General features: G+C 39.0%; 3 protein-coding genes and 1 long non-coding RNA gene across 9 annotated transcripts; 2 read left to right on the top strand and 2 right to left on the bottom strand.

Moving 5' to 3' along the window:
- The first annotated feature begins 3497 nt into the window (after positions 1-3497).
- PRKAA1 (protein kinase AMP-activated catalytic subunit alpha 1) lies at positions 3498-31136 on the top strand. 4 transcript variants are annotated; one of them, XM_070476619.1, is made up of 10 exons: positions 3552-3639; positions 4845-4968; positions 13956-14097; positions 15765-15858; positions 19319-19463; positions 21673-21760; positions 23745-23969; positions 25908-26394; positions 26498-26624; positions 28149-31136. In XM_070476619.1, exons 4-10 carry the CDS (start codon positions 15799-15801, stop codon positions 28391-28393), a joined length of 1377 nt encoding a protein of 458 aa, XP_070332720.1. In that variant the 5' UTR covers positions 3552-3639; positions 4845-4968; positions 13956-14097; positions 15765-15798; the 3' UTR covers positions 28394-31136. The 4 variants fall into 4 exon arrangements, with proteins under 4 accessions (XP_070332719.1, XP_070332720.1, XP_070332721.1 ...); XM_070476620.1 differs by having other exon boundaries at positions 4845-4976; XM_070476618.1 differs by lacking the exon at positions 4845-4968 and having other exon boundaries at positions 3498-3639.
- LOC139038251 (uncharacterized) lies at positions 21581-25983 on the bottom strand. The gene is made up of 2 exons (XR_011491200.1): positions 25895-25983; positions 21581-25770 (listed from the first exon to the last, which is right to left on the bottom strand). It is a non-coding gene; the product is annotated as an uncharacterized lncRNA (long non-coding RNA).
- Positions 31137-35056: 3920 nt separating the features above from the next.
- On the top strand, positions 35057-64141 carry TTC33 (tetratricopeptide repeat domain 33). 3 transcript variants are annotated; one of them, XM_020879648.2, is made up of 5 exons: positions 35057-35280; positions 38387-38608; positions 54549-54630; positions 56296-56427; positions 59396-64141. In XM_020879648.2, the coding sequence occupies exons 1-5, from the start codon at positions 35141-35143 to the stop codon at positions 59747-59749; spliced, it is 930 nt and encodes a 309-aa protein (XP_020735307.2). In that variant the 5' UTR covers positions 35057-35140; the 3' UTR covers positions 59750-64141. The 3 variants fall into 3 exon arrangements, with proteins under 3 accessions (XP_020735307.2, XP_020735309.1, XP_020735308.1); XM_020879650.2 differs by having other exon boundaries at positions 35171-35254; XM_020879649.2 differs by lacking the exon at positions 35057-35280 and adding an exon at positions 35287-35476.
- A 9666-nt stretch (positions 64142-73807) lies between these two features.
- On the bottom strand, positions 73808-87335 carry PTGER4 (prostaglandin E receptor 4). Its single transcript, XM_020879647.2, has 3 exons — positions 86728-87335; positions 85344-86271; positions 73808-75741 (listed from the first exon to the last, which is right to left on the bottom strand). The coding sequence occupies exons 2-3, from the start codon at positions 86226-86228 to the stop codon at positions 75148-75150; spliced, it is 1479 nt and encodes a 492-aa protein (XP_020735306.1). The 5' UTR covers positions 86229-86271; positions 86728-87335; the 3' UTR covers positions 73808-75147.
- Between the last annotated feature and the right edge of the window lie 18193 nt (positions 87336-105528).

Raw genomic sequence — 105528 nt, 5'->3', positions numbered from 1 at the left:
TCACCCTGGTTATTTAACTCATATGCAGAGTACATCATGCTAAATGCCAGGCTGGATGAAGCACAAGCTGGAATCAAGATTTCCAGGAGAAATATCAATAACCTCAGATATGGAGATGACACCAGCCTTATGGCAGAAAGTGAAGAACTAAAAAGCCTCTTGATGAAAGGGAAAGAGCAGAGTGAAGAAGCTGGCTTAAAACTCAACATTCAGAAAACTAAGATCATGGCATTCGGTCCCATCACTTCATGGCAAATAGATGGGTAAACAATGGAAACAGTGACTGACTTTATTTTGGGGGGCTCCAAAATCACTGCAGATGGTGACTGTAATCAAGAAATTAAAAGATGCTTGCTCCTTGGAAGAAAAGCTATGACAAACCTAGACAGCATATTAAAAAGCAGAGACATCAATTTTCCAATAAAAGTCTGTCTAGTCAAAGCTATGGTTTTTCCAGTAGTCATGTATGGATGTGAGTGTTTGACTGTAAAGAAAGCTGAGCACCGAAGAACTGATGCTTTTGAACTGTGGTGTTGGAGAAGACTCTTGAGAGTTCCTTGGACTGCAAGGAGATCCAACCAGTCCATCCTAAAGGAAATCAGTCCTGGGTGTTCATTGGAAGGACTGATGTTGAAGCTGAAACTCCAATACTTTGGCCACCTTATGTTAAGAACCAACTCATTTGAAAAGACCCTGATGCTGGTAAAGATTGAAGGTGGGAGGAGAAGGTGACGACAGAGGATGAGATGGTTGGATGGCATCACCAGCGCGATGGACATGACTTTGAGTAGACTCTAGGAGTTGGTGACGGACAGGGAAGCCTGGCATTTTGCAGTCAATGGGGTGGCAAAGAGTCGGACACAACTGAACGACTGAACTGAACACTGTAATGGCCTTAAGCAGAAAAGACTAGGAGGATACACAGCTCCCTTAGAATCTGAAGGACTAAAGAGGAAGCATCTGACAACTAACTAGTGAGTTTTCCCATGAGACCCAAGATTCTCCACCCCAGTTCTTCACCACAGTTCATCTTCATCAGTGCCGAAATGTACTGTAACTTATTTGCATTAATAGAAGAACTGAAGTTTGAAAACAATTTACTCCCCCCCCCTTCTTAAACTAGGCTGTATTCTAGGTTTCTTCTACAAAGTCACTCCTGCCCACATATATTCCAATATACTTTGTTGAGATAGGGGTACAACTGATGGATCTGGAAGCTGGGCATAAGTCCCAGTTTACCTTATCTTCACTTCCACCCTGGAAGAAAGATGAGCTTGTGAATATTATTTATTGTGAGGTTGGGAGGATACAGAGAACTGCCCTCCTAGACTATGAGTTACTCCAGAGTAGGGACCATGAGTTTTCATTTGTGTCTGTCTACCCAGTGTGTAGATGGAAGGAAATGTGACAAAAACTTTTAAAAAGGACTAAAGGAAACAGAAAAACCAAAGGAATAAAGGAAGTTTATTATTTGCTTTCTTAGAAACTACTGACTTAATTTGGTTTTTAACTCAGATAAGGGGGAAAAAAAAGGCAAGAAAAAAGCTGCTTAAAAAGACTGTGGAAGAGTGGATGAGTTCTAAGTTCCTATTCAATTCTTTGATCTACGATTATCAGTTGTATTTACCTAACAATACTTTAAGTGACTTATGGCATTTAATGAATATGTATTAAATAGAATTATCATCTAGAATAACACCATGGCAGAAATGAACTGATGTTTCTGCTAAAAATTGAACTGATAGTTTTATGAAGACACTGGTAACAGGTTTGCAAAATGCAGCTTCAGACTGCTCCCTTGCTGGATGCTCTGTGGCTTAACTGGCCTGGTACAGAGCTGAGGTACCTTGCAATTTTTTTCCTTTCAGATTAAAAGAAATCACAGAACCTTGCTGGGCTAACTTCTAGACAAGACTCAAATTTAAAGTAATTTATTGGGGGTGGATTAAAGGGGCTTTTTTTTGGTTTTAGTTTTTTCCTAAGAGAATCCAGAGAGCTATTTCTGTTTTGTAGCGGTCACAAAAGCCAGAGCTGCAGAAACTCAAAATTCAAACAGATAAAGGTGAAGAAACAAGATAGGAAACATTACAACAATGACCTATGCTTGCCTCCCAGTATGTCAGTAATGAAAGATTTCTTAACTTTTTGGCTCTTCAAACTATACTGCAGTCAATACTACAGTAGGAACTGACTTATCCAAGATTAGTTGCTAATGTCTTCTGATTAACTGATGTAATTCTAAGCTCAAAGGCTTTTTTTCCTCCTCTGCAGTACCTTGCTTGGAACAAAGCTGTGCTTAATGCACATTACCTTGATTTCATAAAGTGTATAAAAACCAGAACAGTTGAGTAACTTTCATTGCAAAGGAAAAATAACATTTTGTTTTTTCCTTTTTTTTTTTAAACATTATTTTCATGAAGAGGCCAACTCTTTGCCCATTGATACCTGTCCAAATGCTATGACACTGCAAAACTGAGATCACATAAACTGGTTTGTTTGCCCATTTAATTTTGCCCATGATGCAGGAATATAATTGGGTAACACACTTAATATCCTACTGCAAATAAGCATACTTTCTCTAGTCCCCCTGTGATATGCCATGAACCCATTTCTATAGACTTTTACTCACTGAAAGTACAATAAATATTTGTCGATTGATTTGCAACTGTAAGCCTTGTTTTCAGTTCAAAGTCTACATTTTACTGATGATCTAAAATACTAACTCCTGTACAGCCAATGTCTGAATAATGTCCTGCTTCTCGAACACACATCCATTCACCCTTTACCCCAACCCGCTCCTCGCAACGGAGCTGGTTGTGGGGAGGACATTTCAGGAGGGTATTCAGCAGGAGGAAAGACCGACAGCGCCACAGGAGCTGTCGAGGTGCTCGATAGCAGCTTTCTGGCTCAAAAAAGAGCAGCGCGTGTAGGGGGTGGGGTGGAGAAAGCGGAAACTTAATCAAAGATGCAAGTGACAACTCCCAGGGGCGTCTAGCTAGATTCCCATCCGAAGCGGAAAAATGAAAAGGTTAGAAAATACTGGCAAGGTGGTGTCTCCAGCCATATTTAAATTCACGCTGTACTAGTAACAAGCCACATTATCTGCCTTACCCAAGCAAGCCCATCTTCCCTCTAGGAGTCGGGAAAGCGGTCCCCACGAGTCCGGAGTAATAACTAGGGGAGCCTACTGTCTGCGGAGACTTAGCCAGAGGAAAGGGGCCGAGGGGCTCCGGCCCTCCTCGACAATCCAGGAAACCCCCTCCCGCGCGCAGGTGGGCGGGCGCCCCATGCCACGCGGATGCAGAGCGAGGAGAAGGGTACCGGTGGCCCTCCCAGCGACCCCCGCCAGTCCCGCCAGGGGGAGCGTCTGCGCCCGACGGCCGGCGGCTGGGACCCGGCGGGCGGTGCAGGGCGGCGGCTCGGCGGCGCGGCTCCCCTCCCGCGTCCCCACCCCCTCCCCGCCCGCCCCCGGCGCGGCCCTGCCCGCCCCCTCCGCCCCCTCCCGCGGCGCCATGCGCAGACTCAGTTCTTGGAGAAAGATGGCGACAGCCGAGAAGCAGAAACACGACGGGCGGGTGAAGATCGGTCACTACATCCTGGGGGACACGCTGGGGGTCGGGACCTTCGGCAAAGTGAAGGGTGAGGACCCCCGGGCAAGGCTCGGCTCCCCGCCCAGGATCCAGGAGATTTCCGCCTTTCGTACCTCTTCATCCTCCCCCGCCCCCTGCGTTCCTGGTCTCCTGGGCTCCGCAGCCCCTGTCCTGCTCTGGCGCGAGCAGAACCCGAGGCCGCCGCGGGACTGCGGCGGAGCCCCCCGCCCCCTGCCCACGGCGGGTGGGGGGTGAGGTGGGGACTGGTCGCCATGGCGACGGTGCGGCGGCCGGAGGGGCTCGTCCGTGCGAGGGGCGGGGATGCGGAGGTGCTAACTTTCCCAGGCCCGACAGTCGCGGGCAGCGCTGAGTGCTCCCTTTGCTGGGTGCGGGAGCCGGGGTCTCGGCCGGGAACCCGGGGGAGGCGGCCTCCTATTCTACCCGGCTGTGGTCCCTCGGATCAGGGCCAGCCCATCGCCTCCCTGGCCGTCACTGTCCGTATTTCCGTCCTCTTTAGGAGACTGTTGCCTTACTTGCCCTAGCTGGCTGACAGGTGTGAAATGTGTCCCCCCCGAAGTAAGGTTGCTTTGGAGGTAGTTTACAGAATTTATTAAAAAAAAAAAAAAGGCCCTCTCGTCGGGAAGGATCACTGATATTTTTCGGAGCGGTTAATGATTATAAATTGGTCCTATGTGTATTTGCGATCTATGGTTTATGGTCTGAATGCACACCCCGTGTCCTGTGTTTCTTAATTACCAAACCCGGTAGGCAGATTTTTCCTCCGGATAGTGTTTCTTCATTGATGCAATTCGCTTCCGTTCATTTTCACAAGATATTTATATTTTAATGAATAATGTTCATTTGAAATTTTTTCTTTTTTAAAGAAAAGTGGAATCGCTTTTTGTTGTGTTTCAGTACAGTATTTTGGAAATAACAAACTTGCCCTTCAAGTCACCAATTCTGGCACAAAGAGTTTAATTGCAAATTTTGTGAGGCATAAACATTTTTTCTTTGAAATAGATGACTCTGCTATTAGGAATGTAGAGGAAGGAAGTATGGAACTGATAAAAATTATTATGCATTGGCTTTGAATAAAGAATAGCCTGTGACTTGCATATAATAAGCTCTTGGTCAATATTTGAAAGAGAAAATAGATTGTGAAAGTTTGTGAAAATAGTTTGTGAAAGTACAGTGAATTAACTAACTGAGCCTTGCTCTATCAGAGCTAAATAAACATTTTCTGATTTTATCTAGGGATGGAAGAGGAGAGCCCTTTCTTCTCTTGCTCTTTCTGAGTCATAGAACTGGAAAATTGCTGTATAGCCCACAGGGAAGCAACTGCCTAAACCTTCTTAAGAAAATCAGCAAGGCCAACAATGTAAGAAAGTAAGAAGCAAATGCCAGAATAGGGTAATTACAGCTATTAGGGTGGGTCTGTTTTGGGGGCCAGTAAGATGTTTCTGTGCTTTTGAAGTTACTTATTTTGACGATGTTGTTTCTTTACTTGTTAGCCATTACAGACTGCTTTCAGTTTATAAATACTGAACTATTCACTATCGCCCCCCCAGATAGTAATGACAGCTTTGATGCCTTCACTCCACTCAGGGTTCTGCTTGGATTAGCATGCTCATTGTCCTAATTCAGACCTGAGTAGAGTCAGGTCTCAACGTTCTTATTTGCTAGGTGGCTTTTGGCACGGTAGATGGTAGATAGGAAAGCCAGAGGATATTCCTCATTGCCTGGGTTTGATATGTGATGTGGCAGTGACATGAATCTCTCCAGTGACTTCTATTCCTTAACCTTCACTCCTCCACACCTGCCTCTCTCGAAATAACACACGCTGTCAGAGTGAACCATCTCTCCAAATATAGAAAGGCCAGTGTTAGAGGATCATAGGTTTCATGGATCGGGTTCCTTTGTTCATAAATACATTAACTGATGGTGGTCAGTCTTCAATCACAGTCTTTTTAAAGTTGTTGAACAGTTGAAATGCTTCCTGCCCCCAAATAATAGAAAATTCAACACAGCCTAGCCAAGAACGTCTTTTCTGTGGTTCTGTGTCCAGGGCGAGGAAGCCCCAGCATCGCCCTCAAGAGTCTTACTGACTCAGTCAGTCCCTCTGGCCAGGGTTATTATGTGCTAATTGGCTTAGGCTTGTGTTTCTATAGGGCAGATGGCATTACCCTTGAAGGAAGAGCGCCCCCTCTCGGATGTATGTGTGGGAGGGCATCTTCTGAAGTACTTGAATAGTACAGGGGGATAGGGTGGACGCATGCACAGAAACCGGTTTTTTGGGAAGAGTGAAAGGGGGACCTAGATGCTTGGTGAGCACGCAGAAATAGCCACGATAGTGGTGACATGTTAACTTAGGGTAGTCAAGAATTTGACCGGAATTCTTACAAATTATATGATTAGCCACATATTTCAAAGGAGGCAGTTTGGAGGAGATACAGCTTTTTAGTCATACACACTGGTAAATTAGAATCTAATAGAAGATGTGATATCATATCATTCCCAATATGATAGTCTATCTTATAGAAAATTTACTGAGTTGATGGGGAGGACTGCAGATTCATAGGCATTATTTTGTTTCTTGTTAAGGTTTTAAAAATCCTTTGGTAATTTAATGGGAACATTTTGAGGGGAAACTTTAGACAACTAGGGTTAGTTTGGAATTGTGCTTGAATTATCTTATTGTTTCCAAGATACCTTTTTTCTGACCCCTTGATTGTCAAGGGGTTGGTCTCCATTCCCTTGTGGGTCTACTCCCCTCTCCTCCCAGGAAGAACATTTATAAAAGCATGGATGAATAGAGTTATTATTGCAGTAAATATAAGTGGCAGTTTTTCCTCATTTTCTAAGAGAAGTTACTTCTTCAGTAGGGTGGGTAATCTTTGCCAGATGCGTTTTTATACATATAATCTGTTTATTAAGTTGATGAGTATTTTATACATGAAACTGAAAGTTTAGGTAAATAGGTGACTGTTCTCTTCGACTGAATCACATAAGAACTTTTAAGTAAAAAAGTCTAGATATGAATTAGAGCTATATATATCAAAGTGGGTGAATCTCAAGTATATAAGTTTAGGCCACAAAAACAGAAGTTGAAGAATATGTCCAGTCATGTTATTCATATAAAGTTTAAAAACATGAAAAAACATTCATACATTGCTGACAGGAGTACAAATCGGTATCACCTCTATAGAGTGTGACAGTATTTATAAAGTTAACCTGGCAATTCAACTTCTAGGAATTTATCCTATAGGTGTATGGAATAATGAGTTATTCATTGCCATATTGTTTGTCAGTACAAAAGATTGGAAGTAACCTGCTAGTACGCAGGACAATAGTTAAATTATGGTTTACCCATACAGTGGTATATACCTTGCAAACATTAAGGAAAAAAAAAGCAAGACTTTATATAAGATAGGGAACAATTTCCAAGGTGTATTTTTAAGAGAAAAAAAAATAAAGGGATAATAAACAAAGTGTATAGCATACCTACCATTTGTGTATAAATAGCAGGGGCAAATTGAAGTCTTAAGTGTAACTGCATCTGTATACACTGTTTCTTTAAAGATACACATGAAACTGCATTGCAGTAGAAACTGAAGATTACACATGTTCAGGGGAGGGGAACTAGGTTGTAGGACATGTCACTGTATATCTTTTTATATTTTTGAATCATGCATTGTGAATTCAAGAAAATATATAAAATTAAGTTGATATTAATGTTGTGAAAATAAACATGAAAAAATTGTTACTATATCATTTATGGATTCATCATATATGTGGGAAAGACAAACCACATTCAAGATAGTGGTAACTTCTAGGGAGAAGGAAAGGAGGAAGGAATCTGGGAGGAGTCAGACTGGGCTTCAGTTGCATCTGTAATGTTTTATTGCTTAACCGGCTACTGGGTGGAACATGGGTATTTGCTTTGCCTTTTGGGATGCCTGAAATGTTTTGTTAAGAAAAAGTACCTTTTTCAAATTTCTACCTATAGCTTTTAAGATTCATCCCTCTTCAGCCAGAATTAATTATTTCCCTGATACTTTTAGCAGTGAGGTGTTTTTGTTTTGTTTTTTCAATTTTAGAGTGAGAATGAAATGATTGGGTGATTAGGATATCTTTAGTAAACATTTCTATCTTTGTGGCAACTCTTTATCAGTATTTAAAACTCTCTCTTTCAAAGTATGATCTTACTTTACTTCAGGATACATATCTGATTAGAAGAGCATGTGTTACAGAGTTCTACAGTTAGACAAAGTTCCTTTTAGAAAGCAGTAACAGGTTGTTAGCTAATGTTTAGTTGACTCATCTGTTGCTGTTGTTGTGAGGGAGATATTGTTAATTGTGGTAACCTTTGCTGTGAGTGACTCAGGTCTTCCATGGCAGAAATACCTGTCTTCCATTTCACCCAAAAGCCACATCTTGTTATTACTGTAAAACAGTGACATCTGAAGAGAAAAGTTTTGAGCTTCAGACTAAGGGAGAAATATTTCAGAAGTGCATATCCCTGACAAAGTCCATGTACTGCACTGATTGACTTACGGAGCAGCAGTTAATTTGGCTGCAACTGAGTTTAGTCACTGGAGAATCTTTAGCCTAGTTTTGAGGAAACAGTTCAGATTTTGATATTGTTGTCAAGGCTACTTTCCCTTCACAGTGCATTCTGATGGTGGTGTACAGTGGATAGGTCCCAGACTTGGAATTCTTCTAACTAGAAGACCTGTTCCGTCTTGATCACTTAATAACTTTACTTCAGTGAGTTAATCTCTCAGAGTCTCATATTACTTGCATCATAGATTTATTGTGAGGCTCAAATGTGATCTTGTGTTTCCTAAGCTATAATAAAATAACTATATTTTCAAAAGTATTATGCTACTGAAATTCTAATACTGAAATATGTTGGCAGTGGGTTCAAGGCAGATATCATATGATGGCTGGAAGATTAGCAAGATTTTGCTGGGAAGAAAAAGGGAAAAAAATAATATCTCCTATTATTTTTTTCCCTTTTTCTTCCCAGCAAAATCTTGCTAATCTTCCAGCCATCATATCATAGTATGTTATGTTTTCCTTACTTATAGGAACAATGATACCTGCCTTGAACCTACTGCCAACATATTTCAGTATTAGAATTTCAGTAGCATAATACTTTTGAAAATATAGTTATTTTATTATAGCTTAGGAAACACAAGATCACATTTGAGCCTCACAATAAACCTATGATGCAGGTAATATGAGGCAGACCCCATGGACTGCAGCATGCCAGGCCTCTCTGTCCATCACCAACTCCCGGAATTTACCCAAACTCATGTCCATTGAGTCGGTGATGCCATCCAACCATCTCATCCTCTGTCGTCCCCTTCTCCTCCTACCCTCAATCTTTCCCAGCATCAGGGTCTTTTCAATGTGTGAGCTCTTTGCATCAGATGGCCAAAGTATTGGAGTTTCAGCTTCAGCATCAGTCCTTCCAATGAACACCTAGGAATGATCTCCTTTAGGATGGACTGGTTGGATCTCCTTGCGGTCCAAGGGACTCTCAAGAGTCTTCTCCAACACCACAGTTCACCAACACCACCTCAAAAAGCATCAATTCTTCAGCACTCAGCTTTCTTTACAGTCCAACTCTCACATCCATACATGACTACTGGAAAAACCATAGCCTTGACTAGATAGACCTTTATTGACAAAGTAATGTCTCTGCTTTTTAATATGCTGTCTAGGTTGGTCATAACTTTCCTTTCAAGGAGTGTCTTTTTATTTCATGGCTGCAGTCATCATCTGCAGTGGTTTTGGAGCCCTAAAAAATAAAGTCAGCCACTGTTTCTACTATTTCCCCATCTATTTCCCATGAAGTGATGGGACCAGATACCATGATCTTAGTTTTCTGAATGTTGAGCTTTAAGCCAACTTTTTCACTTTTCTCTTTCTCAATGTTGGGACATCATTTTCAAACCTTGGAGGAAAAAACCTGTATCCAGTTAAGACTGGGAAATACCAGATTAAACATTTGATGGGTTTCTTTCCAGTAGGGCTTTATTGGTATTACTGTGTTAATATGCATAGTAAGTTTCTAAAAAGGAGAGGAGACGTCCTTTCTGAGACCACTTGATTGTGAAATCTTTTCCCATGAAGAGTCTCCAGTCCTAGTGTTTTGTAAAGCATACTTTGGAAAATTTATTCTAATAATCTTAGTTTTATGATTTTTCTAGCCCATTGAAAATTAGAATTCTTGAAATTAGAACATTGGAGAAGAGGCTGTGAACTGACTGCTGATAGACCGTGAAGGATGAAATACAACTTCAAAAAGCAGAAAGCCCTAGGAGCTGGCACAGAATAGCCTGGGAGCAAGAAGTGCTGTCCAGAGAAGTAACCCCCATGGATGTGCCTGTGGTTCCGTCGTCATGTGTTCCATTTAAGAATGCTTGGACACATGTAGTGCAGTTCAGAAAAATCTGTTTTCAAAAAAGATTACTTTTGTTCACTTGTTGGTTTTGATGTGACCATCATAAACTTAGGGCTTCCCATGTGGCTCAGTGGTAGAGAATCTGCCTGAAATGCAGGAGACTCAGGGAATGCGGGTTTGATTCCTAGGTTGAGAAGATCCTTTAGAGGAGGAAATGGCAACCCACTCCAGTGTTCTTGCCTAGAGAATCCCCATGGACAGAGGAGCCTGGTGGGCTACAGTCCATGGGGTTGCAAAGAGTCGGACACGGCTGAGCGACTAAACACAAAAGCACATGTCATAAACCTGTCAGTTCCTCAGAGTTGCAGGAACAGTGCCACAAAGCTGGGCGACTTAAAACAACAAATTACTTTGGAGTTCTGGAGGCAGAAGTCCCGAAAGCAAGGGTTTAGTAGAGTTGCACTCCCTCTGCCGGCTTTAGGAGAGAGTCTGTCTCATCCTCTTCCAGCCTGTGGTGACTCCTGGTGTTCCTTGGCTTGTAGGAGCAAAACTCCAGGCTCTGCTTGTCTTCACACAGTCACCTCTGTGTGTGCGTGTCTGTGTTCTCTCCTTTTCTTATAGGGACGCCAGTCATTAGATATAGAGCCCACCCTAAATCTAGGATGACTTTATCCTGAGATCCTTAACTAACTGTATCCCCAAAAACCCTGGTTTCAAATAAGATCCCATTCTGTGATGATGGTAAATGTGAATTTGTGGGGAAGAGGGGATACTCTTCAACCCAGTACACTTGCATTGTATTTTATGTGCTTTTATTTATTTCTTTGGCTGAAGTGCACTGCTTGCAGGATCTTAATTCCCCGACCAGAGATCAAACCTGGGCCCAGCAGTGAAAGCCCTGAGTCCGTACAGCTGGATCGCCGGGGAATTCCCTATGTGGTTTTAGTTTTATGCTCTTCATTGCTGTCTTATGATGCAGTCAGCCCTCAGAATACTTGAGGGGTTGTTTCTAGGAGCCTTGAGGATACCAAAATGCCCAGATGCTCAAGTCCCTCTTATTAAGTGACATACTACAGTGGGCCCTCCATACCCTCAGGTTCTGCATCTGGGGATAAGGGGGCTAAATGTTTATCTGCTGGAAAAAATTCTAGTATTAGTGGAGTCTTGCAGTTCAAACCTGAGTTATTCAAGGATCAGTTGTAGTTTTTTGAGTAACTTTTAAACATTCAATAGATTGAATAAAAAGTCTTTTTTGGTGTTATAAAACACTGAAATTGATAAGAAGCAGGTTTTTATTGCATGTGCATGTATTCTTAGTAGCTCAGTCGTGTCCAATTCTTTGTGACCCCTTGGACTGTATCCTGTCAGGCTTCTCTGGCCAAGGAATTTTCCAGGCAAGAATACTGGAGCAGGTTGCCAGTTTTCTACTTCAGGGGATCTTTCTGACCCAGGAATTGAACTGGCGTCTCCTGCATTAGCAGACAGATTTTTTTTTTTACCTCTGAGCTACCTGGGAAGCCTATTAGAGTGGATTTATTTTCTCATACAGGAGAAAGGTCATAGTAGCAAGTGCCTGGCACATAGTGGGTGCAGGTACTCAATAACTATTTCTTAAATAAATGAATGAAATTTTAGAGTAAGTCTTATTAGTTTGCAGAATTCAGTCTTTTTTTTTTTTTTTTTCAAAATTATAAGACTGTGAATCAAGGGTTCCACTTACATGTTCAACTTCTATTTGTATTTTATTAAAAGGATATTTATTTAGTATTATTATATATGTAATAGTCTTTTGAAGATTATCTTTTAAAAAAATAATCATATTTTACTTACCATTTTTGGAAAAAGGATAGTTTTTGAGACAGACATGGGTTCCTATTTTTGTGTTGTCAGTCACTAGCTATGTAACTTTGGGCAAGTTATTTCATCTTCCTGTACCTCAGTTACTTGTAAAGTGTTGTTAATAATGCTGGTCTTCCAGGCTTGGGAGAGTTAGAGGCAGTATGTTTGGGTATGAAGTGGGTATGTCATGAATATTAACTAGTGAGTTGTATACCTTAAATATGTATTATAAATCAACTAGATTTATATTTTTTAAAAATAGTAATCATTTTAAAAATCTGATTTCAAATTAAGTCAGATAAACCTGTTTTTTACCTCTGTGCTCTTCTGTGACTGGATAAGTGTTTCTGTAGTTTTTGGGTAGTAAGTGAAATCTCCTGTCAAGGACTTGGTGCTATGTGTATATACATCTAGCAATATCATGTTGAAAATTAACCAAAGTCAGGAAATGGGTTGAACTTTGGAAGCTAGGAATCTCTGGTGTTGATGGGAGGGGAGGATGGAGCAGGTTAGTGAGACTGAAGCTTATGGGGATAGAAGCCAGGTGCATAGAAATTACAGCTACTTGAAAAAAAGGTGAAAGTGTTAGTTGCTCAATTGTGTCCGACTTTGTGACCCGATGGACTGTAGCCTGCCAGGTTCCTCTATCCATGGAATTCTCCAGGCTAGAATACTAGAGTGGGTAGCGATTTCCTTCTCCTGGGGATCTTCCTGATCCCACCCAGGTATCGAACCCCATCCTCCTGCATTGCAGGCAGATGTCTGAGCCGCCAGGGAAGCTATTGTTTAGTACTTACTGTGGACCTGGACAAAGGCAGGGCACTGACTCTAACTGTATAAAAGGGACAATCAAAAAGCTGAGATAAAATTGGCTATATAGGATTAATCAGAAACTTTAGGACTGATTAACTAGGAATGGGGAGACATTTGGGAGCAATGGGAGATAAATAACCTTAAATAGTAATAGTCATCGTTTCTTCATAAAGAAATTACTGTGCTGGGCATGATGGAAAGTGCTTTACAAGCCCTACTTCATGTCACCCTATGGAGTAAGTAATATTGTTATTTTGAATACAAAGTTGCAATAATTTAACTTGTTCAAGTCAAAGTTTAGTAATTAGAGAGCTTTCCACATAGCTGTTGCTTAGGACTTTGCTTCATTAAATTACTGGGAGTTGTCTTCTTTTTCGCCTATATTGGATCCCTTCTCTACTGAATACCATCTTGGTTTACTTCTTGATTTTGTTGGAATATAAATTCTCCACTAGATCCTTAGAAAAGACTTTGCCACTATTAAAAAAAAAAGGTCTAAATTCTGTTATAACCATTGATTATCTGGGTATAACATTCAAAATTGAAAGGTAATCACTAAAATTTTTTTCTTATTTTTAAAAATAGAAACTACATGCTTATGAACCAAAATTTAAAAGGTTCAAGGGCTTATAGAGAAAGCATGTCTAACATGAGGGAGGTTTTTGGAATGAGGAAACTGTTCTGTATCTGATTATAACAGTGATGACACCAATTTCCACATGTGTTAAAATCCATAGAATTGCACACCAAAAGAGAAAAGCTCAATTTGTATGTATGACAGATTAAAAAATGAAAAATAATAAGAGAATTTAAAGTAGAGAACAATAAAGAAGTTGCTTTCTTTCTCTCTGCCTTAGCCTTCCAACTTTCCTTTCTGGAAGAAACCACAGTTACTAGTTTCTTATGTGTCTTCCCACTTGAAAGTGAAAGTACTAGTCACTCAGTCATGTCTGACTCTTTGCAACCTCATGGACTCGAATCTGCCAAACTCCTCTGACCATGGACTTCTCCAGGCAAGAATACTGGAGTGGGAAGCCATTCCCTTCTCTAGGGGGTCTTCCCAACCCAGGGATTGAACCTGAGTCTCCTGCATTGTGGGCAGATTCTTTTCCATCTGAGCCACGAGGGAAGCCCAAACTTAATCACTCTTAAACATTCAGGAGTAAATCAGGCAGAATTGAAAGGAACTTGGATTTGCTTAAGTATATTTGGAGAATCCTAAGATTTCTACTCTTAGAATAGTTCTAAATATGTTATTAACCAAACCTGGCACTAATTTATTAAAATTATTTCTCCTACAGTTGGCAAACATGAATTGACTGGGCATAAAGTTGCTGTGAAGATACTGAATCGGCAGAAGATTCGAAGCCTTGATGTAGTAGGAAAAATCCGCAGAGAAATTCAGAACCTCAAGCTTTTCAGGCATCCTCATATAATTAAACTGTAAGATCTGATTATATTAAGTATAGTCATATCATTTTTTCATCATTTTTGTTAACCTGATTAATCTGACAAGTGAGAAAGATGAGTGACATTTCTTCAGTTTATTCCTGAGAGTTTTAGAAGTTCTTCCTGTTCATATATTTATCTAACCCCATTCATGGTCACTTAAGCCTGAGTCCACATTTTGCCCTTGTGTTTATCAGCTGTTATATTTCTTATTTTCTGAGCTGATGTCCTTTTGATAGATGACTTTCAGTGCCCACCTATTGCTATAGAACCAACAGTGATTTGCAAAACAAAAACGCCTGACCTCCAAATTTCCACGTGACATCAGTTAGCCTCACTAGAGACAATACAGTAGAAAGTCTCCCCCACTCCCGTACACTGGTTCTATCTGACAAAACAAATAATCAATAGAATTTTAGAAATCCAAATTTCAAAAGGCAGTAGTACTACTGTTGTTTTACACTTGCCAGTTTTAGGGTCTACAGATAACTTATTTACTGCTTGGCTTCATTATGCAGACTATAAATTAAAACTGTTTAGGCTTTTGTATTGAACTGGCTGATTCAAAGTTTGTTTCACCCTCACCTCTTCTCATTTGTTGAAGTGCCATGGTTTTAAATACCATCTTCGTGCCGACAGCCCTTAAGTAAACATCTCCTGCTTTGAAACCCATTCCCTGGATTTCAGACTCTGCCCGCTGCCCATTTTACCTCTCCATTTGGGTGTGCACGAGGCACGCGGAACTCGGTGTGGCTAAACCTGAGCTCTCTGTTACCCTCCCGAACCTGGTCTTCCACGGTTTTTACCATCTCGGCTGATAATCTGGTTCCTCAGGGCAGAAACTTACCAACTATCCTTAACTTTTACTATTTCTCTCACTTCCCAACCTCCATTCCATCTCTTCCTGCAAAAATATATCTAGGATCTGATTCCAGTTCCTTCATTGTCATCAACCCGGTGTGGGCCCCCTTCATTTCTCTCATACACTACTGCAGTAGCCACCTACTTCTACCCTACTGCTCAGGCAGTTCTTCACATTGCTGCCATCAGTCAAAGTTATTACCCTTTTAATCGGCCAGGCCACAAGACTGCTTTGCTTAAAACCTTCATTAGCTGTCTCTCTGCCAGAAAATAAAAGCCACAGCCTCATCATGGCTTTGTAAGGTTCTGTGTCCTCTGGTACTAGTTGCCTCTTTGACCCCACATCCTGTTTTCTCTCTCCCGGCTCACTCAGCTCCAGCCTTCCCACCATTGCTCAAACACGCCAGGCAGGCTTCCTCCTGCGGGCCTTTGCACTTGCTGTTCCCTCTGCCTGGTTCACCTTCTTGGTATTGGCATAGTTTATTCCCTGATGTGTATTAGGCTCTGTTACATGTTACTTTATCAGAGAGGCCTTCCTTGGACACCCTGTATGAAAGATTTCCCTTAGTTTGCTTTATTTCTCTTCATAGCATGTTCCACCACCTGAGAGATTGCTTTTTATTTAGTGTCTGTTTCCTGGCTCCTGGAAAATAAACTCCGTGAGAGCAGAGACTGTTTGGCTCACTGCAGCTTTCCCAGCGTCCGGCACAGCGGCTGCTGTTACCGGCGCTTAGTAGACCTTTACTGAATGAGTGGATGCACGTGTTTTAATGCTGGCAGGCGATGTTTTCTCTCACCAGGTACCAGGTCATCAGTACACCTTCTGATATTTTCATGGTGATGGAATATGTCTCAGGAGGAGAGCTATTTGATTATATCTGTAAAAATGGAAGGGTAAGCAGTTCTGATTTCATCCTGTATATATTTTATAACTCCCCTTATCCTTTACGGGCATCAGAATATTAGAAAGCAGTTCTGTTAAGAGTTCTATTTAATAACCAGTCCCCTTAGTCACATATTTGCCTAGAATCATAGACTTGTTAGAGCTAGGAAGGATCTTAAAGATTTTATCCTTAGCCTACTTACACAGATATGGAAACTGAGACTCATGGATTTTTTTTTTTTGCTCAGGGTCACTTGATTTATCATGATAGGATTAGATTGAGACCCTAGAACTCATGATCTTCAGACTTGGCTCCTGGGGCATACGAGTACTTGTAATATATATCTTAAAGTATGTGTTTAATCCTTAAAAAACATATTATTTGATACTTAGAAATCTGGGCCTTGCTAGTCAACCCTAGTTACATTTAAATTGCATTCATGTTTTGGTTTCAGAAATCTGATGTACCTGGAATAGTAAGAACAGGCTCCATGAAGGAGGTAGGAATTAGACTTAAAGAATTTAGAGTTGGAAGGAACTTTAGAAGACATTTTGAACAGTATCTCAAGTTACAGATACAAAAACAGAACATTGCCCCTGCCGTACTTTTTCTCATACCCAGAGTATGTGGTATGCAAAAACCTCTTCTGGAGGAGCCTCATCAAGCACTGAGAAGCCAATTGTTTTCCCTCCCAATCTAAAGTTCTTTATATCATTCATTCATTTTGTTCGGCGTAGCATATCTGTTCACTTTCATCAAAATCAAAATCACTAACCAAGTTAATTTTGATTTTACCATTTCTTAACATGATTCATTTCAATTTCAGGTATTCCACTTGTCTTTTCACCCCCTGCTTCTTCCACCGACCCCCTGCCCTCATCCCTGGCACCAATGTTCTGCCTAAAAAAATGGAAAAAGACACAAGTTGAATTGGTGTCTTGCTTCTTATCTTTTCCATGACCTGATCATTTTGCTTTACATTATGGGAATTGTGCTCAGTTTTACCCATTGTATACTAAAATTCCAGCTGTCATTTTTTATTTCTTTCTTGTTTGTGAAGTCGTCTTTCTTTAAATAGCCTATTTTTTTTGTTCCACAGAGATAATAAACATCTGTTTGAGAATGCCAGTTTCTTTAAAATTTTTTTTCTTTTCTTTCCTTCATTGCTTCTGTACCTTGTGTGCGCCCTGCTTTTTTCTGTTCATTTTATTGGTCTTTGCCTTTTGTGCATGACCCTTGCTTAGATATCTGGGGATTGTGGGTTGTCCACTCATATTTGAGAGTGAAATTCTAAATGCCAAGGTCAGGAGGGTGAAATTTATTAATTGATGGACCTTCCCATCGGTTGAATGGGTAGGGACCTGTCTGTTTTACTAGGGAACACCAAATGTCAATAATAAAAAATATTTTTCCTTGCTCAGATAGTTGCTCCAGAAGAAAACTTCCAGTTTCCTTGAGGGTGTGAGCTTAGCTTAGGTCTGCGAGCTAAATGGGGAAAGGCCCACAAGGCTCACTGATTACCATGCTGACTTTCATTTAAGCCCCGTGTTCTCCATGTGGTGCCTCATTCCTGCTCTAGTGTCCTTGAGGAACAGGGCTGGTTTAGCCTTACTAAAGAGTAAATCATGGCTCTTATTCCCCAGTAAGGGTGGTGAGCTTAAAACTTCTCTCTTCAATCAGCTGTCCTGTTTTCAGTCCATTTCTCACTTCTACCATCAGAAATTCCCAACACTTCCAATAGCTAAGCCCTTCAGGAAGTCTGTGTGCAGATGGGTTTATCATTGAGCTCCATCCCTAAAGGCTTAGGTTTCCGCTTTCTGTGGTTAGCCAAGTCTTTATCACTGGTCATCTACCCTCTCACTTACTGACTCCCCTCAGTTACTGCCCTGCCTTCTCTTGCTCTTTTGTCTTTATATGCTGTCATCTTAGTGATGTTCCATCTTCCATGTTTAAATGGAAATATGCTTTGACTTTTCTAGTCTTTCTCTATAGACTTCCCCTCCTTGGTCCTTTGTACTGTATTTATTATTAATATAGTATAGAATATAACTTTCATTTTTGTAGCCTATTTGTTTTACCTCTTGTATTTTGTTTATTCAGTTAATTTTCTTTTCTTTCACATTTAGAACACATTGTTCTTTTTATTTAGTATATTTATATATGAAGTCGTATTAGAAAATGAACCTATATTTCTTCTAGAAGTAAACTAGATTGCTAATCATTATTACCTGCTCTTGAGGAAGGGTATCTCTTATCTCTTTGATAGTTTTGGTTTTGCTTTCAAAAGAATTTACTGGTTCATCTTCCAGATTATCTATTACCATTTAAGGTGTAGGAACCTGGTTTTAGAATGCTAATTTGTGACCTGTGTTAAAGAATTGCATGTTAGAGTCCTTTGCCTAGAGGATTAATAGCTTGTTTATTAAATATGACTTCTTGGGAGCAGGCATATCCAAGTAATGGTTTTCGCTTATGGAAAAAAATCATAAAATAAGAAAATGTAGATAAATGGAAGGAGAAGTTTTTAAAAAATATTTTTTAAAATGTGGTACAGCATAAGATATAATTTTTTCAGTAAGCGGAGTAAAGATAAATGCTGTTATATTTTATAAAGGCTTCCCTCGTGGCTCAGCTGGTAAAGAATCCTCCTGCAATGCAGGAGACCTGGGTTTGATCCCTGGGTTGGGAGGATGTCCTGGAGAAGGGAACAGCTATCCACTCCACTATTCTGGCCTGGAGAATTCCATGGACTATATATAGTCCATGGGGTCGCAAAGAGTCAGACATTGAGTGACCTTCACTTTCACTATATTTTATAAAACAAATGAATTAGGGTTTTTCTTTTTTTTAAATTAAAACACCTTTTATTTCAGAAGACAGGATAACATGGTTGCTTGCTAATTCATTAACAATGCTTAAATGTTGCTTTCTCATATGGTTCAAACCAGTGTTCCCCACCCCAACATAATTCTCTGTGCTGTTGTCCTGCTTTGTTTTTCTTCAGAACACTCTTTCTTTTTATTTATGTGTCTGTTCTTTAACTAGATTAGGGCCTTTTTTTAATCACTGCTATATCACGAGTGTCTAAAACAGTGCATGGCACATTGAAGGTATTATATTTGCTAAAAGAATCAAAGAGTAAGTATTAGTAATTTATAGGAGAAAACATGCCTAGTTTCAAGTAAAAATTGAAATTATTTGAAATAGCACATGATATTTAGATGAGAACAAGCTATTACAGAGTATAGTCATTAATATTAGAAAATTGAGTTACTGATTTGAGTTCTAAGATCCTCCTAGCATTTCTGTTTTATGCTGCCTATACCATCTCCCCATTTGAAAAGCATCTCATAAGTGAGGTTCATTTGGAAGATTCTTGCATTTTCACAGTTTTATAGGCTAGAGAATTATAGATAGACTACTTTCTTTTGAAAGACACACCTTTAAGTTGCCTCTCTCCTTTTTCTTAGCTGGATGAAAAAGAAAGTCGACGACTGTTTCAACAAATCCTTTCTGGTGTGGATTACTGTCACAGGCATATGGTGGTCCACAGAGATTTGAAACCTGAAAACGTCCTGCTTGATGCACACATGAATGCAAAGATAGCTGATTTTGGTAAGGAGATTTTTATAGTTTCATATGTTCATTATGTTTAACAAACATCAGTAGGTTTTTTCAGGTAACTTGTATATAATCAACTGAATATCCCAAAGTAGTATATCCTCACTATTAGTATAGGAACATACAAAAAGGAGTAAAAATAAGGAATTCTCTTTTCATAGCTTTGTCTTTAAAATTGACTTTTATTACATTAGGCAGACAATTGAAATTAGCAGCATTAGCGACATCATCTGAAAAGAGACCATTATTTGTGAAGGAGAAGTTAGCAACCTATTTCCATGTGTTCTTTTTGATCAACTATGGAGCAAGAGGAAGAGACTGGGCTGAAGTTACTCAGAGTTTGAAAGCCAGAAGGCAAACCATGTGAACAAAATTATTTTTAAAAAATGAAAGTAAAGTATTTTAAATGATAGAAAAGCATAATTTCAGCTTGAGGAGAATGTAATTAATTTTCCTATATAAATTGCCATTGACATTATTAAACCTAAGATAAAAATGAATCTCTGCAACTCTCTCTTGCTTAGTTTCAGTTCAGATCAGAGGAGATGCTTATAAATTTTATTTTCTTCAGTTTTGTATATATGATCTATTTTAGAGATTCACTAAATAGTTCCCAACACCTCTGAGCTACTGAGATTTTTTAAAAATGACTAAGTTATTTGACTTCCTTATTCTTTAGTTATTATTTTTATTCACTGTATTTTTGAAGAAGAAGAGTTTTCTTTTCCTATTTTTCTTTTTTTGGCTGCACCTGTGATTTCCAAAATCATTGCAGATGGTGATTGCAGCCATGAAATTAAAAGATGCTTACTCCTTGGAAGGAAAGTTATGACCAACCTAGACAGCATATTAAAAAGCAGAGACATTACTTTGTCAACAAAGGTCTGTCTAGTCAAGGTTATGGTTTTTCCAGTAGTCATGTATGGATGTGAGAGTTGGACTATAAAGAAAGCTGAGTGCAGAAGAATTGATGCTTTTGAACTGTGGTGTTGGAGAAGACTCTTGAGAGTCCCTTGGACTGCAAGGAGATCCAACCAATTCATCCTAAAGGAAATCAGTTCTGGGTGTTCATTGGAAAGACTGATGTTGAAGCTGAAACCAGGCCAGGATTTTGGCCACCTGATACGGAGAGCTGACTCATTTGAAAAGCCCCTGATGTTGGGAAAGATTGAAGGCAGGAAGAAAAGGGGATGACAGAGGATGAGATGGTTAGATGGCATCACCGACTCAATGGACATGAGTTTGGGTGTAAACTCTGGGGATTGGTGATGGACAGGGAGGCCTGGTGTGCTGCAGTTGTTGGGGTCGCAAATAATTGGACACGACTGAGCGACTGGACTGAACTGAACTGTGATTTGCAGGATCTTAGTTCCCTGACCAGGAATTGAACCTGAGCCATAGCAGTGAAAGCGCTGAGTCCTAACCACTAGACTGCCAGGGAATTCCTGAGTTTTTTATTTTTGTAGTAGAACTATGAAGGAACTTGGATATTAAAAATTACTATATATATATATTTTTTTTTTTTGGAAGATTCAGATCAGGGGTTAATAGAAACTCTGAATTTTAATTCCAGTCTACATTTTTTCCCTAGTAATTTCTTTATTAATAAAACATGCCCAGTTTTTTTTTTAAGCTTTTTATTTTATATTAGAGAATAGCCAGTTGACAATGTTGTGATAGTTTCAAGTGGACAGCAAAGGGACTCAGCCATACATACACATGTATCCGTTCTCTCCCAAACTCCCTCCTCATCCAGGCTACCAGGTGACACTGAGCAGCGCTCCCTGTGCTACAGCAGGATCGTTGGTCATCCCTTTTAAATACAGCAAGAGCATGCATGTCGAGCTCAAGCTCCCTCTCTCTACCCCCTGTTATTCCTCACCTGGCAAATATAAGTTCGTTCTCTAAGTCTGTGCATCTTTAACTTGCCCAGTTTATTCTAATAAGCAAAATAACTAATAGCTTAATATGTACTCACTGAACTCCTGACCTTGCACTAACTTTAACTGTTGAAACAGATTACAAGTTTTATGGCATAAAGGCAGAATATTTGGAAACAATAAAGGATGTAGGATTCTGTTGAAAGAAAGAACAAAATGATGATTTATCACTTTAATGCAAACTCAGTTTTATTGTTTAATGGAATTTTGTTTTTATTTTTGTCCTTGGGAAATCTTGAGCAGTGAATTTTGTGCATTTTCAGGTCTTTCAAACATGATGTCAGATGGTGAATTTTTAAGAACAAGTTGTGGCTCACCCAACTATGCTGCACCAGAAGTAATTTCAGGAAGGTAGTGTTTGACACCTCCTCCCTGCCCAGTATATTTGTAACCATATTTTTCTTCTAGACTTCGTTAGTCTGTAGTATAATACTCAATTCTAGTGAAAGAAATTTAAAGCTTATTCTTTTCTCATCCAAAAAGTGTTCTAAGAATAAAACATTATAAGTGAGTAAGGATTAAGAACTCCATTTATAGAGGAGGATATTGGTTTGTAAGTTAATATAATATTAGTTAAATGAGAGTACTTTCATTTTTTTCCCCTGGTGGAAGAAATTGAAGGCTTAAAAACTAGCAAGTTTAAAAGTGAGACATTAAAAACTTGAATACATAAATAGCTAGTAGTAAGAAATGGTTTACTATTTGCTTAGATGAAGAATTAAAAGTGTAATGTGTAGCTTTAATTTTTCAAATTAGCTTTAGCTTTTATGATAAGGTATTTCGGGGAATTGGACTGAAGTATTGATAAAAACTTCAGATTTCATTTATTTTTAATTTTCATTCTTTAAATCTTCTAGATACTAAAATAAGAATTCTAGTCTCTCAGTTTATTTATACTAACTGCCAGCATTGAGAACATGAAGATCTTAGTATAAGGCAGCTTTTTGAATAGTTTATGTAACAGTAAAATTTACTTTTTTGAAGAGGAATTGTTCTTCATTATACTACTGAAATAGAAAACAGAGAAGCTAAAGTTTGTTTACTAGTTTTTATAATTAACTTTTAATAACTTTTCATTCAAACCTTATTTCTTTGTTTGAATGTCTTACATCCTAATTTAGAATGCAGAAATATTGTAGTATTTTCTTTCTATTTTCATAAGCTAGCTAGCCTAGCCTACACAGAGAAATTATGTTTGTGTTAAGGCATGGATATGAGTAATGCAAAAATATCTAATTTTAGATTTATCAAGGTTCATCATTATCTTTTTATATTAGCAGGTGAATGTTAAAATTATTTCATGTGGACTGTGTAAATTATTTGGGGAAGAAGACAATTCAGGACCTGGATTTTGGGGGCATTGTTCATTAACTAAACAAAAAGATATACTAATTGTGCATATATATAATGGACCATTACTGAAGTTTGTTTTCCCAGTTTGGATAAGGTCTTTCTGTGTGGTCTAGATGTATGGAAACCTCTACTTTCAAACCAGTATTTATTAGTCAGTTCAATAATTTATTTAACCAATTTAAAGAAATCCTTTCCCTGAAGCCAGACTTTGAATGGGTTATCTAGTTAGTCTGCAGCTAATTGTCAGTAGGGCTTCTCTGATGGCTCAGTGGTAAAGAATCCACCTGCTATGCAGGAGACCTGAGTTCGATCTTTGGGTCAAGAAGATCCCTTGGAGTAGGAAATGGTAACCCAGTCCACTGTTCTTGCCTGGGGAATTCCATGGACAGAGGAGCCTGACGGGCTACAGTCCATTGGGTTGCAAAAGAGTTGGACATGACTTAGCGACTAAATAACAATGACAGTTAAGTCAGCAGGCTACAGTACAGTGCAAATAAGAGTTTAAAGTCCTCTGCAAATCAGTTAGCTGGGCTTCATTCCACAGCTTCAGGCACCTTTTACCTCGGTATAAGGTCTTGGGTTATTGGGGAAAGTGGGTTTATAGTCCATCACTACAGAACATTCCCAGTTGAGGAAAGATCACTTGATCTGTAACCAAAAAACAGTGGTTTTAAATTTAGTAATGATATGTTTGTTCAAAGTTTGGCCCTATTGGTTGGATATCATGAGGACAATTGTAAGGTAGTAAGGAGAGTTTTAGCTATAGTCTATAACTTTAAAAAAATTCTTAATTTTTGTTTTCCAAGATAATACTGATAGAATTAGTGTAGAATCTCTATGTGTAGTACATAGCAGTGACTTATAGAAACCATATTCTGACTAAGAATTCTTTATGAAGTATCTGTATGTAAAATGTATGATTAATTAATTGACTCTTAAGTTACTAATGCTTGTTTAACCCAGTTGGTATTTCCTGTTGCAGACTGTATGCTGGTCCAGAGGTGGATATATGGAGCAGTGGGGTTATTCTCTATGCTTTATTATGTGGAACCCTTCCATTTGATGATGATCATGTGCCAACTCTTTTTAAGAAGATATGTGATGGGATCTTTTATACCCCTCAGTATTTAAATCCTTCTGTGATTAGCCTTTTGAAACATATGCTGCAGGTGGATCCCATGAAGAGAGCCACAATCAAAGATATCAGGTGATAAAGCAACCTGACTGTCAGATCTAACAGTATCAGTGATATAAGTCAAGTGAAAGAGAAATTTGCAGAACAGTATGTACAGTGTAATCCCGTTTTTATATTAAAAATAGTTTATAGACTCAAACTTATTTTATCTTGATATTTAAAAATACTAAACTGGCTACCTTAGGAAGTAAGATTAGGAGGAGGAAAGGCTTTCACTTTTTGCTTATGCTTCTTTATTTTTTTGAAATTGTAACTGTGAACATTATATTACTTTTTAAATTTAAAAAAAGGCAATCAAAAAAAAAAGGACCTTAGTAGGGTATTAGATTTGGTAGTGATTCTCTAAGATTTTCTGTAATATGCTTCATGTTTGACTTTTACACATTCTCATACTTTTTCATAGTAAATGTGTATGTTACTTTTTGAGTTCTCATCTTACAAGTTACTATATTTTTTCCTTTTGTTCATCTCAAGGAATGAGAGAATTTTAATTCAATCAATGACATGTTTGTTTTTGTAGTAGTATACATTGAATTACATATGAAATTACTGTTTTGTAAGTAGAAAAAGTCCAACAATATTGCCAGTTTCATGTGGTTCAACCTAATAGTTTAAATAAGGCAAAAGTGATGATGACAAATCTCAAATTTGAGCAGGTCATTTCTGATGAAGATAATACTGCAAACTTTGTTTCTTCTACCATTGTTTTTCTTTCCTTTTTTCGTTAATGGAAATTTCTCTTTTGGTCTTCTAATGTCTATATAGAACATTTCTCTGAGATGGAAGGAGAAGGATGAAAGAAATCAGATGGGTATCTGAGACTAGTAAAGAAGAAATTATTAGGGCAATGAAGAAGAGCATGTGTAGAACTTAAAGTTTGATTCTTAAAATAGATAAACAATAAGGACCTACTTTATAAGCACAGGGGACCCTATTCAATACTATGTAGTGACCTGTGTGGGGAAAGAGTCTAAGAAGGAGTGGATATGTGTGCAACTGATTCACTGTGCTGACAGCAGAAAGTAACACAACATTGTAAACCAACTACAGTTAAAAAAAAAAAGCTTATTCCTTTCCAATTACTCCATGTTCTGCAGACTAAAAAAAGAGAATGAATGGCAGGTCATGGCTTTACTACTAGAGGAGGAGGACTGATCCACCGCTAAAATTAATATTTCAGAATATCTTAGTTAGAGGTGGTTTTCCTTGTGTTTTACATATTTTTTTCCCAATTTAAATGAAATGTGTAACAATTGGAAAAGACTTAGAAAACACCAAAAACATTAGAGAATTTAAATGATCTTTAATTCCGTTATCCAGAAGATAATCTTTGTTCTTTGGGGTGTTTCCTCTCAGTATTTTTAGTTTTAGCATATTTTTATATAATTCAAGTCAAAAAGTATCTTTTTATATATAAAATTAGGAAGTCCTCTGTTCCTTCATTAAAATAAGGGGATATTATTATCTTATTGGAGTTGTTTGAAAATGAGGTGAGATAACAGATATGAAATGTTCAGCCTAAAATCTACCACATAGTAAGTATTTGATGAGTGGAAGCTGTCTATTTTTGTTGTTACATATATTTTTTCACTTAACATTATATCCAAAGAGGAAGCCACAGACTAATTTTATTCTTTTCTGAGCTGGAAATAAGATGGTCTTTACCATTAGTATGTCATTGCCATTTGTTCCAAAAATTTAAAGTGTAGACACTTCTTCCTGGTTGCTCCAGTAGTGTTCTCTCCCTCTTACTATCAGAGGAAGGCTGGAGCATTTCTGTTATACAGTGAAATGTGAGCCAAAAGAGAAAAATCTGTTTTAAAAAAAATGATAACACAGTATGAATATAAATATAAATGGTAATACTGTATGAGTATAAATTCCCCCAAACAGTTACTTTCAGCCTCATCTCTCCTCCAAACCCTTCTGACACCTACCATTTTCTCTCAGGGAACATGAATGGTTTAAACAGGACCTTCCAAAATATCTCTTTCCTGAGGATCCATCGTATAGCTCAACCATGATTGATGATGAAGCCTTAAAAGAAGTATGTGAAAAATTTGAGTGCTCAGAAGAGGAGGTTCTCAGCTGCCTTTATAACAGAAATCACCAGGACCCTTTGGCAGTTGCTTACCATCTCATAATAGATAACAGGAGGATAATGAATGAGGCCAAAGATTTTTACTTGGCAACAAGCCCACCAGATTCGTTTCTTGATGATCACCACTTGACCCGGCCCCATCCTGAAAGAGTACCATTCTTGGTTGCTGAAACTCCCAGGGCGCGCCATACCCTCGACGAATTAAATCCACAGAAATCCAAACACCAAGGTGTAAGGAAAGCAAAATGGCATTTGGGAATTAGAAGTCAAAGTCGGCCAAATGATATCATGGCAGAAGTTTGTAGAGCAATTAAACAACTGGATTATGAATGGAAGGTAAGAAAGAAAGAGCATTCTGATTATTAGCACATTTGACAAACCTATCATGTTTTACAGAAGAATTCCTTTTCACTTTGTTTTTGTCCATTCCATGTGGTAGGTTGTAAACCCGTATTATTTGCGTGTTCGGAGGAAGAATCCTGTGACAAGTACATACTCCAAAATGAGTCTGCAGTTATACCAAGTGGATAGTAGAACATATTTATTGGATTTCCGAAGTATTGATGGTATGTACATCATACAGAACAGCCTAGACAACATATTAGACCTTGTTACTTAATTTGGCATTTTAGTAAATCTTTGAGTCTTTTGAAGCTTCTTGAATTGTACCTCGTAATTCAATAGCAAAAGAACATAAAAGCACCTTTTAGATTTGAATATTTGTGAATCTTGGAAATAGTTTATTGTCCTTTTAAGACTATCTTCCAAAATCCTTAAAGCCTTATACAGCTTTATCCTCAAGTGATAGTTTGTTACTTTTTTGTTTCTTGTAGTTCATTTTGGTAAGATGAAATGCTTTATTTAGAATAAATGTTGACTTTGCTGTTAAAGTCAATAGCATTAAAATTAAAAAATATCTGAAATTTAATAAAATTCATTGAAGTTTTAGAGCACAGAGCTTCCGTGTGGCTCAGAGGTAAAGAATCCACCTGCCAATGCGGGGTTATTTCCCTGGGTCGGGAAGATCCCCTGAAGGAAATGGCAACCCACTCCAGCATTCTCGCCTGGGAAATCCCATGGACAGAAAAGCCTGCTGGGCTACAGTCCGTGGGGTTGTAAAGAGTTGGATGTGACTGAGCATGCATGCACACAGCTGTGTACATATAAATGTTCTCTCACAAACAGAATCTTTAAGTAGATGTGTTTATGGCTATTCTTCATTGGCCAAGTCAATTAAGATATGTTGCCACTTTTGTTCACTTATGAGATTTACCCATGACTTTGTCTTCTTTATAAACTCAAAGATAGTACTTATATAGTATCAGAAAGACACAGCTTTAAGCTGTGATATGTTGGCTAAACCTGTTTGTCTGTTTATGTCCAGATGGTATTAACAGTGCAGTCTGAGATACAGAGTGGGTTTAACTTTTTTCCCATTGTATTTGGATTAAATTTGTAGCCTTAGGTTTATTAATACCTGGGTTTACCAACCGAATGACCATTTACTGTTTTTATGTTGTTTCTAATTTTAGCTTTTCCTTGATTTTGTTCATTGGAATTGTTGCTCTTTTATAAGATATATGAAGACAAAGTAAGAGCCTGAGATGAGCGTTAGTAGACTTAGTTTTAAGATTTACCTCTCTGTTCACTTGTTACCTGTGGCAAGTCACTTAACTGTTAGGGGTTTATGTTTTCTTATCAATAAAGCAAGGAATTAGATGAGATGATTTCCAAGATTCAAATTTTAAGTGCATATATTTTATTATTGTAATATAGAAAGGTTGAATTTTGTTGCTAGTGAATGATGTTTATTAAGCCTCATTATTAGTTCATTGAGCTCTTAATCCTGGATTGCAAGACTGATGAGTAGCCAAATATGTATGCAATCTTACTAAGTCATCAGGGGAATACATTACTGTGTATAAAAGAGGCAAGTGGCATAACATAGATTCATTGCCTCTGTTATAGGGAGTATTCAAAACAAACATGCTCTTGATAGCTGGTCTCACTTAAAGAAGCAAATTAAATACTGTTAAAATTTTGGGAAGGGTGTCATGGATTAGAATAAATTGAATTTTTTTTTTACCCAGATGAAATTACTGAAGCCAAATCAGGGACTGCTACTCCACAGAGATCGGGCTCAGTTAGCAACTATCGAGCTTGCCAAAGGAATGATTCAGATGCTGAGGCTCAAGGAAAATCCTCAGAAGCTTCTCTTACCTCATCTGTAACCTCACTTGACTCTTCTCCTGTTGAACTAACTCCAAGACCTGGAAGTCACACAATAGAGTTTTTTGAGATGTGCGCGAATCTAATTAAAATTCTTGCACAGTAAACCTAAAACTTTGCTTATTTCTTTGATAGCAATAAGCATGCATAATAAATCATAGCCAAATGCTTCCATGTATAATCAAGTTATACATAATTATAACTGAGGGTTGGCCCTTTGGAATGCAATTTGCACAGAGGTTGAAACATGATTAATAGTTAAAAGCATAATGTGCAAAAATGAATTAAGACAATTTTGTTCATTGTTCAGTAGGCATATAGAATAATATACTATGCGCAATGAATTATAGGTCTCTCAGGCTCACTTGATTTTTTGGCTATTTTATATTTAGTGTATACAGGGCTTTGTAGAATATTAATTTACCATAAAGGCCTTCATATGTTAATTACATGTTGATGTGTTATATATTTGCTTCAAAGATTTATTCAATGAATATTTGCCTAGAGACTTCCCTGGCAGTCCAGTGGTTAAGACTCTGTGCTTCCAGTGTAGGGGGTGCAGGTTTGATCCCTGGTGGGGGAACTCAGATCCCTCATACCGCGTGGTGCGGCCAAAAATGGAATAAAGAAATAAATATTTGACTAGAATCCCCAGAGACCTTTAGAGGTGATTTTGTTTTCTGGGCTCCTTAATTTAGCAAGTATTTTCAACATTAGGGACAGCCTGGATGATTCTTCCATATCCTCTCCTTAATTTTCTATAGTGTATGGTAAATCACATTAAAGATACCTGACACAGTTAAATTTTTTTCTTTTAGTTTGGTAAGTGCAAAAACATACAGAACTTATATATTCAGATACTCCAGGCACTGATTTTAATTCTACAATTTGCCCCACTATATTCTGTATATAAATTGCTCTTTTTGTCACAAGAGCTGTGTTGCATATACTGTAAATAAATCATTGGTTGGTTTGACATTTGCCAATATCACAGAGTCCTCGCTCCTAATCATGTCAGTCAGTATTAAATGTATGCAGGAATGTCTGGTCATTCAATCATGTACCTTTTAAATTGATTCAGTGCATAGGACATGTCTTAAAAACCATTAACTGCTTAGACAGGACTTTTTCTCCTAAATTTCATTATGGCCATTTTTTAGAAGAAAAATGAAAGGCTGTAAGGTGATCACATGTGTTATCTACCACTTAGATCCAGTATGTTAACATTTTGCCATATTTATCTATATATCTGTATGTAGATACAGTTATATATATATATGTGTATATGTATGTGTGTATATATGCTTTTTTCCCCTGAACAACTTGGACATTGCAGATAGACTCATCACGCCTCAAAACGTAAAGCACCTCCTAAAAAATAATGACATTCTCCTAAAAAACCATAATACCATAATACATTCTCATCTAATCATGCATATTTAGATTTACCTCATTGTCATGCAAATTTATTTCAAACCAGGCTCCAACTAAAGTTTACACATTTCATTTGGTTGTCTCTTAGCTATTACCTTATTGTTTTGATAAAATATGGAACAAATTAGTTCTTCTAACTAGTCACATTTGCTTTGGATTTTCATTATTTAAAGTAGCATTATGGGAACTGCTTAATCCTCCTAAGAACTCAGATTTATAATTTCTTTTTCTTGCTCTTAGTGTAATGCATTACATACTAGGTGTAAGAAAAAATTCAGCCACCTCTGATAAAATTTGTATCGTGTGTATGCTAATAAAAAAATACTGTCATTCATAATTGCCTTATATTTTAACTTCAAGAAAGTTTTTTGGTATTAATTATCTTTCCATTGCAACAGAACTCTTCCCCCCCACCCCTTTTAAGATTCTTGGTATTGTAGTATTGTTTTTGGCACCTATGTAACCTGATGATAATGCTCTCAAATGTCATGATAGCTTGTATAGTTGTAGCTCCAGCATCCCTAGAAACATGCACTGAATTCAAGAGAAAACCTCGCTTCCTTCTGTCCAGGGCTTATTCTATTCAACTTAGAATCGGAAAACTGTATAAAATTATGGGAGTTCCATTTAAATATAAGTTCAAACTGTATTTATAACTTGTATGTGGCCCTCTGTTTTGGAGATACTGACTTCATGTAGGCTCTCTAAGTGCAGCATTATGTTCCTAATGTTAAGAACAGAAGACTGTATTTTTAAAGCTACAGATTTGTATATAGAGCTAAGACATTGCTGTAATGTCTCTGACCTGTTGTGGGGAGTGGGGAACAAAAAGAGGAACCAATTAAATAGGACCTTCTAAAAACTGTTGATTTTGTAAACGGCTTCTTTTTAAGTTATTGTGATTCCTTTAAGTTGCTGGGTTTTATTTTGGATACTTAAATATTGCACTTGTACAAATAGTATGATAAATGCACAGACTATTGCAAGTAGGTTCTTTTGAAGCTGGGATATTTGAAATGACAACTTTTGGTTGAGAATGTCAAGGTTTCATTACAGTTTCCACAAATTTACTGTTGTTTGCAAATTCTTACTAATTGAAGATGTAAGGGAGTCAATGCAAATAATTTTTAATCTTTTTTTATTATCTTTTCAACAATTTATATTTTTTGTGACTTTATGCAACCATATTTTTACTTTGTCTTGACAACTGAAAGATGTATAAGGCTTTTGCCAGAAATGTACTGTACACAGTTTTAAATAACAGATTTTACTGATATGTAAAATTTTTGCCATTAAAATAAATGATTTCTCACTGAGAGGAACTTTTCTACCAGGTTGGGGGTCTGGGGAGCTTAATATATCTAATTTAAGGTAATTTCACTGAAATAAACTCCATTGCTTTTACTTTGATTATATTTTTTCTTTGCATGGCTTTGTAGTTTTTCAGAGTTTTAAATCATTTTATACAGAAAATTCTAACCTCTCACCCTGCCACCCACCCCCACCCCCCTCTTTTGGCCTTTCAGTGATACCATTCACTCTGAATGATTGGTGGACTATGGGTGGATGTAGAACTCCATGCACCTTTGGAATGAAAGAAAAAAATGTGCTTTAAATCTTTTCCCCTTAACTCCTTCTGAGTCCCCCATCCATAACAGAAATCCTGTTTTCATTGTGAGTTTTCTTCACTAGATGAATCAAAGCCTACACACAGCGTAACTATAAATTGGCAGTATGGGAGAAATCAGTCTTTGTGGTACAAGATTTTTGAAGCTTGTTCACGTTTGTCTTGACCAGGGTATACTTAAGGATACAATTTCAAATACTTTGACTTGGAAAATGGAAAATAAAAAATATGATTTTCATTGGTTTACAATGTGGTTAACTTTAGCTTCTGAGAAAACTATGTGGGAAAAAAAGTTACTTGTTATGGCCAATCATCTGTGTACCTTTTAAACAGTGTGCCTAAATATTAAGTATAGTGCTTGAGCAGATTTTGGCACTTGAATGTTATGATTTTTGTTTCATCTAAATTAGTGAGCTTTTGTTTCATCTAAAAATTAAACACCTGGACAAAATATTAAATTATATATAACAGAAGAACAGTTACCTTTGACTGCTAACATTGGATTTGGTTAGAATTCCACTACTGTTAGAATTCAATCAGTAAAAAATCTTATATGCCATATGGCATTGTTGGCTTGTGTTAGATTGTCAACATTCTGAATCTTTAAAATAACTTGATAATTGGACAACAGAAAACAGTACTAAAGAGTATTATGAACAACACAAGGGTTGTTCTTTTAGGGGACTTATAAATTACTCTAGATGTTTATCCTGACTGAACAAAATTGTACAAGAAATTCTCTTGCCTGAAAAATCAATATTTATTGAACTGTTCTATTGTAAAAAGATTGTTCTATTTATTGTAAATGACAATAAATGTTAACTATGACAAATCTAGAGGATTTCTAAAAACTTGGAAGATGATCATGTTGTCTATATAGGCAGCATGGGAAATTATTAATATATCAATAGGTGCATTATGATGATAGAGCAAAGTAGGGGAAGTGGTGGGGGTAGCCTTTACCAGGGTAGAGTGGATCAAGATAAAGTTATTTGAGAGGTTTGATACAGACTCCTAGAAAGGTGTACAGCTTCAAGCACCATTTACTTATTCACTCTGCAAACTATATCTTCTTGTATGGCTACTATGAACCAAGCACTATGAATGTGACCATAAGGCATAAATCCTGCTCTGAATCCTTAGATACATATATTTTAAAGATTTTTATAGCAGTCTAACATACACAGAGAAGTGCTCAAATCAAATATTTCCCTTGATGAATTTTCAGTGTTCTGGGTTTGCAATGAACATGGCCATGTAAACCTCTACCCAGGTGAAGAAACATTGCCACCACCATACTAGTATCTTTTTATTAATACCAGAAGTGATATAATAAATGATATACTATCACTTCTGCTATATACTTGAGGCAACAGAGAACAATCCTGGTATGATGTGGAAAGTAACGACACAAGAGTGAGTGCAAGGGGTAGGGCTCATAAGTGGCTATCTTGTAGGTTGGCTATCACAATTGCATACTGCTTATTTTGAAAAAACTGGTTCACTTCTGCAGTTCTTATAAATGTTGGAAACATCTAATCCAACAATAAAAAAAATCACATTTGATACCACCACTGATGTCATCAGAAAAGTCTGGGGACTTCCCTTACAGTCTAGTGGAAAAGACTGTGCTTCCACTGCAGGGATTGTGGGTGCATTCCCTGGTTGGAAACTAAGATCCCACATGCTCTGCAGTGTGGGCCCCCACCCCCCCCAAAAAAGTCTGGAAGTAACAGAAAGCTGGCAAGATAAATATGGCAAATACAAGCATTCCAAAGTGGTGTGTTGTTGTTAAGTCGCTAAGTTGTGTCCGACTCTTTGTGACTCCATGGATATGATAAAATTTTGCAATAATGAGCTCATGGTCTGAGCCACAGTCTGCTCCAGGTCTTTTTGCCGACTGTATAGAGCTTCTCCAGTGCCCACTGCAAATATAATCAATCTGATTTCGGTATTGACCATTTGGTGATGTCCACACATAGTCGTCTCCTGTGCTGTTGGAAAAGGGTGTGTGCTATGACCAGTGTGCTCTCTTGAAAAAACAGTTAGCCTTTGCCCTGCTTCATTTTGTACTCCAAGGCCAAACTTGGCTGTTACTCCAGCTATCTCTTGCTTAAATTCTTGAATTTTATTTTTGGCAACACTGTCAATTGTTTTCCTTGATGTAGAACAGGCGCCTTTCCTTCATTTTCAAAATGTTCGTCAGACCCAAGCCTGAATAATCAGCAGGTGTGTCAGTTCTTCTAAGTAAAAGTTGTATTCCACAAAAAAAGTATTTGTTTATAATGTAATCTCACGTGTTTTTATAATGTAATCTCACAAGTGCTTTTATCTTGAGACATCACACTTCGAGAGCAAAAGTACTTTGTACCTCCCATTTTTGTCACACAGAATATTCAAAAGACGTGTATACTCAGGGTTAATAAAATGATTTTTACTGCTTCTTTAAGGACACTCAGTGACTGAATCTTCTTTTTCTTACAATGAATGTGTACTGAGGAAAGAATACAATGACTACTAGGACAGCTTGGTATCGCCACCTTGATTTGTGCTGAGGTGCCAGTGGTTTTAGCCACCATCGCTTTTCCATTCTTATTGCAAATGTCAACATTATGAAAAAGGTAAATGATGTCATGATAGTATGAAAATATAGTTTTGTTTTTAAATTTATTTGGCTGCACTGGGTCTCTGTTGCAGCAGGTAAGATCTTCACTTCGTCATGTGGTATCTGGCACTGTCACGCTCGGCCTGCAGAGCAGGCTGTCTTCAGAGGCTGCAGTGCACAGACTCTGTGGTGTGGCATGAGGGATTTTTAGTTTCCCAATCAGGTACGGAACCTGTGTCCCCTGCATTTCAAGGTAGATTCTAACCCATAGAGAAGTCCCCCAAATACTTCTGACTCTGAAAGGATCTTGAGAACCCTCAGGGGGTCTGAGGCTCAACTTGGGAGAATCATTGTTTCCCATCAGTGGTTCTCAATGAGGCAGGGGAAGGGGACCCATCTTTCTTCCAGGGACTTTGGGCAACTTCTGGAGACATTTTTGGCTGTCACCACTGGTGGGGTGGTAGTGGATGCTAATGGCATCTAGTGCCCAGGGATACTGCTGAACACCCTGCTGCGCACAGGCGAGTCACCGCCTCCCCCCGCCGAAGAATGATCCCGTTGGAAACGTTACACCCTTGAGGTTGAGAAAACCAGGTCTACAAAAATGAAACCACAACAACACTGAGAAATCAACAATCTCATTTTCTCAATTTCCTAAACACTTCCCTGTGTTACACGTTCCCACTTTACTTTTCAAAACAGCTACTTTCGGGCCATAGTTCTTTAGAGACGCTGCATCCAACTTTTTTGCCCCCTCGGCCGCCCTCCCCCGCCGACCCCTCCCCCCCCAGTTGAGCTACGGTCCTCCCCGGTCCTCTCCCCACCCTCATATAGTTTTATGGTTCGGTTTGCCTCTGTCCTCAGCGCCTGGCAGATCTCAACTAGCTTGTAAATCCCTTCAGGGAGAGCCGCTCTCGATTTCCCCGAAGCCGTTTTCCGCGCTCTACCTGCTGACTGGACGGGCCTCGCGATACCACCATCGAAGTCTTCTTCACGCGCACTCAGCCTGCGCAGACGCAGTTTCCCTCGCTCCCAAGCTGTGGGCACCAGCGCTCCGATGCTCCCGCCTGCCGCTAGAGGGCGCGCCCGGTCCGGGCGGCCCGGACTACCAGCCTCGGAGGGTAATAATGAGGAGGGGGCGGCCGCAGTGACTTCTGGGACTTGTAGTCCCAGGGAAAAGATTGCGGATGAAAGGCACTGGGTCGCCTCTTTCCACCTCGCTGCTCCGGATGGTTCGGACACCCCAGGCCGGCCAACCCTTTCTCTTGGAAGACCCGGCACCTACGGCAAGCGGGAAGGAGGTAGGGCACGATAATTTCCGTTTCCGGTGGGTAAAGGGCAAGCGGAATGTAAACAGGGGACCCGGGGAGTGGTCTTCGGGTAACACAGGCTACCGGTCTGTGGTGGAAGTCGGCGGAAGTTGGGGGAAAACGAGGCTGGTGGGTCTTGGGGTGACGGGAGTAAGGAGCTTCAGAAGTCGGAGTTGAGGCCCACCGCGGGTGTGGCAGAGCCAGGACGCCAAGGTTGGTCTCTAGGGACCAGCAGTTTTGGGGTTCAGGCCCTTCCTGGTACTCGCGCCCCGGGCAGGAGGAGCGGAATGTAGCTGACTTTGCACCCTGCGCGGACGGGGCCTGTGGCCGGGGCGGGACTCTGAGCTCGCGGGTGACGTCCTGGGCAGCCCTGTGAACTTCGCAGGGTTTTTTTGTGTGTATGTGCCAAATGAGGGGAAGTCGCTAGTACTGGTTTCTCTCTTGCGGTAACGTGTTCGGGTAAATCGTTTCTTGCGGAATCCCTCACCTCCGAATACATCCGTATACGCGGAAGGATGCTGTTTTGCTTGTTTGTGTTCTTCAGTTTCCTCGCCTTCGTTGCTTCATTTTGCGACGCCCTGAAGAGAAGCGTTCTCTAGCTTGTGGCAGGGTAGAATGTCTGTTATTAGGGTTCCCACACTGTGGTGGCTTCCCTGGTGGCTCAGTGGTAAAGAATCTGTCTGCAATGTAGAAGACACGGGTTAGATCCCTGGGTCGGGAAGATCCCCTGGCGAAGGGAATGGCAATCCACTCCAGTACTTTGCCTGGAGAATCCCCATGGACAGAGGAGCCTGGCGGGCTGCAGTCCATGGAGTCGCAAAGAGCCGGACACGACTGAATGCCTAACACACACTATTTCGTCCCTCACATTGCCGACTTGGAAACTTGAAACCAGAAAACTTAACCATCCTCATTCTTGTCACCTTTAGGGACAGTGGTAAATGCAAAACAACTTCTTCTTTTTTTTTTTTTTGCAAAACTTCTTAACATGACTCATTCTAATATCTTATGAGACCTTTCTAACGATCCATTCTCATGTTCTTTTTCTGTACTTCTGGACTTAAGTTCCATAGTAAACACACTTAAATTTTCAGGCTTTTTTTGTTGTTGTAGTTGTGCTTTCCCTGTGTTATTTGCAGTAATCTTCGAACATAGGAAACGCATTCTCCCCTATTATCATGGGTTTGGGAAGAGGATTTGGCTTTGTCCTCATTCCCTAATATAGTGTATAATCCATTACTCTAGCAGGCTTTTCTAAAAATCTCTGCTCCTGTGGAAAGCTTGTGGTTTACCCCTATCAGCCTATCCCCCAACTAGGGATGGATCCCAAACCCCCTGCAGTGGAAGCATGCAGTCCCAACCACTCGACCCCCAGGGAAGTCCCACCCAGTACATTTCTTGATTGCTGTAGTTTATTGACACTTCATTAAGAACTTAGGCACATGACCCACAATTTTCTTACCTCTCCAAAATCTGCCATTATCTTGGGCCTTTCCTTGTTAGTGACCTCATAGCCACCCACACGTTTTTTTGGTCTCTTTCATCCTAGTGGTTACTTATACTTTATTTCAGTGTGCTTCGGTGATGAAGAGCTTGGTATCTGCTGGAGCTTATTTCATTTCTCTCCCTTGGGTACTCCCACCATGCCCATTCTTTGATAGTTGTGTGAAGACCTCTGGTCCATTGCTTTTCCTTATCCCAATAGTTGATCAGTCAGTTGATACTCTGTTTGGGGTTATAGGCTCCTTTAAGAATGGAATGAGGCTTAGAGACTCTTGTGCGGGGTGCACACAAACATATAAAAATTCATATACAATTCCAAAGGTTTCTCAGTATCTATAAACCCATCCATGTAACTAGCAAGAGTTCTTGATCCCTCAGTAAATCCCTTCTCAAAATAAATATTGGTTGAATTCTTTCAGGGTTTTCTTTAACTTTGTTCCATCAGTTAGACTTACTCACTCAGCCCTTATATTTTGTATTATTATTGCAGATTCACAAAGCAGTTTAATATTTGTTATCTTTCTGATTAACCGTATAGTTCTGTGAATTAAGTCATTTACCAATTTTGAATCTTTCAAAAACTTTTTATGATGGAAAATTTCAAACATATATGCAAAGAGAGAAGAAAGTAAAAAGACTGCATGTACTCAACGCCTAACTTGATCACTTATCAACTCATAGCAATCTTTTAATCTGTGCAATATCTTATATTGCATTCATCACTCCTGCTGATTACTTTGAAACAATTCCTAGATACCGTGTAATTTCATGTAAAATATTTTAATATGTATTCCTAAAAGATGAGCATTCTTTTTGTCAATATAATACTATTATACCTGAAAAAGCAGGAATTTCTTAATATCATTAAATATGAAGCCATTGTTCTGGTCCCCCCTATTATTTCATAAATTTTTCCTCCCCATTGGCTTGTTTGATTCTGTAGCTAAACAAGATCCACATGTTGTGTTTGGTTTGTGTGTTTCTTAAGTCTCTCTTAATCTAGGGGATACCTCCCAACTTTTCCTTTTTTCATGAAGAAACCAGTTTATTTTCCTGTTTGTTGCTGTCTTGTCTCAGACATGTTATTTAGCGTACTCCTCTGTATCCCTTATTTCTTGTAAGCTGGTAGAGGTATGATGTGGTTTGGTGTTAATTTTGGCAGGACTACTTCATGGCTGCTCTGTCACTTCCATCAGGAGATACATATTGTGAACTTGTCTTTCTTTACCGTGTTGGGCTTCCTTGGGGGCTCAGGCAATAAAGAATCCACCTGCAATGCAGGAGACCTGGGTTCAGTCCCTTAGTTAGGAAGATCCTCTGGAGAAGGAAATGGCAACCCACTCCAGTATTCTTGCCTGGAGAATCCCATGGACGGAGGAAACTGGCAGGCTGTAGTCCATGGGGGTCACAGAATCAGACACGATTGAGTGACTAACACTTTCACTTTCACTTTGGGATGTTAGCAGCCTTAGATGATTATCGCCTAGATTCACTATTTTAATTTGGGGCCAGAAAATGGTGACAGCCTTATCCTTTTATACTTTCTTTACCTGTTTGTTGGTATACTTCTATAAAGGGCAAAGTATGAAATTTAAAGCTCTCTCTTTGTAATTTTTCCAGAATGGCTTCCTTTGGATGGAAAAGGAAGATTGGTGAGAAGGTCTCAAAGGTCACGTCCCAGCAGTTTGAAGCCGAAGCTGCTGATGAGAAGGATGCAGTCGGGAAAGATGAAGGTATCTGGCTTCATGCTGTTAAACGGAGGAAAGAAAGTCTCCTTGAAGGCTGTGCCGAGAAAAGCAAACAGCTGAAGGATGAAGGAGCCACTTTGGCTGAAAATAAAAGGTATGTTTTTAGAGTTTTCTTTTAGAGGATGGCTTTGGTCTTTGGTAGGATGGAATGCTCTTCAGATCATCCAGAGATCTACAGTCAGGCCTGTGTGCTGTTGACTGGTATATCCTTTATGGTGCTGAAGCGTTTGAGACATTAGAAGTAGTAGTGCTAAACAAGAAGCTCTTTTTAAAAATTCTTTTTTTTGTTCTTTTTCTTCTTTTTTTTTTCCCTATTGGTAAGGATTATAAAAGATTGCTTGTTTGTCATTTTTGTCTTAATTGAGTCAAAGTTGAGGAACCAGCCTTTTTGTTTCTAGGAATGTTATTGTGATTCTGTGAGTAATCTTATTGAATTTTAATGTAAAACATGAAATAATGCTTAAACTGTAAAATATTAGCACCTCAGATTGGAAGTGAAGGGAAGACAATCAGTCAACGACAACTAACAGCTTCATGTCCTAATGTTAGATTGTGAATTCTCATTTGTAGTGTTTAGGCATAAAGATTTTTCTCTTGTAGGACTTCACGATATTGGCCATTCTATCTTAGAAGAAAATCAACTAATTTTTCCACATTCATGAAATCATTTTGAGAACATCCATAAAGCATCTTTAGAAATTCCTGTAAAGGCCTGTTAAAAGTTCATTTATTTTGTTGTTTTTATCTTTTTCTGTAGACCACACTAGTGTGTAGAAGGGAAGAGCTATTCAGTTATTGCCATGGGATTCCCTCTGAATTTCCTGTGGTAGATGAAAGATACCAACTTTGTGGATAAACAAATAGCTTTTTTTTCCCTTGCATGTCAAAACATTGAGTCATTTCACTGAAATCAGCTGAATTGGATGCTTTATTTTGAATGTAGAACACTGTGAGAAAATGAAGTATTTTAGTTCTTTAGCATTTGTTTTTGGATTACTATACACACAGCTTTGAAAGATCACTAAACATAATTAAAGGAATCTGTAGTTCTATGAGTTGTCTGGCTCCTCTAAGTCAAAAATAAATAGAAATAATGGTTTAAAAATATCTAAGAATATTCAACATGGTTGAAAGTAATATGAGGAGTAGGAAATAATATAAGGAAGAATAGTAAAGTTAAAAGAATAGAACTCAATCCTTGTTTTCCTAATCAACTTCATCTTAAACCATTATCATTTTCAGCACATTTTAAGCCACAGTGTCCTTCCTTGTGTTTTTGAAGACAGTTCTTGGTGCAGCTTTGCCTTATGATGCTTAACTGAAAACCTCTTAGTTCCTGTGTTCTGATGTTTATCGTATTGTCCTTCAGATCTTTGCTCATAAGTCCTCTTCTCAGCAAACCACTCCCTGACTACACAGCACCCTGTATTTCCTTGTTTTCCATCAGATCAGCTTTTTTTTAAAAAAGGAATTTTAAATGTCTATTTTGTGATTAGGTGAAAGGAATGCTAATCAAATAAACCTTACAAAAGATTGAAAAACTACTTTACTCGTGACATATTTCTAAATTTGTGTTTCAGAGAAAATCATTAAATTGATCTCTACGATGGTGCAATGGTGAGAGATCAGAAAGTGAATTAGTTGTTAGAGTGGCAGTTACTTCAAGTGCTGTAAGACTTGTTGATGTACCAAGGTGTAGGAACAGTGTTAGACATTTATTGGTGTACAAGTTTCTTTAAAATGTGTTGCATTTTAAGAAATGTGTAACATCATCATTAAAATCTAACATCAAATAGCCATTCATCCATTCATCCTTCTTTTAAAAAAAACATTCAAAGAGAGGTAAGATATATTAATAAACTTTAAGGAGCTCAGCTTTTGATAAGATGCACAGTTCAGCTCAGTTCAGTTGCTCAGCTGTGTCCGACTCCTTGCAACCCCATGAATCACAGCACGCCAGGCCTCCCTGTCCCATCACCAGCTCCTGGAGTCTACTAAAACACATGTCCATTGAGTCGGTGATGCCATCCAGCCATCTCATCCTCCGTCATAGCCTTCTCCTCCTGCCCCCGATCGCTCCCAGCATCAGGGTCTTTTCCAATGAGTCAGCTCTTTGCATGAGGTGGCCAAAGTACTGGAGTTTCAGCTTCAGCATCAGTCCTTCCAATGAACATCCAGGACTGATCTCCTTTAGGATGGACTGGTTGGATCTCCTTGCAGTCCAAGGGACTCTCAAGAGTCTTCTCCAACACCATAGTTCGAAAGCATCAATTCTTCGGCAGTCAGCTTTCTTCACCGTCCAACTCTCACATCCATACAGGACCACTGGAAAAACCATAGCCTTGACTTTGTTGGCAAAGTAATGTCTCTGCTTTTTAATATGCTATCTAGGTTGGTCATAACTTTCCTTCCAAGAAGCAAGTGTCTTTTAATTTCATGGCTGCAATCACCATGTGCAGTGATTTCGGAGCCCCAAAACATAAAGTCTGACACTGTTTCTACTGTTTACCCATCTCTTTGCCATGAAGTGATGGGAAGCTGAAACTCCAATACTTTGGCCACCTCATGTGAAGAGTTGACTTACTGGAAAAGACCCTGATGCTGGGAGGGATTGGGGGCAGGAGGAGAAGGGGACGACAGAGGATGAGATGGCTGGATGGCATCACCGACTCGATGGACATGAGTTTGAGTAAACTCCAGGAATTGGTGATGGACAGGGAGGCCTGGCGTGCTGTGATTCATGGGGTCGCAAAGCGTCGGACACAGCTGAGTGACTGAACTGAACTGAACTGAACTGATGGGATCAGATGCCATGATCTTAGTTTTCTGAATGTTGAGCTTTAAGCCAACTTTTTCACTCTCCTTTTACTTTCATCAAGAGGCTTTTTAGTTCCTCTTCACTTTCTGCCATAAGGGTGGTGTCATCTGCATATCTGAGATTATTGATATTTCTCCCAGCAGTCTTGATTCCAGCTTGTGCTTTTTCCAGCCCAGCATTTCTCATGATGTACTCTACATGTGCCAAAGCCTTTGACTGTGTGGATCACAATAAACTGTGGAAAATTCTGAAAGAGATGGGAATACCAGACCACCTGACCTGCCTCTTGAGAAACCTATATGCAGGTCAGGAAGCAGCAGTTAGAACTGGACATGGAACAACAGACTGGTTCCAAATAGAAAAAGGAGTACGTCAAGGCTGTATATTGTCACTCTGCTTGTTTAACTTATATGGAGAGTACATCATGAGAAACGCTGGGCTGGAAGATGCACAAGAATACAAATAATTACATTGTAGAGTAGTGTGTGCAGTAAGACAGGTCCATACAAAATATTTTAGAATCACAGGAAATCAGAGCCACCAATTCTACCTGTGTATATCAAGGAAGTTCTGACAGATAAATTCAATCTTCAGTTGGGTTTCAGAGGGGTAGTATTTGCCAAACCAATAGTGGTGGGAACTTTCTTAAAATAAAGTGGGAACAGAATATGGAAGTAGAAAGAGTCATGAAATTGTTTTACCTGTTTAGGAAAATTCTACCAAGTTCGTATTGCTGGAGCAAAGAAATAGAAAAAAGTTTGCAGTAAATACTCCTGAAGAGAAAAACTAGGTTGTGATCTCTTTGTATGCAACAATAAGACCTTTTTCATTGTATTTTGTTAACAATGGTGGAAAGTAATTTTATGACTTAAAGTAAGAAGAACCACAATCACATCAGCTTTTTAAATTTCTTTTAGTATTTTTCCCTTTTTGAAGTTACATTTTTCACTTATATAGTGCTTTATATTTCTTTGCCTTCTATAGAAATGTAAGCTCCAGGAATGTAGGGACTTTGTCTAAACAGACTTTTTTACTCTACCTTTAGCTCTTAGAACAATTTGTGTCATTTACAAGGCCAGTGAGTAGATATTTACTGAATATTTGTGGGCTGCTGTGTTATGCTATATTGTCGCTAAGTAGGTTTTTGTGGATTAACTACCATATGTTACATTGTACCTATAGGAATATATATTTTTAAGCTCCAGATTGGAACACCATTCTGAGAACATTTTTTATTTCATATTCCAACCACAGAGGACCTTTGGGAATAGAATTTTCTATCTTCCTCCTGCCTGAGAATATGACACTTGAAAATTATTGTTCTTTTCTGAGTCCAATTCCTTTCCCCATAAGCTATGATGGTAAGGATTAAGTAACAAAATATGGAACAGCTTTGAACTTGGAATGAGTAGTAATCCTAAGAGTGTAGAGAGGTAGGGGTGCCTCTGGAGGCATTGCTAGAGAAGGAGGGAGGGAAGGTAGGTGGAAAGGAGGGAGCTCCTTCAATTTCCTGGGATACATTGTTTTGCCTCCTTGAGATTTTCTTTTTACCCTGCAGATTTTCTTGTTTAGTTTTATTTAGCACTTAGAGAATTGTCTGAGTACATTGAATATGTATGATCCAGTGTGTTAATGTCATTTTTCCTCAAAAGGAGACACAGTTCTTGAGCATCACAGACTCTACCCTGTCCAGTTTACTTCATTAGTAACAAACTATTAACTACTCTTAGGAAAATATGGTTTGCAACAGAATAGCTTTTAAATTCTGAAGTTCTACCTTGTAGTATTCATGATTCCTTCTAACAGAAAACTGGTTAATTTTCTACCGAAGCCCTAAGTAATGTTGGTGCCTTACGGTTGTGTGTGCTCAGCCCCTCAGTCGGGTCCCACTTTCTGCGACCTCTCTGTCTATGGAATTTTCCAGACAAGAATGCTGGAGTGGGTTGCCATTTCCTACTCCAGGGGATCTTTCCAACTCAGGAATTGAACTTGCGTCTCTGGCGTTGCCAAGGAGATTCTTTACCACTGTACCACCTGGGAAGCCCCTGGTGCCTTACGGAGACAGTATTGTAAGTCTAGTGGTTATGAGTGTGGATTTTGAAGTCATTTTAATTCCATTCAGATGCTAGCTTTATCATTTTTACTGTATAAATTTTGGGCAGGTTCTTAATCTTTTAAGTGTCAATTTATAGTTTCCTTATATGAAAAATTAAGGTGACATTTATCTCATAAACTATTGGGGGCTTAAAGACCAAGTCCATGTATAATCACTTAGCGTTCCACATAGCACCTAGTAAGCACTAGTGAATATACTTTAGATGATGTAAGATTTTATATGTGATTGATACATTTCATGAAGTATTAAATTTTTTTTTATCAATTATTTTGTTCAAGCATCTTTTTCTCTAATTAATACTAACTGGGACATACCGTAGACTTCCAGGGTCGTGCAGCAGTGAAGAATCTGTCTGAAATGTAGGAGATGTGGATTCAATCCTTGCTTGGGTCAGGAAGATCCCCTGGAGGAGGAAATGGCAACCCACTCCAGTATTTTTTTTTTTTTTACCATTCCAGTATTCTTGCCTGGAAAATTCCATGGACAGAGGAGCCTGGTGGGCTACAGAAGTCGGGCATGACTGAGCATGCACACGCTTGCACAGGACACACGCATGCACAGGACATGCACACCTTTTTAGGAATCACAGTATGGGTTCAAACTGGCTTTTAAGGTTTCAACCACTAGATGGTGATATTTAATTGTGTAGCTAAGTGGTCTCATTTTTCCTTGTATTAGTGTGTATTTTTGGAAAGCTGGAATAAATTATAATTTGCCATGAATCTTGTTCCTTGTCTGGAAAAGCTTACCTACCAAAGTGAACTTGAGGGTGATCTGGCTGTGTGAAACGCATTCTGTTGAGTGCCAGCCTGAATGTATTTAATGACAGTGATCTTGCCTCTTATTCTGTGGAAGAGAATAGATGCAGTCAGTGTAGAATGCCTTTATTTTCTCACCCCACGTCTTCCAGTCTGAGTGTCTGCATCTAAGCCACTTACTTTCATTGTGTTGTAATGAAGTGCCCCTGCTTTTATCAAAGGCCTGTCTCATCCCTTTTTGTCTTATCAAGATTCTTGTTCCTAAAACCACCCTCATTTTTTAAAAAAGTTTTTTTTTTTTTAAATCTATCTAATGAATTTTTGACTTCACCAGGTCTTAGTTATGGCATATGGGATCTTAGTTCCCTGACTAGGGATTGAACTCAGGCTCCCTGCATTGGGAGCATGGAGTCTTAGCCACTAGACTACCAGGGAAGTCTCCCCTCCTTTTGTTTTGATGTCATCTGTTCTTCTCTCTCTCTTTTTTACCCTTTTAAAATTGAACTATAGTTGATATTATATAAGTTATAGGTGTACAATATAGTGATTCACAATTTTTGATGGTAAAGAACTCACCTGCAATGCAGGAGATGTGGGTTTGATCCCTGGGTGGGGAAGGTCCCGTGGAGAAGGAAATGAAAACCCACTCCAGTATTCTTGCCGAGAAATTCTATGGACAGAGGAGCCTGGTGGGCTATCATCCATGGGATCGCAGAGTTGGACACAACTTAGCAGCTACAACAAACAAACTGGAAGCATGAAGTCATCTCTGCTGGTTGATGTGCCATTCCAGAACTAATCAGCCCCACTCACACTCAGATCCCTGCCCTGAGGCAGCTCATGATACTCTTTTTTTTTTTTATATATATTTTTTTTAATTGATGTGTAGTTGATTTACAGTATTGTGTCAGTTTTAGGTGTACAGCAGAGTGATTCAGTTTCATATACATGTATTTTTTTTCAGATTATTTTTCATAACAGGTTATTACAACTATTCTTATTACCCTAAGGTCCTGGCAGATGCTGCTGTCAGCACAGACTAGAGAGCCGCCATGTATGTTGCTGATAATGAAAAGACCGTCACACCTTGATGCTGGCTAGGTTGGACCTATGGGTGCTTTAGAGGGACTGGGTCACATACCCAGGAATGTGAATGGGTTAAAGTCTTGTGGGACCGACTTTGATCACCAGGAGGCAGGATATGGGAGGGAGGCTGCAAATAAATTCTTTTTCCTCCATTCCCCACTGGACTGTTTCCAGTACAAAGAGATTTCACACTGTGTCTGAAGAGGTTCTCCAAGGTTAACAGTCATCTGTGTTTGTTTTTGAAGCTGTTGTCAGCTTCACATATGCCTTGTGTTTATTCTCCCAAACTGCCTCACTTTTCTCTTTTTTCCTCTTTCCTTGGATCTTATCCGCCACAAAGAGTTAGCCTGTAAGCTTCATATCATCGGCTAACATATCATCTTGGATTCCTTTCTTTTTTTTTCACTCCTCTTATCCAATCCAAGTTGAGACGATTTTACTTTTCACATGTTCTGAATCACTTTTATCCTCCCTTCTGTCTTCATTGCTATCATCCTGGTCTAATTTCTTGTCATCTTACCTAGAGTACTCTGGTAGTTTCCTAACAGGCCTCCCTGTGCTCATTCTTACACCCTTTCAGTTAATTTTCCTCCGCTGGGCCCAACTGATGTTTTCAAAATGCAAAGCAATTCATGACTGTATTGCTTGGAAACTGTGTGGATTCCCCGTCACTCATACAAAAGCATCTACACTCACAACCATGGCCTACTAGTTTCATAATCATGGCTTCAGACTACCTCTCTTACCTGTCGATCTCCTTCCTTCCTCCTCCTCCTCCTATAGCCATGCTTTTCTTTTCTTGCCTCAGGAAAAAAAAAAAAAAAAAAACCTAAAAAAGGTGTTTAAGCCTCGGTTGGCCTTTCCCTTTGTCTGGAATGAACTTCTCCAGATTTCCCATTGGCTGGCTGCTTTCTGTCACTCAGCTCTCAGCTCAGATGCCTTTCCAGAGAGACTTTTCCTCACCAGGCTTTCACCCCTATCATATCCCTCCATGTGTCTGTCATCATGGTACTTAACCATGTTTTAATTTATATTTGTTGTCTTTTTGTGCCTTCTTCCCACACACATACGTTCTAGAATGTAAACTCTAGAAGAATGGTAGGACCTTTTATATTTTGTTGAATGCTACATCCTCAGTACCTAGAATACTACCTGGCCCAGTAGTTTTCTGCTCTGGTGCTCAATAAATGTTTATTAAATGAATAAGCTGGTAACTATATAGCTCATTAAACTTGATGCTATAGCAAATTACAAATCTAATTGGGAGCAAAGTAGCTAAACACTGTGACATTTCTATCTGGTAATAAGTGTGCTGATTTACTTGGCTTGGTCACCAGCTGTTCTTATACCTCAGTGTCGGGTATTATCTTACCCAGCCCTTGGGCAGTCCCTGGAAATATTCATTCTGCTTCCTTCTTTGTGCTAGTTCAGGTTGTCTTTAAACTGGCTGAATCAGACTTTGGACACTTATTAACCATAGTGACTTTAAACCAGGTTTTTATCTTTTAGCTTCCTATCTAGGAGCCATGTCTGTTCAATCTGTTCCAAACCAAAGTTGAATTAAGAGATATGCTGTAGAGCTTATGAGTGACCATTGATTTATTAGGTGCCAAGTTTCCTGTGATCCAAAAATGGAGGAGCTTGGTGGTACCACCTTTTATTCATAGCCAGGAGAAGAGGAAGGGGAGATGAGAAAAAGCAAGGGGAGAAATGAGAAATGAGGGAGGGGAGGGAATTCCACAAGCTGATGGTAGTGAAGTAAATGCCCACCAGTTCTTGGCTCTCTCTAGTCAGTGGAAAGCAGCTCAGTTGTTTCTTTAAACCTATGTATGCCTTTAGCAACAGTGCACATTTCATTTGGCAGTGCCTCTGCTAACAGTAGTGGCTGTTTTCCAAATCAAAGCAATGCAGCTGGGGAAGAGGACATTTTTCTTTCTGCCTCAAATCTGTGTGCCTGTGTTTGCACGTGTGCATTTTTTATGTGTGGGCATGTTTGCGTGCCTGCCTAATGAAAGGAAAAAACAGAACTAGTGATGGTCAGTGTCATCTTAAACTTCTTGGTTTATTTTGTACTTAGGATGACTTAAACTTTAGTGCATAAGCAGCTTTGTGGGGGTGGATGGGAAGAGCCATCCTGACTTTTTAGGAATAATGCTGTTGGCATTTTGGGCAGGACAGTCTCTTGTACATGATTGCTCTTTGCTTTGCAGGCTGCTAATCCTTCATCCTCTTGCCACTAGTGTCTCCAAGTCTTAGTGACAACCAAAAAGTGCTCCATAAATGCCCTCCATGGGGTGATAACTGCCCTTGGTTGAGTTAGGAAGAAAATAGGACTGAAAGTGACATAAGTTTAACAGTGGTTGGACCAAGTTGGGGCTTTCCAGGTGGCACTCGTGGTAAAGAACCTGCCTGCCAACGCAGGATACATAAGAGACGTGGGTTTTTTCCCTGAGTTGGGAAGATCCCCTGGAGGGAGGACTTGGCAACCCTCTCCAGTATTCTTGCCGAGGGAATCCAATGGACAGAGGAGCCTGTCAGGCTGCAGTCCATAGGGTTGCAAAGAGTCGGACATGACTGAAGTGACTTGGCACGCACGGGCCAACTAGAGTAGGGGTTGGCACACCAACGTCTGCTTTTGTAAATAAAGTTTTATTGGGACACAAGCAGGTACTTTGTGTATTGCCTGTGGCTGATTTTGTGCTACAGCAGACAGAGTAGTTGTGTCAGAGACTGTGGCTCACAAAGCCTGAGACATTCACTGTACGGGCCATTACTATGCTGACCTTGGCCCCCAGACCCTTCCCCAAAGCCACAGCGGCTCTTGAAACCTCAGATATCCCAGAGTCTTAAGATACCCCTACCTCTAATCTCTTGATTCTTTCTACCCATATTTCCATTCACATGGTCTTGGGAATTTCTTGTAATTTCTGTACCTGGAATGGTGAGATGAAACAAAATAAGAATTAAAGTCTTTGCTACTTTTATTTTAGGATAGAATTTTTTTTTACTTCTTTCCTTTTTTTTTTTTTTAATGTGTTGGAAACATGCTAGCTCCTGTCCCTTCTTCCTATCTTCCATGCTTCTCTCTGCTACTTTCCAAGACTTCTCTTGGAGAAGGAAAGGACAAATGAGATGGGCAGAATCAGTGATATTAGCACCTTCTCTGTGCCCTCCCATGTCTGGGTGTTGTAGAGAATATAAGCAAACCCACCCTTTGGTCCCTGAATTCATTAGTAAAGAGAAGATAAAAATACATGGAAGAATTAGAGAAAAATTAAATGAAAACAACATTGGAATAATTGGAGAAAGCATTGGTCATGTAGTTCTGAAAGCTCGCTTCAAGTCCTGGTTTGTCATGTGTCTTTGGATTAGTTCTGTAACTACTCTCTGGTCAATGTTCTCAGTAAAATGAGAACAAATAATGCCAGTCTTATAGAACTTTTGTGAGCACTAAGTGAATTAACTTTCTATGAAAATAATTGTGTGTTAAGTAATTGCATGGAAAGTATTTAGTAAAACAGAAAGTACTTAAAAGTGTGACTTTGTGGTCACGTAAATGGTACTCGTGGTCTTCACGAGAAAAGAGGGTCATGTAATCTTTTCCTCCATCATCTTATGAAAGATTTTCTAATGGTTTTCTGAGGTGTATCCTACATAGTCATGTGGATTTTATACCTTACTAAGTTGCTGGATTTAATTGCTAATCCTTTATTTAGGATTTTTACATTTATCTTATGAACTGAAAATTCTTCATTGATCACTGGGATTAATTTTTCAAATAATGTATTTTCCTTAACCCAAAAGTTTGGTTTATTTTCATTGCTAGGTTCTCCAAATACAGGCTTCCACAGTAGCTTAGATGATAAAGAATCTGTGTGCAATGCAGGAGAACCGAATTCGATCCTTGGATCAGTAATATCCATCTCCTGGAGAAGGGAATGTCTTCCCACTCCAGTATTCTTGCCTGAAGAATACCATGGAAAGAGGAGCCTGGCAGGCCACAGTCCACGAGGTTGCAAAGAGTCGGACATGGCACTGAAATTCATTAAGACTCTTTCTTGTTTTTTTTCTTTTTTTGGTCATTAGGACTCTTAAGACTACATTTCTAATTATGCCATTTACAGTTTTGAATTAAGCAGTGGCTTACATTTTCTGGTCACGCCCCTTCCATAGAGTTTCAGTTCATCCTGTGTTAGCTGCTACAGCTGCATGTACTTTGGTGAGCAAAATACCTATTACACTGTCTACATAGATTTAGTTTAAATAAACATGGAAATAAATGTAAAGTTTCAAATAGTTTTTTTTAAGTTATTTATTTATTTTGGCTGGATGAGCTTTTCTCTAGTTGCATCAAGCAGAGGCTACTCTAGTTGCTGTGCATGGACTTCTCATTGAGGTGGCTTCTCTTATTGCGGATCACAGGCAGGTTCTAGAGAACAGCCTTGATAGTTATGGCACACAGGCTTAAATGCTCCAAGGCATGTCGGATCTTTCGGATCAGGGTTTGAATTCTTGTCTTCTGCATTGGTAGGTGGATTCTTTACTACTGAGCTATCAGGGAAGCACCCCTCAAATAGTTTTACAAAGATGCTGTGAGCCAGTATTCAGCAGAAGACTTCTCCAAGAAATCAAGAAGACAAGTGATTGAGTTCATCCCGCTGAAGAGAGTTACTGTTTATTATAGTTTTGCCTTTATTGTGATTTTATCATATTTATCACTTAAGTATAGGAACTTGCTATAGTCTAGCCTATTTATTTGTGAATGTTTTTAATGGATCCAAATTGTACTGGAATTAATTGCCAGTGAATTTTATTTTGTGACATGTATGTGTAAGCTAAATGAATGAGTAATAGAGATAGTAAAATATTTTAAGTGATTTTTGTATCTGAAGTAAAAAATCGATATTAAAGGAAGAACCTGATTTTAAGGTTATGACTTTTTAGAAATTTTCAGAAAATTCTCATCATCTAGTGTCTCAAGGGATAGAATAGAGCAACTGTGTTCAGTACAATAACTAAGAAATGTCCTTTACTAATTAGAAGTTGGCATTACTGTTTTTATTTGCTTTTGAAAATGATCTTTATTCAGTGTGTTTGTACCTCCAAGTAATTTCAGAGCTCCTTCCTGTTTCCAGAGTGAATTGATCCATTGTAGATGGTTAGTTCTTGTCTATACTAAATTAGAAACTTTTAAAAACCTGTTTCTTCTTTTGTGTAAGTAGACAGTTTAAATTATTACTGAAAGTAGACTTTATGACCTAATCCTTGTCCACACAGTTTCAATAAGGAATGGTGACTAAAATTCAGAGTAGTTTAGTATTGGATTGGCCAAAAAGTTCATTTCGGTTTTCCCATGAGATTTTGTGGGGAAAACCGAAGGAACTTTATGGCCAACGCAGCATTTCTGACATTTTTTTTTTTTTTTAATTTTTAAAATTCATTTTTAACTTAATTTGATTTTACTTTATGTTATTTAGTTTTGACCGCGCTGGGTCTTTGTCGCTGCAGGCGGGCTCTCTGTAGTTGCGGTGCGTAGAGGCGATTCTTCAGTTGTGGTGTGCTTTGCGTTGCGGGGGCTTCTCTGCCTGCGGAGCAGAGACTCCAGGGTGTGTGGGTCAGAGATTGCAGCTTGCTTCAGAACGCTAGGCTCTAGAGCACAGGCTCGATAGTTGTGGTGTGTGGGTTTAGTTGCTCCGCGGCTTGTGGGATCTTCCTGGAGCAGGGATCAGATCTGTGTCACCTGCATTGGCAGCTGGATTCTTAACCACTGGACCACCAGGAAAGTCCCTCAACATTTCTTTTTAAAGTATATTTATATTGTATCTCTATACAGTATAAATATACTGTAGTCTGAGCATCATCTCGGTACTTCTTCCTGTTCCAAATCCCCTCTTCTTCAGTATGACTATCTTGAGACAATATGCAGTTAGGAAGTATACTTTTTCTCTTCCATTGTTTTTGCTCCTTTTTTTTCTTTCTCTCTGAGCCTTCCTGAAGGTTTGGGAAGTTAGGTTCCTTACTGTGAGTGCTCATTATATGGAACTACACATAATTTTTTCCTTGGTTTCTTCAGAATGTTATTCTAAATTCTAGACAGAAAAACTCAAAATAATTTATGAAATTATTTTGTTTTGGCTTAATTTAGTGTATTGAGCATTATCTAAAACTTGGAACCATATCTACCTGCATTGGAAATCACACAATTTTCAGTCAGATCTGTCTAACGCTACTTTTAACATCTTTATAATTTCTCTGTAAAGCCTCCCCCAAAATCAAGGAGGCAAACTCTAAAATCAAAAATTATATACTTAACAGTGGTAAGCCACTTCTGATAAACTAAGGTGGAAAAGTTACTTCTATCATTAAGCATTTTGGGAAAACAATGATTATAAATATTAGCACAATATAAAATAAGGTGAGAACTTTAATGTTCTTGATAATATAGTTTTTCATAAGGAAATAAAGTGATGAATCTTCCATTAGCTACTGATTTACCAAAATGTGTCTGTATAGGAGGGACTTCCCAGGTGGCACTAGTGGTAAAGAAGCTGCCTGCCAATGCAAGAGTCACAAAAGATGTGGGTTTGATCCCTGAGTTGGGAAGATTCCCTGGAGAAGGAAATGGCACCCCACTCCAGTATTCTTGGCTGCAAAATTCTGTGGGCAGAGGAGCCTGGAGGGCTGTAGTCCATGGGGCTGCAAAGAGTCAGACATGACTAGACACGTGAAGCACAGAGCTGTGTAGGAATAGCTTTTATATTTGTTGTGGTATTTCCACATGAGCACCTAAAATTATCTGATGGAAATCTACCATAATTTTAGTGAAAAGTAGTTACCATTTGTGTTTAGTGACATTTTGTTTGACATTGACAAAATGCTATAAGATTGCTTCTTAAATACAGTCTTCATTCATGGATTCTGTATTTGTGAGCTCACTTACTCATTTTAAATGTATGTGTAAGCCCAGAATCAGTTTTCAGGTGCTTTCCCAGCTGAGTTTTCAGCTGAGTCAAAAGACTCCTTCTGCCTTTGTGTTTTAGCTCTCACAGTGAAAACAAGCATCCTCTCTGTGGTCTCTTTAGTGTTACGTTTTCCACATTTTTTGCTTTTTCTTGGTGATTTTGCTGTTTTGAAAGGCCCCCAAGTGTAGTGCAGAGGTGCTTTGTAGTGTTTGTTGTTAAGTCCAAGAAGGCTGTGATGTGCCTTACAGAGAAAATATGCAGGCAGAGTCAGGGGAAAACAGAGCATTGTGGTAGCACATCATAAAAATGAGGTGAATAATGGTCTATCTTCAAATCATTAGTAGTTCTTAAAATCGAGTGGTCTTTCTCCCAGAGTTAAACACAGTCTTCAAACAGATATATTCTCAGCTCAGCAGGGGACCCTGTTAGGGTAGAAGATATTAATAGTAGTTCTGATCATCATTTCTGCATATTCAGATGTGGTTTGCCTAGAAACAAAGACTGCCAGCCGTTGTGTGGTGAATCTTCAGCTTACCCTTGTGTGTAGACTGCTGCTACAAAGTAATAGTAGCCATTGATGCAACCCAAGTTCCCTGCCACCCTGTCCACCCTCACCCCTGCTGCTAGGCATGGAGTTGGCTATGTGGCAGGTGTAGTCTAAGATTTGCCACACTGGCATGAGACCTTGGAAATGGTATTGCCATTTGTATTATTTACTAGTACAGGGATGCTATAGCATGGTGAAAACAGACAGAGAATGTACTTTTTAAATGTTATTTAACTTTGTGTTTTCTACCTAATTCTGCCTTTAGTTTTCTGCTCCCTGCTTAAATAATAATCAGTGCAGGTCAGCCTACATTTTTGGTTGTTAGGGTTGGCCTGGATCTTCACGTAGTAGGTAAGAAATTATGTACAAGAATACGTAGAGGAAATGAAGGGTAGCTGGAAGTGATTCAGGAGAAGACAGCACGTGATAGGGCTTAATATACCAAGAGAGAGATTATCAGTGGTTCACACCCTGGTTTTTATTAGTATAACCTAGGGAACTTTTTAAAAATATAGATGCTTGGGCTCTACTGCAGAAATTTCTCATTGATCTGAGGCAGGGACCAGTATGTGTGGGTGTGTGTGTGTTTTTTTTCTCCCCCAAAACCTCCCTAGATCATCCATCATCCACCATCAAAACTGATGGATTTAAAAAAAAAAAAACGACTGATGGATTATATATTTTCTGTTTAGGTCTAGAAGAGAGGGTGAGTAGCATTGACAGAAAGGTACAGAAAGTTTCAGCTTGTTATAATGAAGAATATTCTGGTAATTTGAACTTTGTCCTCCTAGAAATATTAAAGTATACATGAATTAATTGCTTGGGAACAATGCTGTGAGGATGACTGCTTTGGATAATGTGTAGGACTTAATCTTTCCTTAAGTTTATTTAAAAAAGAAAGTGCTGCTGTACTGCAGATTTATAAAATTGGAGGATAATTGTTTTACAGTATTGTATTGGTTTCTGTATTTACAACAGTGTAAGGCAGCCATAAGGATATATGTATATACATTTGCTTCTGCAGATTTAGTATGGAGTTTGCTAAGATCAGTTTGGGGGCATATTGAGTCTGAGGTATCTATAGGGAATCTAGGTGGAGATGTTGACTTAGAAGAGAGTCATGACTGGGAGAACATCACTGTCTCCATACCGTTTTCATTCATATGACCCATATCTTATAAACTTACCATGTATTGATAGTGATAAATAAAACATGATCCCTAGACTCATGGAGCTTATAGACAGAGAAACTAAATACTGAAGAATGTTTACAAAATGACCTGGCAATGTCTTAAATTGTCATCTCTGTCAGCTAGATTGCTACATTAGGGTCAGGGGTTGCAACTGGATTATAAATTCTTGAGAGAAGTCCTTTGTAATCCATCTGAAATGAGTGACAACACATATAGACACAGAGGTTGGAGAAAAAAAGAAATTCTGTGGTGCTTTCTTAGCCTATTAAATAAATTTTCAGGGAAAACTTCCAGTCTTTTTTAATTCATATTTTGCTTTTGGGGTCCTTTTTTTTTGAATTGCTGTCCTTTTTTAAAAAAAATATTTTGTCATTTGCTCTCCTTTCCCTTCATCTCTTAATTTTTTCTGCTTTTGTAACATCATCATTATCAGTTCTTGAATAGAGATATTTCTTGGTAAACAATTATTTCTTATTTTCTGACTTTTAAATTTGGTCTTATATTCTCAAAGATTTACTGAAAATATAATACTAATATAACTTTAACAACTATAGATACCGAGAGGCGATTCAGAAGTGGGATGAAGCACTACAGTTAACCCCAAATGATGCTACCCTGTATGAGATGAAATCACAGGTAATGGTTATGAAGAATTTCCCTTTCATTGTGAAATTGCACTGTTTGTGGTGTGAGCAGTGATGAACCAAAAGAATATTTCCTCCCATTTTCTTTTGTTAAATACAATTTGTTTATTTGGGGAAAACATATGTCACCTTATTATTTATGGCTCTTTCTCATGCATCAAATTAGAAATTTGTTTACCTTAATATTGAAGCTAATTTTTATTTCAGCCTATCTATGCTTAAGATATGAGTGATGTGTATCTTTTAAAAAGTTACTGGTGATCTCTTAAATAGATGAAATGTGTTAGCTTTCCTTGGAAATTAATTGTAGTGGACTTAACAGTAACTCAGTCTCTTCAGAATGAGGATGAATTGGATTCTGGATGAGGTTGTTTCTCTTAGAACGGCTTGGTCCGTAGCAAAAGGTCAGAATAGACTCAGTTTATTAATAGTGTAAAAATAACATTTGTACTTATAAATACATTTTTAATGTTTTGTGGGAAAGTTCATAAAGAAAACCTCTGAGTATTTCTATTAGATTATTAAGAGACTTTTAAAATCTCAGACAGAGCACTAACATACTTCTAGCATGGAATAGTTGTAATTCAGCCTGATCCGCCCACCTAGCATATCTTTCAGATAATGATCCAAAACATAGGGCACATCCTTTTTCAGATCTGATTTTAATTTTTCCAGGAAAAACCCAAATAAATTATTTTCCACTGAATGAAATGCTATGAGACCTTCATTTGGATAAGCCTTTAATTTTTAATCTTAAATATGTATATATTAAAGGTAAGATTTGTGGCATGCTGTATGAAATGAGTCGTTTTATTTGGAACCTGATAATGGTAGTGTCGTAAATCTTGTGAAATGCAAATGGTCAAAATTTTGTAGATAAAAGCCAGCGCTTTCCCATAAATTGAAGTAGAGGGTTCTGGAACGCCTTGATTTTTCTGGTGTGTTATGATTTGGAGAACCTAATTGTGGGCAGGCTGATGGCATGTCTGAATTATTTTTATAGCAGGAAGATGTTCATGTGGGACAAGATGGGTGGTTGAACCAAAATTTAAATTTACCTAGTTTGACAGAAGGACCTGGGGTTCCCTAAAAAACACATTGTAAGTTGAGTAAAGAGAAGGGGAGTTGGGGTTCAAATAGCTGTGAGCCATCATGGCCAGAATATGACTGTCTGGTTTAGATGGGGATTTCCAGGTGGCGCTATTGTTAAAGAACATGCCTGCCAATGCAGGAGACAAGAGACATGGGTTTGATCCCTGGGTAGGAAAGAACCCCTGGAGAAGGAAGTGGCAACCCTCTCCAGTATTCTTGCCTGGAGAATTTCAAGGACAGAGAAGCCTGGTGGGCTATAGTCCATAGGGTTGCAAAGAGTTGGACACAACTGAAGCAGCTTAGCATGTGTGCATGCAGTAGGGTTCAGTAGTTGCAAAGAGAATATATTTTTCATAATTATTTCAGGAATAGGAAGAATATAACTTTTAAACTTAAGTAGCAAAGGAGGGGGTTAAAACCACTAAAATGTTATATTTTCCAGACTAAAAATATATTTTTAAAAATGAGTTGTTTACATATGATTGTCCATTTTTTTTTTTTTGGCTAGTTTTTAGTTTGCTAATTTATGAATGTTACTGATGGGTTTCTTCTTTTTTGGCCATAGGTCCTAATGTCTCTTCATGAAATGTTCCCAGCAGTTCATGCTGCAGAAATGGCTGTCCAGAGAAATCCACATTCATGGGAATCTTGGCAGACTTTGGGGCGTGCTCAACTTGGATTAGGAGAGATAGTCTTGGTAAGGAAGTCAGATTATTACAGTGATGACATTTTATTTTGACATGTTTTTGATCAATTGAATCAAAAAGTAAACAGTCATTTATCAAATCTACACAAAAGGTAAATAGCAAATAACCTTTTAAAGGTATTAACCCATAAACACTGCTCACTTATTACTGAACATCTTTTTTCCATTACAAATGTCAGTTACAATATATCAGGATCAGAATATTTTTCAGGTATTTGGCATTATGGGAATTAAAAAAAATTAACAATAAATGTTGGCATTCGGTAAAACTTATTTAAATATAAAATAACTTTTAGATTAGTTCATTGCATCACTCAGTTTACCCCCATTATAAAGTGATATCAGTAGCACTATGGAGACAAAACCACTAAGCCATTATGTTGAAGGAAGAAAGTAGAGTACAGAAGAATAATGGTGATAAATACTTAGACTGAAAAGTTGCTAAGTTTGGTGAGCAGAGAAATGGAAAGGGTAGAAGCTTATGAAATTGAAGTATTCATTGTGTAAAGTTTACTATAAACTGGTACTTAATGAATTTCTCACCTTATTTGGACTATACCTTGTATGTAGTAAAGGCTCAATAGGTCAGAGTTGGCTGTAAGCATTGTCTTCTTTTCCTTTTTGTTTTGACTGAACTATATATACCTAACAGCTAATTTCCTAAAAGGTGTTTGCAAATCTAATATAGTGGTGCCAGATTTCCTCTGTGTCATCAAGCAAATTGAAATTTTTCATACTTTTATTACTGTTTTATAGTTGAAAACAAAACAAGCAAAAAAATTCCAAAGAAGTTACTTCTAAAATTCTTGGTAAATCTTGAGTTTAACATTACTAGTAATGGTTTTAGTAAGTTGTGAATAACTTAGATTTTTCTGGTACTCTTGTGAATATATGATTATTTCTAATTACCAACTATGGTATTTATCAAATTCTCAAAAATCATATAGAATTTTGATGAGAAAAGAATTGATTGAAATAATTTCAAAATGATAGTCTGAAGGAAGATTCATAGCAATGGAAACAAGTTTAACCAGTGATTGTTTTATTTCCTTGCCATTTGACATAGTCATTTTTTCTCTCTTTTGTCTGAAGACTTAAATCATATCACAGTTGGAAAAAGAAATTCAAGGAGTTTAGTTTTCTAACAGGTTAATAGCAAAACAAACAAAAGTCTAGCTTATAATACTTTTTACTCATTTCTCTTCTGTTAAAATCTTACAAATCATTATCTATTTTACTCATAAGTGTTTATGGTAATGGAGAAAATCTCTAGGACGTATAGCAGAGATTGTCCTATAAACAAAGAAAATAAAGTACAGATGAAACAACAGAGCTATTTTGAATCAGTGAATGAAAGTAAAATTATTCAGTGTTTTAAGTTTTCAAAATAAGATTACCAGTGGTTCAACTGTTACTTTTTCCCCCTTGATAAATTTCTTTCTATTTATATTGTGAAATTATTGGAGGAATCAAAAGTGGTTTTTTTCCCTCCCATTTAGTATGATTTTAGGACTCTATTTGGAAAAAATATAAATTTTTGATTTTTAGGTAAACTTAAGCTGTTATTTTGAAACACTGGAATAGAAAAAACAAATTTATTCATTGTCATAATGAAGGGAATACTGTAAAAAATATATTGAAAACAAGCTAAAATTTTTAACATCTAACAGGTCTTAATATATCCATATGGACAAAAACATAAGAAAATACATAGGTAAATTAAACAGGCAGTAAGTTAAAAGTCAATAGTTGGATATATATCTATGAGTAATATTTAGATTTTTATATGAAGCTGAGTGTATATGTTAGAAAATGGTCACAGGCTTACTTTGTTTTTCATTTTCTAATTCTATGAGCTGTAAAGTTGGGTTTTTGCTTGAGATCTTTTCTGTTTTAAACATAACATTTATCACTATAAACTTATACTTAGTTTTGCTTTTGCAAATATACCATCCTATATTGTCAGGATATTATAGTTTCATTTTCATTTCAAGATACATTTTAGTTTCTCTTGAGTTCTTTGACTCACTGGTTGTTCAAGAGTGTGCTGCTTAATTTCCATGTATTTATGAGTTTTTCCAGTTCTATTGATTTCTAGTTTTATTCTGTTGTAGTTCAGAAAAGATACTTGGTATGTCTTCTTAAATTTAAGACTTGTTTTGTGACCTGAGATGTGATCTGTCCTGGAAAACATTCTGTGTGTTCTTGAGAATAATGTGTATTCTGCTCCTGTTGGATGAATCTTTCTATATTTGTCTGTTAGGTCCCTTTGGTCTGTAGTGTTGTTCAGGTCTTCTGTTTCCTTACTGATCTTATGTTGGAATGTTCTATCCATTATTGAAAGTAGGACATTGAAGTCTCCTACTAATACTTTATTGCTATATGTTTCTCCCTTCAGTTCTGTCAGTGTTTACTTTATATACTTATGTTCTGATGTTGGGTACATATATAGTTATAATTATTATATTTTTCTGGTGAATTGATTCTTTTATCATTATATATAATGTTCTTCTTTGCTCTCTTGTGACACTTAAGACATGTTATCATTATTATGATCTAAACTTTTGGCTTCAAAGACATGCATTCCTGATGCCTTTCTGATCATGAGCTAGCCCAAGAAATCCCCAGATTTACATGTTTGCTGATCTCCAGAAGCTGAGCAATGTATTTGGCTTGTTCTGAGCCATAATATCAATACCTCTATTTTAATGGACTTTTTGGTCCTTATTTTGTCAGCTACTTTCTTTTATGCTTTTTGACTTTTTTTTTTTTTAACCATAACCATCATTCTAGTACATTTACCATTTTTTTAAACCATAACCATCATATCCAGCACAGCTCCAACTTCCATCTTTACATTGTAATACAGTGAGAAAAAGAGAGAGACATATTGTGGATTATATTAAATACATTCCTTATTAAAACTAAGCAAAGAAGTCTGACCTTTTCTCCCCTGTAGGCAATTCGAAGTTTTCAAGTAGCCCTTCACATCTATCCAATGAACCCTGAGATATGGAAAGAAGACCTTTCTTGGGCAAGAACACTCCAGGAGCAGCAGAAAGTAGCAGAGAGGATTAAAAAGAGTGAAGTGCCAGCAGAAGTAACACACTTCTCACCCAAGTCAATTCCTGACTATGACTTTGAAAGTGATGAGGTTGTTGCTGTTTGTGCAGCTATTGCTGAAAAACAGAAGACAGTTGCAGCAAATAAAACAATGGTTATTGTGTCAGCTTCTGGGACTGTAGAGACTGTGACCGAGAAGGAAGATGGTGCTGCACCCCCAGATGGCTCTGTTTTTATCAAAGCCCGATGAAGCTTAGCAAGAGTCGTTTGAATCCGTCTTTGATTACCACTTAAATTTCAGGTGTGGGGGAATTTAGTCTGGAGAAACAGGGTAAAACTCCTGCTTGTTAAATAAGTTTTTCAGATGAGACATATAAAACTAAGTGAAAGAATTATTGTATAGTTTTTGGACTGTGCTTTGATGAGGCGTGATTTCAGTTCAAGATTAAAATTCTGAGTACATGGTTTTTTGATTAAGAAGCTTAATTTAATCCAAATATATAAGTGAATGCATTTTCAAGATACAACTTGAAAAGTAAGTTCTCAAATAGTGAATAACTTGATGGCCAGTGTTATTAAAATATTGACTTGTTGGTTTTTGCTTTATAATAAAGGAAGTAGGCTTCTTTCCCTGCTAGAAATATACTGCTGTTCCTATTCACTCTTCTTCTTCTCTTGTCTCATTAGAGTAATTCCGTCATGAAGCTTGAATCTTCTTGATACTCATTTTGATTCAGAGTTGTCATTTGGGCCTATGTAGGATCTTGAAAGTTTGAAAATGCATGCAAATGTGTACGCTGAACATTTTCTGAAGTTTCTCTTAATTTTGATTTGTGCTTTTAACTTTATTATAACAATGATAGTTGCCACTTTCAGTATTTGTTAGATGTGTGAGATACTGACAAAATGTCAGAATCATGGTTTATTTTTTAAATTATTAAGGTAGATAGAGTAGTCCTTAGCCCTGAGTCATTTTAAAGATATGCATTTAAAAAAAAATCAGTGGCTCTTATAGATACATCATAACAAATTGCACTACTGTTTTCCCAGTTAAAAGCAGTATTTTCTTTTCCTTATTTTAAAAAGATTAAAAACAACTTATTTCTTGCTGTAATTTCCTAGCTGATGGTTTAGAATTCCTTTTCTAGTTAACTTTTATGGAGCTGCTCAGTGAAATGAGAAACAATCACAATTTTAAATGACTCAATTATACTTTTCTAAAAATTGAGGGGGAAAAGTAGATATGTTATTGAAATAAAGGAGTGAATAACGTTAGATGCAACATAAACAGAAACTGAAGTGTGATTTACAGTTTAATCCCATGAGTAGAAAGGATATATTGAAGGATATATTTCATTGAAAGGTCACCATCACATCCACAAATCAATACTGTCATTGCTAATGTTAATTATTATTTTAGTACAGTTATATAGAACTGCTGGGTACTGTTACTTCTGAAACTCAGGAAGCTAGTATTGGTATTTTATCCTTGTTAGAGAGGAAGTAAGTTACTTTTTATTTTAAGGAATTTTATCTTGCCAACTGGGAGCATGGACATACAACGGTCTGAGATGACTGAAAAACATTGTTTTTAGTGGAATGCTTACTTCTTTTTTTCAGAGTTGGAGAAGCCAGCATTTGCCTTGAAAAGTACTATTTTTTATCCCCAAAGTTATATCAGATAGTTAGCTCTGGTTAGAGAAGTTTGTTTTAGGAAGATAAAAAAATTACTTATATTTTATTTTGTTTAATAATGCATATTCTTTGAGGGCAGGTAGATGCATATGTAGAGAAATGTGCACTTACTGTTTCATATGTTGTTTTGAGTAATGGATGTTGATTGTATAGTTTGTAAATAAATAGGTTTTTTTGCTTTTAAAGGTTTCTCTATTACTTTTCGTTGTTAGCTTTTGAAAAAATTAGATTGATTAATTTATTTCTGACATGAAAATAAATTATATAAGGCACCTTGTATGGTGTCTTGTGTATGAAGTACTCAGTAAATGCTGTTTCTGTGAAGCCCGTGAATTGGTTTTATTGAACCTCACTTTCTTCTGATTTTAAGAAAGGAGGAAAACTTCTTTGTAATTTTTTGCATACTTGGAAGTGAGAAGTCACTACTTCTGATACTACAGGACAGATGGCTTTCAGTTGGGAACTATTCTTGGTATAAGGTTTATCCCTCAACCCAAAAGAAACAAGATCCAGGATGGGAGTGCATGTAGCTACTAGATTCTGTTTATGAACCTACTGTTGCCTCTGTACTGACATCAGCAGGCCAGGTTAGTCTCTTTCTTACACAGAGATAAGACATGAGATGGTTTGATGCAAGATGGAGGAGAGAACGAAATAGTGAATTATGGAGGAGAAAGGGATCTCATGCCCCCAAACATTCTTAGTTAGCACTCTTTTGTGTATGAAGGGAAAAATGCATACATTAATTTATAAGGATGTGAATACTGATAGGTCTTTACTAAGCTTGGTAACTGTAATGGCAAATTCTTTCAATCTGAGGGAAATAATTGATGTTCATGATAATGATATAATTAAAGATATTTAATATACTTTCTGAAACAACACTAATCACTCATACTATATTGAACATAATTTGTAGTATTCTTATCTGAAAATGTGTGTGGCATAGATACTCATTAGTCAGAATACTATATAATCCAGACCATGTCTGATAATTTGAGAATCATTATTCTCTAGACAACAGGTTCTTAGATTATAAACTATTTATCTTAAATGTGCTAATAAATACTACATAAACACATGCAAGGTTTAGACCACAAAACCTGGATCTATTTTATTTTTTTGTAATTCTTTTTTCAAAAATTTTTTTTTTTACATTTTTTAAATTGGATAATAACTGCTTTAAATATTGTGGTGGTTTCTGCCATACATCAGCATGAATCAGCCACAGATATATATGTTTCCTCTCTCTTGAACCAAGATCTACTTTAATTGGAACCTATGTGCAGGGTTTTATGGTACACTTTAGTATGAAATTAGCTTTTAAATTGATGTTAATATGCCAAAACTATAAAGAAGAGTTTAAATTAAAAAAGCTTTGGTTCAGAAAACTAGTGTTTTCATGATTATAACTGACCAGTATAGCCTTTTCAGTTTGAAAATTGTGCTTTGTGTAATGACGTCAAAAGCTCGTTTCCCTGCCTTTCTCAGCAGCAGGAAATTGTTAATAATTTCTTTAATTTCAGACTTCATGAGTCAGAAGCCTTTTAAAATTGATTTGGACTTTGATTTCATGACATACATGTATCTAAATGAGTTGTACATTGACACAAGAACCATAGTGCTATAATTATCTTCAAATCAATAGGTATATTAAATGTGTTTTTCCTTAGAGATTATTATGAAACTGATGTTGTGTTTTGTAATTGATGACATTTTAGGACTGAGAAAATAATGGTTTTTTTTTTAAGCCAATAATAAAAATACACAAGTTTGTAAGTGATTCACTCATTACTAAAGTAAAATGAAATATGTCACTTTACCTGTGTGCAATTAAATACCCCTACTTGAGTGGAAGAGGGGATGGCCCTCTAGCCAGTGTACCTTGAACTGTGCCTTAATGTGTGTTAGGTGTGAACCTCACTTGCTGTGTATGCCAGAGTGGAAGAAAGGGTGAGAAATGGTGGTTTGTACTTGGTCGAGAAGGCAGAAGGATGGGGAAGGGGATGGCTTTTTTTCCACGGTGCTTTGGACATCCATTAGCCAAGGAATTCTGGTCTCCCCTTTGTTCCTCCCCGCCGTCTCCCAAGTAGAGGGAGTTTAAGATAGAGACCTGGACAGGCCAGCCTCTTTCTGCCTTTGTTTTTGGAATGTGTCATGTCTGCAGACAGGCTTTGTTGAGGTCTCTTGCTAGAAATGTGTGTTTTGCAGCGAAGACTGTCTGTCCCTGTGAGAGGAGACCTGTAGTTGTTCAGGACTGCCCATGCCTTGGTGAGCAGGTCTGTCTAATTCTGGGTTTGATACTAGGTGGCCGTTGTTGGCACAAACCTAAATCATATCCTTTCACCTGGACTTTTTCAGCAATAAATCTGACTTTTAAATCTCTGCATGACATTGTCTATCAAGTGGTTCAGAAGTCAGAAAGGGAAAATGGGTGTTACTTTATGAGTCCTTCGTAACAAAGATTAGTGTAGATTATTTCAACGTAAGCATGAGACAAAAACCAAATTTCTTTATAATTTTAGATTTTTTTTTAAATCATGGAAATTCTATTAAAAATGGGCAATGTTTAATTACAAGGCAATATGCAAACATTTGTTTGGCATATTTAAAAGGTCTACTGACTTAGCATTGTGCTAGACCACAATATTGATTCTAGATTTAATTTGAAGGAGAGGATATGAAACAGTTATCTCTGCCCATCCTGTAACTTTTCTTGAGTGTAATTTTGCATATAATAAAATGCACTTATGGTAAGTTTAAGTTTGAAGAGTTTTGACACTACCATCAAGATGGAGAGTATTTCTATCACCCAGAAAGTTCTCTAAAGTTTATTTATAGTCAGTTCCCTTCCACCCCACAAACACTGTTCAACTACTGACTTGCTTTCTGTGACTACACACTGATTTGACTCTTCTAGAATTTCAAATAAATAGATCATACAATATATGCTTTTTCTTATCTTCACTTAGCATAATACTTTTAAAATCCATCCATGTTGAGATTCACCCATGCTGTTGTGTAATTTATTCTGTTTTGTTGCTGAGCACTACTCTGTTATATGGATATATCACAATTTGCTCATCATATCTATTGACAGACATCTAGGTTGTAGATGAACATCTAAGTTTTCATCTGCTGTGAATAAAGTTGCTGTATGCATATGTCACAAGTCTGTGTATGAATATATGTTTACCTGGGGATTGAATTGCTGAGTTTTATGGTAAGTATATGTGTAGCTTTAGAGGAAACTGATTGTTCTAAAGTATTTGTACTGTTTTGCACTCTCACCAGCAATGTATTAATTTTCTGTTGTGCCATATCCTTGTCAATGCTTGGTATTGCTGTTGGTTTTCATTTTAGTGACTTTAGGGCTTCTCTGGTAGCTCAGCTGGTAAAGATTCCACCTGCAATACAGGAGACTCCATTTGATTCCTGCCTGGGTCAGCCAGATCAGCTGGAGAAGGGATCCGCCGGCTGCTGCTGCTGCTAAGTTACTTCAGTCGTGTCCGACTGTGTGATCCCATAGACGGCAGCCCACCAGGCTCCCCCGTCCCTGGGATTCTCCAGGCAAGAACACTGGAGTGGGTTGCCATTTCCTTCTCCGCTACCCACTCCAGTTTCCTGGCCTGAAGAATTCCATGGACTGTATAGTCCATGGAGTCATGAAGAGTCAGACACCACTGACCAACTTTCACTTTAGTGACTTTAGTGAATGTGTAATGGTATCTCATTGTGGTTTTAATATATAGCTTCCTGATAATGTTGAGCATCTTTTATATGCTTATTTGATGTTTGTATATCTTTTGGGAAATACCTTTTAAAATATTTTGTCCATTTTTTATTTGGGTTATCTTATTTTTGAGTTATAAAAGTTTTTATATATTCTGGATAAAAATCTTGAGATATATGTATTGTGAATACTTGGTCCCCATGATGTGGCTTGCTTTTTTGTTTTTCATTTTTTTAAAAATTACCTATTTATTTATAACTGCATTGAGTTTTAGTTGCAGCATGCAGGCTCTTTGTTGCAGTGCTAGGGCTTTTCTCTAGTTGTGGTGTGTGGTCTGCAGAGAGCATGTGCGTGGTAGCTGTGGTGCATAGGCTTAGTTCCCTGAACAGGGATCGAACCTGTGTGTCCTACATTGGAAGGTGGATTCTTAACCACTGGACCACCAAGGAAATCTCTGCTTTTTTGGTTTCTCAGTGATAGCTTATGAAGAGTGGAAGTTTCTGATTTTGATGAAGTCCATTATATTTCCCTTACGGTTGTATTTTGTGTGCTTACAAGATCAGAAAGAATTTCTCTTTTCTCGTAGAAGTTTTACAGTTTTAGCTTTTATACTTAGGTCTGATTCAAGTTAATTTTTATATAAGGTATGAGGTAAAGGGCTAGGTTCCTTTTTTGGTTTTCAGTTATTCACGTACTGTTCATTAAAAAAAGACAACTATCCTTTCCAATTGAAATACCTTCAGCATGTATTTGAGGGTCTGAGTTCTGTATTCTGTTACACTGATCTATATGTCTATTACTTTTTTTTTCTTTTTTTGGCTGTGTCTTGTAGCTTATGTTATCTTGTGCTGTTCTACATATGCTATCAGGTTGTGAATGAAGACAGTTTTCCTTCTTTTCAAACTGAATGCTTTTTATTTCCGTTTCTCACCTTATTACACTGGATAGAACCTCTAGTACAAAAGTTCCCCAATCAAGGATTGATCCTGGGCCCTCAGTAGTGAAAAAGTATCAAGTCCTAATCACTGGACTGCCAGGAAATTTCCCTGTTCTTAAAAATCAACATGGTTTTTTCAACTTTGTTCTTTATTTCCCAAAGAATTCTTGAGTTGTTCTGATTTCTTCCATATACATTTTAGAATCATTTGTCTTCATCTACATGTAAGTCTGCTGGAATTTTGATTGGAATTGTATTGAGTCTGTAAATCAGTTTGGGAAGAACTGCCATCTTAAGCATGTCACATCTTTGAATCCATGGTCATGGCATAATTGTCATTGTTTTAGATCTTTTAATTTCTTCGTAGTGTTTTTTAGTTTTCTGTGATTGCGTCTTGCCTGTATTTTTGTTGTTTATCCCTAGATATTTCATATTTTTCTAATGCTGTAAGAAGTATGTTTAAAATTTCATTTTCCAGTTTGATACTATTACATAGAAATATCTATTTTTATATACTGACTTCGTAGCCTACAACCTTGATAACTCATTTATTAGTTGCATTAGCTTTTTTATAGATTCTTTAGGCTGTTCATATATATTACCAAGTTGTGAATGAAGACAATTTTCCTTCTTTTCAAACTGAATGCTTTTTATTTCCACTTTTCACCTTAGGTACTGGCTAGAACCTCTAATGCAGTGTTAAATAGAAGCTGTGAGAATGGACATTTTTGCCTTATTTATAATTTTTTGGTCTTTCACTGTTAAGCATGGTGGTATCTGTAGTTTTTATATACATCCTTTGTTAAATTGAGGAAGTTGTTTCCCTAGTCTGCTATTTGATAAATGTATTTCCCGCATCCATCTGAAGATCATATGATTTTTATTTTTTATTCTGTTAGTATGATGACTTACATGTATTTTTCAAATGTCAAAATCAATTGCATTTTGGGGATAAACCCTATTTAGTTGTGGTGGACTGTCCTTTTTAGATCATTTTTTATTCAGTTTGGAATAAGAATTTTTATGACTGTGTTCATGAAAAATACTGGTCTGTAGTTTTCTTTTTGTTGTTGTTTTTTTGGTTTGTAGATTTCTTGTAATATATATATTTTTAGTTCTTGAGTCAGAGTATTGCTGACCTCTTTAAAGGTTGAAAAGTGTTTCCATCTATTCTTTTCTCAAAGAATTCCTATAGATTTGGTATCTTGTTCAATAATGTTTATTAGAAAATTAACAAATGTTGTCACTTAGACCTAACAGTATCCTTTTTGGGAAGGTTTAAAATGACAAATTAAGTTTCAGAAGTAGTTACAACATAGACTTTTGTCAGTTGTGTCACATTGAATGATAGTATGGTTTGATTAAATTAGAATTCAAAAAAAGTCCGTTCATTGCATTGTTGATATGTCTTAGTCTTTTATAATCTATGGGTTCCCTTTCATTTTTTTCTATGCAGTTTACTTATTTCTTTTTTAACTGAGTTGCCTGTCCTTTAGAATTTTCTACTTTTTGTGTTTGTCTCTTGCATCCCACCTAATGTCATTAATGTTCCTCTTGACCTACATTTCTTATAAAATGATTTGTTGTTGTTCATGTCCAACAACCCTATGGACTGCAGCACACCAGGCTTCCCTGTCCTTCACCATCTCCCCCAGAGCTTGTTCCAACTCGTGTCCATTGAGTCAGTGATGCCATCCAACCATCTCGTCCACTGTAGTCCCCTTCTCCTCCTGCCTTCAATCTTTCCCAGCATTAGGGTCTTTTCCAATGAGTCAGCTCTTTGCATCAGGTGGCCAAGCTATTAGAGCTTCAGCTTTAACATCAGTTTTCTGCTAAGAATATATTACGGTTGGTTTTGGATACTTAGACCGGAAGTTAAATATTTCTGGCTCTTTGTAATGTCAGCAGACATTGATTATCATTGCCTAGATTTATTGTTTCATTAAAGGCCACAGTATGGTGATAATTATTAGAATTTTGGTGCTAGAAAACATCTTTAAAGAAAAACTTCTCATCAACTATTTTATACCATAGAAATGATTTATGTAGTACAGGCAGTTTATGTATTGGAGGCTTTGTTCTCCCCCTGTATTTAGCACTTTTCAAAATAATAGGTTGGTTGTCCAATATCCTCCAAAGGTGACTAGTAAGTGTTCTGTTTTATTTTTGTGTCATTATGAAGTCATGCATTGAGATATATATGTGCTGTGTTTCAATCCTTGCAGTTATTGTTCATATTGATGAATATAATCCTGAACTTCAGTAGTTCGTACCAAGTTCATTTTTTTCAATGGTTCTAATTTTGTATCTGAGTTTCTAAAGCATACTTGGTATTTTCAGGCTGTAAAATTTTTATGAATATGATTGGTATATAAGGATATATAGACACACATATATATGCAGTGAAATTACAATAATTGTGATTTCATTGCTTAATTCATTTTTAACAATTTGTGACATTAAGTATTGATTTTTTATTATAGAGAAATATGATTTGGCTCTCTTTCATTTCCTCAATATATTTACTTACTACTCCTGCATCCATTTTCAATACAGTTGATTGTAATTTTGGCCTCAATCTATATTCATTGTTAATATGACTATGTAATTATTACACATAGTGAATCTGACCGGGTCTATTATTTTCGTTGTACTTTTCGAGTATGTCTCTTTGTCTTTCATGGAGTCAATAATTGCCTTGTTTTTTTGTTTCTTAGTTTCCTATGTAGTGTATATTACAAATATCCCCTCTGACTAATAGAATACTCCCCTCAATATTCCATATATAAAACAATCCATTAATTTTCTTTTCTTTCTTTCTTGGTTTTAATCTAGAGACATCCAGAGCCCCCTCTCCTGCCTTTTAAACAGTTTTACTGTGTTCCTGTGTGGATCTGTTGCCTTGAGTTCTCTTTCATCATTGTTCTTGGAGTTCTCTTTGCTTCCTCCTTGTACTGAACTCGAGAAAGAGAAATATTTACCCAGTTGTTCAGATTTCAGTGTAGGGACTTGTTGTGGCTGAAAGTTGTTATGACACAGGTATGAGTGCTGGGCTGTGTCCTTCTCTTCGGTGGTGGAATGGGGTAGATGACCTAAAAGGGTAAATACAAGGTTATGAATGAATGGTAGAGATACTGATATGATTACAAGGACAGGAAGCCCAACTATCTTTCTCTGTTTTCTTCTTTTCTTCCAAAGTCCTTCCAGCTTAGAGCTAAAGCCCCACGTGTGACCCAGGGCAGCTCCAGGTTAAACAGTAGGGTCAAATGTTCTCTCTTGCTCTGAGTCTCTTTTTTTGCTGATTCCATTTCTGGTGTATCTGGAGGAGCAATCATGAGATAATTCTTGCAGCATCCTAGAGTCAGGTTCACTGGTAGTGGGAAAGTGAAAGTGAAAGTCACTCAGTTGTGTCCGACTCTTTATGACCCCATGGACTATACAATCCATGGAATTCTCCAGGCCAGAATACTGGAGTGGGTAGCCTTTTCCTTCTCCAGGGGATCTTCCCAACCAGTGGATCAAACCCAGGTCTCCCGCATTGCAGGCGGATTCTTTACCAACTGAGCCACAAGGGAAGCCCAAGAATACTGGAGTGAATAGCCTATCCGTTCTCCAGTGGATTTTCCCTACCTAGGAATCGAACCAGGGTGTCCTGCATTCCCGGTGGATTCTTTACCAACTGAGCAATGAGGGAAGTTATGAGGGTGGTGGGAAGGGGGAACTGTGAAAGCAGCAAAGTTCATGGCTTGTTTTATTTTGAAACTGACAAGTACTTTAGGAAAAATCACTGTTTTGTGTAGTGCAGATATTCTGCACTAAGTCTAAGGCCAAAGGCATAGTTCATAGGGAATACTACTGTGCCTTGAGTTTTCCATGGCCCTCTGTGTCTATAGCTCCAATAAGGAACTTGTGGAGAGAAGTGGCTGTAGTTTGGGAAATGCTTCTTGATTCCATGGTTTTCTAGTCAAAGTACCATTTGAATTGCTGTTTCAGTATCACAACTTTTTCTGACTTGACCCAGTTGGTTAGATTATGAGATTGTCTTAAAGATTATGAAAATAAAAAAGGAACGTGTTAGTCGTCGCTCAGTCATGTCCGACTCTGTGACCCCATGGACTGCAGCCTACCAGGTTTCTCAGTCCGTGGAATTCTCCAGGCAAGAGCACTAGAGTAGGTAGCCATTCCCTTCTCTAGGGGATCTTCCTGACCCAGGTAACGAACCTGAATCTCCTGCACTGCAGGTGGACTCTCTTACTGTTTCAGCCACTGGGGAAGCCAGTGGTGTTACAGTTATCTTCCTGTCTACTGTATCCTGTTGGAACCAGATAGGATTTAATACTTACCATTTAGATAATGAGAACTGACCTACAGAAAAAGTTAGGGGCTCTGAATGGTCCGAAACACGTTCACCACAAAAACTGTCTTTGCATAGCATAGTTGGTAAAGCTTATAAAGAAACGTGGAATAGATGGTGACCAATGCTGAAGGTTTTCTTCCTTTGGCTGTTCTTTTTAGAGTAAGCCAGACTCAACAATAAAAAGACATTGTTTTGAACTGAACTGTATCTCCTGAAATTCATGTGGTAAAGCCCTGACTCCCAATGTGACTGTATTTAGAGGTGAGCCTTTAAGGAGGTAATTAAGGTTGAATGAGGTCGTAAGAGTGGGCCTTAATCCAGTGTGACCAGTGTCCTCTTAAGAGACACCAGGGATGTGTGTGTATGTGTGTGTGTGTTAGTTGCTTAGTCGTGTCCGACTCTGTGCAACCCCATAGACTGTAGCCCACCAGGTGCCTCTGTCCAGAGAAGCCCACGTGGTAAGACAGGAAAAAGGCAGCCATCGCAAGCCAAGGGGAGAGGCCTTGGGAGAAACCACATCTGCCAGTGCCTTGATCTTGGACCTTCAACCTCCAGAACTGTGAGAAAATAAACTTCTGTTATTGAAGTCAGCCAGTTCATGGTATTTTGTTACGGCAGCCCTAGCAAACTAATACAGGCATATAAACCAATTTAAAAATGCATAGATGATTTGAATGGCCATTTCTCCCAAGAAAATCTCCAAATGGCCAGTATGCGTATAAAAAGATTCTCAACATTATTTGTCACTAGGCAAATGAAAATCAAAACCTCAGTGAGACACCGCTTCATACCCATTATGTGCTCAGTCATCGTCATGTTTGACTTTTGCAATCCCATAGACTGTAGCTCATCAGGCTCCTCTGTCCATGGGATTTTCCAGGCAAGAGTACTGGAGTGGGGTGCCATTTCCTCCAGGGGATTCTCCCTGATGCAGGGATAGAGCCCCGTCTCCTACATCAGCAAGCAGGTTGTTTACCACTGTGCCACCTAGGACAGTGGACATTCAGATGGGTGGATTTGCTTGCATCAAATGCATCTGACAGAGTACATGGATCACAGACTGAGCGTGAACAAGGGGTGACTCACAAGGGCCCAACTGAGCCATACTTCATTAATCCAAGAGAGTGAGGAAGTGAATGGATCAGGATCATGGGGAAAGGAAACCCTTCTGGGGTACTGACCTGATCAGGATGGACCCTCTGTACTCGTCATGCCCATTAGGATGACTATAATTTAGAAGACAAGTATTGAGGACGTGGAGAACTTGACATTGCTGGTGGGAATATAAAATGTTTCAGTCACTTGGAAAATGTGGCAGTTCCTCAAAAAATTAAATGTGTAGTTAATTTATGACTCAGCACTTTCACTCCCAGATATGTAGAGAAATATCTCTCCCAGATACAAAGGAGTATACCCCCCTAAAGTTATATACAACTGTGGCTATCAGGATTATTAATAACAGCCAAATTTGGGAATCAACTCAAATGCCCATCAACTGATGCATGGATAAACAAAATGTAGTATGTTCACACAAATGAAATATTCAGCTATAAATCAGAAAGTACTGATTCATGCTATGTGAGTGAAACTTGAAAATGTTATGCAGACAGTAAAGGCCACACATTGTATGATTTCATTTATGTCCAGAATAGGCAAATCCATAGAGATGTAGTGGTTGCCCTGGTCTAGGGGGAAAGATGAATTGGGAGTGACTGCAAATGGGTATGTGGTTTCTTTTGGAATTAGGAATGATGGTTGCACTCTGTGAAAATGCTACAGTACTTTACAAGGAAAATTTTATTATATGTGAGATTTATTTCGATTAAAGAATCAGCTAGAATCAGCATTCTGGGTGGTGAACCTGAAGTAAAGGATGAGTGAGCATATACCTTGACTAGTATTGCTAACTTCTGAATAAGACTTTTGTTTTTCCTCCCATGAACATGGATGATGAATATATTCATTTATATATAAATCTAAACATTGTCTTTGCTGACAAATGTCTGTCTAGTCAAAGCTATGGTTTTTTCAGTAGTCATGTATGAGAGTTTGACCATAAAGAATCTGAGTGCTGAATAATTGATGCTTTTGAACTGTGGTGTTGGAGAAGACTCTTGAGAGTCCCTTGGACTGCAAGGAAATCAAACCAGTCCATCCTAAAGGAAATGAGTCCTGAATATTCATTGGAAGGACTGATGCTGAAGCTGAAACTCTGATACTTTGGCCACCTGATGTGAAGAACTGACTCATTGGAAAAGACCCTGATTTTGGGAAAGACTGAAGGCAGGAGGAGAAGGGGATGACAGAGGATGAGACAGTTGGATGACATTACCGACTCAATGGACATGAGTTTGAGTAAGCTCTGGGAGTTGGTGATGGAGAGGGAAGATGCGTGCTACAGTCCATGGAGTCAGACACAACTGAGCGACTGAACTGAACTGATACGTTGTCTCATTGTCCATATACAGGGAAGAGAAATAAAAGCCTCTTTAGCAAGTAAAACACTCTCTGAAAACATTGTGTTTAGTCTTTGGTTGTTGTTTAGTTATAGTCTTGTCTAACTCTTAGCAACCCCATGGACTGCTGCACACCAGGCCTCCCTGTCCCTGACCACCTTCCAAAGTCTTTGGTTAGCATGGTAAAATAGAACACTTTAGAATTTCAGGGTTTTTTTTTTTCCTTTTCCATTATGGTTGATTACAGGATATATTTTTTAATGTATTTTTTAATTGAAGGATAATTGCTTTACAGAATTTTGTTTTCTGTCAAACCTCAACATGAATCAGCCACAGGTATACATATATCCCCTCACTTTTGAACCTCCCTCCCATCTCCTTCCCCATCCCACCCCACTAGGTTGATACAGAACCCCTGTTTTGAGTTTCCTGAGACATGCATCAAATTTCCATTGCCTATTTTACATATGGTAATGTAAGTTTCCATGTTACTCTCTCCACACATCTCACCCTCTCGTTCCCTCTCCCCATGTCTAACAGATCTCCTTTTCTGAGCTAGCTGAAAATCACTAAGCTATCAGGTCTATGAAAATGACAGTCTTGATTTTCTGGTATCACTCAAAAATATCTTTTAAAAATTGCAAAAAAAAATTTATAACCTCACTCCTGGAGATTATTGCTGCTCAAAGTATGTTCTCATACTGGCAGCATCATCATACCTGAGATATACCGCAGAACTACTGAATCAGAAACTTAGTGTTTTCACAAGCTTTCCAGATGACTGATGCATGCTAAAGTTTGAAAAGCAGAGATCTAGAGAATTTACAAGTGGGAAAGGCCACAAGTCTATGCTAATGTTTTAATAATAAATATTTAGATTATTTACATGTAGCAAGTTAAGCATAATACTGTCTCCATCCATACAAACTGGTAATTTTGAGCACACTTTGCACTCAGATCTTGGTTTCTAAATGCTATTCTTTATTAAGTGGCTCCAAGGCTTTGTGCTATTCTTACAACTTTACATTGAACATTATTTGTAAAATAAAGAAGTTAAAATATTTCAATTTAAAAAGATGGAAGATGACCTGAAACAAACACACAAAAATCACACAAGTTTCCAAAACTGATGACATGGAACTCCAATTGAGTGTATTTATTTATTATAATCTCCAAAATAATTTCAGTTGGTACAACTGCTTCTTAAAACCACATTACTATCAGGCTCAATTTAATTACAACCAAGCAATTCACAAAGACACTATAAGCAACAAAACATGCTCAATATTTCTTTGAGAAAGGTGCTTCAGATGTGTGTACAGCATGACTGAGCATTACACAAAACTTTTAGAAGATGATTCTTACATGCCCAAGTTTTGTACCCCTTCTGTTGTGACATCTGTGAAAGGCTAATTTAATCAATCCTTCCACACCTCCCTTAAAACCCTTCATGGTGCAATCTGCCTTTCTCTTATCAAAGAATATTCTAAGTCATTCCTTAGGAAAGTAAAACTATACACATTTCCAAGGGGGAAAACAAGCTGCTTACTTTTTATATTACATACTTCAATTATGGGTTACTAACACTTTTTAAAAGCTTTGTTACATTTTAAAAAGTACCAGCCAATGAAGACAAAAGTACAAAATATTTATCAGCATGTTAGGTTCTCCTGAAATCACAGTTTTCTGGATAGATACATGCAGCATCACTAAACATTTTTCACTATGTATTACACATAGCTTGGAAAGAACTTTTAATATTTTGGCCTGTAATGTCCATGTCTTAAATAGCATTTTGCTTTATTCCTTTAATAGTGCTAAACTGTTTTAAAAATTTGTATTTATTTTATAGATCTGACTCACTGAATTTTCAACACCATGGCCTGACCTTGGTTATGAAAAATATCTTAACATCTGCAACTTCAGCTGGTTATGGGGGGAGAGGGATTACCACAACTTTATTATACCTCGTGTTAACAATAAACCTTCTCACAGAGAAGAAAATACTTTAAATACCTTAAGTCATATTTACAACAATAAAATTCACATTTCATGCTTTAGTGAGACCCTTAAATCATCCACAAGACAGTCCTTTATGGTTTATTGGAATAGAGCCCTTCTGTACATGGACTTCTGCCGTGTGCCACATATAAAGCTCTGATTTTATGAAAATAGCAAAACTTATGCTGTCCGCCTGTCAAGTAGGAAAACTGAGGGTCCATCTTCCCAGCCATCAAGTTGTCACTGAAACGCTATTATCACAGCGAGGTGGCAGCCAAGGCTTCGGACCTCAGGACCCAGAAGGAGCAACCCGTCTGTCTGCAAAGTGCTCAGAAGCCCGGGTGTTCTCTAACGTGCGTGACAGGATGAAAAGAGCCCTCTCAGCACTGGCCAAACAGTTCACTGAGGTGTCTATTGCACGGGATCTTCGAAGCTTCCAGAGATAGTGCTGTATGTCTTCCCTTCACTACTATATACATTTTTCGGATAAGTTCAGCGTTTCATTGGGAAACGTGACTTGCAGGGAGCTCCCCTTGGGGGCGGGCCCAGCCCTGCAGCTCCCGCCAACCTCGTCCACCAGTAAGAAGCTCTCCGAGTCCTGCCCCTGGGAGGAGTCTGAGGTCTCCGATACCCGCAGAGTCCTGAGCGACGTGCTGTCTAGCTGGGTCAGGCCCACGCCGGGCACGCCTGGCAGCAGGTTCCTGCCGCCCCCGAGGCCGTTTTCGCTGAGTTCCGGCGTGTACAGGAGGGTCTGCGACGTGCTGCTGATCTCCTTCAGCTCCCGGGAGAGGAAGGAGCGGGAGTGGCCCGACACGGCGGAGGACGTCCTTCTGCTGTCTGAGCAGTGCGGCCCCGAGCGCTCCCTGCGCGACCCGCCGATGCGGCAGAAGAGGCATTTGATCTTCTCTATGGCTTTACTGAGCACTGTCTTCCGCAGGAGGATGTATATCCAGGGGTCCAGGATGGGGTTCACAGAAGCAATTCGGATAGCCTGCAAATCCGGGTTTTTGCTGATGACTGGCTCCAATTGTGGCCGATATAACTGGTTGACGAACACCCGCACCTGCGTGAAGGAGATGCCCACGTTTAGTGTTTAGCATTCATTCATCAACTGGGAAAACATTTGCGTGCAACGTCTAATGTAGTAACCTTGTTGTGCGTGCTTACTCGCTCAGTCTGTCCGACTCTGCGGCCCCATGGACCGTAGCCCGCCAGGCTCCTCTGTCCATGGGATTCTCCAGACAAGAATACTGGAGTGGGTTGCCACGACCTCCTCCAGGGGATGTTCCCGCCCCAGGAATCGAATCCAGGTCTCCCGCATTGCGGGTGGATTCTTTACCGACTGAGCCATTAGTAACATTAGCTGCCCTGTTTTCTATTAAGTGCCAAGAGGGGACTTCCCTGGTGGTTCAGTGGTTAAGACTGGTACTTACGATGGAGGGGGCCTGGGTTCAAACCCTGGATAGAGGAACTAAGATCCCGCATGCCCTGGTGCATGGTCAAAAAAATTTTTTAAGTTAAAAAAATAAAAAGTTCCAAGAAAAGAGCTGTGTATATAGAACCAGGAAGACCACCAATTACCATTTATCAAGTTAGTATAACTTTAATATATCAGTAACTACCTTATGAATATCTTCTCTAGGTCGAAGACGGATAAAAGAATGCAATGTGTGTACAGGTAACATAGGCATAAAGGTTCCTGGAGAAGAATTTTATTAACTTCATTTCTGTGCTTTCTCACAGAATAGTGAGAAACTTTTAAACTTGGAAATTTTAAACCAATATTTGAATCTATTATCATCTAGAATGGCCAGAGAATAGTTTTTATTTTCTCTATATGAAGCTGTTCCCTAATTACAATAATAATAATCTAGTGTTATCAACTCTTACTTCAAAAACCTTTTCCATAAACCAATTATGTGTCAATAAATAATAATAAAAGAAGAAAAAAAGAAAATCTTTCCCATTTTTTTTCCCTCTAACTGCATTCCTCACCTAGATTAATGCATCAACCATCAAACTAGCTTTCTCATCTCCACTTCCTGTTCTCTCCAAACCATCCTCCCACCTGCCACCAGAAGATTATTTCTCAAATGCAGATTTGATTATGTTACTTGGCAGCTAAACCTTCAATGGCTCCCTGCTGCTTGGGAACTATAGTTCTGTTCAACATCTGCCACTCTGAAGCCATCCTGAAGCCTCCACTGGAATCCAGCCCTCCTTTGTATCTCTGGAGCGTTTTAGAATAAACAGCCAGGAGCACTCTGGACAGACCAGACTCAGTGAAGAAAATATAAATTTGTAAACTTGAGGAAAATTATCATTTTATTCCTTAGTGGAAAAGGCACTTCTTACTTTCTTTTTTAAAATTAAATACAATATTATGTAAATGACAGGTGTACAGTATAGTGATTCACAATTATTAAAGGTAATACTCCATTTATAGTCATTATATAATACTGACTATATTCTCTATGTTGTACAATATATCCTTGTATCTTACTTAATACCTAGTAGTTTTACCTCTTAATTCCCTACTTCTATATTGTACCCCCCTCTCTCTCCCCACTGGTAACCACTAGTTTGCTGTCTATATCTGTGAATCTACTTCGAAAAAGCACTTGTAAAACATACACTTCCATGTTTACTCCTAAACAGTAGATCTTAAAAGCTCTCATCATGAGAAAAACATCTTGTAACTAAGCATGGGGATGGATGTTAATTAGACTTATCGTAGTGATTATTTTGCAATATATATAAATATCAAATCATTATGCTATGCACTTGGAATAAATATAATGTTATATGTCAATATCTAAATAAATATATATATGTATATAAATACACACACACAGAAGACACACACCAAAAAACCCAAAATTTTACTGTTAAAGGATGATGATGCTATCTGAGTCTTACTTCTAATTCTACCAGGATCATTATATAAAAATCTCACAATAATTCATATAAAAATAGTGGTTTTTAAGATAATATAATTATTTGATAATTATTACATGCCATTAGTAATTATTTTAGGTCAGGGATAAGTAAGAGGTGAGTCTCACAGCCAAGAAAGATGCATTAAAAACCATAAAAAGAAGAAAGAACTATAAAAGCATAGCTGGAGCCATTTAACTAAGGGCAAACATGTCTAACATTAAGAAGAGTTGATGACACTGCCACTTTGTCATACAGTATAATAATATTTATGGTGTATGAATCACTAAGAAAGAATAGGGATATTTTAGAAAGATTTATAATAAACTGGATGAAAAGAAGTCTAAAACATGTAAATAAATCTCATTAATCTGCAAAAGTCAACTTATATGACACATTTCTAAATGAAGCTAGATCAATGGAATGTAACTGTATTTCTACTTCTTCCTATACCGGAATTTAGACCTCAATCAACTACAGGTCTATAATCCTTTATCAAGAAGTTGCTGTTGTTTTGATATTCATTTGTTGTTTTTGGTTGCAAAAACCTGAACTGACTAGACCATGATGCTATTTATAATTTTATTTAGTCCACTTGATGTGAATATTCCCATGTTTTGCTCCAGAGGTACCACTCCAGTTTCTGATGGAGATATTACATATTACATAGTAGATTACTAAATTACTTTCCTAAAAACCAAGGTATTCTGAATTTAAAACACACTTGGTCCTAAATATTTTGGATAGGCAATTACATACAGCCCTGTAACTCTCATATGATAAAATAGTGAAATGGCTCTAAGGTGAAATTATTCCCTTGATCTCTGGAAGACAGCTAAATAAAAAGTGTACTAGAATGAACAACAGTATATGGTGACTACCTTTTTTTTTTTGGCCAAACCACACAGCATGTGAGATCTTAAGTTCTCTGACTTGGGACAGAACTCACACCCCCCCTGCAGTGAAGTTCCTATGATGACAACTCTTAAAATATTTTTAGAAACTATGCTTGTATAAATGATTCTACCAAGACAAAGGATGACTGACCTTCTGTCCTTTCAAAAACCAGTGGAACAAAGCATCTTGGTTTCTTCCTACCATACTCTTCATTGAGGTTCTCAGCTGTGCATGGGCACAGAGATTCCCTCAGGTCTACAGACCTTTTCTCAGATGAAGTGCTACTGAAACCAGGAAGTTTTGAGAACCTTATTTAGATCCCCCACCCTGTTGGTGGCTGATTCTGGCCTGGGCCCCTGTTGGTGGCTGATTCTGGCCTGGGGCTCAGGTCTCCAAATGACTTTCATTTTGCTTTTTGTGTTTTACCAGACTAGCTAGCTTTCTGCTTAAGAATTATCTCCTGACAATGGAATTATTGGTAAAATACAAAGCATGAGGTCTGTATTTTACTCACATCACACAGTAGGTTCTTAAGGGAAAAAGAAATGATGGATTTAAATCTGGATTTAGGATGGCATCATGAACTCAATGGGCATAAGTTTGAGCAAGCTCTGGGAGATGGTGATGGATAGGGAAGCCTGGCATGATGCAGTCCATGGAGTCACAAAGAGTCAAAGGGTACTGTGGAAATGAATAACAAAATTTTCTCTGTAGATAAGATTATTTGAAATTGCACAGAGACAATTTAACTTACTTTCTTTTTAATTTCTGTTGGACTGTATTATTTTCAAGAGGATTAAACAATGTCATTTTTATTTTAAAAAAATAAATAAAAAGGGACCATTTCCAGGCCAAAAATGAATAAATGAATAAATAAATAAATCTGGATTTAGTTTTAGGCCCTCCTCTGAGTGTAGCCTCTAGAAAAAAACCCCCGGCAGGTTTTGGGTGAATTTGAGACTTTTAGCCATTAGGTGGCAGTGTTGCTCTACTTGGGAGTTGGTCCCACAGCCCTACCTAAGAGGTTTGCCCAGCCACTTCAAGACCCTCTTTCAGAACAGAATTTTAAATCCAAAGTTTGCATTTCTTAAAATTTTAACATTGAAATGCTTCATTGGTAGTTGTTTCTCACACCGCTTCCTCGAGGGAAACACATTTACTACTGAAAGGAGGAAATTTTTTAACACCTGAAATGGCTATAGAAGGAATGAAATTTGTAGCTATTTAAGGGAATAAACTAGGAGTTACCATTTATTTTTTTAAATTCCTATGACCCTTCAGAAAAGTCAGTGTTGTAAAAAAAATTAATAGTGAACTTTCATAATCAAGGTGACAAGAGGCAAGCAAAGAATGATCTTGTGGCTCACTTCATGCTCAGTAGTAATTAATTGAAACTACTGTATAAAGGCATGAAAAGGAGGCTTATTTCAGTGTTCCAGGGGGTGCGTGTGGGGGGGGCGGTGGGCAGAGGGCTTACAATTAATATAAGCTAGCGAACCTGGTCATTTCATGTCTTCTCAGGAAAGCAGAGCTCATGGGGTAGCAACAAAGATGAGTATGAAAAGCAACAGTCCAAATTTAGATGAAAACATTCTCAAAAGCTGGTAAAATGATTAAAAAAAAATGAAGATGGAGCTTTCCTTTGCAGCATGATCTCAACGGAGACTGACTTGAATAAAGGAAAAGAAGACAAAAGTGAACAAAAGCTCCATGCACTTCACTAGATTTCAAAAAAAATCATAGCCATCTCTGCCTCACTTTAAAGGCTTTACTTGATTTGCTTCCCCAAAGGGGTAGACCCCAGATTAAGATGGGACCATCCACAGCAGGACTCCAGCCTCACGAAGGGAGGAGAGAGCACTTTTCTGCAATTCTTGTCCAACAGGCTCTGTATGTTACACAAATAAACGTGTTCAGGCAGTTTTCAGTGTTGGAAGAGTGTGCTGCTGAGAAAACCGAGCCTCTGAGTGGGAGGCGGGTGGGGGAACACCTTGAAAGAATTCGCTGAAAACAAACAAGGTATATAGTCTCTTGCAATTTCATTAGTCTATTTCTTCAGTAGATGCAGATTTGCACATGTGGCTTGTTGTTAGAACTGGCATACACGACAATATTCTGAATTTGTTGAGGATGGCTAGAGATTAGGATTCAGGAACATAACTTGGAAAAAATATGATAAACCCCAAATTAAGTGTGATGACGGGAAAGCTATAAGGAAGGCTACAGGTTGTAAAGATAAATGCCCAGTTCTGTTCAAATCCTGGCTCTCTGCTCCGTATAATTTATGAGCAAAATCATGAAAGGGCTTAGTACAAATATGTGGAAGCTTGGCTACTGTGGACTATATCAATAATATGAAAACCACAGCTTAGAGGTCGCTTTGGGGTATAGTTAATGACGTGCATGGTATCTAAAACACACACTTCCTGTTTAATGAATTAACCTGTCGGCAGGGAATGTCTAATTGAAAAGGAATGTTGAAATTTTGATTAGACTGATTTGGTAGTTGACTGTCGAAATAGAAATGCTTTCCAATAAATGACGGGAACCTGTGATTGGATTTGTATGTGCTCCTTGTTCTGAGCACATGAAAGGAATGATCTGTGTGTGGTCAGTTATCTAACTGCCCTGTGAAGGGTCTAAAAGTGACACAGCGTTACTAGAAATTCTTCCCACCTCTTTTTTTTTTTTTTTAGTGACAAAAATCTCTAAGGACAGGAGAGTGGAGAGAGTTCTTGGGTGGGTGGTGGAATGAGAGCTCGGTTCTCCTTCCCTCTGCATCACTGACCGACTATTTAACTGCAGATCAACTGCTTCCCCTCTACAGGTCAATGTGTACACTGAAAATTTACTTCTCAAGTGTTTAGTTTCTTTGAACCCTTAACTTTCAACATTTTAACAAGAACCTTCAAGAATCACTTCAGTTCTGGGGGAAAGATATCTTGTTAGCAGATGTTCCATAAAATCAAGCCTTGACAGGTAAGCAAAGCATGGTGAAAAGAGTCTTAGACTAGGACTCACTCACAGCCACCCAGGAAATAGCATGAAATAAAGTCATTATCTGCAGTTGAAGAATCTGAGGTGCAGAGACAGTGAAAATATTGGTCAGCCCTCTCTTCTTCCTAGCGCTTTTTTAAAGACTCAGAAGAGAAGCAGGGAAAACAACCTTACTTTTATGTGCTGCCTCCACAGTCTTCAAGGTACTACTCCTGGGTCTGCAATTTTATGTTTTGGCTAAAATTCTGCTTTTGGGAATTGCTACTTTTTTAAAATTTAGGCAAAGTTATTTGAAAAATAATCAAATCCTTCAGGTTCTGCTGTAATAGTGCCTGGATTTATGCCATTCTTCATGGACCTCTAGATGTGGTTTTCAGCTCATCTGCAACCCCATCAGGTTCTTTTAGTTTCCACTTCCAGTCTGCCTGCAGTAAACAAAAGTGTATCTATTTACACAGTTCTCCTCCGCTCTAATAAACTCTAATAAACCTTTGGCGATCAAATGCTGATGAAGGCTTATACAGACAACTAGTTTATAGTAAGGAACCAAATAAACACTTAAAGGAAGCTATTTTCCTAAGTTTCACTCCTCCCAGGCAGAAGATGAATCAAACTGGCCCTTCTACTCTTAATAGAGGTGAAGGCTTGGTACTTCAGAGTAAGAAGAAAGAAAATAAAAGAAACAAGTAAGCAATAAATACTGCCATAGCATGCCTGTGCCTGGGGAAAATGCCTTTCAAATCCTGTAGTGTAACCGTTTAGCCCTGAGGCCAAAGACTGGATTACAATAATGTAACATTCGTAGCAAAATTAGGTACCAGACATTGATCCAGCTGCAGCATTTAACACCAGGACCTTAGGCTGTCTCACTTGAATATTTCTAAAGAATTCATTCCCTTTTATTTATTTTGAGCATAAACTCTTTCATTTCTTTAGCTTCTCTTGTATTTCAAAAACCAGAGACTGCTTATAAACAGAACAGACAAAATGACATTAACCTTGTCCCACTAAACCTTGTCATGCAATGTTCCCTGTTGATTGTATTTACATCTTTTCTCTTCATTGCTTATGACTCACTTTAGAAAATTTTGCAACTTCAGCAGAGTTCCTTATATAACTGCAATTAATTTTTCCAACCTTTCTCAAATTTCCATTCCAAGTTCTATTTATGAGATATATATATTTTGGAGAACAAATTAAAATTGACTTTTATACTAAATTCAATATCAACTGCCTTCTAAGAGCCACTGTCGTTTTTCTTTCTCTGATATCTGAAAGACAAAAATGTGGCCGCTTTGCAGTGATGCTTGTTTTCCTTATGTTTTGTAAGTCAAGATTTGTGAAATTGCACATAAACTGTATTTGCTCTATTATTTCCAAAGCATTTTAAATGTTTGGAAGGGTTTAATTTGCCTCAAATAGGATTACCAACTAACTTGATTTGATAAAGTTAAAAGAGATTCTTCATTAGTTTCCCTGAAACTGAAGATAGATCCGACTGTTTTAAAAGTCAGAGTTCAGAAATTTTCAACTCAAATTACAACATGAATGTGAGAAATGTGGGAAAAAAAAAACAAACCAAGAAAGTTGTAAAAGTGATCCAAGGAAGGCTACAGTTGTAGATGCTTCACTTGTAATTCTTTCAGTCATTGCTAAACTGTGGGTGGGTGTGTAATATAATGACATCATTCTTATCATTAATTTACAATTAAATCTATTCTGAAGCTACCATTACTTATATGATTTCTTATTACTTACAAAGGTATGTCTATGTGTTAACTTCTCAGCTGAGCCATTTTCAATTTGTAGGGTAAAAAGACTTACTATCACTACACAACACTGACCTCACAGAGAGTAGACAATCCTTGTTCTTTAAATGTGGTCGGTCTGCAAACCACAAATATAAGTCCTATAATTTCTTGCCTCTTGTTTCTCAAATAATGTCAAAGGGTAAATGGCTTTGCCATCAGATCTACCATTTCAGCCCATAAGAGGCTTTGAAGAGAACAGTTCATCTGTGACTGTGTGGTCATCAACAGCTTCGCATGCTTGCCTCCAACCAAAACACAGCTTAAAAGTTATGTGCATGTTGCTAAACCTCTAGCTGTGATTCCTCAGTTCCTTAAAGTGGATGTTCTGTAAATAACAACCACTCACTCTGGCATTTACTGTTCTGTAAAACAGAAGGCAGAGGCCACAGAAGGAGGCCCCAGCCAGAGAGTTGTTTCTTCTAAATTCTCCCTCTATTCTAAAGGTGCCATTACAGACAGTAAAATATGTTTATGTGGCTCAATTAACTCTGTAAATTATCCTGGGTCCTGGGATGGCTTAAAGGCCCTTCTGGCCAATTATATTTACTTCTGTTCATACAAATTGGCAAGAAGCTACTGTACACTGGCTCTCTGCCACCTTGGAGTTCCATTTACAGATGGAAGGAATTTTATCCATCTGTAATTTTATATAATATTTTATATTAAAATATTTTATTAGATACATATCAATTTTATGAGATATAATATTTTTATCTTAAAGTCTCTGAACAGTATTAGTAACAGAAAAGATGGAATAATAGCCTATAACATGTATTTTCTCATGGTCCCAATCAGCATTAAAAAAACAAAATAAAACAAACTTTCAAGTTGATAGTTTAGAACTTCCAGGAATGTGGTATTTTGAGATATAGAAAAACTCAGGACTAGTTGCTTTCATGAGAAATTCTAGATGAAGTATTATGTGCATCTGCCCATGGGTTTCTAGTGCAAAGAGAGGAGAACTAGGCAGACTTTCAAACTTCCTGCTTGTAACATTTTAAAACATTTGAAAAGTTAACGCACAGGCAATTTTAAAGAAGATGGTGTCCTTAAAATAAAGTGTACCAAAACCCAAACTCACACACTGTTTCGAAGGCCAAAATTAGAAGTGTTCTAGGAGGGAGACATGACGTCATATTACAGAAGCAGCGTTGGGGTTAGATGGGTCTGAGGTTCATCTCAAGTTGCAAAGCTTTGGTTTGGCAATAAATAAGGTGACCATCTCTAAAGCCCCATCTCTCTAGAAAGGCACTCTACCTCTCACAGTTGAGAATGTGAATTCAATACCCCAGGTGCATCAGTCTGCCCTCAACAGGTCCCCGGAAACACCTTGCTTTCCGGGCCCCTAGAAAGAACGAAGCTCTGGGCCTTGCCCGTGGAGGGCCACATGTGACCGAGGTGTTTTCCCGGGGGACTCACTGCATGGCACAGAGCAAGGAATTTAGCTTGATAGTCTAGTTCTGCAGGATTGTTTTAAGCAAGTCACTCCCAGCGTAAAGTGAAGGAGTTAGACCAAAATGCATCCAATATCCCTTCAAGCTCTAAAATTCGACATAAGCTACCAAAAGAAAAAAAAAAAACGGACATAAATCAGAACACTAAAAACCCTACTACTGTAAGGAGTGGACACCAAAGAAATCACCGTCCCCGACGGTTCGGATTCCGCCAGAGGATGGGGCTCAGTCACACTATAGCGGTTTAGCAGCGCGTGTTCTCGGAAGGCTCCAGGCCACTGTCAGGCAGCCAGAGGTAGGGGCTGTCCCGGGAGGGAGAGGAAACCAGGCTTTCGGGGAAAGAAACTCGGCGTTGTAGGGGAAAGGCACCTGCTGCACCTCGCTAGCGACGAGGCCTAAAAAGAGCCTGGGTCTGCTCTGAGAAGCCCAGCGTGGGAACCCCAGCCCCGACCTGGCGGAGACACGTCGGTGGCCGGCGGCCGAGGAGAGGGAGAGCAGGGAGCGGGCGATGGAGGAGGGAGGTGGACGCAGGAATAGGGCCGAGTGGGGCCCTGGCCCCTGCCACTCACCACAAGCGGGATGGAGCAGATGAGCACCACCAGGGAGGTGGCGATGAGTAAGATGACCATCTGGATCTCCGCGCCCGCGATGCGGCGGAAGCTCCGGCGGCGGCGAAAGTCGCTGAGGCGCGGCAGGGCGGGGGAGGAGGCGGCCGGGGAAGCCCGGCAGGCGGTCGGGGCCAAGGCGACGGCGGCGGCGGCCGCGTGGTGTTGCTGCTCGGTGCCCAGCGAGGTGCGGCGCATGAACTGGCGGTGCATGCGGAGCAGCGCGCCGCACACGAGCACGTTGCAGAGCACGGTGGCGAGGATGAGGAAGGAACTGAAGCCCGCATACATGTAGGAGAAGGCGGCGTGCGCCGTCACGTTGGTGGTCCAGTCGATGAAGCACCAGGTGGCCGGGTACTGCAGTCGCGAACTGCCCAGGCCCATGCTGGGCAGCGCGCAGAAGAGCACGTTGGACGCGTAGACCGCGAAGAGCGTGAGCCCGGCCAGCCGCTTGTCCACGTAGTGGCTGTAGAAGTAGGCGTGGTTGATGGCCAGGTAGCGCTCGATACTCATCGCGCAGATGATGCTGAGCCCCGACAGACCGAAGAAGAGCAGGATGAAGGTGCTGTACTCGCACAACGCGTGGCCCCCGGGCCACTGGCCCTTCAAGTAGGTGGCGATGGTCACCGGGCTCACCAGCAACGTGCCCAGCAGGTCGGTGACCGCCAGCCCGCATACCAGGGTGTAGAAAGTCGTCTCCTTCTGCTCTTTGCGCGACTTGCAGAGCACCACGATGGCCACCAGGTTGCCCACCACCCCGAAGATGAACATCACCGCCGGGATGGTCACTGGGCTGTTCAGTGGGTTGGAGGCCTGGGAGGATGATGCATTGGTCCCAGGGGCGGTCATGGTGGTGGCCGACGGTACACTGCCTTGGAGTGCGAGGCTGGGTCTGTGGAGAATAGGAGAGAGACGAAGAAGCGATGAGAAGAAATTACCACTTGCAAAAAGGTGTCAGGCCCGCTCCCAAGAAACAATATGCTGATGAGATCAGGGGAGCAACTCGATCCAACATTGTGGACTGTAGCCACTTACCAACTATAGCTACCGAAATCTCCAGGCTCCGGATAAGTCCTGCCGGCAGCACCACTCTACTGGCATTAATATTTATAAGTTGATACTGTCTTTCTCTCCTCTCCCCAACCCAACTCATTCCACTGCCAAGATGAACAAGACCTATCTCAAGGGAAAAGTGGCTTGCTCGTTTTCCCGACAGATTCTGAGTCAATAAAAGTCTCGCTGAAAACAAGTTATGGAAGATAATTTGAATAGAGAACTCCTCATTTCCTGGCTACGCTCAAGGGGCGCCCACACCGCTCTCTGCCCAGTGCTCCCAACCCTGTCTCACCTGTGGAAGCCGCGGAGGTTGCAGTTACGTAAGCCCCCAGGGTCAAGCCTCAGATGTCCTGGACAAGCCTTCAACCTGCCCTCAGTCGTGCCCTGCTCAATGTGGAGCTTGCCAAACCTCTGCCTTCTCAGAGCCTGCTCTCGGTGGCTGCCAGTTTTCCGGAACTGGGGTCAGTGGTCAGCTTTCAAAAACTTGGGAGAAACAGAAGGGCAGCGAAGTGGGTCAGTGAAGCCCGATCATGGATTGCTTTTTTCCTTCGTCTTTTCCTTCGTTTCTTCAAAGACGATCCAAGCTTTGCGGAGCCCGCGGGAATCGTCCGCGGGCGGACAGCTCTCAGGTGTGCGGCGGCACGCGCAGGTGGCAACGAGCCTGGGTACCCGGCTCGGGCCGCCCTCCTCCCCAGCCCAGGGCAGCGCGGGCGGCTACCGGGGCTGGCGGCTACAGCTGAGGGCGCTTCTGACGCCCTTGGGGCAGCTTGAGGTCCCCTCGGCCCGAGGCGCTGACCTGGGGCGGTTCATCTTCCTCTCGGGCTGCGTGGTTTCCAGCTCCGCTCTTGCCGGTCCAGCCTCTGTACAAACTTTTCTGCAGCTTCAAGTTTCCCTGGCGGGGGCGGGGCCACACAGCGCGCGGCCTGGGCGCCCATTGGCCAGATGTGAAGTGGGCGGGGCGCTCGCTCTCTCCCGAGCGCGGCGAGGAAGCGCTGCTGGCGGGAGGGCGGGGCCCCGGGCGGCGCGGATCCCACCGCGGATCCCACCGCGCCTCCACCGGCTGCTTGCCTGCGGCTTTCCAGCTCGCCGTGGGGCTGGGATGGTGGAGGCTTGGCCACCCTCCTCCAGGCAGGTGGTGCTGAGAGGCCGCGGTCTGCGGGGACCCTGGGGAAGTCCCGGTATTCTCCTGTGCACCCTCTTAGCTACTTTGAACTCGGCATCCAGGGCGGACAGCTCTGAAACCGGCATCTTTTTTTTCCTCGCTGCCTCCCTCTCCAAGTGGGCTATTTCTCGCACCTTCTTCAGCCGAGTTGCAACATCTGGGTGCTGGGAAGGGAGGTCAGCGGCTTAGGACTCTACCTGGGAGCTGTCGAGGTGTGTGTGTGTGTGTGCGCGCGCGCGCGCGCTCGCGGCCGGGGGAGGAGAAATAGGGTGCGTGCGCGAGTGGTCCCGGATCAGAAGTAAGGGTGCGCGTGACTGTCGTGGTGGCTGGATGGGCGAGTGGGCACCAGGGTTGGGCGGGGAAACGACGAGGAGTCCATCCTCTCACCACGAAAGGAGTTCATTGGCAGTGCAGAGGCAGAAAAAAGCGGGAGGGGTGGCGAAGGGAGCCGGGACAGCAGCGTCTCCCGTCGTTAGTGGCAGAGACCTGCGGCTGCGGAGAGCCTGCGCGCGGCCCTCCAGGGGACGGACGGTGACTGCGGGGCTGCCTGTGGCACCGCGGGGACCTTTGTCCTCCTCCGGAGAACTTCTGCGGCTCGTGAGAACGGTTAGACTGAGTTTCGTGTCTGGGCTCGGTTAACAGTCGGATTTAGACACCTTCACCATGAATCCTCGGAAAGGCTGATGGAGAGCGACTGCGATTGTTTTCAAGTAAAGAAATTGTCCAGTCACTACCTCACTGGTCAACTCTTGGAAAACCTTATTTGCCCTACCTTTTAATCTTTGAATTACAATTTAGCTTCTTCTCGTTATTCCCTTCTTTCTATTTTACTTGCTACAGTCAGAACTGTTTTATTAATATTTTACTTGCTAAAGTCAGAACTGAAAACTAAAAAAAAAAGAAAAGATTGTAAAGCTTTATGGCATAATTATAACCGCTTCACCATTTTTTTTTAAACCGTAAAGTGAGATTGTGTGAGCCTTCATAATTTCAGTTCCTAGGAAAGTCTCTTTCCAGAGGTCAGATACATGCATTTTAACGTAATGCATCTCCTCACAGGATAGATAAATAACTTGATCCTTTTATATGCTAAAGCGGGAACTATGCCTTTATTATTTCGTGAATGTACAAACTTAAGAATTTATCTGGTGCTCCAGTTATTCTCAAGTGACACAGTAACAAATGAGTAATAGGAGAAACAAAGCATTCCAGTTTTCAGCGAATTACAAGACATAATTGTATAAGGCACCATGTGGGTATACTGATATAACATCAATGTGTAGTTTGTATTGTTTCCACATGAATGTCAGGGGTTCAGAAAGAAACACACATTTGGTAGCCCATGTAAAAAGAACTGATGGAGATCCGTCAGTTTCTCAGAGCCCTAATCCCCTATTACCACTCGTGTTGTCTGTGCTTCCTGTTGAGTAGTAAGCTCTAGGGTTGTGTCAGCATTGAGAAAGGAAACTGCACGTTCTACCCCCAATCTTTTGTGACCACATTGCATCACTGTCGGCCTGTCAGGTGGTTATTAGTAACAGTTTGAAGGTGAGGTGGGAAGTTCCACTTATAATCACCCTCTGCTAATAACATTTTTTTTTTTCCCAATTCTCTTTGCATTTGAAGTTCCTAAAATGGAGAACAATTTGAATTGGTCCTTGTTAATTTTTCATGATGAAGAGTATTTTAAATATAAAAGTTGAGGCACCCTGTTGAGAGAATTAGGATTAGAGATTTTAACACATGGCTGATAAACTGGATTTGTTACCAATAGAGCTGTTTTTCTTACTAGTCATTTACATTTACTTTCCAGAGTAGCTTTATGAAAATAAATAAGAATCCAGAACATAAGACTGAAAAACTGTTATGAGGTTTACCTCTACCCTCTTTTGGTACATGATTCTTAAAACTTAAGTTTAGCCTTCAAAAGTAGAAGTTGAAAATTTGGCCAACAAATATCTTATTTTCTTTATTTGGAAAACTGGGACACTGTTGTTCAGTGTCCCTCACACTCTCCTGGGAATGTATGTTGCAAAAGAAAACAAAGAATCACCACGATTAGGTGGACAATTCTTGTCATTGTTTGTGTATTTTATGAAAAGCTTTTATTCTAAGCATTGATTTGTATCTTCTCTTGCCATTTCTGCCTCAATCCCTACTCTACACTCTAAGTCTCTATTTCAGTTCTGTCATCAAATCCTCCCTGAAGGTTTGCACTAGCCCAAGAATGGCCTGACTGATCCTTTTGATTGCTCTCTGCTAGCTAAATTACTGGACTGTAGGTCAACATCATAAGGTGGGAACTCTTAAAAGCAGAGTCCACTTGGAGGCTACCAACTACATTCCCTTTGACTAAGTTGAATCTTCCTTGGGTCAAAAGAATGGGAAACAAAGGGGCTAGATCCTGGGAGGAAGGCAGCAGGATGAATCAGATCTGGCCTGGACCCCATACTGAGGCAAGGCTGGCCAGATCTTAGAGCATTCCTAAAGAGGTAACATTCGCGTAGCAAAGCCCACACAAAACCTGCTCTCTGTCATTCAGGACTGGCCATATAGATTCTCAAAAAGGTGAAAAAGGTGTCTATCTAGTGCAGATAACCCAGTGCCCATGGCCACATCTGCCTTCCATGTGCTCACCCAACTGGTTTAGTAAATTACAATCATAACATTAACCTGATGTTGGACATGAAAAGAGGTCCATGATTGTGGCTTTGGTCCCTCCCTTTTTAGCGGTGCATTTTAAATGTGCACCTAATTATTTTCGTTTTCCAAGAATAAATTTTGTGCTGATTCTGGTGCTTAGGGCTGTTATACATGGTAGTACTGTGATTGACTCCTCAGCGTCTTCATGTGGGCCTGAATTACCACGGTGGAGGCTGGTCGCTACTAAGTGATTGCTTCAGGCTTCCTTCTTCTCTGACAGTTTCACTCATCAAAATGACACCTTTCTACCTTTTTATTCTTCCCCTCTTCTTTCTCCATACAGATATTTCCACTGCACTCCCATTGTAAACTGGGCTAATGGACAAAGAAAGAAGATTATTTAATTAATATTGATCATTTTTTTTCCATTTATTTTTATTAGTTGGAGATCATTTTTAAAAAGAAACTTTTTATTTTGTATTGGAGTATAGCCAATTAACAAAAAATGTTGTGATTGTTTCAGGTGAACAATGAAGGGACTCAGCCATACATATATAGGTGTCCATTCTTCCCCCAAAACTCCCCTCCCATCTAGGCTGCCATATAACGTTGAGCAGAATTCCATGTGCTATTCAGAAGGTCCTTGTTGGTTATCCATTTTAAATACAGCAGTGTGTACATGTCAGTCCAAAACTCCCTAACTGTCTACCCCCTTCCCCCACAGAAGTGTTGCTCATTTTGGAAGGTACAGGTGGAGAGATAAAGTCTTATAAGTCCAGCTGTCTCTTCTACAGGAAGATGGACATGCTGATTATATTTTAGTTTCTTCTCACATCCCCTGAATTGCTGTATATTTTAGCACTTCAGAAAATACACAGAGACTCCCTGGTTTAGTCATCAACACCCTTTTTTTTCTATAGCTTGTTGACTGCTTTCCACGGAACTTTCACAATTGCATTCACAAAGTGAAAGAAGAGAGTGAAAAAGTTGGCTTAAAGCTCAACATTCAGAAAACTAAGATCATGGCATCCGGTCCCATCACTTCATGGCAAATAGATGGAGAAACAGTGGAAACAGTGGCTAAGTTAATTTTTGGGGGCTCCAAAATCACTGCAAATGGTGACTGCAGCCATGACATAAGACGTTTACTCCTTGGAAGAAAAGTTATGACCAACCTAGACAGCATATTAAAAAGCAGAGACTACCTTGCCAACAAAGGTCCATCTAGTCAAGGCTATGATTTTTCCAGTAATCATGTACGGATGTGAGAGTTGGAGTATAAAGAAAGCTGAGTGCTGAAGAATTGATGCTTTTGAACTGTGGTGTTGGAGAAGACTCTTGAGAGTCCCTTGGACTGCAAGGAAATCCAACATAAAGGAAATTAGTCCTGGATGTTCATTAGAAGGACTGATGCTGAAACTGAAACTCCAGTACTTTGGCCACCTGATGCAAAGAGCTGACTCATTTGAAAAGACCCTGATGCTGGGAAAGATTGAAGGCAGGAGGAGAAGGGGACAACAGAGGATGAGATGGTTGGATGGCATCACTGACTCAATGGACATGAGTTTGAGTAAATTCCGGGAGTTGGTGATGGAGAGGGAGGCCTGGCATGCTGCAGTCCATGGGGTCACAAAGAATTGGACACGACTAAGTGATTGAACTGAACTGAACTGAACTGTGCTCTTCTTAGTAACCCCCTGAAGATGTTAGGTAGGTGTGATGGAGACCCATGCTTTTCCAAATCTTGTTTCCATTTTTTCTTGAACACATAGCTGGATGGCATTTCCCAGACTTCTTCTGGCTAGCTGAGGCTCATGTGGCTGTATTCTGGCCAGTGGAAATAGGAGGAAGTGATGAGTATCACTTTCAGGCCTGGTCCCTTAAAGGACCCTGATTCTCTGTGCTCTCTATCTTCCCTTTTCTGCCAACAGGATACAAGGCCCCGATATATGGCAGAGCCATTAGATAGAAGGGGACTGGGTCCTTGTATACCTGCATTGAGTGAGGACCTCATTCTAATCCCAGTGACCTTCACTGGACAAGGAAATGAAGAGAAAGAATCCCCTGAGATTTGAGGGGCTGCTTGTTTGGGCAGTTACCCTGTGCTGACAAAACAGTATGATTGGAGTCGTCGGTCTTCAGTAATGAGATGGTGGGCACAAAAAAGCTATGTGACTTGCTCAAAGGCACAAAAATGAGTCAGGCCAGCTGAAATTTATCCAGTGCTTAGCTTCTGTGAGACAGTGTGCTGACTGATAGAGACTGTCTATCAAGAAACCTATGAAGAAGCTACTACATAGTAGTAGGCCCAGTTTATAGATGAGCTAACTGATATTTGCTTGAGGAATGTGGAGGAAGACATTGTCATTTCTTAAAAGACTACACAGCATTTGGGGGTGGCAATGTGAAGGGTCCCACTGGCTGCTGGTTGAGGCTTCCTGACCATCTTGATTAGGTGTGACCTTGGCTGAGTTTGCTCTGCCTGTCTTCCTGTTGATTCTTTGTGTGTTGATTGTCTTTCCAATAAATTATTTTCCTACTTAAATTTATCATGCTCAGTTGCTATTGCTTGCAAATAATCACCCCACCTAGCACAGAAAGGTTGAGTAAATTACAGATCACAGTATTGATAAATGGCAGAACAAAGATTTAAATATAGATCTGTCCAATCCCAAAACCTCTATCTCTAACCTCTGTATTTCTTAGCCCAGGAACTACAGCCACATGAATCTTAGTCTTCTTTTTTTCTTCCTCAGTATCATTGGCTTTGGGATAAAGAAAGTCTGGATTCAAGGTCATAAGTAAGTAAGTTAAGTTGCCTCAACCTTACTGAAAAGGAGCTTTTACTAAGTTGATTCTTTTGAAGTTTAAGTAATATAGTAACCCACATGAAGGAAATATCTGACACATATCAAAAACAGTTATTATTTCTACATACAGTTATGTTCCCCAAATTTATGTATAAAGCTTTTATCCTCCCTGATGTTTTAGAGGGCATCATAATAAGTTGAGTATATATTACTTTGATAGAACTTAATTTTGCCTGGGCCTTGCCCAAAATATCCAAAGACTGGTTGTATATATAATCACAGAAAAAGAATTAAAGTATCTATCAGATAATTTTGGGCTTTCCTGGTGGCTCAGTGGTAAAGAATCCACCTGTCAATGGAGGAGATGCGAGTTCAATCCCTGGGTCAGGAAACTCCCTTGGAGGAGGAAATGGCAACCCACTCCAGTATTCTTGCCTGGGAAATCCCATGGACAGAGGAGCCTGGTGGGGCTATAGTCCATGGGGCCACAAAAAAGTTGGACATGACTTAGCTACTAAACAATAATAGATGAGATACTTTAGTCAATCCCCTTTCCTTCCCTTCATAAGAATGAAAGAATTACTTTCAAAGAGATGATTCCTATTGCCTACTTATGTTGACTTTATTAGATAATTTCTCAAGGGTACACCTAATATTGACTGTAATCACAGTCTAGCTATTGAGCTGATATTAGTAAATTTTACCAAGACACAGAATTTACCTGGTTTTCCTAGAAAATAAGTTCCCCCTTTTTTTTTTTAAATTTTGAGATATTTATAAGAACCAAAGCACTTTTATTTGGAAGAAATGAATGCAGCTCTCCCTGGAAGCAGGGAGCCAGTGTGGGGAACTTGCAGTGGGGAGGAAGACTGGGAGGGGGACATTTTCAATCAAAAATGGATAGAAAAAAAAAAAAGCATCTTTGTGAGCCAAGATATGATGGGGAAAGAAGCTGTTCTTGGACAGGGCTCAGCCTGCCAGGTACTGGCTAACAGCTATGAGGTCCCTTGACTTGCATCAGCTTATCCAGGGCACCACTAGAACCCTGTCCTGCAAAAACTGCCAGTCTGCTAGCACAATGCATGGCAAATCCAGGGTACCATGAGTCTTCAGAACTTACCCTCTTGACCTTTGTCATCCATACAAATTCCACTTTGCATCTAGTCTCACAGTAGTCTCTTCACTTCCGGTATTTATATGCATACACATCCAACCTAAAGAGACATACACACAAGTCACTGCCCCCAACCTACCAATAAACACATCCCTGCGTGCATCCTCAGGCACAGATCTCTCAGTTGACCCAGGACATGGACAAACATGATGCCTTCATTCTTCTGTCAGTGTACTCATTCTGGTTGTACTCACTGCACTTAAATTGCCCAGTCACAGACATTTCTTCCTCCTTTCAGCCTGCCATTCATTCATCCGTTCAAGTACTTGTGTAAAGGACTAGGATAACCTCTGAGTGCATCCTTTGAACAAAATAAACAGTTCCTACACTTATGTAACTTTGTGTAATGGGAAAAGGCTTACTGTCCAGAAAGGGAAACATTCAAATAAGCACATACACTTAGATATTTACAACCTGTCATCAATGCTTCATTTAGATTTGAGAGCAGGAATGGCCATTCTGAAGAGGTGGTGTCTTCTAACCAGAGTATAGTTTGTTTCCCTTCAAGATGGCTATTATTTAACAACAGGTTATCGTCCATTCCCAGTATAGGAAGCTTTAAGCATATTCTGGCTCAGAGTTTCTCAAGCACTCTGATGCTTCAGAAAAGATAACTGCACATTCTATAGGCCAATGGCTAGAGCAGAGAAGGTTTCTGAGAATTCAGAGAATGGATCTTGAGGAAACTTGTTATTCAGTTGCTAAATCATGTCTGACTCTTTGCGACCCCATGCACCACAACACACCAGGCTTCACTGTCCTTCACTAAGTTCCAGAGTTTGCTCAAACTCATGTCCATTGTGCCGATTATGCCATCCAACCAGCTCATCCTCTGTCACCCCTTTCTCCTCCTGCCCTGAATCTTTCGCAGCATCAGCGTCTTTTCCAATGAGTTGGCTCTTTGCATCAGGTGGCCAAAGTATTGGAGCTCTAGCATCAGTCCTTCCAGTGAATATTCAGGCTAAATTTACTTTAGGACTGAGGAAACTAGGAGCTGAATAAACCCGACTGAGATGCATTGAAGTAAAGGAAATTATTGAAATTTGAAAAGAGGAACCCATGACCTGAGAAAATCTGCCATTTTCCTGTGAACTCCTGCAACGGAAGTTCAAAGCTCTTCATTGTGGAGGGTGAGGTAGAGAAGTGAAGCAGGATTGCTTTCTGAGGATAATACCAACTTCTCCGACTATTAAAATCCAAGTCAAAATTAGTATCAGGCCTGGCCAGCTCCTTGCATTTCATGTTAAAAAGTATTGGTCACAAAGGAAACTAAAAGTATAACCAAAACTTTGCTGTAGTTTAAGAGGGTCTAAGGGTATGAAAGTCAAAGTCAATGAATAAGGCTGTTAGTTCTATAGGAAAACTTAAAAAAAAAAGCTGTAGTACTTAATTTAACAAGAAATGAGATTTGATTGTATAAATAGCAGTTTTAAAAATATGAGTTTCTGATGCTAAATTGTTTTGTATTTTCCTATAAAATAATCGATTATATTTTAAAAGAGCTATATAATTTGCCTAAGGTGTTTCTGCAGGAAGATTCATTCATTTAATCTAACAGAAGAAAAGCAAGTGCATCTTTTTAAATTGAAATGTAGTTGACATACAATTTTATGTTAGTATCAGGTGTACAACAATGATTTGACACTTGCATACATTATAAAATGACGACAGATCTAGTAACCATCTGTCTCCATCAGAGTTATTACAATATTACTGACCATATTTCTTTTACTGTATATCATATCCTGTGGCTTATTTGTTTTCTTTTTTTTTTTAGCATGTCTTAATTTATTTATTTTTAATTGGAACTTTACAATGTTGTACAGTTTCTGCCATACATCAACACGAACTGGTATATGTATATTCCCTCCCTCTTGAACCTCCTTCCCATCTCCCACCCCATCCCAGCCCTCTAGGTTGTCAGAGAGCACTGGATTGAGCTGTCTGCATCATAGAGCAAATTCCCACTGGCTGTGTGGTAATATATATGCTTCAGTGCTACTCACTCAATTCATCCCAGTCTCTCCTTCCCCCTGCTCTGACCACAAGTCTGTTCTCTATGTCTGTGTCTCTATTCCTGCTCTGCAAGTGGGTTCATCAGTATCAGTACCATTTTTCTAAATTCTGTATATATGCATTAATATATGATATTTGTTTTTCTCTTTCTGACTTACTTCACTCTGTATAACAGGCTCTAGGTTCATCCAACTCATTAGAACTGACTCAAATGCATTCCTTTTTGTGGCTGAGTAATAATCCATTGTATATGTGTACCACAGCTCCTTGATCCATTCATCTGGTGATGGACGTCCAGGTTGCTTCCATGTCATGGCTATTTTAAATAGTACTGCAATGAATATTGGGGTACATATGTCTTTTTCAATTATGGTTACGTTAGGGTATGTGCCTAGTAGTGGGATTGCTGGGTAATATGGTAGTTTTCTTCCTAATCTTTTAGGAATCTCCATATTGTTCTCCATAGTGGCTGTTACTAATTTACATTTCCACCAACAGTGCAAGAGGGTTCCCATTTCTCCACATCCTCTCCAGCATTTATTGTTTGTAGATTTTTGATGATGGCCATTCTGAATGGTGTAAGGCGATGCCTCATTGTAGTTTTGATTTACATTTCTCTGATAATAAGCCATGTTGAATATTTTTTCATATGTTTATTAGCCACCTGTATGGAGGTGCAGAAATGTCTGTTTAGGTCTTCTGCCCACTTTTTGATTGGATTGTTTGTTTTTTTGGTATTGAGCTGCATGAGCTGCTTGTGTATTTTGAAGATGAATCCTTTATCAGTTGCTTCATTTGCTATTATTTTCTTCCATTTTGAGGGTTGTCTTTTCTTTTTTTTTTTTTCTCCATTTATTTTTATTAGTTGGAGGCTAATTACTTTACATCATTACAGTAGTTTTTGTCATACATTGAAATGAATTAGCCATGGATTTACATGTATTCCCCATCCCAGTCCCCCCTCCCACCTCCCTCTCCACCCGATCCCTCTGGGTCTTCCCAGTGCACCAGGCTCGAGCACTTGTCTCATGCACCCAACCTGGGCTGGTGATCTGTTTCACCCTAGATAATATACATGTTTCAATGCTGTTCTCTTGAAACATCCCAGAGGGTTGTCTTTTCATCTTGTTTATGGCTTCCTTTATTGTGTGAAAGCTTTTAAGTTTAATTAGATCCATTTCTTTCTTTTTTTTCTTTCTTATTTTTGTTACTCTAGGAGGTGGGTCATAAAGGATCTTGCTGTCATTTTTGTCAGAGTGTTCTTCCTATGTGTACTTCTAAGTGTTTTATAGTTTCTGGCCTTATATTTAGGTCTTTAATCCATTTTGAATATATCTTTTTGTATGGTATTAGGAAGTGTTGTAATTTCATTCTTTTACACATAGCTGTCTAGTTTCCCAGCATCACTTATTAAAGAGACTGTCTTTTCTCCACTGTATATTCTTGCCTCCTTTGTCAAAGAGAAGGTGCCCATAGGTGCTTGGGTTTATCTCTGGGCTTTCTATCTTGTTCCACTGGTCTATATTCTGTTTTTGTGCCACTACTATACTGTCTTGATGACTATAGCTTTGTAGTATAGTCTGAAGTCAGAAAGGTTTATTCCTTCAGCTCCGTTCTTCTTTCTCAAGATTGCTTTGGCCATTTGGGGTCTTTTGTGTTTCCATACAAATTGGAAAAGTTTTTGTTCTAGGGAAAATGCCATTGGTAATTTGATAGAGATTGCATTGAATCAGTAGATTGCTTTGGGTACTACAGTCATTTTCACAAAATTGATTCTTCTAATCCAGGAACACGATATATCTCTCCATCTGTTTATCTCATCCTTGATTTATATCATCAGTGTCATAGTTTTAAGTATACAACTCTTTTGTCTCTGTAGGTAGTTTTATTTCTAGGTGTTTTATTCTTTTGTTGCAATTGTGAATGAGATTAATTCCTTAACTTCTCTTTCTGATTTTTCATTGTTAGTGCAAAAGATTTCTGTGTATTGACTTTATATTCTGTGACTTTACTAAATTCACTGATTAGCTCTAGTAATTTTCTGAGAGTATCTTTAGAGTTTTCTATGTATAGTATCATGTTGTCTGCAAACAGTGAGAGTTTTACTTCTTTTTTGCCAATCTGGATTCCTTTTCTTTTTCTTCTCTGATTGCTGTGGCTAGGACTTCCAAAACTATGTTGAATATATATATCACACCTTTTTTTTTTTAACCTATTCATCTATCGATGGACAGTTGAAGAAGCAAGTACATTTTGAAGATATTGAATGTGAGGACTGTGAATTGAATGCAAATTCTTTTTCTCTCAAATCGTGAATTAGTATAAAAGGGTCAGTTGCTGAGAAGTAAAATTTTGTGACTTTTTCATGACTGGAAAAACAACATACACTTCTCAAAACTGTTTTGCTGTGTTAATGATTTGACTTCATCTCTGATCCTATTCCATTAGTGCTGAAGGGACTTTAAAAGATCTGCTGACAGTCTAAAGTTTAGACTTCACCCTAAACTATGTATGTTCAAATTAGGCTTTGATAGCAGTCAGTTCTTGCTTTAGTATTCTACCTATGGATTAAAACTTTTTTTTTGGAGACATCGTAAGGCATGCAGGATTTTAATTCCCTGACCAGAACTGAAAGCTGAGCCCCCTGCAGTGGAAGCATGGAATCTTAACCACTGGACCACCAGGGAAGTTCCAAAACACTTTTTAATGGCCAAACAAACTATAAAAGGAAAAGTATTATTTAGTTTTGCTTTCCTTTTCCTGACTTGCATCTCATTTAAAATTTTGTTTTCCAAATTGAACATTAAAAAAATACTACCAAATATAGAAATAAAATTTATTTCCCTCTTGAGGAAGAGGCCATCCTCCAGATGAGGTTTTGCCTGGACTTATATAATTTTGGAGATCCTGTTTACAGACTCCTTTGGGTTCTTACACACCACACAGTCACCTGGGCTTGAAGGTGTGGCACTAGAAATGCCCATTTTATGAAGTGTCCATAAGTCTTAGACTGTTAAAGGAAGTTCAAAGTTCTGTCTTTTTGGCCCAAATGACAGACCAGTCAACTTTGAACACCAAATTGAATCTTTTAGCCCTTGCCAAGGACTGGTCTTAGGAAAGACTTAAAAATACATTTTTAAACAATTCAGTACCCTCTGTTTTTTTTTTTTGAAGGCTTCCCTTTCCTGTTTTTAAAAGGTTAGTTTTATTCTCTTTGGATTTTGACAGAATGTGCTTTTTGCATTTGACTTTTTCCCTGTATTTTTCTGAGATTCAATTTGTGCAGGAGGATTGAAGAATTGGATGTGCTGTTTTACAGATCTGCATAAGCATTCACTTTTAGAGAAAGACACCTGAGATCTCTGTTGCTTTTAAAAGCTCGATTTATTAGAAAGTGGTCAGTTCTATCCAGATGATCCCTCCATTGCTCTGTAGAGGTTAGTGGCACACTTTTGTTGGGTTTTTGTTTGTTTGTTTGATTTTTGGGAGTTTGAGGAAATCATTTCTCTTGCAAAGCCGGTATTGATCTTATGATCCCTGTACTAATGTGTTAATCATGGCATTTTAAGCTTAGGCAAATGCTGACTTCTCATTTCTCATTTACATCCAGAATAACAATAAAAGCTTTCCTATAATTCAAATTAAGACTCTCTTGGGAGCGTCCTTTAAATTTTATTTATTTATTTATTTACTTTTGGCTGTGCTGAGTCTTCATTGCCGCATGGGCTTTTCTCTAGTTGCAGAGAGTGGAGGCTGCTCTCTAGTTGCTGTGAGAGGGCTTCTCACGGTGGGGGCTTCTCGTTGCAGAGCACAGGCTCAGTAGTCGTGATGCTGGGTTTAGTTGCTCTGTGGCATGTGGGGTGGAACCCATGTCTCCTACACTGGCAGGCGAATTCTTTACCACTGAGCCTCAAGGGAAGCCCAGGAGATTCCTTTTTATACTTCTCTCTGTTCTGCAAACCAGGCTTCCCTGGTAGCTCAGTTGGTCAAAAACCTACCTGAAATGCAGCAGACCCCAGTTTGATTCCTGTGTCGGGACGATCCCCTGGAGAAGGGATAAGCTACCCACTCTAGTGTTCTTGGGATTCCTTGGTGGCTCAGACTATAAAGAATCTGCCTGCAATGTGGGAGACCTGGGTTTGATTCCTGGGTTGGGAAGATCCCCTGGAGAAGGAAATGGCAACCCACTCCTGTATTCTTGCCTGGAGAATCCCCATGGACCGAGAAGCCTGGCGGGCTACAGTCTGACATGGGTCGGACATGACTGCGGGGCTAAGCACAGCGCTCCTTAACACTTCCCTCCACCCCTTAAAACACAGAAGAAGGGGTCACCACACTTCAAAAGGACAAAGTAAAACTTCTCTGAGCAATAATAGTAAATTTAGATTAGCCACTTACCACCCACCCTTGGGTGCTCAGGAAGCAGATCCAAAAAGCAGAAAGTAGAAAATTCTTCACAGTATTTCTGATTGGAACTTATTGCCACTTATTTTAATTTTCTATTTTATGCAGAGTAGTTTTCCATTTCTGCAACTACCAAGAGTATATATAATAGCTTCTATGACATTTAAATGATCATATACTTCCTTATTTGTCTTATTCTGTTCACAAGCACCCACCCAAAATCAAATTTCCTGCTTAAATTGATCTTATGAACAGATAAAGTGGAGAGTGAAGTCAATAACATGAAAAAAGCATGACTGAGTATAAACTGTGTGCTAGGGATTAGGCTAAACCCTTTGTATTTATCTTAGATAAGCCTATAGTAAACCTACAGAGGAGGTAGCATTATTGCTTCTGCAGCTCTATCAGGATGTAATGTCAGGTAAAATATATGCAGTCATTTGGTGCCTCTCTTTTCTGGGAGATGGGGTAGGAGTGGGCACATACAAGAACAATTAGCATGAACTGAGATAAAAATGGGGGGAGTGGGAGACACATAGCTATTCTTTTTGTCTCTCGGTTCTCATCATAGACGTTGCTAATCCACAACATCATTCCTCCTTCAAGTGCTCACCACCATCTACTACTGCCAATGAAAGAGATAGAAGTTATTTGCTATGCTTGATTTAGCATATGCTATGCATAGAATTGATTCGAAGAAATCCTAATACAAGGAGGTTTTGTAAACTTGGAAGGTATGTTGGTAAGGTCCTCCTTGCCTAGGTGCTTATGGAAGGGCTCTGAAGATCCTTTTCCAGGATATTTTTGCTTTGGAGGGCAAATTTTTGCCAAGAGAGTAGGAAGGGGGTACAGTAGACAAGAGATCATGATCATTAAATATGTGACTAGAAAAAAAGTCTCACCTAGGACAGAGGGTCCTGCTTTTAAAGCATATTCATCTGCTTTGAAAAAGTACTTCAAGAATGTCTCAGTTCAGTTCAGTTCGGTCGCTCAGTCGTGTCTGACTCTTTGCGACCCCATGAATCGCAGCATGCCAGGCCTCTCTGTCCATCACCAACTCCCAGAGTTTACTCAAACTTGTGTCCATCGAGTTGGTGATGCCATCCAGCCATCTCATCCTCTGTCATCCCCTTCTCCTCCTGTCCCCAATCCCTCTCAGCACTGGGGTCTTTTTCAATGAGTCAACTCTTCGCATGAGGTGGCCAAAGTATTGGAGTTTCAGCTTCAACATCAGTCCTTCCAATGAACACCCAGGACTGATCTCCTTTAGGATGGACTGGGTGGATCTTTTCAGTCCAAGGGACTCTCAAGAGTCTTCTCCAACACCACAGCTCAAAAGCATCAATTCTTCGGCGCTCATCTAGAATGCATCTTACAGCATCATACATGCCTTTCTGCAAAACACCCGCATTTGCAATTCAGGGAGAATCCATGGGATTCTCCAGGTCCAAATACTGGAATGGGTAGCCTTTCCCTTCTCCAGGGGGTCTTCCCAACCCAGGGATCGAACCCAGTTCTCCCACATTGCAGGCAGATTCTTCACCAGCTGAGCCACAAGGGAAGCCCAAGAATACTGGAGTTGGTAGCCTATCTCTTCTCCAGGGGATCTTCCTGAACCAGGAATCGAACCAGGGTCTCCTGCATTACAGGCAGATTCTTTACCTACTGAGCTATCAGGGAAGCCCTATTCAGGGAGCAGCAGGTCACAAATTAAAGAGGTAGGAACAGATTGTATTTGAGTCCAACCATGACATTTAAGATTTCAACTCTTATGAACCATTTAAATCTTCTAGTACCTTAAATGCAATTTTGGAAGCCAAGTAGGGGGCAAATAATTGAAGAAAAAAAGATTAATTGCAATCATTAAAACCTAACTTTAGTGAACTTTGTGATGTTTAAACATACACAAAAATGAGTATTTGGACAATTGAGTTATTTGAAACCTATGGCTATAATAACAGAGCCCTTTGGGGAATATTTCCCTAAAAGATCAAATATTTATTTATTATCTCTACTTTATCTTTTGTTCTTGGTGCTTGTATATTTTAATAATTCCAACTCATATAAAATAGGAGACATTTTAAATTGTATTTATACACTTTGAACCCTTTTTTTAATCTCCTATACTGAAAAAGTGAAACACTATTTCTTTATTATGAGTGCAGGGCAGAACTGACTCTAGAATCAGAGAGAGGAGGAAACTCAGTTTTTAGTCTGTTTGTATCTGCCTTAAGTATTTCAGAGAATTGACTTTATTCAGGCCAATTCGGTTACAATGCATTAGTATTTAATGTGGACATTCACAAGAGCTGAGTCATTTTTCTGAATGTTTTCCTGGCCTCCAGCATTCAGTGAGGAATCTCAGTACACAATTTTCTAGTTAATACATATTTTTGAATGAGAGCATAGAAAGCATTCTATAGAATAAAAATTCACTGGATAACTTGATTACCTCCATGGTGTGTGCAGGAAGAATATATTGAGACTTTGGTTGTTGGGGGAAAAAAGTATTTAAGAATAATATACTCAAGATAGTGTGTGACTTGGTGCATGATTGGATGAAGGAATATCTTATCATAACACATCAGCATTCTTCCTTACTGATGTTTAATATCATTGACAGGAATACTGAAAAAGGAGCATTACAGCATTTTCTCTGCCTTGAATCTAAGTTTTAATTTTATTTGAAAATGCAGGAAAAGAAATATTTGTAAACTTTGGCTTTATAGCATTACTTTAGTAACTATGGGATGTTTTCCCCAGGGGTAACAAAAATACTTAAAAATGCCTAAAGATGAAAAATCCTAAAAAAAAAAAAAAAAGAAAAATCCTTCTAAGTTTTTTATCAAAGCATTTGAAAGGGAGGAGAGTGGGGAAGAGAAAAAGGAAGGAGGAAAGGAAGGAAGGGCCAGGAGACAGAGAGAGAAAGAAAATGCCTGTGTGGTAAATCAGGTACACATTTTCTCATGGTCACACCCACAGACTTATGCGATGTTATGGACCTGTCACTCTTGAAGTTCCCCCTAGAAGTCCCCAACACAACTAAAACAAACCTTCATAAAAAGCTTATGTGTCATCGACTACAATCAATAATGTAGGAGGAGATTTGGATGACTTATTAGAAGTGATAAATATATTTTTAGAATGCCCAATGTTATTGCATGGTTTCATTATCAACAAGGTAAGTTAGCTTTACCCAAGAGACTGAACTTTTAAAAATGACAAGAGGAAATAAGATTTTCTACCCACTCTTTTTCTGATCATAAAAATGTTCTAAATGTTCTAATAGGGATATAGGGTAAATTATTATGTGCAGTATCTATATTTTATGACATGAGTTAAAAAATGCTGTTGCCTTTAGAAAATTAATACAGCTTAGAATATGTTTTCAATACTGATTCTGCCTAGGAAAAAAGATTTCATGGTCAGATAAATTTTGGAATATAGCACCATATTCCCTCCTTGGGAAGGTTTCATTCTGTATTTTATGAAAAGCTCTGAGGTGTCTAACCATTAATAAAACTCAAAGCTCTTTAACTTCATTTTAGTTAGCATCCCTTAAGTTCATTTGATCACGCACACCTAGTAACCTGATACAGACTAGAATTTCTTGGAATGCATGTGTGAGATCTCTCCAGATGCAGCAAAAGATACTTTACTCTTCTGAGGAATAGTTCAGAGACAAATGTTGTAATTCCAGTAGATACATATTTATTTCAATGTGTTAGGGAAAATGCACATTTCATTCATGACTGAGTGGATATCATTGCTTAGAATGAAGCTAAATTAATGTATGAAAAAATAACATATTCAAAGAACATATAAAATAAATAATAGTAAAGATAATATATACTGTAGCAAAATCATGAAGCTGGTAGGTGAATGTCTGAAGTTTGGGAAATGCTGCTTTCATCCATAGACAGATTGGATGTGCAGACTCAGACTGGTCATCAGGAAACTTGGGGGGAGAGGGGAGTTAACACTCTGGTTCTAGTTTAAAATAATTTTGTGACCTGGGAAGAGAAGTCTGTTCTAGACCTCAGTTTCTTTATCTATAAGTAGGGAGAGCTGGATTGGAGATGTATGGTAGCCTTCAGCTTAACAGTGTCGCTGTGACAGAAGATTGTGGTGGTCTGATCTGCTAGCCCCTTTCATGCACTCTGGGACTCAGGGATGATTCTTTTATCCCTGTCTAGCTGGAAAATTACAACCTGCATTGCTCTCTTTACCAGGAAAATGGTGGCCAAATGTTGCCCTGACCACACCTTGGTGAAAGCATGTTGACCAGGCTGTTGTGCTGATGCCTCGGATCCTGGATGGCAGTGGAGAGAATGCTTCATTCTATGGCATGCTGTTGAGACCTCCTTGTGCCTTTTTCTCGAAGTAGTCAAACCAGACTGCTGGATTTGAGCTACCTTTGTGTGAATAGAGAACTTTGGAGTTCAAGCTTCAGAGAGTTCCCTAAGTGACTCGCTAGAGAACTAAGATAAGGCTTAACACTTTTTTTCTTTTAATGCCCCTCACCTTCCAATTTTTTGTTATTTTGGAATCACATTTTAAAATGATATCCATTTAATTTATTGAGTCTTCCTGTCTGGTCTTATTTAAAATTTTTTTAAATGTGACTTTTTGGTTAGGTTTATTGCTAGGATTTTGTTTTGATTTTTGCTTGTGTTTTTAATGACCCTTTATTGTTTTATGAATGAGATCCTGTGACCTATTACATTTTTTAACTGCTTATTGTTAGTGCAATATAATATATTGGTTATATGAACAAACTCTGCCAGATTCTGTCACTTATTAGCTGTGTGACCTCACATAGTTACCTATCTTTTCCTTAGGATTTTTTTAAAATCTTTAAAATCAGGATAATAATGCTAATCT

This window comes from Odocoileus virginianus, chromosome 14, assembly GCF_023699985.2.
Source record: "Odocoileus virginianus isolate 20LAN1187 ecotype Illinois chromosome 14, Ovbor_1.2, whole genome shotgun sequence".
Taxonomy (NCBI): Eukaryota; Metazoa; Chordata; class Mammalia; order Artiodactyla; family Cervidae; genus Odocoileus; species Odocoileus virginianus.
Note: the sequence above shows the minus strand (reverse complement) of the source record. Positions and strands in the feature narration are given on the sequence as shown.

Bases quoted from the DNA above. Each gene is read 5' to 3' on its own strand.
- PRKAA1 (XM_070476618.1), top strand. From the start codon at position 3,513: ATGCGCAGACTCAGTTCTTGGAGAAAGATGGCGACAGCCGAGAAGCAG. The intron at 3,640-13,955 runs GTGAGGACCCCC...TTTCTCCTACAG, and splicing joins GACCTTCGGCAAAGTGAAGG to TTGGCAAACATGAATTGACT. The intron at 14,098-15,764 runs GTAAGATCTGAT...TTCTCTCACCAG, and splicing joins CATCCTCATATAATTAAACT to GTACCAGGTCATCAGTACAC.
- TTC33 (XM_020879648.2), top strand. From the start codon at position 35,141: ATGAAAGGCACTGGGTCGCCTCTTTCCACCTCGCTGCTCCGGATGGTT. The intron at 35,281-38,386 runs GTGGGTAAAGGG...TAATTTTTCCAG, and splicing joins CACGATAATTTCCGTTTCCG to AATGGCTTCCTTTGGATGGA. The intron at 38,609-54,548 runs GTATGTTTTTAG...TAACAACTATAG, and splicing joins ACTTTGGCTGAAAATAAAAG to ATACCGAGAGGCGATTCAGA.
- PTGER4 (XM_020879647.2), bottom strand. From the start codon at position 86,228: ATGACCGCCCCTGGGACCAATGCATCATCCTCCCAGGCCTCCAACCCA. The intron at 75,742-85,343 runs GTGAGTGGCAGG...TCCTTCACGCAG, and splicing joins TCTGCTCCATCCCGCTTGTG to GTGCGGGTGTTCGTCAACCA.